We start from the raw sequence: 118,535 nt of genomic DNA on the forward strand, positions 1-118,535 counted from the left end.
ATTTACAGAAAACCAGTGGGGACTCTGGGGAGTAATTTATTTGCAACTGTCTAGGTCCAGTTGCAAATTGCAGACAGGTGCTCTTTTATGGTGGTTTTGAAGGAGTGTAATGGAGTCACTTTTTGATGGCTCTTGGTAGTAGGCAGTGGTGGAAAAAGTACTCAAATGTTTTAAGTAAAAGTATCAGTACTGCAATATAGAAATACTTTGACAAGTAAAAGTCCGGAATTCAAAATGTACTTTAGTGAAATTACATAAAAATGTACAGTATATAAAGTACCAAAAGTAAAAGTACTCATTATGCAGAATGTCCCATGTCCCATTTCAAGTCTTTTGAAAATAGCAGATCTACAAGCTCCCAATGCGTCGCATCACGACGCATTGTGAGCTTGTAGATCGTCTATTTTCAAATGGCCAAAATGTAACGTAATATGGCTAAAGGGCTGAATGTTTTGCAATACCCTACCTAAACAGTGCGCGCTACTGAAAGGCATGTAAATGAGCAAACAGACAGTGACAGGGTGGGGTCACACTGTCACACCATGTATGTGCCGAATATGGCGTGATTCTAGTAATCAGTTGACCAGAAAAGGCTGTATCTTAATTTACTACAGGACTATAGGGTCTGCAACAGTTCTACACATACAACTTCATAATATACCGAAAAGACGTGCATACACGTCAGTCTGTCTGATAAAGGTGTGTGTGTGTGTGTGTGTGTGTGTGTGTGTGTGTGTGTGTGTGTGTGTGTGTGTGTGTGTGTGTGTGTGTGTGTGTGTGTGTGTGTGTGGATCGTAACAGACCTGTTATTCAGCACTGGGTCTGCAACAGTTCTACACAATATACCAAAGACGTGCATACACGTCAGTCTGATAAAGTAGTTGATGGTCATGGTGTTAAGGGGTGTGTGTGTGGGTGTATACTTTTTTTATGTCTTTGTTTGTGTGTGTGTATGTGTGTGTGTGTGTGTGTGTGGATGGATCGTAGCAGACCTGTTATTCAGCACTGTTGTAAAGTGGGTGATGACAGGGCTTTTGTTTTCGCTGGGGCATGTTCAAGAGATCGATACAACCGTCCATTACAAACCTATACTCTCTCTCACGTTCTCCTTCCCCTGGAGATCTGGCTGATCTCCAAGGTGACCATTGGCCTGGACAAGAGAATGAAAGAAGGCATCTCTGGGCCCTGTCCTCTGTTGATATTAGAAGACCACGATAGAGGCAGCTCTCAAGAAGAGATGTCGGCTTTATCTCTGTGAAACTGTAAATACTTCAGTCACCGGTGTTCTCTTAATGGGTACACGCTGACATACTGTAAGTGTGTGTGTGTGTGTGTGTGTGTGTGTGTGTGTGTGTGTGCGTGCGTTGGACAAGGCTGCTTGTCTTTGCTTATCTAAGATAGTAAGTGGCCTATGGTTCATGAGGCCACTTGAGGAGGAGGTTGTTAAAGTTGAGAGTAAACATTGTGGGGGAGGTGTTAGCTTTGTATACGCTGGCTGCTTATCACTGTCAAAATTATGTACTGGATATTGTGCAATGCTGCGTAATGTAAATATCATTCAGCAAGAATCTTTACGTTTTTGCCATGCCACGATCCAACTATGAAATTTGGTATGTTAACTCTGTGACCCAGACCCATGAAAATGTTTTATAATTTGTACCATGTGGGGACCCACCAGAAAAAAGGGCCGCAAACCATTTATTTGGTCCTGACCCATAAAATCTGTGCCGCAGAGTAAGTAGTGCGATGTCACATATACTATCCATTTTAGAGGTGATTCTGCTTTGTTTGACACACCAACAGTGGTGGAAAAAGTACTCACATTTTTAAGTAAAAAGTATCAATACTGCAATTTAGAAATACTCAAAGTATTGGCATCATTAGCGTAAAAGTACTCATTGTGCAACATGGCCCATTTCAAGTTTTCAAAATGTATAAAAATCTTTTGAAAAGTAGATCTACAAATCGGCTATTTTCAAATGTATATAAGGCTGGAGTGGTTATTGGTTAATGCATGTTTTGTAATAATAATCAAAATCTACAAAGTAACTATAGTAAAGTTTTCAAATAAATGTAGTGGAGTAAAAGTACAGTATTTGGATCCGAGATGTAGTGCAGTAGAAGTATTGGAAATTCTCAAGTAAAGTACAAATACGTCAAAGTTATACTTAAGTACAGTACTTAAGTACATTGCGTGTATGCGTGTCCAAACTGTCTCTTTCACTAGACCACCTACGGTCTGGGGCGTGGAAAATATTGTGGAAAATGAATCTGGTCTAAGTGACTAAACACAGAGCCCATCAAATAAAATTATATCGTAGCGCTAGTGGTTCAGCAACACATTTTACATTAATCACTAGAATGCGTTTTTTTCTTATCTTCAATGAAACAGTGCTTCATAATTATGTGCAATATGCGTCATATCATCTGTGGAGATTTGTGAGTGCACTGGAAAGGCCCATATGTGGTAACCAGGGACTGTGAATGTCTTTTTAATGCATTACGCCAACGGCAAAAAATTAAATAAAACAAGGACAAACTGTCACGCTTATATCAGTATCCTTGACTTTGTGTGCTCTTTGGGGGCTTTTATCGCACGCTATAGTTGATAACTTCTGTCCTCGTGTCCTTGTGCAAGGTGGCTTTCTGGGCCAGCGACAAAGATGATTTAGTATTGTCTTAATGACTCGGGTTGTATTTTGTCTCAGCAGAGGCCATGGATGCTGGGAGGTCTTGGAGGACACGGGGAGCGAGGTAGTGGAGGAGAAGAAGGTGATTTATCTGGAGCCTCTGGGGTAAGCTGAGCTCTCCATTCCCTCTCCCACCCAGTACATCTGACACTGAGCTTCCTTTACCCCTAGATATCTGACTCCCATAGATTGCGCTGCAGGGAGAACTGACCTGGGAAAAGGGCCAGGATAAAGACTTTTAGTACTGTTCTACCTGACAGCCTCGAGTGTAGCCGCTGTAGATAATTGGAACAAAATATGCATGAAGACAAGGCAATATAAGGAGAAAATCATGCAGTGAGCAAACGTATGCACTATATGATGATAGTGATTGCTCCACTCACTTTGATAAGCTTTCCAGTCATTCTCAAATGTAATGTGCCATATCACGCCATTGATAACAAAATAAATATCAATACATTTCCATGGTAACAGAGACACTAGTCTGTATTTATCTTGCTTTCCTAGGTGTGTAAGGAATCTGTGCTTTATAAACTCTGAAGTTTTCACCATTAAATGTATGTGTTTAGATTTGTTAAACAACATAAAACAGTGGCCAATTAGGTTAACACTAAGAGGTAGAAATACAGATTAGTAGTACCAGTAAGACGCGCAAACGCGGGAAGCGAACGCAGCTCGTACAAATTTGGGTTTTGGACGTATAGCTGCTTTGGGGACTCCTTATATGGTTATGGCTGAGTCATGGTGACATAATCACTCAGCTCCATATATGGGCACAAAAGCGGGACAGACACACACACAGACAGACACACAGACAGACACACAGACAGACATGATCTGCTAGGTCTCATAGTAAGTGCTCACTGCGTTCGCAAACATTACCTCTGGATGCCTACTGTATATTCACCATCGGTGCTGTCGGGTAGAAAGTCTAGAATGTCTAGAATAGGAGGCGTGATCAATGCTCTTTAGCCACTCAGAATAGCCAAATGGCATTGATCACGCCTCCAGGTCTTTAGTTTACTCAAGTTAGGGAATAAGACCTGGTACTTAAGAGACGCAAAATACAGCCAATGTCTTGTTAATAATGAATAATGAATAATTTAATCAATGGAAACGTTGATTAAATATTTATATAACCCACAGACAGAATTGGCCACATTCAATCTTGCGTCCCTATTCTGGGCTTTATAAAAATAAAGATAAAACATTAAAAAAAAATGGAGATACAAGGTTTTTGCCTAATGGCAAAGATATTAATCTAAAAACATACTCTGCATACATGAATAAGTCATCTATTTCAGCACAGTCAGTCCTGGCCTCGGGCTGTGTATATACCCGTGACACATAATGATAGATAAAGTCTTTTTCCTGCTTCTTCCCAAGAACAAGACTCTTGTTTTGCCTTGACGTTTCTGCCTTGTAGCCCGCAGTGCCTTGGGCTTTGGTTCACATAGGTCCCAGACTTATTAGGGCTCACATCTTGATAACCTTCCCTGTAGCCAACTGATGGCCAGAGCAAACTTGTCGATGTCTAATGATTGGTATGTGTGTTAGACTAAAGCCACAGACCATATGATGAGGTCAGACACTGCCTTGTCCAGGCAGGCAGCACTGTTCTGTGTAAATAATAATAACAATAATATCTTGGATTTATGTAGCGCTTTTCTAAGTACTCAAAGACTCTTAAAGATTACAGCTCTATACCATTTGTTTCGATTGATGATGTCCATTTTACAAGGGATTGTGGGAAGGTTATGACGATCACTGTTTGTGGTTCCATTAACATCAAGAGGACAGCTTATGGAGGCCTGTGTGTAGGGCTTTAATATCTTAATATGTTTTGCATTACGACGCTTATCTTGTGCATATTTGCTTCCCCCTGGGAGGTGAATATGCTTGCAGATATCCTTGAGTGCATGCCTTGGGTTTTTTCTTTTTTTTCAGCCTTCCGCTTTGGAATGTACATACTCGAGGATTCGTTGTGATGAGATAAGGAAAATCAGTATGGGAGACACTACAGTATAATAACCATGGGTGGTGAGATTTCAATCAGTGCTAGAACCAGGAGAAGATAACGATACAAAAATATTTTTATTCAAACTTTTAATTGGTCATGAAGGAATACTGTAGTCATTCAGATAACGATTCAAAGGTATGTCCTGTGACCTGGAATGCGTGTTATTTGGCTTTGGCATAGTTGTTCTAGTAATCTAGTGGTTTAGATGCTAGGTTTCTCTCTCCCTGCTGCTAATAAACGAATGGCCTCTCTCTGTGCTCTGTTTCATCCCAAATGCGCTGCCAGCATTTAGCCCTCCCAATGACAGACTCTGAGGGGGTCGACCCTCTGCTTTGTGTGTGTGTGTGTGTGTGTGTGTGTGTGTGTGTGTGTGTGTGTGTGTGTGTGTGTGTGTGTGTGTGTGTGTGTGTGTGTGTGTGTGTGTGTGTGTGTGTGTGTGTGTGTGTGTGTGTGTGTGTGTGTGTGTGTGTTCTGTGCAAACCCAGCTTGGCTCTGTTTGAACTGGGCAGGCTAAAAGCTCATCCACTCTAATGTATTGCCCCCACGTCAGGCAAGAAGGAGCAAACACAAATACCATGGGTATAAAAGCGTTTGGGTAGTTGTCTCTACTCTCCAGGAAGTGAGGAGAGGAGAACTGCTTCCATATATTTGTAAATGCAGAACTGGATATTAGAGGCTGTCAGGTTGCGAGGATAGACAACTCCCAACCCCCCGCTCTATTCTTTCTAAAATGTCTAAATGGAATAAATGAACATCTGCAGTAGAGAGAGTGGAGAGCAGAATCGTAACGTTTCTGCATTAAGAATTGCTTTATTTCCACTCTGATGCATGAGTAATGCTTTTGGCCTATGCCCTGCAAAACTCACATACAGATTATTTAAATGCACCTGATAGTAAGTGTTTCTGTCCGCAGCCCTAGGCTCAGATTAAGAGAGATGTTCGGAACTTGACCCTGATTGCCTTCCATCGATTCCGGTGAACCCAACTGCAGTGTTTGCCTCAACTCCATTCGGACTGAAGAGGATGCTTTATGACGAGAGGGATTTGGTCAGAGTGGCTCGGCTAAAGTGTCATACTCTGCTAATCCCCCAATGGCACTGACTCCTCAAAGCCAGGTCAGAGGTCATCGGCTCTTCCCATAGCTCCTACCGTGTGCTGGGGTCAAAGCGTCTGCGAGAAACAATGTGGTGGCTTTTAGGTGGAATGGGAAACGTTTTCAGGGTTTTAACGTGGAACATTAAGCAACGCCCACAAAACCACCATATTGCTTAGGGATTATTATCATCATCTTATTTGTTCTATTTTTAGCTATAAGTAAACGTCGTTTCTATTGCTTCCCAGATGGCTCCTATGGCTGAGCTGAGACTAGGGCATGGCATGCCCTTGACAGTGACTCCACATGTTTGGCTATTGCACAGCCCCCCCCCCCCCCCCCCCCCCACACACACACACACACACACACACACGCACAGATACACTCTCACTCTCACTCTCTCTGCTTGCAAGTCGTTGTGTGCCTTTGGAGTGTATCGACCCTGTCAGTCAAACTCTGTGCAACGCATAGCTCAGTCCTAAGCGTTTCATGTTCTGGCATCTATTTATATAGGCTGAGTGTTCTAGTCATACGTTGATGTTAAAGCCCTTTGACTTCCTGTTGATTCATAGTCATATATTTGTGGTTACGTGACTTACGTCCAGCAGCTTTAGTGAGCTTTGTCTTAAATTTCAAAACAAGGTTCTGATTTCCATTTGGCTCGTAATACTAGCGGAGACAGACATATGTTTGACATGGGACACCATTGTGTAATGTCAGTGCAGAAGATGCCAAATTCCTGGGTGCCTTTTAAAGAGCATCGGATTCATATTGGTGTGATATGAAAAGCACACAGAGTTTTTGTTGTTTCTGTTGCCCTTTCTGCTGCAGCTCTGTAACCAGTTTCTTAAAATAGGATGCAGGACTAGATTCTGGATTACTTTTGACACGGTATGCATGATCGAACAGGGCATGTTAAGGGCCCCCTGTTACCATGTTGCTAAGCTAGGCTTTCTCCTCAGTCCATCTTTTTTGATTTTCACTGAGCAGTGACTATCCCATGGATCATGAATCAGTCACCTAGATAGGTCTCCCACCATCTGTGATTTGAATCCCGGTACTGAAAAACGGATTCCATGTATACCTTGGGAAAAGTTTACGAAACTGAAGTGAATTATGGATTTGTGTACTTAACTATAAGTGGAGACCTGTGAATCCCTTCCCCCCGGGAAGCCAGGCTCACTTACAACCCTGCACAAAAGAAACAAAAATACCTAAGTATAGAATAATGGAAAGAGCTGGCGGGTAAGATCTACTAGCATACTGTAGTTATGGGGGTGTCTGCCTGGGTGGCGTAGAGGTAGAACAGTCAGCCAGACGTCACAGAGACCTGGCTCTGCTCTCTGACAGTGGTGCCTAGAGTTTGTCTGGGCGCTCCAACAAACACGATAATTGCCAGTGTTCACGGGTGGGAAGCCGGCAGGCGATTGACTGCACTAGCGACTCCTACTGTTTGGTCAGGGCACTGCTGCCAAGTAAAAGGAAGGCGACTCTGTGTGTATCGGAGGAGACATGTGGATGTCTACAACAGTGGTTCTCAACCTGTGGGTCGGGATCCCCAGGGGGGTTTATCTCCTTCAACTGTCACAGTTCATCACCAGGTTGTTTTAGGCCGACCTTTCTTCCTTTTCCCTGCAGGAGTACATCCTAAAGCGACCTTTGGGATACGATCCTGGGCCATCCTGAACACATGCCCCAGCCATCGAAATCGGCTGTTGCACTTGGTCACCCTGTGTAGCTCTTCGTTGCATATCCTCTCAGGACAGAATATTCAGCAGATTTTCCTGAGGCATCGATTGTGGAAGGCATCTATCTTCTTCATATCCTCTGTTGTGATTCACCAACATTCAGATCCATACAACAGCACTAACTTCACTGTTTAGAATGCCAAATAGATTGGAGCCTAACAAAAACACTGTGAGCCGATGTCTTTTTGTGTTGCATTCTCTTTGCTGACAAGATTTCCCAGGTATGTGAACTCTTCTACACATTCAAGAATGTGCCCGTTCACAGTGATTGGTGCACCTGGAGTGGAATTAATGTGCATCACTTGTGTTTTAGATGCATTGATGTTCAAGCCTGTTTGTTCATCAAACGTGTTAAGTCTGTCAGTTTTCTATATTTTGAGGAGAGCACTGCAAGGTCATCAGGGAAGTCAAGATCTTCGAGTTGGGAAAACAGTCCACTGGAAGCCCCTGAGTCTGTCTGCGGTTGTCTTCCTCATAACCCAATCGATGGCCATCATGAAGAGAATGGGGGACATGATACAACCCTATCGCACACCAGACTCCACAGTGAACCATTCGGATGGTTTTCCATCAACTGCACAACATCACGGAACTCGAAGTGACAATAGAACAACCCCATCAGTGAGACCATTTTATTAGGAATTCATGGTGCAGGCTGTCAAATGCTTTCCGGAAGTACTCAAATATATTATTCAAGGCAAAGATCTGGTCTGTGCACCCGCTCTCTCTTCTGAATCCTGCCTGTCCTTCTCTCGGTCTGATCAACACCGGAATCAATTCCAATTGCCAATTAGGATCCTGCAGAAAACTTTTAATGGTATCGACAGCAATGTGATCCCTCGACAGTTTTGGTGGTTTTGGACTATTAGGCCCTTGTCCCAGTCTCCAGGCATTGTTTCCTTCTCCCAGATGTCTCTGAAGAGGTCTGCGAGAGCCTTGCTTGATGTATTAATGTCGGATTTCAGCATCTCTGATTGTATTGAGTCTATGCCGCAGCTTTCTCACACTTCATGGCTTCATGGCAAAGTTGAGAACCACTGGTCTACACAAACCCTTGCAGGCCAATAGTGGGGGCAGCGACAGGGACTCCATAGTACACATGGGAGGATTGGTGGCGAGTGGTGACAAAACAATAAAAAAAAAAACGAATTGACGTATACTAACGTAAACATGACATACCACATATACTTTTTCTTACTGACTCGACTACTGTTGACTGATGATGATGACAATGATGTGCCTCCACCGAGTTCCTCTAGGTTAAACTAATCGGATCATAAGAATGTGTACATTTATTATTGCCAGTTGTAAAGCTGTTGCTTAGTCACTTTCAATTGACACGACCTGACTGATAGAGGACTAGTGTCAAAAACCACAGGGAGTTGCCTTGACAACAGCTGAGGTGCTTTCCCTGGGAATGTTTATTTAGGCTGTAGCATTTTATGATTGGTTTTAATTCATTCAGCATCCAGTTTTGATTTCGCCATCAGCTTGAGCTGTGCACGTTATGCAGCAAGGGATTCATAAAACCGTCAACATATTTTTATATCTCTCTCACTCTCCTGAGTGTACAGTTTCAGCACGTCCAACACCAAGCTAAACACATTCATCACAGTGTAAAATGAGACATAATTTTCCGTACTTTGAAGAATTCCAAATGAGCCCTCAGAGTTCAGCTTCAAAATTGTTTACTTGTTACTTGTCGTGGAAATACTAGATTTGAACCATACTGTCTATACTGTCCACACTAAACTCTGGCTTTAATTAAGTAAGCTATAGAGAAATCCAAAGTGTACATTTACTACATTATGTCTACTGAGTACTGACTTGTTTTTTCATACACAACCCTCTCCTTTCTTTAGTATTGATAAAGGTCCCATGGTAAAGTTTGGACATGACAGCATTGCTGTGGTATAGTAGAACTGCATGCAAACAAAAGGAACGTTACACAACAATGATTTATTGGACAAAACTACTTGTCGAGAAATAGCCAGCTTTTTCCTGCTGGAGCTGCAGCTCAGTAATGAAAGTCTTCTGCGGATCTGTTATGGATGTACAGTAGGTCACCAGGGTCTGGAGAGGCATGGGAAATGAATAACAATTAAATAGACAGTAGTGTGTTGTTTTAGGATACCACACTTACGTTGCACTCAGTGTTGGGCGTTTGTCATTGTACCCATCTTTCTGTCTGTCTGTCTTTCTGTCTGTCTGTCTGTGTCCCATTTATGCCCATGACCGCCGAGTTTGAAGTTGGTCGGTCCCATATATGCACATGGCCATATATGGGCATAGCGGTCGGTTCTGTGGCTCTGGACAACCGGATCTCTGTATCTGTCAGTCCTTGTCAATTTTATGCCCATATATAGAGATCGCTGATGTCATCAGTATATGCCCATATGTGGGCAATTTGGGCATGCCCCTTTTTGTGCCCACTTATTTGCTTACGGCCGCTGATGCCATGACGACCCATTGAGGTTAGCGCTGCATGAAGAGTGCTCAAGCTCTGTTTTCTGCCCCCTCAATGACGCCATTCTGCTAGTCTACACCACTCTGGGTTAGACAACACACTCCATAGGGCGTAGCTGCATTGGTAACTCTTTATATGGTTAGGGCTGTATCAGAGTGATGTCAGAGGTCTGCCCGCCCACCGGCGTGGCCGCCCACCCGCCATCCTCTTAGCCAATTTTATATAATAAATCACACTCATGTGAGGGGCGCTCTTGTCGTCCTACATCATCATGAATCACATTCCGTGCTCAGCCAATCAAATCATCACTATGTGGTACACACAAACACACAAAACTGGGCATAGGAAGGCCTAGCGCCAATAAAAAAATAGTATGAAAGCCTATAAAAAGAAAACCTGAGCTTCCACTTCAAATTTTTGACTTACTTCCTTTCATCCATCTGTCTGCCTGTCCTGAGAGCCGCTCACACATTTGCATGTGTCAATGTGTGAGCAGACCCTTGCCTGCATGCCTGCCTGCCTTCCATCAATCCATTCTTCCTTCATTCCCCGACACTTCCACATTTCTTTCCCACCCTTTTTCTCATTAATTTCCTTTCTTCTTCCCCTCTCTCATTCTGTCCTCGACGAGTGAGGCTTGTCACCTTTCTTGATGCAGAACTCCACGCTGTATTTCTGTATGAGCACGTCACCCACAGGACACAGAGTGTGTATTTCTGGATGAGCACGTCACCCACGGGACACAGAGTGTGCCAGTGTTGCCCCTAGTGTTACAATGGCTTCACAGCACCCTTATCAGATTCAGTGTCAGTGGATTGTGGGAGTTCAACAGGCTCATGAACAGAGAGGCTTTTCATCGTCCCAGCCTCAGGGGGAACAGAGAGGGCTTCAGATGGACGTTCTGCACCAGGGCCAAATAGACCACTTTTTCCTTGTATTCGTCTCAATTCTCGGATTGGATTACCATTTAGGACTAATGAAACCTGGACTAAGACTTGCATTTCCAACGTCATATTGTGGTCATCTAATAGACCCCCTCCTCCCCCCCCCAAAAAAGACATTAATTTAAAAGAAACGACTATACTGAGAGAAAGGCTTCATGCTGTTATCATGAAGACATGGTCCAGTGCATGGATGATAATTACAGCAGACCAAGGAAGTTCCAGACCAGACCTTTGTACGTAGTACTATTAACTTTATTAAAGGACCACTTCACTACTTTTCATAATAGGTCCTCAATAATAATGATGATAAAATGGCACCATTTCTTTTTCAACTCAGTCTGTGTCTCATAGGAGGGCTGTGGGCAGTTCAGAAACCTGTCCACCAGTGACATCATCGATGGGGAATCCAAGCTAATAGAAACTGCAGGCTTTCTAGTCCTGAAAAGTTGCAATGCGAAAATGGAAGCCATCACTCTCACGATAATAACAATCTAAACATTTTTGTTTTCTATTGCTTTCACTCTTCCAGCCCATCATTCCATGCCTTGCCTTGGGAGAGAAGGAGAGCGTTCACTAGAAGGATATTCAAATTTCTCTCCTTTACTCTCCCCTCCGCTCGCCAGAACATGTATGCACTGCTTCATCGCTGCTGTGTGATCGCTCTCCTTTTTCTACATCTTCCCATCTAGTTTTACTCTCTTTCACCCAGACACTGTGCCCTAACATGCAGCAATATCACAATATCTGTGGACAATGAGATAGACAGAGCAAGAGAGATTATGGATGTATGATGGTGGCAACAATATGAGGGAAGGAAGTAGAACTAGATTATCCTCCTCCGTGACTATCTGTGTATCAAGAACATGACAAGATAAAAGATGGTCAAACGTATTTGTTTAAACTCTGTTTTGAAAGTGTGTGTGTTGTTGGGGTTGTAACGTCGCAATGTCTGCAATGATATGTATGCAATGATAAGTTTGTTTGTTGAGTCTCTGTTTTGAAAGTGTGTCTTGTAATGTCACAATGACATTGGTTATGTGTGATGTTGATAGGTCCCCGGTTATCAAATTATCTCTGCTTCTTAGGCGTATAGCCTACAGTAATTCGCTATCGTTAGCCGTAAGCTCATACCCTTTAGCTCTCGTCATAAACAGTTACATGGTCACAGCAATGCGAAACAAAGTCACAAATGATTTACGATCGTCGGGATGTGCGACAGCTCACCATGGACAGCGCTCAAAGAAGCTTTAGAGATACAAGTCTTTGAAAATACTGTTATAATGGAGCCTCAATGGAGCTGGATTAAAAAATCCCATAGCTGTTGAGGATGGGGGCTCTCCATAGCAACCGGAGCAATACTAAAAGGTAAATTGAGGTTGCCACTTTCATATGTGGATTATACAGAGGGTTACGAACATGTACGTAGGTGGCACCTTTAGTACCCTAGCCTAGGGGGGTACGATTATAATCATAGAAAGCAGAGAAAAAGTTACGTTTAAAATGAGTAATACATTGTGTAGATGTCATCTTGAATGAGATTTCGAGATGGCGCGACGAAAACTTGCGCTTTCGAGATGGCGAGACGAAAACTCGCGCTTTCGTAATTCAAATTGGCCTTTTTATTGACTTTTGCAAAATATAAATATGATGACCATGCTCTAAAATGTGAAAAACATATTTCAACGCATTTCACTAGGTCTTTAAATAAAAACCTATATTGAGTATCCATAGTACACTGCTGTTTCTTCTGATACTAATCCTCTTATTTTGAAGAGCCACTACAGGAAGTCTGATAGTTAGTTACTTACTACTTGACGGTGCTAGGGGAAATCAAAGCTGTGGTGGATTAATGGATTATGTTTTAGGATCGCTCATATGAACCTTTTTACCAAAGCATGCAATATGGAAACTACTGATCTTTCAATCATCCATTGCAGCAGTGGTGAGTCTCATGGATTGTTGTTCCGCTTTCTCTCTCTGTGTTTACTTGGCCTCACGATCTCCCCCCTCTGTTGCTACGGTACTACGCGTTTGTCTTAGCCAAGCCCACACCTGTTGTGGTATGATAATGAAGGGGAGGGTATGATTCTGTTTTTTGATTAGCACTTTTCAAAAGGTTTTACATTTAAACTCCAGGAATAGACCATAAATACAAATGAAAAACATCATTTAATTTGCACATACCGGTAACAACCACACCCAGTGGTCTAATGAAGTACTGTCACCTCATAGATGCTTGAAAAGCAGAGAAAATACAAAGATTGTGGCACCCCATCCTTAATGCCTGGAGTGTTAATGGTGAATTGTTGGAATAAATAAAGAATGCCGTTTCGGTTTGGTCAAATGAGGCATAGACTATCACCAGACTATGACATGCACGCAAGCAGCCAACCTGTATAACTTACTATCGATCGCTAAAGATTGGACATGGGAGGCCACGCTGTTATTAAACTGTCATGTTTTTTGTTTTTCTTCCCCTCTCAGTTATTTTTCCTTCTCTTTCCTGTGGTGTCTTTCTGAGGCCAGGGGAGAGGGGGGGGGGGTAGTTACTTGGAAGTGAAAGGCAGGAGGCAGGACCCCCCATCCCCTTTCATGCATATTCACGGGCACGCACACACACACACACACACACACACACACACACACACACACACTGAAAGGCAGCTTGGCTGGCCATCAGGGGTTCCCCGCTAAAGGCTGATCCTGGACAGGAGAGCTGCTCGCCAGCCAAGCAGGACAGTTACAAAGTGGAGCAGGGGTGGCCCCGCCATGTCTGTGAAGATCTAAGTCTCTCTCTCTCTCTCTCTCTCTCTCTCTCTCTCTCTGCCTCTCTGTCTCTCTCCCTCTAAGCTGTTTGCATTTTATTCACTGCACCAGCTGAAAGGTACACAGAAAAAGCCCTTTTCTTTTATGCTTTGCTTTCTGTTCCTCGTTCCTTTCACTTTTCACATTCTCTGACTCTGCTCCTTTCTGACAGCAGATTCAAAGCCCTTGTGTGTACCAAAAGAAATTATGTGCTTAATTGGATTATTAGGGGTTTTCTTTTAAATGGGTGCTCACTGCTCTCACACACACAGACGCACACAAACACACACACACACACACACACACACACACACACACACACACACACACACACACACACACACACACACACACACACACACACTGGGCACCGAATTGCCCCAGTTGGATGTGTTGTCCAGTATGCGATGCTAGAAGTTCTGCTGTCCATTGTGTGTGTGTGTGTGTGTGTGTGTGTGTGTGAGAGAGGCTCTTTGATATTGGGCTTGATGTTGACAGACTTTTAACTGTTCATTTACACGATTACTGTCTGTTTGAACAGCATTCACACCAAGGTAACGGCAATGCTGAAACTGGCCCTGTATGTGCTCACTCTCTCCCACTCTGTTTCGCATGCTTTCTCACAGATAATGGTTAAATAAAAGATAAATGTAATTTAGGAGAAAAAAAACGAGCCTGTCACGTTGGGCATGAAAGCTGTCGGAGATCTGTGCTGGCCATCAACTTGAACGTGGCCACTTGGCCAAGGTTAATACAGACACAATGCTGTCCAAACACGCAGGCATCACTGGAATTTGCACCTGCCTGAGACCAGTCTCCTGTGATCGGCCTACGCCATGGAGAGGTGGACCTTGCTGTCCATATCCGCGCAGATTTGCATTCCTTAATAATGTACAGAGAAATGGGGGGGGGGGGGAGGAGGGGGAGAATCAGTTAAAATATGTGAACATGGGGCACGTCCTCTGAAAATGAAAGAAAAGTAGCTATATGATTGTTTCAATTGACTGAAGGCAGACAGATTGGGAATTGAGGAAAAGGGTTACGAGGATAGTTCTCAGAATGTTTTGGCAAAGCATCATTGCGGCTATAGTTGGAGGTGATCAGAATCAACTTTATTGTCACATCACTAGTTTACAGGCAGTGGTGTCATGCTCATTGCCCGGGATCCCACGGCGTGGTACTAAATATTTTTTGACATGCATGCGCACGTACGGCGCAGTGCACGTGTGCCGTGCACGCTAGAAGGCGACCCACTACATTCAAGACGCACCAGGCACCAAGTACCCAAATCGTAACGGGTTTACTGGCGGTGAGCACGCCCCCCTAGATTCACGATGTGTCAAGTATCCAAATCAAATTCTATTTTTGATCTATTTTTCATAACAACAGGTTTAACTGTGCAACACAGCAGTATGGCTCCAGTACTGCTTCTGCTGTGTTCTGTCTGCACGCAACGAGAATGCTGCCTATTCGTCCACAGCAAACCTTTTAGTTTCGCTACTGCAAGATGTCTGATTATTTTAAGTCTACTTTCGTGTTTGTGTGTCTAACACACTAGGCTATCAGCTGTTCTGTGCGCATGCACAGATGTAGGTGCGTGTGCATAAGTGGGCGCATGTGACGTCATTAAAATGCCGTACCACCGGGGGAAAAAAACACCATTACACCACTGTTTACAGCCAGGTGATGAGAGGGTCTGGGATATACGAAGGCAAAAGGGGGTGTACTTGCAGTACTTTCATGCAAAATGTGCTTGTACAGTACGCTGTATGGCCAATCTGCATACCCGCATCACGGATGACCCAGCGCGGGTCCCTGCATGTTACTGCTTTCCCTTCCACGGTGAGGGGGGTGAGCTGCTAGGGGCTCAGATTAAAAGGCCCCTCTTCCCACCCGCGTGCGAATCACAAATCACGCGGAGCCACAGTGCTTCCTCTGCCAAGGAACCCAACAAACACTCAGTTAAAATAGCCGCAGCCACAGCCCTGGGTTTTCATCTCGCTGGGCACGGAAAGCCGAGTTTGTATTTTAATTAAACAAGCGTGTGTGCCAACATTGACATGTGGAAGTCACTGCTTCAGTGAATTCTGTACTACTGTACACTTTCTTTTAGCCAGCTCTTTTAATTCTAGAGTTAGTGCAATCTGCAAGCAAAGCTCCTAGTAATTAGGCAGTTAGACACAGAGCTACCGTTTGTGAATGGGCGTAAACTGTGATTGTCCATGCAGCTGTAGGCCTACTGTAGCATGCACACAACAGTCTTCAGAAAGCTAATGTGGTGGAACAATTTATCTTAATACATCATGTTATCATCTACTCTGTGCACTTTGGCTCTATCCACTCAACGCTGACATGAATTGTGTTCATATCACAGCCTTGTACCAGTTAAAGACCTCTGGGGGAGGGGGTAATTGAATGGCCTATCTGCCCCATGTTAAATCCTAATTCTCTCTCTCAACAGGCCCCTGGCGGCATGCTTTATGGGATTATATGCAACCAGGCATTTAGGATGTAGCACAGATAGATAACCTTCCTCCCTGCATAGTGCATACAGCTTGTTCCCCTTTCTCCTTGTTCCTGCCTTTCACCTTCTCGCCTGAGAGGATTAAGTCAGGCTTCCGGACATGGAGCGCCGCATGGCGAGGATGAGACGTTTGAAAGGTCCCGGGGAGACTGGAAGGGACTTGGACTCAATTGCTGCTTTTCTCTCAGTGCGTTCTGGGGTCAAGACTTTTTTTAAGTTGACAAAGGGCCAGTCTATTTTTCACAGAGAATGTGAATATAAACAAAACAACTTTGTGTGCAGATTGCTCGGCTGTTCCCGAGAGACAGAGTGGAGTCTGCGGAACGAGAGTCTACGAAGTGAAATGGCTATTTGTTGAATTGTATTATTGTTCAGTGGTGTGGAGACCGAGTGTGTTTGTGGCTCTGACAGAACTCTGCTCCAAGGTCAATGGCATGCTCGACCAATATCATCTGTTCTATCTCTGGTACATCTTTTCTTTTTTGTATGCAAAACATCGTAACAAAAAGAAAACCTGTGTCAGGGGCACAATAACAGTTCCAGTTCAAAGCCGGGTCAAGTTGAATTTGATGAATCCACCTAATTCAAGTTGTAACTGAGATAATCTTGGTTGGATGATTCATTGTTTAATTGATTGATTTCTTGAACATGATCTGTGTTTATTGCATACTTTTTGTTTAGTTTTTGCTTTTGCGAGAAAATATTGTTCAGGTTTGGACAGGTAATGAAATGTGTCTCCTGTGTGCATAAAGACCCACAAACGACTTTAGTGGCCTTTGCGAAAACATGCAACAGTGTTTGAACCGTCTTGAATTCTTCAGGTTTTAACATGCAACAGTGTTGAACCGTCTTGAATTCTTCAGGTTTTAACATGCAACAGTGTTGAACCGTCTTGAATTCTTCAGGTTTTAACATGCAACAGTGTTGAACCGTCTTGAATTCTTCAGGTTTTCATGTTGAACCGTCTTGAATTCTTCAGGTTTTCTAACATGCAACAGTGTTGAACCGTCTTGAATTCTTCAGGTTTTCATGTTGAACCGTCTTGAATTCTTCAGGTTTTCATGTTGAACCGTCTTGAATTCTTCAGGTTTTCTAACATGCAACAGTGTTGAACCGTCTTGAATTCTTCAGGTTTTCATGCACAAAGGAAACATGCAACAGTGTTGAACCGTCTTGAATTCTTCAGGTTTTCATGCACAAAGGCAACTTGTTTTTTTGTTCCAGTTCTGCTGGAGTTGGGGTAGGGGTCAAGGGTCACGACTGAGGTGCTGTGTGTCAGCAGCAGAGGGGACTCACAAAGCCTGTGGGGAATTATGGGCCAGCAGCTCCTAGTCCATTATTGGCATGTTGAGTTGATCCCCCCCCCCCCCCTTTTTGAATATCACGTCATGGGGTAACAAAAGACTCATGCAAGGCCTCTCAGTTCGCCCCCAACACACATGCATACTGTATACCGACACTCTTCCCCCCCCCCCCTAATTTCTCACTCAGTTTTGATACAAGAGTCATCTTGTTCAGATGTATTTTTCACCAATATATATATATATATATATATACACCGGTGTGTGTGTGTGTGTGTGTATATATATATATATATATATATATATATATATATATATATATATATATAAACAGTAAAGTGAGTTGTTCACAGATTGTGCTACAATCTAACGTAATTAAAGCAAAGAATGAATAATATCACCAGTAAGATGCCCTGAGGGCAAGAAGCGACCTCGCCCTAAAGGGCGAGAAGTGAGGTCGTGTGCACGCATCCGCCTGGGTGACGGCAGAATGCTGGGCGCTTTGTCATGGGGGGTCAAATCAACATAAATTATGGAATGAATTCTGTACTGGCCATATATGGAGTGTGTCTTGAGTGTACAGGGTGTGATGAGGTAAGATCAACAGGGAATGTCAGAACAGGTCAGCTCCATATATGGAGATCTAAGGGTGGCAGCGGGGGCAGTGTCTTGAGTGTACATGGTTTGATGAGGGCCCAGGTAGGGCCGGCCTTCATTTTCGGGTCTGTTGAGAACTCTAGTTTTTGCAGGCTGCTGGGCACGGCTGCTCTAATAATTTTGGGGCAGGCCAGTCTAGAGTTTGAATGGACAGGTATCAGTCAAAAGGGGGACATCGAAGAGGAAGGACGGGCGGGGAAAGGATCAACATATGGAATGTCAGAACAGGTCAGCTCCATACAGCATATGGAGATCTAAGGGTTTGAGGTCAGATGTAGAGTTGCTGGCCGGCTCCATATGCAGATCTGCCCCATGCGGGACCTAACTATTTCCGTAGACAATGCCCTGGTAACGTCTGTCCCAACAGCCAGGAACCTTGGTGTTGTCCTGGACAGTCAGCTCTCGTTCCAAACACACATGAATTGCATTTTTTTTTTTTTACACATCACAGCTGTCACTCGATCCTGTAGGTTTACACTCTATAACATACGATGAATTAGACCGTTCCTCACCAGGAGTGAGGAACATTTAGATCTTGTCTTGGACAGGTACAATAACTTAATTTATAAATTTATTTGGCAGCATTTTCAAAAAATGTACTGGTAAGTTAAGTTCCAAAAGTGCTGTCAAACATGCAGTCCGCCGTGTTTGACTTCCTCTGTGGGTCCTAACACACGTGATGAAGAGAAGGTACCTGGAATGAACTCAGAAGTACAGCTTCAAAGAGGTCATTCATGGTATTACGCTACTCCAGAGTTATTTATATTTATCCACAAGGGACTTGTTTGCGCTCCCAACAAACTCCTTTCAAAATACTTTCTCCATTAACCACTTTAGCCTTGGCATCCCAAGTTTGAGCAAAAATTAACATTAACATTTTCAAAAAATAGATCTACAATGTGTCACAGCGTGAAGCGATGAGAGCTTGTAGATCTGCTATTTAATTGATTTATTTGTGTTTAAATGAACAGTGTCCATCGGAGTTCTCGAAGTAACAACACACTTCTACACATTCTGTAAACTCAGCAAAAACACTGATCCCCCACTTGTAGTTTCAGAAATCCCTGGGGCTTGGCCCAGGGATTTCTGGTCAGGACTTCACTATCAACCACCCTGGCAGGCAGAATGTCTTTCATCTCCTTGCCTCAACCCTAGAAATAATGATGTGTATCTCCTCACTCTATCTATCCCTCAGACTCTATCTCCATGGCTTACAGCAGTGCTTCCCAGGTCTTTAGCGAACCTCAAGGCTACGCTTTAGATAATTTCCGGCATCCTGTGACTCGTGAGATCAGCCGAACGATAATATTTATTTATCTCGCTATTTATAACTGCGCTTCATTAGAAATCCTACTTTGAAGATGTCAATATTGCCTTAAAATGACTCCCTTTGTGGGGGGTCTAAAGGATTCCAAGACAAGTAGATTGTCCAAGACAAGATTTTGTTTTCAGGCATGTGACAGATTGCCATGGTGATGACTGGAGGTGGCAGAGGAATTGGAATAGTTGGGAGGAGATGGACTAGAGAAATGGGTCCCTTGATCAGTTGATCCATTTGAAGGCAGCAGTGGATATTGGGCCCACGGTCACTGCAATGTAGACAGAGACAGTGTTTGAAGTTTTTGATCAATACGGGTGTCAGTGTGTTCTTTGTTTGCTGCCTCTGGCAGTCGCACAGGGCCAGTGGATGTGACAGTTGTTGTTGTTATTTGCCAAATCTGGATGCACTTATATTTAGTCCGTGCCAATAATCATTCGCTCCAGGCTGCATTCTTCCCCAGCTTGATGTGTGCAAGTGCATGAGTTCCTCATTTGCACCTGTGTAGAATTACCGATGCTGTACAACACATTGTCATTTGATATTTGTGTTGAAATCAGTTCAGTATTTCCCCTGAACAACAACAGTGACCATGCAGTAAAATAAAAAAGGATATAGTTGACACTGAAGCGGGGTGTGTCTACAGGAAGACATCTGTTGTTTCCACACAGGGTCACTTATGGAAACGATTTGCATTCAATGAAGCACATATCCCCTGTTGCGCATTAATGAAACTGAAAGAGGCAGATGTATATGCAGATTGCCACTGCAGTAACGGCATGCTGATAACACTTTGATAACCTTTGTTGACACGTTAACACTTGCTTAAACGACCCGAGATTATATTAGTTCAGTATCATCTTGGACTGCTAATGGAAAGGGGTTTCCCCTTTCTGCAGATAAACAAAGCTGATAGTGGTAAACATCCAGCTTGTCCTCCCACAGGGTTATAACACCTTGACTGAAGGCCATTGATGGATGTCATTAGCTACAACCCTCTAATCCTATCATCGCTGTCTAACATGTTGCCTCTATTTTCGTTTTGATGGGTCCATTATGTGTTTGTGTATTTCATTTGTTTTGTGTACTGCCTAGTTATCTTAGAAACTAGAGGGTTTTCCACAATAATTCTCAGCCATCATTTTTCAATCAGTGAACAAATGTCAACTTGTATGGGAGGAAAGAAAATCATAAATACATTACATACTGTAATATACTGCACAGTAAAATCCTCAGTGTCTTTTTTTTTTACTCATAGTGTAAAAAATGACCGTTACGGGTCAGGCTTGTATTGACACTGAGGATTTAAACGTTGTGTTCTTTGTGTGTCCTGTACTGTCATGTGAAAGAACCCACAGGCATAGCGAATTGTCCCTATTCAGGCTATTGTGACAGATGCTGCCGTGCACGTCGGCTATACGCACGCCGTTTCATGCGTGCAAGCAACGTGCGTGCGTGTGTGTGGTGTGGGGCGAGGAAGCGAGGGCACATGCGTGCCACAGCAGGAGGCATGGCGTGAGCAGTGCTCCCTCCACATGCATGTTCTACGTGTTCAGCTGTCACAGAGCCACCAGGGGGACGCCAGGAATTTCATGACCCCCACTCTCACTCTCTCTCTCTCTCCCCCTCTCCCTCCCACATCTCCCCCTTCCTTCTATATTGTCTTCTATATTTTTCCCCTCTTATTGTCCCCCATCCCTGTCATCCCATATTCCTCCATTATCCTCCCATTCATTTCTCCTCCTGCTCTCTGACCTTCTCTGTGTGGTACAATCCTAACCAACTGACCCCCTCCCTCCCACTCCTTCCACTCATCACACTCTCCACCCATCCCAGTCTCTGTCCCCCACATTTCTTTCAGCTGTGCCTGCCTGGCATGAACTTGAGATGTTGGTGGTTTGGCCCCCTGGTGTCTGAAAGGGTCCTGGGAACCAGCAGACTAGAGGGGTAGAGACTTGATAAATATAGTGACCACTGTAAGGGTCCCTTCTGGCTACTATTATACTGTCAATGATACGTGGGCTTATAGCTGCAGAATTCACCATAATTCACAGGGCAGGCATTTTACTCTTCCGTGGTGGTAATACCTTGTGTGTGATGTCACAACTCAAGGAGCCCCCTGGCAGCTGGCACCTTCAAAGCTTTGATCCCCTGGCCGGACATCTGACACTAGTGGGCAGCCAGCGCCACGTCAGGGCGAGAGCGAGGGGATGGAGGGGGTTAGCATGGCATTAGCCGTTTGGTTAGTATTCAGCCTGTGGTGTCGGACAAGACAGGCCAATGTCACCCCAAGGTCTGCATTCCCCCGGCATCGCAGCAGCATTCTCCAGCTCCTGCGATTCTCCACTGACCCAGAGGCAGGATCACAGCTATGACACCTCTCTGTATCTCATTCAGACAGAGAGAATGGGGCTAGTGAACCGAGTAGCCCCCCCAACACTGGCCCCTGCCTGCACCTGCGAGCCCTGCTGATGAGCACCAAGAGAGGAAGGGGAGAATGGGTTCTGAAGATCCTTATTTAAAGGATAAAAGCTTGGACTTGGGGCAAGTGTGTTGAAGTGTGTGGGGGGTTGTTGGGGGTGAGCTGTTTGAGGAAACTGATTAGATGTCCGTTATGGTAGGTTATTAATTTCTGAAGGATAAGGGGGGATGGAAAGGACGTGGGGAGACATCAAGAAAGAGTGTATGAGAGAGTGAATGGGGGGTTACCACCACTGACCCCCTGCAGGTCATTCAGTCATTCATAGGATGAGGCCATTTTATAGAGCTCCTTCTTCCCTGCATGCCTTTGTTGCTATTCTCCCCATCAGCGGAAGAGAATTTGGAAATCGGAAGATAAGTCTCGTCATGGGAAATGAATGAGGTGTCTGTCAGAAGAGGGGAGGTACCCAGTAGCTATCTCTGAAAAGATTTGGGGGCTAAGTTCTCAAAGGCATTCTACTACGGGTCCTCGCTTGATAAGACTGCCTACCCTTTCCCTCGAAGAAACACAGAGTCTGATAACCCGTTCTGTCTGCATGGATGTATGATGTTTACAGATGTGCTCAGCTCCTGGGAAAAAACTGTGCCTCTCCCCTACCAGGACGGCCATCTTTAATCCGGTAAAGAGCAGGGGGATTTGGTCGCCCCTGGCCTGCCTGACGGCCCTTTGGAAATCTCTCGCCCGTGAGAATGGGGGCTTGGGGGACGGAGGTGTGGGCTGGGGTGTGTGCGTAGCCATGCAGGAGGGGACAGTCTTTGTGAATTTAGTTAATCTAATTTGAGCTTTTTCCCCCGAAGGCTCTCTCTTTCCCTGGCCCCTGCCCCTGCATGTTCCAGACCTCAACCCAAGCAGGCCAAAGTTTCATGTTGTCCTGGTGAAAATAGGCTTTGTTTTGTTTAATCCAATATCCTTATGCAGTAAACCTGGGGTGAATATAAACGGGAAAGTCTGATGAAAAGGTGGATGTATCCTTTTACTCCGGCACTCGGATCTCACCATCAGATTGGAAAGCTGATACACAGTGGAGATTAGAGGGATACACTCAAATAAACATATTTAGCACTTCACATAACAGGAAGTGTGGCCCCTCTGCTGCTCTGTAAATAAAGTTTGAATGCAACAAAACATTGATTATTATTTAGCAGGGTTAGAGCGATAGCAATGGAAAGAGCCGGTGTTGCCAACTCTTGTGAGAGAAATAAGCGAACCCACATCCAAAAACAAGCCCAAAACAAGCCAACTCTTGGCGAGAGAAATAAGCCAAATCTTCCCTCGAAAAACAAGCCAAAACAAGCCCAATTATATCGCCATATAATACTAATAAATAAATATTTGCATTTATCATTATAAATACTATACTATAATAATAATATTAACTATTATACAATATACTACTATGTATGTCTATAATTATGAATGTTTTGGTCGTTTATTATTATACTATTACACACATAGTAGAGACACCAGGCAGATTCTGTCACTCAATGTGATTCACACTCCCCCACCTATGGGTATTTATAGTATATACATCAAAGTATTGTTTGATATTCAAAACAAGCCACCGATTTTTTTTAAACAAGCCCAAAAAAAGCAACCCGCAAATAAAAAACCCCACCATTGGCGGGAAACAAGCGGACTTTGCAAGCCTGGAAAGAACTCTTTTGATGACATTAACTTCCAAATGTCTTTTATATTATGCATATACCACGAACATGAACCGTCTGGATCGCTGTATAACGGCAATCTAATGGGCCAATCTAATGGGCCAATCTACCAGGCACTGAGTATCAAATGAGACAACTTGAGACAGGTTACCATGGTGTGAAAATGCAAATGCGCACATTTAGAGGCATTTCTCTGACGTTTCACACCTCTGGTGAATACACTGTGATGCTGTTAGAAGTGAGATGTGTATTCACACATTAGACTGGGCCTTTTGATGTTGGTGTGTTGGATATAATCAAGGTCCCGTAATCCATTTTTAATGGTTCAGTGGATGGGAACAGTTTTTTGATTAACGGGGCAGGCTTTGTCAACTAATTGTCCCAGTGTTTAGCGTGAATGAGTGAGTTTGTACATTGATTTGTTCTCACATCAATGGTATCATTGCGTTGCATTGATTAAATAGGAAATGGCCCATTAGTGCTGGAACAAGTCTAGCTGATAACAACGGTTTGTAAGCTTTGTATCTTTTCTGTCTCCCTTTTTTGCGCTCTTTCTCTAGCCTCCTCTTCCTTCCCTTTAGCTTTGCGACGTTTAGTGTCTGCTGCACTACCATCCTTTTTAACTTAAGCCAGGCAATAGATGTCGAAGGGCAAGAATGCAGCTGTGTTGGATTGCAAGGATTTATCACACTGAGGTGTGAGGGCTGCTGCCTGCACTGCTTGCTGCCCCTTTAGATGTAACAGTTTAGTGCCAATGGCACTCCCACTGTGGAGCCATTACAGAGGTTTATTGCTTTATTAGTTTGATTTCTGCAGACCACATTATTATGTGGCTACTGTTACAGGGATTGGGGGGGGGGGGGATCAGAGAAATAAGGCAATATATACTCTGTAAACCTGTGTGTTAACTGTTAAGTAGCATTACTGGTCAACTCAATTTGGAATAGTAGTCTGTCCCCTCAATCTCTCTCTCTTGCTCTCTCTCTCAGTCTCTCTGTCTGTACTCTCTTACTATGCTCTCCCCACCCTGTCTCTCAGTCATGCACTCTCTGGCTCTCCCTTTCTCCTCCCATTCCCTCTCTTTCCCCTCCTCTCTCTCTCCCTCGCTGGCTCTCAAGTTACGTTGTACTGGGGGTTTTCTTACTTGCATCCTAAAGTGTCGTGTGTGTGTGTGTGTGTGTGCGTGCGTGTGTGTGTGTGTGTGTGTGTGTGTGTGTGTGTGTGTGTGTGTGTGTGTGTGTGTGCGTGTGCGCGCGCCTGTCTCCCCCTGCGCTGTGCTGTGTCCTTGTCCCTGCCTCCTGGCAGCAAGGAGCCACCCAGCAGCCGGGCTGTGATTGGGCAGGGGGAGTGGGGCTTCTTGACACAGCTCTACGGTGCCGACTCGCACACCGCTCCCGGGGACGTGTTTCAACAGATGGTCGAGGTTAGAGAGTGTCATCACATCGGAGAGAGGATTAGAGGAGAGAGGTTGTCTTCCAGGAGCTGTGTGGTCCCAGTCTATAGACCCTCCTCTCTATACTCTTCAATACCCAAGAAACCCTCACACCGAAGACGCACTCACTCAACCCCCCCTCTCTTCTGGAGGCAGAAGACTTGCTGCAGAAGAGAAGAGAAGAGTCAAACTCCAAGAGAGAGAGAGAGAGGAATCCTAGCCTTTCCTCTCACCCTGCCAGCACTGCTCTCCTGCCCTCCAGGTACTTTTTTTATGTGTGCAACTTTCCCACTCTCTTTTACTATTTTCTGTGCCTTTTTCTTGCGTTACTGTGAACTGTTCTACTGCTTTTTGCCTCTTATTACACGTCTGACTGGTGTGGCGTTATAGAATTAAGATTGTGGTTTTGACAGCGTGGAGATAAGAGCTGTGGAGTCTCTCTCAGCAGTGATTTGTGGTAGTGCTGTGTTGCTGCACTGTTCTGTGTGTGTGTGTGTGTGTGTGTGTGTGTGTGTGTAGCCTGTAGACAGCACAGCAGCCCTCTGTGTGCAGAAGTTTTACCCCCTTGAATGACAAGAATTCTCCCCGTCACAAATTCCTCTGTCTCCGGGGATTAGAAGGCAGTACATTCCATTAATCTCATTTTGTTTTGCCTCCTCTGCCCATAATAAGCAACCACTGAATTTCTCTTGTCTTTAGTTTTTTTTTGCTTTTTGGAATTGATCACTAATGGTATCAGAGAATCATGCTGTTCACCCCTCTGAAAAGTTAAGTACCGGTACTTGAGTGACTGTGGTGTCAACCATTTGGGATGAAGAAGCTTTCTGCATGTGACTTACATATACAGGAGTACACCAAGAAGTAGACATTTGTGGTCTACTTTTTTTTACCGTCAGTTTTCAGACTTAAAATAATCACTTTTCACCTGAAGAAAACGATTCAGGCTTCTCCTCATTAATTTTCGTATTGGTTTCTTCTCCGGTGCCTAAAATAGAAAACCAAAAACCACCGGTTTGGTTAATGTCCATTCCCCAAACTCAGTGTAGCATTTAACACCCCTTCACATCAGTCCAGTTAAGACTTTTCATAAATCTAGTTCAGAGTGCACTCTTGGCAGACGGTGTCAGTGTAGCCTAAATGGATGGGCTGTTGAAGAGCATTTTCCTCACAAACTGTCAGAGCTGCACCAGAGAGAGAGAGAGAGTCACAGAGAATGTACGCCTCACTTCAGCTATTCAGCTCAGCTCAAGTGAGAAGGGAGACTTGCCAATGGTGTGGGAATATGATGTATAGTATTTATACGCAGCTCCAGGCACTGTGTAGTGTGCATGCATGTATGTGAACCTGTGTATGCGCGCGTGTGTGTCATGTGTGTGTGTGTGACTGTGTGTGTGTGTGTGTGTGTGTGTAAGGTGTTTGCGAATGGAGATTGTGCAGCTGTGAAGGACTGAACAGCAGCGCGGGCTGAGGAGTGAGGAGCTTGTATGGGTGAAAGCTGCTGTTGTGTGAATATGTGTTTACCTTAGCAAATCAGCCATAGCTACACTTCCTGCCTGTTACTTGGAAGTATTTAACGAAACCACTGGTAGATTGTGATAGCTGCTGCTCTTTAGCGCGCGTGAGTGAGTGAGTGTGATGGTTTACATGCATAATGCTAAACTAATTATAATTTAGCTGCTAATGGATAGTAGATAATGATGCTTTTAAGTGATGCAAGACCAGCTTCATCCCAGCACTTCTTCAGCTGAAAAACGTTTCACCTCCCCTTGAAACGAAAGGTGCTTGTTGCAGAAGTCACTGAGTTCAGCCTCAGTTGTTAAAGTCCCGCTGTTATGGAGATCCATGCGAGTGACTTCTCACTGTTCACATGTGTTGTATGGGCTCTCTGTGCGTACCTACCGGCCCATACCAACTGCACAATCTCTCCCTCTGACCTAGTTTCCCTCCTAAATGGCGAGCTTATGCTGTGGTCGTGTTCAAAGGCTACCGCCAATTGGTTGTACCGGGCACAATTAGCGTAAAACGGAATGGGAAAGGTTCATATTTCAATGCATTGCCAGCCCTGACTTAGCAAAGGTTTGCAGAGGAACGACAGGCCCAATGCACTTTAAGGCCTGAACTGAGTCAATCTTTATGTTCAGTATCGTTGAACCTCCCCCCGCCCCGCCCCACCCGCCTGTCTGTCTTTCTGTCTGTCTGTCTCCGTCCGTCCAACAAACCCCAAGCAGGCCAGTTCCAGCCAGCAGAGTATTTTTTTTTCCTGAATCCTCAGCTGGACATACTGTATAGGAGGGCATCAGCTTTAAGAACAGCGCCAACTGGTCCTATAGAGAGAAGGGAGGTCCTTTAAAAGCGTCACTGTGCTACAAACAACGTGAGCAGCTGGTGCAAATAACGTGAGGGTCCAGGGGGCAGAGGCTTGCCAAGACAAACGTTTTCCCAGTAGCTGCTTTGCCGTCATTCGAATCTACTGAGCTCTGTGTGCGAGCGTGTGTTTGAACGCAAAGGCTGGCGTAATACATTGTTCTGATAGATATGGCATGAGGGAAGAGGTGGAATTTGCAGCCGTGTTGTGCAATGCTAAGTGTTATTCCTACAAATGGAAAAGTGTGTGTGCTTGTGCAAGCGCGCTGGCGCGCGCACGCGTGCGTGTGTGCATGTGAATGCCAACCACAGTGAATCAGAGTTCTCAGACATCCTGCATGACCTCATAGGTGCCGACTGATGAACAAGAGCAAAGAAATGTATCTCAAAATAGTCAGACTAAATAAGCTCTATGAGAGCTACAGTACATAAAACACAAAGAGTCTATAAGTCTGCATTATGTCAATACCTGAGTTCTAATATGTAAAACTGTCAGAAATACTACAGTAGATTGATTGAGTACTAAGACTGTCCTGTCCTGTATGCGTGAGCTGGCTAGCGGAGCAGTTTTTCGGAGCAGGCTTAGGAGGCACATATGTAAAGTATTTTACCTCCCCACATCTTTCTCCTTTATGAACTCCAAATCAGGAACATGTTGGACGCGGCACTGCCCTCTTTTCCCATAAGGTTTTCTTCTTCTGCTTCTTCAAGTCACAAATTGATCTTTACAGAATGCCCCTTAGCCTCAACCTGGTGCTGTGTTTTTGCACATAGCTTACCTAACCTTATGTCGAGGGAATGCCTGACGAATCAGATACATCCTTCATGCTGTTCACCACATGAACTCAAGCGTCCCTATTTTGGGGCCGAATGTTCCCCGAAAATAGCCGATCTACAAGCTCAATGCGCCATAACACAGCACATTATGAGCTCGTAGATCAGATAGATCGCTCGCGAAGATATTTGGTGTAGAGGGATAAAAGGAAGGGGGTTTAAGTGGTGCGTGTAAGTGGCTCTGCTGTGAGAGATGCCACATGCTGTATCTAGAATCAGATCCCTGCTCCAGGGTCTCTGCTGGATGCAGTAATGGGAAGTCTTTCAAATGACTTTCCATATTCCTGGGAGACAGGAGGGAAAGTGGTCGTCTATAAAAAGCAGAGTCTGGGGATGTGATGCAGAAATGTTGAAAAATAGGCACTGATGAATATGCAATGTCAAAACCAATCAAACGTGAGTTTACTAAATTGTCGTTCCCCCCCCCCTCTCACTTTTTGGATTTTGTGAAAGTTTTGTGCATTAGTTTTCTTTTTTTTCCTGTTTTGTATTTTACGTCAGTTTGTGTAAGAGAATATGAATCATGCAAAGCGTTGTGCAAATCATTGTGCAAATCCAAACATGATATTCTACATCTTTTAACCACCAGTATCGTGTGTGCGTGCGCAACCGTGTGTGTGTGTGTGTGTGACTGTGTGTGTGTGTTTGTGTGTCACTCTCACCTCATGCATGGACGAGTGCGTTAAGAAAAGGTTTCCTAAACCACCCTCTGCTCAAAGCTCTTGTTTATCTCAAGGGCTTAATGATAGTGTTGCTCACACAGGACTGATTGCATGGTAGCACTCAGGCAGAAGACGCAGTCCTATAACTGCAAATGACCAGTATTTGAACACTGAGCTCATGACATGCTTTATTTATGTGGGATCCGGAGAGGCTATCTTTAGATGAGTCAGCCACTTTCTCAGTTGCCTTGCCGTCCCTCGCTATTCAACCAGTGATATGGAGTTAAGATAGGCTTCCAAACGCAGCCTGCCTGACATAGAGACGAGCGTCCTCTGCTTTTACCGGCACGGCTCAAGGGAAATCTACCTTGCACGCATGAATGACCACAAGCATGTGCTTTACGCATGTGCACACATTTATTCCACAGAGTAACACACACGGGCATGCTCGCGCTGCAGGGAGCTATTTTGAGGGTGTTTGGGAGATCACAATAGCACCCCCAAGTGTTTGTTCAGTCTCTGTTGGATGCGGTGGAGGTCAGGGCAGGCAAACATCACATCCACCTCATTGCTGGGAGGAATGTGCTAATCCTCCAACACACCTCCACTAGTTAACTGAACGGAGTGAAGTGAGAACACGGCCACTGCGTTCTCCTGCATTTCCTCTCTTTTCTTTAGCATCAGATCATGGCCAGTTAAGACACACACGCCTGTGTTGTAGGGCGGCTGTGGCTCAGGAGGTAGAGCAGGTCGTCCAATGATCCCTGGGTCGGCGGCTCGAATCCCGGCTCCTCCTTTCCACATGTCGAAGTGTCCTTGGGCAAGACACTGAACCCCACATTGCCTCCAATGTCAGTGTGATCGCCACTATTGGTGTGTGAATGTGGGAAGTGAGGACGCTGGCGTCGACTGTTCGCCGCTTCACCAATGTATGAATTGTAAAGCGCTTGGAAGCGCTATAAAAATCTGGAAGTCTGGCTTGTAGCTCAACATATAAAGAACTCTGCAACCATTTTCCAAACCTGCACCCCCAGACCCTTCTTATTCTAACCTCATTGGTTTTTCAACAACAGAATTAATCGATGGACTGGAGAAAGTGTAAGGGAGTGGGTGAGAGTGCATGAAATCAAATAAGAAATCAAAGAGAGTGAGAGAAAGTGAATGATGCCTGTAACGTGTAACTGCAATTTTTTTGACGACTCAGCACTCCTGATCTCGGGCAAGAACAAAATGCAAGTCAAGGATGCCCTCAGTTCCGAACTCAGCAAAATCAGCCCTTTTGTGTTTGACTGTACACTGTTGCTGTTTTTACATTTCTGTCTAAACTATTCAATCAATCAATCAAACGAGTGATTTTCACAATGGTGTCCGGAGCTGCTCTCATTAAAATATCACTGCACGTGGATGCAGCATGGGCTTTGAGGGGGGTGGGGGTTGGAGGGAGCAGTAGGAGAGGGAGAAAAAGGGAGAGACAGAGAGAGAGAGAGGGGGCTCATTGGAGTGCAGTTGCTTACTTGAGTGGTGTTGACTCAGAGAACGAGCAGGCTTTACTTTGCACACATTCAGTCTCGTCTCGTCTCTCTCTCTCACACACACACACACACACACACACACACACACACACACACACACACACACACACAGTATATTATAATCTTCCTTGCGGAACAGGCACGCGAGAGAGCAACGTAGTAACGTGTGTATGTGTGTGTGTGTGTGTGTGTGTGTGTGTGTGTGTGTGTACACACACATACACAAAGAATCCCTCACCCCCACCCCGGAGGGCTGCACTGTCCCTGCTTTGTCATCCCTCTTGTCCAATAATCCGCTCCCCGGGGAGAAGCAATCTGTTTTAGATTTGAAAGAGAAAGGAGCCCTGCCTGGATCACGTACAATTAAGCAGCCGTCAGAATGCATCGTCCTGAGGTTTGAGGGAGAAGTGCTGCCCCTGGGGGGGAACGGGGGGGTGGGGGGGGGGTCCTCCTCCCTTTCATCTGCCGCCCCTCCAGAATGGAGATAATGGGGAGGGAGGTATGGAGGGATAGAAAGGGTTTAGAAGGGGAGGGTTGGGAGGAATGAATAAGTTTCTTCCTCACCCCATCCATCCCCTGCTCCGCGGCTCCGCTAATAGAAGCCAGCATGCGTTTGTTTCAGCTCCTCTGCGCCTTTTCTTCCACCTCTCCCCTGGAGCGGGCAAGCGCATTCAGCCTCTGCCAGCTCTCCCCTCTACTGTCTGTCTCTCTCTGTGTGTGTGTGTGTGTGTGTGTGTGTGTGTGTGTGTGTGTGTGTGTGTCCATGTGTTACTAAGAAGTAAGAACTATAGAAACTAGTAGCCTCTGGTCCCGTTTCTTCTCCTTGACCAGAGCAGTCTTCTTCTCTGACCTGCGTGGATGCATCATAATCGTATCTTTGACCGGCTGTTTACTAGTGAGTCGCTGAGCAACTCTCAAGGCAGTTTGTTTATCCTGCCAAGGTCCAGCTTGATGTGTTATCTCTGTTTTGTTTGCCCTGAAATGCCCACGGTTAGTTCACTTGTGTTTTCTGGTGCCTCTTGAATATAACAGCAGACTGCATTCCTTCCAGCTTTGCGTTGGAATGGCAGCAGTTTGGAGAGGTAAGCTAAGCTACATATTTGATCCTTTGTGTAATATATGGGTGCCCTCTACTATAGTCATCAGTTTTCTTTAAGTTATAGAGGAAGGAACCAGAACTTTTGCCAGGAAAGATAAAGTTAATTGAATTACAAATTACGTTATTGCACGCTTTGAAAAGCCACACACATTGAGCCAAGGGCAATGGAATGACAGCCCCCTTGAGTACAAATTACAGGTTGTGTGTGTGTGTGTGTGTGTGTGTGTGTGTGTGTGTGTGTGTGTGTGCGTGTGCGTGTGCGTGTGCGTGCGTGCGCACGCGCTTGCTTGCATGTGTACTTGCATGTTTGCCAGAGAGAGTGAAAGACTCCTATAGGCTAGCATGGACGACATACAGTACACAAGGAGGGCAGGTGCAATCGGTTGGACGCGTTTTATGAGTGGTATCATGTGTTGGTGTATGTCACACTCATGGAAGAGTTTGTTTATGGCATCCAGGGTCACACAGCCTAGGTTCTCATGCTCTATGTATGGTTTCCAGAGAATAGGCCTGCACATGCTCTACATTTCGTTGGTGTAGCATTTCACGCTCCAGCTGCGGAAGTACTCTCGCCTGGGGTTTTTGCTGACTTGAACTGCTGTCTTCTTTCGCCCGTCTGAAAATGCACATCGTTACACACAAACTCACGAAAGAACTCACAAACTCAAAGCTTCTCTCCGGAACATGAATTAATTGTGTCTTTCAGTCTATGCTAAAGTTGTCCGCCTTGTGTTTGACTTGGTCTCTAAAAGCCTTAATGTCTTGAGCACCATGGTAGAGTTACAACTTAAGTGAAGCCAGTTGAACTTCATTTTTGTGGTATTCGTGGTGTAGTAAGGTGATGTAAGCACGCTTGCAGTTAGCAGTATAAGACTTTTAAAAATGTAACCAGATCAGGTTGTCTGTTAAAGACTCACTTTTACACACACACACACACACACACACACACACACACACACACACACACACACACACACACACACACACACACACAAATCTGTTCAACAAGTGGCCTTAAAGGAGGCCACATTAATCATTGCACCATCCGTGTTGGCCATTAATTCTCTAAACTAATACAGATCAAGTCTTCTGTTGTGTTCATTGTCAATGAGTAACCCGGGCTTACAGGCATGCAAGGACCCTGTTTCTTCCTAATGGCTCATTACGGTTCTGGACTTAGCTGTGACACACAGAGCCCCGCTGCTCTGCCGCTCTGGAGTGAGAGGACGTCATGTTGAACATGAAAGGGGATTGAAATGTTGATGCAATGCCACTCTGCCACTCTTTTCAACTCGGTAGTTGGTATGAAAACATTCCAGGACTATTGAAGTGGGTAGAACACTGAGCCTAGAACCAAAAAATAAAAATAAATAAATACAGCAAATCCCCCAAACTCGTTGCACTCGCTCGCCCTCTGTGCCGCTGTGCTGCTGATTTCATGGAAACAAGAAAAAAAAAAGTCAACCTCTTTATTCTTGACAATTACCTCAGTGGAAACCCATTGAAGCAATTTGCCATAGTTCTCTTTTGTGGCTAAAAGAATAATTTATCCGCACCATATTTGACATGTGGCAGAGAGACGGGAAAGCCACCCGTGAGCAAGCAGCTCGTTCTCCACATCCCCCTTCTCTCTTTCTTGCCCTGATAGAGTGTTTTCTGATGGGAGTGTGGGTTTTGACAACAGCGGAGCAACAGGAATATTAATGCCCTGTATTTTATTCATCTCAGGTCCCCCTATCTCTAATTGTTTCCATTCATGGCTCAGAAAAGAATAGAAACGCTGAGCTGTTGTATAGGTTCATACCATTTTTCCATAGCTGCTGTTCCTCAGATTGTGATTCCAGTTATTTTTTTGTGGTATATCACACAGTGAATTATATGTCACATCGCTGGGCGGGTTTCCTTCTCGTTCATCCTTTGATGTGATACATCTGTTTTCCCACTTGACACGCCAACCCACCTTGAATAATGTAATCGGTCGACGGCCGCCAGTGAAGAAATATAGATATCTGAAAGGTGCCGATGCAGCGATGAGCCGAAGGATAGCGGGGAAACTTTATACATAATGCATCACCGCTTTGACTGTGCTGCCATCACATGATTTAGCATGAAGTCCCATTGGTAAAAAGGTGCAATCAAGAAAGCTTGTGGTTAGAGGTAACATGCACATGCACACGTGGCCACACACACACACACACACACACACACACAGCCTTTCTGAAACTTAATTATTTCCCTCTTAGCATTCCCAGAAGCCCCTCACGATTCCCAGCAGACCACCTGGTAACCCACAAGCCACTTTTAACTTTGAAGTCTGTGGGACCAGGATTCATTTAATTATATATTTACATGCATCCATAATTAATGATGGCGTGGCCTGGGCAGCTCAGGGAGATGGACATGGGGTTTAACTCGGGGCAAGGCGTGCCCCCCCGGGCCAGGTTCATATTTCACTGAATCCACGGCATTCTTCTGACCACTGGTAACCACCCAACTCAAGGACCACAGGTCACGGGATCATGATCACTGTGACGCTTTAATTTGCCTGTTTGAGACATGAAAAGCTTAAGGTTAAGGCTCAGATATATGGCCGTCAAATCTGTGTGTGACTGTGTGTGTGTGTGTGTGTGTGTGTGTGTGTGTGTGTGTGTGCGTGTGTGTTGCTTTTTTTCAGTGAACATCCCCGAAAACAAAGACTCATTGATCTCTCCCTCCCACCACTCTACACTCGCGCTTGAATTTCTAGCTGGAATTTCGTCCGAGTGTCTACACCAATTTGGCCATTTTTTTGGTCAAACAAATCAACGACCTTAAGAGTCTGAAAACACCAAGGTATGAGACCGTTCCCAGTGTGTACACGTGGGCAAGTGAGTGTATCGGGACAGTGCTCTCCTTCAGTGAGCGCGGCGAGGCTGACAGGCGGGTCTTGGCGGGCACGGCGTTGTGCCCCTGGCCTGCCGGGCACGGCAGGTCTCAACACAGGCACTCTTCAGTGTAAGGGCCCTCGTCAGGTCCCGTGGCGGCAGAGAGGCCACATTCCCTCGGATTAGAGAAACATTTCGACTAACCTCAATATTAATCTAAGGCCGCTTCGTAATCATATTTTCCCCTCAGAAATCGAACGAGAGCAATCAGGCCTTCACTTGCCTTGAAAACCTTTAGCACTGGTTTGAGGCTAAATCAGGATAGCTACCCTTGTTTCCCCCACTGCACACATACTTCCACCTCTTCCAACAGTGTTTTCTTTGTCTCTCATTTTACATTCATGCATGTACACCTCTTTTTGTCACTTTTTTCCCTCGTTCTCGCATGACAAAAAAATCTTTGCTGTGTTACTGGTGGTCTGGTAAACTGTAGTCTCAGAATAGCCAATAGAATTTGAACTATGCCATCAGGCTTTAATACCCCTCTCATCGCCAATGTCCCTCTGTGGCTTGGCTGCCCCGTAGATGGACCGAACAAACAGTGGGAGCGAGAGAGAACGAGGGGGATAGAAAAGAGAGGGGATTTGAGGTGCTTTGAAATGGCCAAACTGATTTACTTTAGAGGTCCATTGACCATATTCTGTTTTGGGTTTTGACTAGCATCTTAAATTAGGAATGTGAAACCCTCTCACATACCAAGCCTTACAAGAACCAATATCCATAGGCGGAACCATGTACAGTATAAGGTTGAGGAATTCTACTTCCACCGCACTTTTCTTTGAGGGTACACATTGACATGTGGCCATCAGTCAGTGTTGTTTTACAGAAGAATTCCTCTGGTGTCATCCCTTTACAGCAAGCCTCGATTGTTCTTGAACTATGATTGATACTCGCAAAGGACGTGGCGCTATGAGCAAACGGCACCCTAGCCAAAAGTCTGTCTTTGTCGTGTTGTGCACTGTGGCCAGAGAAAAATGCTTTCCGTAAAGATTACCATCCATGCTTTTAATTGTTGCTCTCTCTCTCTCTCCCCCCTCTCTCTCTCTCTCTTTCTGATCAGCCAGTCGTTTTCTACCCCCGTAGCCCCTCTCCCCCTCTTAACCCCTGTGTGTGGGTATCCCCAGGTGGCTGAGGTTAGGCTAAACTAGCCACCATCAAAGCCACATTACCACGCGGGTCAGAGGACGGTCATGGTGCAGAAGGGTGTGTGGTTGGAGGCCCTAACCGCAGGGCACAACCACCAACCAGCCCTGTTCTGAGTGGGTTACACCAACAGCAACTCCTCCTGACTGCAGTATGTTTGATGTTGCAGTACAAGCAAGGCACAGCTGTCAGCATGGCCACACCAAACGACTTTGAGCCCCGCTGTCATGTGCTGCGAGGGAGCCAGTGAATGGGCTTAGAGAGAGAAAACCCATGAAAGTACTGTAAAGATTACAGGGGTGTTGAGGTGCGCTAAAGGTCGCTTGTTTTTGATGGCCATTAATCTGAAAATTGCACATTTCTACCTCTCTGGCAGCTGTGTTTCAGACTGAAAAGTTCATAGTGCCCTTTTTGTTTGGTTCCTTTGAACCCCCCGGGCCCTTTTCTTTCCTCTTGTCCGTCCCCAATATTCTTCCCCCAGCTTAAGCCTGATGACTCTACAGTAAGAGCTCATTTAAAGGGCCATTAGTGCTAATCCTCCGAAACAATGAGGCATGAGAAACAATGTGCACCCTAGTCCTCTGACTTTGGCCGGGCATAAAGGCCTCTTGTCTGTTCTCCACATGTATAGAGGACTGTTCTGCTGTTATCAAACTGGATGCGATGAATACATTCAGCTAAAGAGAATGACTCCTAAATATGGGAAATTATATCTGTTATTTTCATTAAAATACTTATTCCCAATTATTGCATCTTTTTAAGTTTTAACTAATCTTTATTTTGATATCACAAAACATGTTACAGGTGTAAAAAGAAAAGCCGGTACAAGCCCCACCCATTACAGTTAAAAAGAAAAGTGGAAAGAAATAATTGTAAGAAGATTATAATATAATGCCTCTCCTTTAATAGCGGATTTGGGAAAAATCTGTTGCTGAATCTTCATAGTTCATCACATGTCATGTAGAATGTTTTACAACCCCCCCACCCCCCACCCCACCCCACAAAGGGGTTTTAGACAAACACCAGTAGACCTTTGTCAATGTCTACTCTAAAGCGGTCACAGTCTGATTGTGATATTTCATCCATACCGGATATGATACGGCTCCTGGTTTTGTGTTGAAGAGACTGTGTTATCCAATAAATTGTGTGAGCTCCAGAATGCCACGGACCATAGAACTCCTGACTGACATGTTCTGCACCAACTCTCCAGCCAGTGGGATGCTGCCTGCACGAGGCAGAGAGCGGCCCTGTATGTCAGTCCACTCTGATACAAGGGCACGTGTGGGATAACTGCTTTAGGAGATCGTCTTGCTGTGTATATAACAGCGTACTTGATAGCTGTTAATAATGTAGGTGTTTCCTTTTCAGGCACGTGTCAGAGAGAGTTTGGGTCAAAAACGAACTTTGGGCGACCCATAGAGGAAAGTGGAAGAGGATCAGGTCAAATTGAATTAGAATGGGAGACGACCCAGAGGACAGGGAGGCCACAGCTGTATCACTTTGCCTTCGTCACTTCGGCCCACATCACATGGGTCACTCCTTATTTTATTAGCCCAGCTATCCAAGTCATTTAAGACAGTGTCACTATTGATATCGCTGAGGCTAACCCCATTAGCACCACAAGGGTTGTATCAAATGGCACAATGAAACGCCTTGTCTGTTTTCTCAATTCCACGAGTCACATGAAAAGGCTATTGCTGGGAATCATTGGCATGTCAAATTGAATGTGTGCTGGGTGCTAATATTACACAGCCTGCCTGGCTGACCAGCTTTCCATGGGTTTTAAGGTCCTCCACAGCTTGTCAACGCGAGAGAGAGAGAGAGACACACATTCTGAACTTTTGGTTTCAGTGAGTGGGAATTGTTCAGAGTTATGTAGGAGGAGTCGGCAGTGCTCACTGGCTCGCAGCGGGAGTGCGTGTTTTTTTCGGGAAGCACAGCCTGCGCATATGTGTGTGCGACGTGCGTATGCGCCTCAGCGGTGTTTGTACAGTAGGTTGTGTAGGATGGGTGTATGGAGGGTGTGTGTTATCCGGTGTGAAGGTCTGTGCACTCTGCCACCCTGTGCTGGAAGGGAGGAGAGGGGGGGTAGGGGGGGGGGGGGGGGCGGGCAGTGGAGGGAGTTTGTCCAAACAGCGCCAGTGTTTGCACTGGGCTGTCAGGATGACTGGGCAGGCTGGCCCGGACACTGCCTGTCTGAAAAACTCTCCAAAAAAGCTCTTAAAGCTCGATTGGAAGCAATGCTTATCACAAGAACCATCAAACTGGAGGAAAGGGTAAAGATAAGAATAGGTGGAATTTATTTTTTTATTGTAGAGTCTCGTATCATAAACATGATTTTTCTCTCGCCCAATTTTCATTTGATATTTGTTTGGGAACGGTGCCATAAGTTTGGGTGTTCTCAACCTGTCATCTCATGACAGGTCCATCTGTTCGACCCATCACCGAGAGCAGGTGTTGCAGGGTTTGCCGTGTGTGTGTGTGTGTGTGTGTGTGTGTGTGTGTGTGTGTGTGTGTGTGTGTGTGTGTGTGTGTGTGTGTGTGTGTGTGTGTGTGTGTGTGTTTGTGTGTGTGTTGGGACGGACGTTGGACATGTCGATACGCCAGGACCAGCCCCCTGGTCATGGTCTCCCTGCCCTTTGCCTTCTGTATCCATAGAACAACACTTTCATTGGCCGTAGTAAATTACCCGTGACCTCCATCCAGCTTTACGTGTGTTCCTCAACAGCTTGTTTGAAACAACCTCATTTAAGTGAAGAAAAAAATCTTTTCAAGACATTAAGTTAATTATAGTATGATATTAAAATTATAGAATGATAATCTACAAGTGACATTATATTAAATGTATTTTTTTTGCCTGGCTTTTGGTCTATGGACTTTTAATGGTTGTTTAGAGCCCTTTTAACAAAAATGTAATGGTAGCTAAGTCTATGGACTTGTTTGTTTAGGGCACTAAAGGAAGAGATGTCATGTGGCCAATACATAGGTACATGATGTCTTCGTTTCATACAGTAACACACTGCAATGTCACTGCATTCATGTCTTGTAATGTAATATAGTGGCAGTGAATCTGCAATGAATGAAAGTGACTCTGCCACATGCAGTATATGCAGGCTTCAAAATGTCAAAATGCTGCTTCATTTCAACATTACCAGGCACCCCTCACTTCACATAAGTGTGATTTTTTTTAACTTCAGCTGATGCTCTTTTCCAGAATGTCTTATAGACATTTTTGCACAGTTTGCATAGACAGCAGTGTAGTGTCATAAAAGAGCATGTTCTGCATATTCAACTCGCATGGGGTCCCATGTATTCTTATGCATAATGCATTTGCCAACAAATCAGTGCCTCGGGTACCGTCCCTTGTGTGCTCAACTTGGATGGAAGGAAAGGGCGGCGGCCGGGCTCAGGTGTTCGTTTTCCATGCCATTAACTCACAATGGAGAGCGCCATGGTGCCACCGGGTGAGACCACAGCCCATAAGGCACAGCGCCATGGTGCCACCGGGTGAGACCACAGCCCATAAGGCACAGCGCCATGGTGCCACCGGGTGAGACCACAGCCCATAAGGCACAGCGCCATGGTGCCACCGGGTGAGACCACAGCCCATAAGGCACAGCGCCATGGTGCCACCGGGTGAGACCACAGCCCATAAGGCACAGCGCCATGGTGCCAACGGGTGAGACCACAGCCCATAAGGCACAGAAGTCACAACGGAGAGCGCCATGGTGCCACCGGGTGAGACCACAGCCCATAAGGCACTGAAGTCATTATCACAGTGCCATGGTTCATCATCCACCCACAAGCCACGCTCTGAGATATACTGGAATAGACATCAACGTTTCATATTGTACGTACAGTATGTCATTTCTTGTCATATTTCAACCCGGCCTATGGAGTGCGTCAGAAAACATTTGATATATGTATCGAGCAATATGGGGGTTATACCCCCTAGCATCACCCAAGCATCCCGCTCCGTATTTCCTCATGTCATCTCTTGCCTATTTAGGTAGATGCTAGTTTTGATATCCAGATGTAGTGCCGCACGTTTCTTGCTCAAATGTGAATCTTGAGTTTCCTCCACACGAATTGAGATCACGATTCTCACAAGATTCTCATTTTGTCCATGAAAATATCTATTGTCTTTCGTCTGTATAGTTGCTGAACATTACTACAAAATGTGGCACCTGGAGCCAACTACTGTGGCTTTAAACAGGCAACATCAAAGTGCTTGACTTAAACCTCTCTTAAAGTCTCTCTCTCTTGTAGCAAAAACATAAGAGTAACTCAAATTAATTGGACAGCCAACTAGTGCTGCACAATTGTCAGCTTAGTCTGTTGCTGGTTTACCAGAGGTCAGGCTTTTTAATTCCATCTTGTAAATTATTGGCTAAATTAGGTTACATTTTTTTTAAATGGCTTGGAAGACTTGGGATCACTTTAAAAATAGTCTCCTCTTTCTATAGTGAGCTGTGTGTTGAGCCTTGGGTTATTTAGACTTTTTATGACAAGCCATGACATTGAGATGTTGTCCACTGTCCTGGGTGTGTGTGTGTGTGTGTGTGTGTGTGTGTGTGTGTGTGTGTAATGCATGCACGTGCGTGCGTGTGACCAAGTCAGGAGAGGGGGGCCACGAAGGGCTAGGATGACTCAGTGTAAACCTGTGATTGGCGACAGTGGCATGGGGTTAATGTAGCGGAACCCTCCCTCCCCTGGGACGCCCATCTCCCTTGTCCCCCAACTCTGGTCCCATCCTCCCCACAGGCCCTCTGTCACGCTTGACTCACCAGGGGGTGACGTTTGACTGACAGGTGGTGGGCGGACCACGATTGGCCCTCTCGTGTGTGTTTTGAGCGCGGCCAGCCAATGGCGTGGTCTCAGCACAAGTAAGCCCCGAACAAGAGCTCTCGGGTTGATGTGATGGACAGTTAGAGTTAACGTGCGCTACTGTGTGGTTGGTTGTTTGGTTGTGTGTGTGCGTGTGTGTTTGTTGTGTCTGTTATCTCGCGCAGGAAGAGAGAGTCAGACTCTTGCCTGCCTGGGGTGAATGCGTGCTCATAGAGGAATAATACACAGAAAAGTTGCAACATGAGACTCGTGGAATCTTCCAGGGTGAGATCGGTTTCTTTCTAGACCTTCGTTGCGCTCTGCTGTTTGTGTGGAAGTCGGTTTTCATGACTTGCTGTGGTCTACTTGTTAGTTCAGACCGGGACAGGAGATTTGAAGATGAGAGATAGTTTTTTGAGTGGCGAGTGTAATTCAGTCAGCATGCAACACATGTTGGATATGTTAAGAGACATATTTCTTGGTGGACTTTTAAGGGTCTCTTTTACTCGAGGGGGAAAACCTCCCTTTGGTTTTCTCTGCTGATTGATATAGTTGAGTTTGAGGGTGATTTGTGAGCAGACGTCATGATTGTCATTGAAATAAATACGTTGACTTACTCTCAGGGGGAATCTGGAAACTCCACTGACACGCATCCTTTTTTTAAACTTCCACTTATAGTTTGATGTTTCCTTTCTTGCTCTTTATTTCCTTTTTCTACATGCCCCCATCTCACGCAAACCTCTCAACAGCAGAACTCTGATCTGGATCTCTGGCTCCGACCCGTACTCACCCCCCGATTCTTTCTTCTGTCTCCTCAGACGTGGCCGTAAGAACTCCGCCGGCGTGAGCGAGTGAGTGAGCGAGCGAGCGAGCAACCCCCTATCCAGTTCTCCTCTCCCTGCTCCATCTTGCCATCTGCCCGTGTCCCGCCCGTGTCCCGGTCCTAGGCCATCATGTTGGTGCAGTGTCTGGCCTGGCTGGTCCTCCTGTCCCTGGACTGGGCCCCGGGCAGTGCGGCCTTCACCACCACCAGGGCCCAGGGCCTGAGGGGTCGCATCCAGAGGGACCGCCGGAACATACGGCCCAACATCATTCTCATCATAACTGACGACCAAGATGTCGAGCTGGGTAAGAGTTGCATCTCTGCCCCTCTGCCTGGAACTGGTTTATAAAAGTTACATTTTTACATTCTTGCCTTGCTTTCATTTTCTCTCTCTCTCTCTCTCTCTCTCTATCTCTCATTATCTTTGTGGGGTTCACTTTAAGATTTATGAACGTGTTAGAGGCTTCTTCTGCACATTAAATATTAAATGGAAACCATAAGCCGGAGCAGAAGGGCCATCTGGACCTTAGCATAGCTTTATCTGTGTTTACTTCATTCATAATGGATTGTGATTATGTTTACTGCTGTCTATTTGAAGATGCTTTGAGGAAACGTCACCTAGTCAGTGTTTTTCCGCCGGAGTATAAATAAATAGTGATTCTGTTTTAGAAGATTCTTTCCTAGTGGACTCCCACAGACAGTAACGTTTTGGCATATTATCTGGTTTAATTTTGTGGTATTAGTCACAGCTGTGTGGCGAAACGCAAAACAGAAATTCTGCAGAACATTCAACGAGTTTCCCCCGCGTCGACCTCACACTCCACTCTCTCTTTTCTCTCTGTCTCTCTCGCCAAAACGCAGGTTCTCTTCAGGTGATGAACAAAACTCGCAAGATCATGGAAGAAGGAGGCACGAGTTTCACCAACGCCTTCGTCTCCACACCCATGTGCTGCCCGTCGCGCTCCTCCATGCTGACGGGGAAGTACGTCCACAACCACAACACCTACACCAACAACGAGAACTGCTCGTCCCCGTCCTGGCAGGCCCAACACGAGCCGCGCTCGTTCGCCGTGTACCTCAACAACACCGGCTACAGGACAGGTGGGTGTTGGACACACCATGGGAAGACAAAAGCCCCGTATTTTTGGCATATTAAACAGTTGAAAACCTTTGACGATGCTTTGAAGGATAGCGCCTCGAGATGAATCATCTCATTTTCAAGGGGTTCCAATACTCACAAATACACATAAGTACAAGGCACAATCACATACAAAATAGAGTACAACATAGACAAAGGCATAGACATTAGTTTACGCATCTACCTAAACCACTCACTGATCACTTCCAATCAACCAACATCACCCCACATGAAATGAACACATAATGACTTGAGTAAAGATATCAAGGCACCGGTAAATAATTAATGGCCTTACAGGCCAGAAGAGTTAATACATAATTAAATGGATTATAAATAATTGAGTAAATAAATGACAATTAAATAAATAACAATGACAACAATGTAATAATAATAATAATAATAATAACACGATCATTTTTGATAATATCACAAGAAACCAGTTGTAAGGAATGGGAAAGTCATAATGCGGTTGTGACAGGAAAATAATCCTAATATAAGGATAGACAAATGCAAATGTCAGCAGAGAAGGATGATACAATGCGTGACTGAAGAGGAAGAGAGGGTAGGGAGGGAGACCCTTAAAAATATAATTTCTCACCCCACGTTCCCCTCTTTCCGCCAGGGTTCCATCAGTCAATGCTACTCAAAAAAAAGCTCAAATGGCCCGCCGGCCCAATTATATACGCAAGTACCGTAAGTAGGTCGGAGAGGCTTACACTAACAGGACTATTAGTCAATGCAGATTTTTATGGGAAGTTAGAGAGTCTGTTCTGCCTGGCCTGGCCTGCCCTGCCCGCCTGTCTGCTGTGAGAAATGCAAACATGGCCAGGGTGCCAGGTCCCTGTCGTTGCTCATCGGCCAGTGTCTGCATGAGTGATGGGGCCAGCGCCGGACTGGGCAGCTCAATGGGGTGCTGTGGGTTGCAGCGTGGCCTGCGGTTTTTCGAGCTGATGTGTTAGTCTACAATTAGCCTTCTGCTGCACTGGCCGGCTTCGAACCCAGCGTACTGGGAAGGGTTGTGTTATACATTCAACTCACGTACACAAGTATACTCACACAGCACCATACAATACAAAGTGAGTGTATGGATAGACGGCACGATGCGCCAAAACCCAGCACACAATCCATGTTGATCTATCTCGAAGCTCTGTTTTTAAATCTCCCCTCTTCTCCTCTGCAGCGTTCTTCGGCAAGTATCTCAACGAGTACAATGGCAGCTACATCCCGCCCGGGTGGCGCGAGTGGGTCGGACTGATCAAAAATTCTCGCTTCTATAATTACACCGTCTGTCGAAACGGCTTCAAGGAGAAGCACGGTGCCGATTATGCCAAGGTATGTGCCCGCCGGTGTGTTCCCACAGCCCTCACAAAGGGAGACATTAACTCAATCACGTTTTTGTTTTTTACCTTTATGACCCAATGTCAGGTCTTCTCCTGACTAATTGCAGGGTCCCCCCCCCCCACTCCCCTGCACTTATACAAATAGAAATCACAGCCGCGTGGCTTATAAGAGTGTTATGATCCAGACTGGAATTCTCTGGGGAGGATGAAAGGGGAGGTGTTGATACGAAGTGGCGTCTACTTGTTCTGCAGTGCATTAAAGTGTCTCTTTATTACGGTGCGGCTTACCGCAACATTTAGACACCTTTATGTTTATAGGGGACCCGAGCTGCATGTGGAAATTACCACCTTGTTACTGTGTGTCTCTCTCTTTCCACTGTCTCTCTTTCTCGCTCTCCTCTGCATCGTGAGAGTAGCAGAGCGATTCCGTGCTGCCATGGCAGGAAGAGTTCATTTTGCCATGCCAGTGTCACAGTCCGGGTATGAGCGATGGGATGGCTACGTGTTTGCACTGCCGGGCTTCGCATGGCATCGGGCATCCATCTTCCCCGCAATGTTTTTGGAGGAGCTGTCAGGTTCTTTTCCCAGCTCTGTGCCAATGTCCTCCCAGGTTGCGTGGTCCTGGGGGCATGAGGAATGTGCATAAGGGGGGTTTCATGGTTTGGGCACATGTCAAGTCGAGTTTTTAAATGGTCTGCCTGAAGGATGGGCAAACAAATGTTTGGACTGGTACTCCCATGCCAAATGACTTGCTTGTTGAGTTAGACCGAGGTGTAAAGTTACCCACAAGCTGAGGGCAAGGTGTTTACGAGACGTGGGCCCAGTAAGCAGGTTGTGGTTTGAGACCAAATGGACCCACTATGAGCTCTCACTTGCCAGAACCCATTAACCTACCACTAGAGCGATGGCTCCCCTTCTCCGTCCCACAGGGTGAGGAGTTCATTGGGTCACAGTGGGTGCAGTTGGCTCACCGGGTCATTGTGATGTGATGTGGCTGCTCACCCAGTGAGCTCACCCATTCAACCCCATCTAGTTTTCCACCTGTGAGGAGGCTGAGATATTTGAGGTTAGGGTCCTTGCGATAATGCACTGTGTAAGACTGGTTTACTTTAGCAGCCTCTCTCCACTTCTAAAGCATTCCTCTCATTCCATGACAGCAGGGAGATGAAACAAAACACCAAAGCATCAATGGCAGCGATAATAACAATGCATTCTTAACGATCTTTAGATCCATATGCTTCCTATAAGCAGACACGACTATAAATAACATAATGAAGTTAAAACCACAATCTGAATGATGAATGTTTATACGGACAAACATTTAGATAAATGTTTGCCGTATAAATCAGACTAAAAAAAGTTCAACTGGAAGTGATGAGTCGCTACGTGCTCACCGCAAGTATCACTTTACAGTACTACCAATCATCTACAAATGACGCATGTTTTACTTGGCCAGCCATTATCTCTCTTCACTCTCACTTCCATTTGCCCTGCCAGAGCCCTTAGCGGCAATGAGTCAGATTATGGAGCGTTGGCAGTCCACAGGAAACCAGTATGGCAATTCTTCTTTGCGTGTGCGTGTGCGTGTGCGTGTGTGTGCGTGTGTGCGTGTGCGTGTGCGTGTGTGTGCCACAGCCAGGCCATTAAAGACGGTCATAAAAAAAGACTATTATTAGAATCAGCCAAACCCACTCTGACATTTCAGGGAAATCACCCGCTCTACCCATTGCCGGTCTCAGCTGTGTGCCAATGTGCAGGTAGAACGCCTAATCAGCTGGTGGAATCTTGGCAAGCGCTGCAGTGATTTTAGGCGAGGGTGTAACCCCATGCAAGTAAAAAACTCCAGTGCTCCTGGCATCAGGCTTTGATAGGACATAAGACAATGCAGTTTGATAGGAAGTCGGTCATAAGACGATGCCAAACTTCCCGAGTCTAAGCTCTCCAGAGTTGGCCGTAATTCCCAGATCACACACAAACGTGACTGTAGTCTCATAACATGGTCTTTTCTTCAAAATGGCCGTATAGTGCGGGCATGGTACATTTTTTTTTACCAAGTATTTATATCATGCTGTAACTGCAGGGGTTGGGCGATTCTCACCCGCACTACAGAATACGACATAAGAGCAATGTGGCAGCCATGGGAATGTGGTCAATCTACTGTAGGGTCACTGCAGCCATTCTCATCATCTGCTCTCCTACTCTCTTCCCACCCATGGTTAACTCTGAGGCTATTCTAATTAATACATTCCTTCATCTCCCATGCTGGTGCATGAGAGAGAGAGAGATAGAGAGAGAGAGAGAGAGAGAGAGAGAGAGAGAGAGAGAGATGGTGCAATAGCATGAAGGGAGAGGAATGGATAGCATAGATGGAGAGAAGTGGAGGGAGAGATTGTTGTCATAACAGCATACTAGTTGAAAAAGCACCGGACTCCCCCTCGCCATCAAATGGTGTCACATCCAATCCTGCACAGTCACTGATGAGGAAGCAGTTTGCTCATACACATGCATGCACACATGCACAGCATTGCACACACACGTGTAAGCACGCACGCACACACACCCACACACACACGCACGCGCACACACACGTAACTTAAGCACAAACACATGCACACACACACACACACACACACACACACACACACACATACAAGGCAGATTGGCGCTGTGTAGTGTACTCAATGGTCCTTCATATCCTTATCAGCCCCTCATCCTTACTAATCTCTTAAGCTCAGCTGTTCTATTTAGTGTTGATTTAGCTCTTTTTGTCCTTCCAGGACTATTTCACAGATCTGATCACCAACGACAGCATCAACTACTTCCGCATGTCCAAGAGGATGTTCCCGCACCGCCCTGTGATGATGGTCATCAGCCACGCTGCCCCGCATGGCCCGGAGGACTCGGCGCCACAGTACTCTGAATTCTTCCCCAATGCCTCACAACACATGTAAGTTACACACAAACACTTGGGCATACAGTTTATACTGTATGCCTTGAAGAAATTGGGAATTGCACAGAAAACGTGGTTTCATAATGATTTAAATGGGTTTTAATGTTGAAAGGCTGTACACGTACAACATTTCACAGATTTCTTGTAATTTTCAGTGTAGTATAGGCCTTGATCCTCTCATTCCTCAATGTGCTTTATAGTGTAGAACTACATTTAACCCCATGACACAATGCAGAAGCGTGGGCCTGTAAATTATACACACCGAAATACCCGTTTCGACCAGACATTTCACAGAATCTTGTCTGGCAACGGCTATTGTTGTCTGTTGCTGTTGGGGAATTTTTCTCACTTAAATGCCATGAATTTGCCTACTTGTATGATTTCGGTGCGCTGCAAAAAACGCAGCTACTGCGTCCTCGAGGACGAGCAGACGAGCCGCCGGGGAAGACGAGTCAGCGAGCGTGAAATCAAAAATGATTTATCATCTAAGAATAGCTAGGGCAGCACACCAGGGAGACCATCACGGATGTCGTTTTGTGTGTGTTTTATTTTTTATGGAGCGATGCTCCCATGCCAAGCCCACAGTGGCCTCCCAGGCTCCCACATCTCTCTCAACGCCAAGCCATGGCAGCGTTCCGATAGCTGTGGGTCGTTCCATGGCAACACGCCTTTATAGCCCATCCCTACGTCGGCACCTCCACCCCCGTCTCCCTGGGATCCCTGAGGCCACCGGCTGGGGGGGAATGGGAGAATGGAGTTCAGGAAGGGGGGGGGGGGGGGGATAATGCTCTCACCGCTCCTCTCCGTGTCTCTTTCTGCTTTGCTTATCTTTCCGAGTGTCTTCCTCTTCCCCTCTACCCTCTCCGTCCGTATCTATTCGCCCCCTTCTCCATCGTCTTCCTCCCTCTCCTCGTCCGTCCCGTCCCCCCCTTCGTCCTCCTGTGTAATTCCCAGAGGACTTCCTGACCCAGTACATATCAATCAGTGGTCTCTCCCCGCGGCTCCCGGGATGTGAGGAATGCATTGTGTGCTCTGGAACACCCTTTGTGACATTATTAATTTATTTTTAGCAGCAAGCCTCTGGGCAGAGATGGGTGGAGCCAGGGTCCTTGGGGTGAATGGAGGGCTGGCCCGCTGATTGCTTGTAGGTGCAGCGAGGGGTCTATAAAAGGTGGTGCCACCCGAGTGGCAAGACAGATGGCATGGCATGTAGCGTTGCTGCTTGCAGGTTTACAGGCATAGTTGCTGACTGGGCAGGTTATAACCAAATATGGTGCAAAACTGGAGCACAGTTTCTGTTTTAAGCACCATTCTATTTGGGGCACTGTTCCATTTTGATTTAACGTTGGTCCAGGGAGGCTTGGTAACACCCTACAGAAGCCAACCGTGTGCCAGATAAGGTCATCCGCTAGCTAACCCCCAGGTAATGGAAAGTTACCATTGGAGCTCTGTGGGCTCTGTGTCACTTTTCCTCTTGGCTGTAGAAGCTATAATAGAACTAATCTGTAATGCATGTATTTGGGAGGAGGCTGTGTGGCTGTAAAACGGGAGCCAGCTTGTAAATCAAAAAGGCGTCTGTACTTTTGACGCGAGCAATAGCAGGGGAGGGTTTGATGTTAATGTCATTAACATTCCTCGCCTAAAGGTTTTCTACCACCAGGCCTCTCAGACGCCTATACTGCCAGGCCTACTGCCAGGCCTACTGCCAGGCCTACTGCCAGGCCTACTGCGCCACAGCATTGCTTGGTCAGGCGTCTCTGCAAAGACACTCAATCTAAATGATTCTGGATCCAGCTGAATGTAGCTTTTGGGAAAGGCAGCGAGCCATGTTGAGCGGAGAGACCGTAAACCACAGCTCATGCCTAAGTCGTCAGGGAACATTGTGAAGTGAACACAGGGCCCTCGAGGGTAGAAATCCATGGCTAATTCCACAAAACGCCAAGCTGTATGCGACAGGTGGCAGGTGTGACCTCCCCTATATGGACTGGCTTCATTCCAGTGACCCCTGCATTCCTGGTTCCCTGGTGCCCAGGACTCCATACCTTGGTGGCCCAGTGCCCAGAGACGGGTCCCTTTGTGGGGCTTATTAGACCGCCCGGTGGGCTGGGTGAAGAGTTCACCCCTATTGCACAATGAAGGCCTGAGCAGTAGAGGGTAGGAGGCAGCTCACTCAATCAGATCAGTGCAGCTCCCATAGCAAGTCTTCATTAAAGTACCTAAGCCTGGGTATGCTGTCTAGGGGTCTGCCACTACAGGGATGGAATCTGAAGAGCCCATTCCTTTTAATTCAAGCATTTTACTAAGGCTGTGTTTCTAAATACCCCCCCAAAACAATGTGAATAATTTGCCAGCATTGTAGCATTGTTTAAACTAAGGAACACTTCTGTGGGACTAAGCTCTGTGGGTCTAATCGAGATGTGGAATTTGGAACATGCACTATTCATCATTGTATTTCATGACCCAGGAACTGCAGAGCACTTCCCAGGCACAAAAGGCAAATTATACTCATGCTGTCTTTTCTGGTCTATGTGGCCCTTCTGGTCCTGACGACCGATCCCATAGCAGACAGGTGAACAGCGTCTCTCAGCCACAACTCCACAAACAACACCCTCTCTCCCTCCCACGCGCTGTTTACCCAGGCTTTTTCTATCCCCTCACTTCAAATGACCATGACTTATTGAGTTTTCGGTCCAGGGGTTGTTGCAAACTTGACTTTGGGGGCCTATTATTTTCTTAAGCATGTGCCAACCCTCAAACGACTCGTCCGTGCCAAGAGCGCAGCGGAGCAGGGAGACTCTCGTCTCTGTGCGAGCTGAGAGATGATCCGGAGGGAGGCGTGTGGAAAAACAGCTAGCGTGCCGGCCGTCCTGTCCGACCATTAGGACATTTTCCTCGGCAAACAGGCCCGGGTTATTGACGCTTGTCAAACACACCGGACAGCAGGTTAGAAGAACCCACAGGCACCTGTTGCTGAAAAATGGCAGACAGGTGCCTGTTGACATTGTTTAAATGGGTTCTTTATGTCTGTTAATACATGGCAATGATGATAGCTCCCATGTTTTTGAGAGCGATAGTTTTTTTTTTCCTTCCTGCGGGCACACGGAGCGTGCTCCGTCAGCTCCAACACTACACTGGCGCCATGACGGCACACATTCTACCACTGCAAACATGCCTCTAGCGTGTTTTCCTTGGGGGAAAGTTGGAATAAAGCCAATTTGCACATTCTAATATCTCTGCCCGTCTGTGTCGTTTTCTCCCCAGCACGCCTAGCTACAACTACGCCCCCAACATGGACAAACACTGGATCATGCAGTACACGGGGCCCATGAGGCCCATACACATGGAGTTTACCAACTTCCTCCACAGGAAACGGCTGCAGACGCTCATGTCCGTGGACGACTCGGTGCAGAAGGTAAATAGTTTTCGGTGGAATAGAGCTTGATTAGAATCGTGTACACACATGTGGAAATTTTGCCTTTGGCTTCACCTTGGCAGGCTCACCATGTGTCTGTCGATGCCAGCCAGCCTCACACAACACTCGGATCAGTAATCTTTGGACGAGACGTCGTGAGCTATCAGCTGCGCTTATTATAGCACGTTGTCCTTTGTCTGAATGCCGCGGCTTTTCCTCTGGAAGGCTCTTGCGTACCGTGATGGAAGAAGTACTCACATTATTTGCTTGAATAAAAGCGTCAGTTCCACAATACTTCCACAAATACTTCTATTGCCAGTATGTACAAAAGTATTGGAATCGAAATATATTAAAATAACCAAAAGTAAAAGTAGTCATTGTTTTCAAATGTATACAAATATTTTCCTCTGAGATGTAGTGGAGTAGAAGTGAAAGTATTGAAAATGTGTAAACAAAAAATACCTCAACATTGTACAGTAAGTACAGTACTTTTTAGTACTCAGCCATGCTTCTTGGTTATTCTCCAGGTCTATGAGATGCTGGTGGAAACCGGAGAGCTGGACAACACTTACATTGTGTACACGGCAGACCACGGCTACCACATCGGTCAGTTTGGCCTCGTGAAGGGCAAATCCATGCCGTACGACTTTGACATCCGAGTGCCGTTCTTCCTGAGAGGCCCCAACGTGGAACCAGGAGCAGTGTAAGGCCATCCAGTCCTATATATTTGTGTAGTCACACAGCAGGTGACATTGTTTCCACAGAGCAATCGTGTCCCGTTAATATGAAGACTTGGAGCTTTGTTGGGAGTTACAAGGTTTATTCCAGGACACTGGCGATATTCCTACAGCACTCATTAGAGTGGCTCAGTCAATGATTCTGATTAATCCCACATGGTGCTGCCAGCCAGCATACTTGTTTTAACCCATTCTGACCTGAGATCAGATTCATACGAGGTTTCCACCGGACACACACTGGTCTGATTAACCCATTCTGACCTGAGATCAGATTCTAAAAAAATGTCAGTCGTTCTAAGATTTTTCAAAAATAGCAGACCTACAAGCTCGTAGCGCGCCACTCGGTGGCGCGCTATGAGCTTGTAGATCTGCTATTTTTCAATAGCTAAAGCATAACATGATGCTAACACCAAAATGGGTGCCCGGTCAGAATGGGTTAAATAGCTTTTTGCCCACACTACATCATGTGCTATTCAGAGGATGACGTTTAGTTTAATATGGTGTGTGTGTGTGTGTGTGTGTGTGTGTGTGTGTGTGTGTGTGTGTGTGTGTGTGTGTGTGTGTGTGTGTGTCTTTACTCTTATAGGAACCCTCATCTGGTGCTGAACATTGACCTGGCTCCCACTATTCTTCACATTGCTGGACTGGACACGCCCCCGGACATGGATGGAAAGTCCATCCTTAAGCTGCTGGAACAGGAGAAGACTGGCAACAGGTTTGTCTATGGGAGCATAATACAATGTTATGATCCAAAACCTTGTACAATAAGAGCTTACTGTGTACCATATCTTTTCAGTCCCATTTATAAGCACTTTAAAATAAATGATCGGATTGCTTTCAGCTTTGAGACTTAAAACCGAGATACTTACAAGCTCTAATTAAGCTCTAATTAACGAATATGTTGAATGGTGCATTTTCCCCCAGAGCAACTCATTACCCATGGAAGGTGTTATTGGAATGTCAGGCCATTATTCATGTGCCATCAGTGATCCACTATTGAGTTAAATATAATGCATACTGTGATATAGTACAACACACCAGAATGGCTGTAAACTATTGATCTAAGGCATGAGATACTTACTCTTCAATGTTCCTGACGATAAGCATTAGATCGCTATCATAACACAAATAACACAATGTTGGATCCTATTGGAAGAGACTGAGAGCAACAGAGAGGACAGAAATATTGGCTTTCAAGCTCCAAAAGAAGAGTTTTCAACACATTGTGTTCCTCCATGGTCCATAGCCATACTTGACCCTGCAAAGCTCACTGTGATCAACTTGCATAATGCTGACTTGTGTTTCTGTCAGTGAGTGCAACAGGCCATATGAATTCTATAAACCGTGCGCGTTTTGTTTTCCCAGATTCAAACCCAACCGGAAACCCAAAGTCTGGAGGGACACATTCCTTGTGGAGCGAGGGTAAGCTGGCATTCTTTATTCCCTTTCCACCCCTCAGGCACACATCTCTGTCACTTCGGAACGCGTCTGTGTCACACGAGCCCGACAGAACATTACACTGAACCAGAGACGTGTGAGTGTGAGGCCCATTGTGGGTGCTTCCCTCACGCAGAATCCCAGCCTCGTTCCCCAGTTTTTTGTTATCTGACAGACATTTCCTGACCACAAGTCGGCTTGGAAGGCAGGGACGGTTAGAAATATCCTTGGTTTTTGCTTTTTCAGTGGGTCTATAAACGGCTGGCACACTGACAGTTCACGCAAGAGGCGCTGACACAATGTGTAACAGGGCATTCTGCCGGTTGCGGGGGGAAAACAAGCCAAGCCTTTGTCCTCTGCGGGGGCCCCCGCGCTGCATATTCAGCACGCCACCGAGACGCTAAACTTGACATAGCCTGCTGTCCTTGCTCTGCCGCAGACAGCCAGAGGATACATTACAGCAACACTGTGGAGCTAGACACGCAGAAAATAAACAAGGGCTGGCCAGGCTCAGGATGATGTTACCTGAGGAATGGCAGGAAGGCTCACACTCGATCCGCACACAGGACGTGTCACCGTCCCCCCACCCCCCACCCCCCACCCCCGGTGCGGAATGCATCAGCCGAGCTATCGGCGGCACCTGCCTGTTTCTTCATGACCTGTTGTCTTTGTGGAATAGATCATATCTCTTTATAGCGCATTTGTAAACCCAGCAAGTTCCTTTACTTAACCTGTCTTTTGCTGCCATCAGATATCTTTACATACTTCAAGAACATGACACGTCACATTTCAGCCCGCCTCTTTTTGTTCACTCAACATGGTGAGCTGCGCTAGCCCCAGGAGGAATGAAATGTGTAATAACCTGGCTGGTGCAAATAAATTAACTTCTTCGTCGGGGTCATTGCGATTGAAATTGAGGGCATCAGAGGACATGTCTCTTATCGTTGGTTTCGTCCCAGGATGTACTGGCAATGGGCGTAGTGATACCGTATATTACGCCTCAGAGAGAAACACCCTTGGATAGTTCCCGTTTTCCCAAACCCTCCTTTCCTCACACAGATGCTCTGCCACAATTCCCTTCTCCCATCCCACAGTTGTTTCTTTTTTTCTTTCGCGCTAGTGACTGCGTCAACATCTCCAGACACGTGTCCCAGGAGGTTAACTGGAGAACCAGTTAGCTCCGCTGCTGCTGTTGGTGATCAGTCTCCCTGCTGGCTTATGTTTGTGTGACAGAGGAAATATCCGGCTGGTATCCGACTGCTGTGTACGAAATGAAAAGTCCACGACCCTTGACCTGTCGGGGCTTTAGCTCGCTTTAATCCCAACCTTCCATTAATCCACTCTGTTTATGAAGGCTGTCCGCCGGGGCTCCGTTCCCCAAGTGCCGAGATTAGCCTCGGCGGAACCTTCCACTCTGTTACTTATAGACGCAGGAGTAACGGCGGCACTCCGTGCTCTGCGTCACATGCAGTGGCTAAAGTATTATTTTATCACTCTGTCATCGGCCACGTGCTTGATGGAATGTGTTTTTAATGTCCTCCGGTTACTTTCCAGTAACTTGCCGTCGCAACCGGGCACTGACTGACAGCTGGGGCCTTGCTCCGCTATTTGAGAAACCAATCATATCGGCATGCAGAAAGAAAGAAAGAGAGAGAGAGAGAGAGAGAAAAAAGAAGCAGCGATTTAATTCAGTTGCGCAGCCTCTAATGCAGCCGTCGGGGTGTTACACAGAAAACAACTGTTAGCTGTTTAATCACCCTTGGCTAGAAGCTAGAGAAAACAACCAGCCAGTGTGTGAACACTGGCTGTTTTCCCTTTGGCCCGGTGTGCCCAGACAGGATGGGACAGGACAGCGGCACTACTCTTGAAGGGGACAGCTTGTTCTTGTCGCGGTCGTCGCTCTGTCTGTGGGTCTCGAACAGCCAGGACACTTTGGCAGAGAGCTGGCGTGTGTGTGTGTGTGTGTGTGTGTGTGTGTGTGTGCATGTGAGCCTGTGCGTGTGTGCCTGTGCGTGTGCGGTGGGTGGGGACTCGGAGTTGGCATGGGATTTACCATAGACTTGGCTGGACCCGGTGGTGAAGGGGGCCAATGTGGTGCCAAGGTGAGGTCAAACAGCTTGGCCTTGGACTCAGCACCGGTGAGAGGCTGAGCTGGGCTCCCAGCCTAGGGGCTGGCACACACAGGCACTGCATAACCATTCAGTGCACGCACGCACGTGCGCGCACACACACACACACACGGCACGCACACACAACCTATCATCACAAAACATAGACCTGACATTGGCAGAACACTCTTACGGTGGGGCTCTGTCGCGTCTCCGTCGCGTGCGTCGAACCGGGCAATTTTAATGCAGTCACGCAAAGCAACGCGGGCAGTGGAGCCACCCTTCATTGATTAAAAAGGGAACATTCCCTGACGGTGACGGAGACGCGATGCTGACGCGCCCGGTGGAGCCCCGGTGTTAGAGTAGACTGCTCAGTGTTGTGTAATATGTAATATGCAAGCCCCTGAATAAGTCCATTGTGTCATCACTGATTTTTCACTGTTGTGTTGGGTTGTGCAGAAAGATCTTGAGAAAGAAGGATGACTCGATCAACACCCAGCATACCAACAGTCTTCCCAAATACAAGAAGGTTAAAGAAACCTGCCAACAGGCTGAATTCCAGACGCCCTGTGAGCAGCCAGGACAGGTAAAACAACAGACAAACTCTCTGTCTCTGTCTCTCTCTCTGTCTCTCTGTCTCTGTCTCTCTCTCTCTTTCTCTCTCTCTCTCACACACACACACACACACACACACACACACACACACACACACACACACACACACACACACACACACACACACACACACCTATTTCCTAAAACCTTTGGGAACCCTTTGTGACGAGAAGGGAGTTGCCTTCATATCCACCAAGTCACATTTCCTTGCTTTCTTTCCCAATGGCAACAGGTACAAATCAATCATCAAAATCACCAAATGTTGGCATGTTATCAGCCTGGTGGACCAGCGGTCTACAGAACCACAAGTCAAAAAGCCACTTACATCAATTTGTCCATAATTGGGCATTTTTGCACTGTTGTGCTGTAGACTAATTTGATGGGGCTTCCTTTCATCTCCGGCCATTCATTCCGAAGCAGCATTAAGTGGTATATGTGGCCAGGGAGCAGGCAGACCTGAACAATACAAATTGTTACAATTTGCAGGTAGCATTAAACGGCACACAGAGGGTGTTTGAGGGGCTAACTAATGCGAACCAGAGCCTTTTTATTGCCATGTGCGTGTGTGTACATAACACTCAATCACGTATTAAATGCTACTAATGCGGCGGTTCTAGCTTTGCCTGTGTGTGACTGTGTGTGTGTGTGTGACTGTGTGCGTGTGTGTACTATAAATATTGTAGTGTATTTGTGTACAGTACAGTACAGTACACACTTTAATGTGTTGCTGCATAACATGGGGGTGGGGATTTGGTCATAAAATGTCGCTCTGGCATGATTTAACAGAACCTCCTAGTGAGCAGGCCTGAACTGCGGTCAAGTGTTCCACGCACACACACACATGCACGCACGCACGCACACGCACACATGCACCTCTCTGACATCCGCATCCCTCTCTTCTGGCCTGCACCACTAGTAGACAGTTGTGCGTGTGTGTGTGTGTGTGTCATAGGTGCATTGGTGTCTATGCTTGTATCATTGCCAACAGATCTCTTTGCCTGTTTTGCTCATTTTCTCTCCCTATCTCTCCACGTATTACCTCCCTCCATGCAACCCTGACCCATGTTGATATAACAGCTCTGTTGGATCCACAAGTCGTTTGTCAGTGTGTGTGTGTGTGAGAGAGAGAGAGAGTTACACAGGAAACCCAATCTGCCTTACGGCCTTTTGTTTGGAGCCCTGTTCCCACACTCAACTCACTGATCATCTGCGCTATGCTCTGCAGATGCGTCTGGTCCGCTTAAAGCTAGCAGCACTGCTCACAGTAATTAAGCTCCAGCAAGGGGGGGGGGGGGGGGGGACGACATTGAGAGAGTGGCAGAGGAGAATGTTATAACAGTGCACGGATGTGAATTACGCTGGTGACGCACTTGGCATGGACACATCCAGCAGAGCAGTGGGAGGGGGTATGCGTGTGTAGGGGGGGTTCCACACATCCAGCAGAGCAGTGGGAGGGGGTATGCGTGTGTAGGGGGGGTTCCACACATCCAGCAGAGCAGTGGGAGGGGGTATGCGTGTGTAGGGGGGGGTTCCACACATCCAGCAGAGCAGTGAGAGGGGGTATGCGTGTGTAGGGGGGGGTTCCACACATCCAGCAGAGCAGTGGGAGGGGGTATGCGTGTGTAGGGGGGGGTTCCACACATCCAGCAGAGCAGTGGGAGGGGGTATGCGTGTGTAGGGGGGGGTTCCACACATCCAGCAGAGCAGTGAGAGGGGGTATGCGTGTGTAGGGGGGGTTCCACACATCCAGCAGAGCAGTGGGAGGGGGTATGCGTGTGTAGGGGGGGGTTCCACGTTGTTTACAGACACCAGACCGATCCAATTCATCTCATGCAGTGGTTTTGGTTTATCTTTCTCACCACTCTTGGAGGCCATTCTTTCCCACAGCCCCGTCTGGGACTAGTCTGATGTGTTTGTCAAGAGCCGTTTTGTTTCTGGGAGTCAAATCAGAATCCGTGCAAAACAGAGGCCTGTGCTTCACTGGCTCGTCAAAATATTGTACATGACCAAACTAGGATAGGTGAATACATTTCTCTAACTGATTCAACCACTTACACCCTATAGACGGCCCTCTATTATACCCACTTACACCCTATAGACGGCCCTCTATTATACCCTCTACACCAAATCTCTTACCCCAAAATAGGCAACCTATAAAGGCGACGCGTTCTGAGCTTGTAGTAGATCTGCAAACGTATTTTCACCAAATTAATGCCCAGAACAGGTTCACGTGGGTAATAATGTCTCGATTTCAACTCCCAGGCACACACACACACACACACACACACACACACACACACGCTCCCCACTGTGCGTCAATGCTTTGCATTTGTGTTTGAACAGAAGTGGCACTGCATAGAGGAGATCACCGGGAAGTGGAGGATCCAGAAGTGTAAGGGCAGCGGCCTGAAGGAGAGCTCCAGGAAACGCGTCCGCAGCCTGAGGTCGCGCAGCAGCTACGACGGCGGCCGGGACGCCGACTGCGACTGCGGGGATCAGGCCCTCTACAAGCCTGCCAGGGCCGGCGGCCGCCGCGGCCACCGCCAGTTCGGGCCCTCCTCCTCCTCCTCCTCCAGTCAGCGTAAGTGAAGCGCAGATACTTCTGGTGTTGCATGCAGACAACAATGTGTGGGGATGATTGGTCTCTGTGCTTGGTGAAATCTTGATCTTTTGTTGGCTGCCTTTAGCAAATAAAGTCAGATGACGTCGATGCAGCGAGCTGCGCGAACGCAGGTGTGGAATGAAGAATAAAGCCTGTGGTTTTGGTTCAAAGGTACTGCACGGGCCAATGGGCTTAGGAAGCACTCAATCCGGTATCAAGCGCCTAAATCAACCATTCGAATCCAAACGCTTTCAAATCCCTTATCAAATATTTTTATGATGAGTGGTGATGAAAAGAATCTGAATAGGTTTTATTACAATCAGAGCCTATAAACCAGTCCAGACTCCTTGGCTGCACTTAAAATACATTTAAATAAAGCCGGCTTGCAGAAGACTGAATGTGTTTACTTTAATATCTTTTTTGTATTTATTTGTTTGTTACTATTTTGTATGCATGTATAATTTTTTGATGACTGAATGTTTATAGCTGGCTCTTCTTTATTTAAATCTAGCACTAGTAGGCCTATAATACAAAGTAATTTTTATAGTGTATATTTTGTACTTTTTACATAAAATAATGTAATGCCATTAGGACAATAAATAGTACAATACATAGCATTGTATTGAATTATCCTCAGACTACTGTAGTATAGATAGACAACAGCTGCAGGGGGGAAATAAATGCATTCTTGTCAAGCTGTGTGCATTTTGGTGTGATTGATGCTTTGACGCCATCTAGTGTAGCATTTAAGTGTTGCAACTGAACTAAGTACAGTATCTGAATCAACTGAGAATGATTTTCTCTGTGGAGCTTCAGTTGGGTAGGGTTTACTCAATCAGGACAATTTAAATAGTGTCAGAAAAGTAATTAACCACATGAACCCTAGCGTGTCTGGGGGTGAACATTCTGAAAAAATAGCAGATCAGCATGTTTGCAACATGTCACAACATAAGGCATTGTGATCTTGTGGATTGGCTGAGATTTGGTGTAAAGGCAGAAAAAGTTGCAGGATTATGTGCAAACAAGCCTTATTTGTCAATCAACAACCTTTCTCAAGTTACTCAACTCTCAGGCTCTTGTTGTAAATGTCCTACAGCATGTCCCATCTTGCACCAAAGAATAATAATACTTACCGGTAATCTGTATATATTTGTTAACCTCCTGTTGCAGGTTATCGGCCTCGTTTTGTCCACACCAGGCCTGCCAGGTCTCTGTCTGTGGAGTTTGAAGGTCAGATATATGATATCGACCTGCAGGCGGATGACCAGACGGCTGTCCGGCGCCGCGTCATCACAAAGCGCCACTATGAGCCAGCGGACCCAGACTTTGGCCTGGGGACAGACGACGGCTCAGAGGAGATGCTGGCTGATGACACCAATGCTGTGGGATACCCCAACTCCGTCAAGGTCACCCACAAGTAAGATCTGCGTCTCTGTTTAACTCCTCGAGATATTATTTTAACTTAGCTGCCTTCAGAAGTGTTTAACTCATTTAGGCCTGACCTCAAAATTAAAAAGAAAATCTTCTAAATCCTCCAGTTTTCTGAAATAAATATTTTCACAATTTTTCAAAAATAGCAGATCTACAAGCTTGTAGCGCGCCACCCGGTGCTACAGCATAACATAATGCTAACACCAAAAGGGGTTCCCGCCCAAAATGGGTTAACTCCTCGAGATATTATTTTAACTTGGCTGCCTTCAGAAGTGTTTAATTATTGCTTGATTCTGTCCAGAGAGCTGTGTATTAAACAGGTGTGAAATGTCTCTGTTGCAGGTGCTACATACTTATGAACGACACAATCCATTGTGAAAGAGAGATCTACCAGTCCTCCAAAGCCTGGAAAGACCATAAGAGCTACGTAGACCAAGAGGTGAGTAAAGCAAGCCCATGTCCTGCTGTAACATCACTGAAAGATGCACCGCCTCTGGCTGGGCACCGTGGTTTTAGCTCATGCATGCCTTACCATTGGTTTGATTGTACTTTCCTAATTTAAGTTATGATTTTAAGATTGATTTGCTTTACATCCACTCCAACTTCCTCTTCAAAGAGCATCCGCTAAATGCTTAGAATGTCAAGCTGTCATTTTGATTACAAAAGATCTGATTACATTGAATGAATGGAACAATATAATTCAAACAAGGGTACTTTTACAAGAACTTCAAACGGAATAAATCGAATCAAAGAGACAGGGAGAGGAATAAGCAGAAAAATCTGTCCTTGTTCTAACTCCTGCATGTATAATTATCCTGTTTGTTTTATACTCATTTCCAGATTGAAGCACTTCAAGACAAAATCAAAAACCTCCGTGAAGTAAGAGGCCACTTAAAGAGGAGAAGACCAGATGATTGTAACTGTGACAAGAAAAGGTCAGTCATCTACATTGACCACAGACACTTCCCCAAGTTCCCCCTCTTCTTCTTTTGTGTTTTTCTCACATAGTATTCCAACTTATTTCCAACTATAGCTTCTTTTAGGCCTTACGCCAGATCCGTTTTAGAGTCCATGATAGATGAAGGTTTTCTCCCAGGACCTTAGTGTCTTTCTCTGTTTATTAAAACCAGCTACTATAGCAAAGGAGAGAGAAACAAGGCAGAGAGATTGAAGAACAAGAATCTCCAACTCCATCCCTTTAAGTGAGTTCCTTTTCCCCTACAAGTGTTGGTTTGCCCCCGTTCATGGTTATTCCCTTTCCATGTTAACCACTTTCACCTTCCTGCAGCTGACACATATTAAACACGTGTCACACACCCATCTAATATTCTAACTGCGTCTGACTGTTCCCTTCCTTGTTGTAACATTATGTTAACGAGGTGACGTTTGATGCTAGTCAAGTCATACATTTGCATGGTCGGCACGTATGCTGATTTATTCCCCTGGCATCTTGTAAATGTCGTAACTAAACCTCACTTTTGTTTGAATGACTTTGCAGATCCCAGTTTACCTGACTGGTGTAGCGTGTGTGTGTGTGTGGGGGGGATGTATGAGGTAATGTGCTCTGGGGTAATAAAACTAATTATTTCTGAAACCCACATGTCGCCCCGCAAGTTTACCACGAGCGCCTGTGTCCTCCAGTGGGGCATGAATGCCAAAGCAACCACATAACGTCCTTGTTTACCTAACCTTTGTATGTGTGTGTGTTGTTGTGCACAACATGACGTGTGCATGTCTGGAAATGATCGTCCGAGCCGCATGGAAAAGACAGAATGATTCAGCGCAGGGGAAGTCAGTCAAGCCCTCAAACAGAGTGATCAGCTTGCACTGCGAAACATTGGGAATGGATTATGCCAATACAAAGCAGCTGTTCAAATGCTGTCTCTGGTGTGTTCAGGCAGCGAGGAAGAGGGGACAGTGGCTCGAATGTCAACCCGGGGGGAACATTGGACATTAGTAAGAGCTCAAACATGAAGTAAACACACTGTCATGTACTGGCATACACTTCTGCCTTCTGGAAGTTCCCCATCCACAAGGTCTTGTCTGTGGCCGTGGTTACTGGCATTCGAAAGTGCACGAGCAAATGATGTCAACATGTTGGGTGATTAGTCCTCCTTTCTGTCCAGCAGGGAGGCGGCGCAGGAAGTGGATGGGAAGGCCCAGCTGTACAACGAGATCCGCAGGAGGAAGAAGGAGAGGAAGGAGAGGAAGCGGCAGAGGAAAGGAGACGACTGCAGTCTGCCCGGCCTCACTTGCTTCACCCACAACAATGACCACTGGCAGACGGCCCCCTTCTGGAACTGTACGTAACTACACTGCACACTGTCTTGATGCCGTTTTTGATGTATTACTAAAACAAAATGTGAACTATTATGAATAATAATTACAATACACTAAGCAGTAGCTGACCTTTGTTTGTCCTGCAGTGGGTGGGTTCTGTGCTTGCACCAGCTCCAACAACAACACCTACTGGTGCTTGAGAACCATCAACGAGACTCACAACACACTGTTCTGTGAGTTCGCCACTGGCTTCCTGGAGTACTTTGACCTCAACAATGACCCCTACCAGGTGAGATAATGACAATGCTGTGATTGATTGATTCGAGTTTAGCGTTGGCTATAAAAGAAAAACAGACATACAAGCTCACAGCATGTCACTTTGTGCCACGCTGCAAGCTTGTACATCTGCTATTTTTGAACATCTTTAAAGTGTGGGAACTACTAATTTAGAAGGCATTTGTAGAATCTGCCTCAGGTCTTAATGGGTTAAGAAGTTTTTTCTTTAATTTCAAGTTTTAAATGAACAAAACCTGCTTTAAGTTGATGTCACTGGTAGGCAAGGCAAGTTTCTGAACTGTCCACAGTCCTGACTCCTCCTTTTAGACAAAGACTGAATAGACATGTGTGAATCAAACATTAATATGTGTCCTGTTTGTGTGTGCAGCTGACCAACGCTGTCTACTCAGTCGATCGGGACGTCCTCAACACCCTTCATGCTCAGCTGATGGAGATGAGAAGTTGTCAAGGCCACAAACAGTGTAACCCTCGTCCCAAAGGCCAGGATACAGGTACAAAACAACACCTCTTGACGTTTCTGCCTACCTCCTGTACCTGCCCTCAAATATACAAGCAGATGGACTCAAAACTGTCTCAGTGGCCTGATTACTGTGGTTGTTGTTGTAATGTAAACTTTCAAGACAGCAAAGACTGAACGGGTTTTAGAAACAACAAATTACAAGTGTTATATCATCATGTGTATTGGTTACACATTGGGCATGTGATATATTGGCTTGTGTAACGTCACTGTGGTTTGGTGGTATGTTTCCAATCTGGTTCAGTCGAAGCAGTTTGTGTTTGCATGCTGCATGTGAATGGGGGTTGTCCACTCCCATGGATGATGTATGCTGGCATTTCAGGTGAAGGTCAAGGGATCATCATCGTTTGACCCAACACACACACACACACACACACACACACACACACACACACACACACACACACACACACACACACACACACACACACGCACTCTCACAAACACAAACTCATGGTTTTACTTTCTCAGTTCTCATCCTAGCACTGCCTGATCTCCTGTGACCTGTTGCCTGTCTCCACACACACACACACACACACACACACACACACACACACACACACACACACACACACACACACACACACACACACACACACACACACACACACTGTACTGAATTGCACCACACTATTCCACACAGATGTACTGGTATAGGGTTATAAAACAAGCACCCACTTAGCCCTTGCTATATCATTGTGTGTCCTGGAACAGAACCCCCCCCCCCCCCCCCCCACCAACCACATTCCCCCCACACTATGACTCACAAGTGTTATGTGATGTTATTTGGAGGTCACTGTCCACACGGCTATTGAGTCCGTCACTTCACATGATCATCATCGCGTTGATCAGCCAACATTATTATTTATTTCTTTAACCTCCATGGGGAACAAAATCCTCTCACGCCAACCGCAGCAGACCTGCTAATAAGTAACGTTGCCGTAGTGATCTAAGCCTCTAAGGCTGAGTGCTGCTGTGTGTGTGTGTGTGTGTGTGTGTGTGTGTGTGTGTGTGTGTCTATGCAGCAAGAGCTGGTGGTCTTGTTTATGTCCAGAGGACCAAAACAAAAATCCCTCCATGTCAGTAATTATCAGAGCTGGGGGGTGGACAATCATAGTGGCCAAGCGTGTCTCTCAGACAGACGGCGTGCGTTTGAACACTGGCATGTCGTTTTCGAAACGCTGCCAGCAATGTCTCTCACGCGGCAGCCCTGAAATCTGTTACCAGCACTGGCCTGTTACCAGCACTCTTTGCCTGGGTCACCTGCCAACTCCCCCGAACCCATGAAATTGTTATTGCGGTTACACAGCAGTGTTTTCATTGGAAGGGGAGATTGTCAGAAAGTGAAACGGTCTGGTGAATTGGATCCAGCAATAACTTCCATCTATTTGTGGCGTGTGACTCATGCACTGGACATCATCGTCACCTGATTGAATGGCTTGAAGGCATTCTGCCTTCAAGGGAACACCCCCCCCCCCCCAGCCCACTCCCCACCACCATTGAACTTCTCACTGCTCCAATCACTCCCATCTGATACGACCTCATCTTTCTGTACAACCCAATCAAAGGAGACCTCCTCGTTTCCTCCCTGCAGCCGTATCTCTACCTCCCTCGCATCCTTATTCCCATCTCGTGGCCTCTCTTCATCCAATAATTGCATTTCTCCGTAGGGAGTTGAAGCTGCAGTGCATGAAGGAATCCTCAATGTGAATGTCGTATCCCTATACCTGCCAACCCCCCCCCCCCCCCCTCCCACCCCCCTCCCACCCACTATCTCTTCGATTCAAAGCATTAACATTCAATTGCTTTTATTTTCCTGATCAGGAGGTAAAGATGGAGGAAGCTATGAGCCACACAGGTATCCAAACCTTTTATATTTCTCTTCAGTGGCTTTCTTTAACACATGCATGGGCCAAACCTGCCTCATATTCCCACTAATATCCATCCGTCGGAGTTGCCAGCGCTTTTGATCTGTGGCTGCATGCTGGGGACGCACCGCTAACAAATCACCACTGACCTGTTTTGATTCTGTTTTTCTCTTTTGATTGAAGCAGCTTCCATTGTCACCATTTCTACGGGCATTTTATATCTACTGTAGTGTGCAACAGGCAGAACACTCATATCAGCTGGTTCATTTGTACAGTAAACTCGTTCACTCCTGCTTTTTATTTATTTATTCATTGCATCGCGGCTCAAGCGAGCCTAGTGTCTGTGGACTCAGTTCATTTCTGTATAGCTATAGCATGAGTGACTGAAAAACAAATTTGTATACCTGCATATCCAGATAAAGTTGCTCTGAAAATGTTATTTCAACTGAGCCCCACCCTAAACCTAAAATGCACGTGAATGCAAATGCATGGAATCATGGCATCAACTCCGTCATCATCTCTGCATCATTCCACAATTCACACATTGGTCTTCAACATCACCATTTCACGCCAGCCATATCCACAGAACATACATAGCCATCACCATCCGAATGACCCTTCATTTGTTTCTGCTCATGGCATCAGCTAGTGGTAGTCTATGGACACTCGAGTTGCTGTGACCTCTCTGTCCTGCCGCTGACCCTTTTGACCTTTGTTTCTGGCCACCTGCTTACCAGGCAACAGCAGCATCGAAAATGGTCAAAGAGGAGACCGAGCTTCTCCTATCTGTGAGTCTCTGAGTCTATGTCAAACCCTCTCCACTCCTCTTCGTTTTACACTAGACCAGTGGTTCTCCTATCTGTGAGTCTCTGAGTCTATGTCAAACCCTCTCCACTCCTCTTCGTTTTACACTAGACCAGTGGTTCTCCTATCTGTGAGTCTCTGAGTCTATGTCAAACCCTCTCCACTCTGCAGTAGCTCTGAGAATGTACATATTTGTACACTCTCAGAGTTACAGACCTGTAACGGTCCATTTAGAATACCCTCAAGGTAACCTGAGGGTCCCTGGACCCCACTTTGAGAACCACTGCATTAGACACTACAGTAGTAGTAGTGGTAGTTACAAGAACATTGATCAGCCAAGAGACAACAGTATTGATTCTCTGTGATCAGTTTAGTGTGATATATTTCATTTTCCTCTATTGGCTGCTAATCTATTGACATCCAATGTAATTTAGCCTTTTGCTTTAATTGTGTTTTGATTTGCCTTCCTCAATATAATATAGTGTTTTGTCTTTTGTTCTTGGGATGAACCACTCAGCAGCCGACATTCTCTTATTTCTTCTGAAAATTCTCCTTTTTTGCAGAAGTTCATCATGTTTTTCCCCTTTACTCCTTTTTTGATTCTTTAATTTCAGGTTGCCTAGATGTTTATTTCATTCCAACTCAGGCCAATAATTGCTACTCATGCCATTACTTGTTCTGTGCTGAAATGTAGACAGCGTTTCACTTATTATTATTTTTAAATCATGCAACACAAAATAACTTTTTTTTTTGTTTTTTTTGGCTTGATGTTTCTAAGGCAGCATGCGTTTGTTGCACTACTCTCGGCTTCGCCATAGTGTGGGTGCTGTGTTTAACTAGTGATGCTTCAGTGTGTGTGTGTGTGTGTGTGTGTGTGTGTGTGTGTGTGTGTGTGTGTGCGTGTGCGTGTGCGTGCGCGCGTTTGTGTGTGTTTGCGCGCGCATGCATGCCCGTTGGAAGCTGGCTGCCATAGTGAAAGGCAAAGCCAGGAGCTGGACATGACTGCATGCCATCTGACCAGACTTTAAAAGCAGCTCCCTGTTGTATACTGGTGAACTCTCCTTCCACCATAACCCTAACTGGTTCTATATCTCTCTCTCTCCGCAGCACACAGCCAATATGGGATGGACGACAAGGTTAAGCTTCCTAATTTGACGGAGGAGGAGGTGGATTGGCAGGGACTGGAGGATCTGTATAGCATCAACGAGAGCCTATACGAGTACAGGCCCGACTACGGCCCCAGCCCGGACGACTGGGTCACCTTCCAGAAGGATATAGATCATATGTTTGCACTGCGACACATTTTAAACAAACTCAACCGAACCCATACACTTGTCCACGACCCCTCCCTGGCAGACCTGGGCTCCGGGGCCGGGGGTGAGGGCCTGGAGGAGGGCAGCGGAGGAGAGGCGTGGCCCACGGTGAAGGAAGCGTGGCCAGGGCTGCTCAGACCAAACCAGGCGAGTGCCACAGCTGGCCACACCACCCCCGCTCCCAGCACGCCACCGCCAGCCACACCCAGGCCCACACCCACGTCGGAGAGGAGACTGGAATCTGCTGCGAACGACCTTCCCGAGAGGCCAATAGGCCGACTCGGAACGTCCTCTGTGACATCGACACCCAGGAGGCGAGGGGCCGCCGCCGCTCGCGGCGACACGTGGACCCGGCAGCTGGAGGAGATGGACGGAGAGGAAGGGGATTTCAGCGGGAACGGGATGACGGAGCTGGAGACGCGGCACGGTGGCGTGCTGCGTGCGCTGCAGCAGCTGCTGCCGGAGCCCAACTCCCATCCTAGTCTAGAGGCTGAGGATGACCAAGACATATTCCAGTCCCAGGGCTACCTCCCTCTCTCCCCACAGACACGTAGGCCCGAGGTGCCGGCCAGCGCCAACACCCACACACAGACTAGAACCCCACCGAGTGCAGGGGGGGCGCTGCTCTCGACCCTGGACTATGAGGGCAGTGGCGCCCAGCCTCAGCCCTCCAATCAGGCCCTGTGAGGCAAGACGCATGGCAGCCATTGGACGGCCGCTTGTCACAGAGACACCGGGATTGGGAGACGAGCTCGCCAAGAGTGGCGGCGAGTGATGTCACTCGGTCGAAAGTCAGAGCTGTATAATGAGTATTAAAGTTATTGTTGTTTATTTTTTTACAGGCGCTTTCATTCATTAGTCAAAGAACAGTGTTATGTTTTTTCTTCCAAATATATATTTAGAAAAGACAAAAGCCTTAACGCAGCTACAGTAAGATTAAATATGGGAAGTTATTTTAATTCCAGATGGACAACGGCAGTTACATATACTGTATATACTGTGTACACAGTATGTCTGTTATATATGTATGCCATATATACAATGTATATATATGTGTATATACTGTATATAAATATACTGTGTGTGTGTGTGTGTGTGTGTGTGTGTGTGTGTGTGTGTGTGTGTGTGTGTGTGTGTGTGTGTGTGTGTGTGTGTGTGTGTGTGTGTGTGTGTGTGTGTGTGTGTGTGTGTGTGTGTGTGTGTGTGTGTGTGTGTGTGTGTGTGTGTGTGTGTGTGTGTGTGTGTGTGTGCGTGCCAAACAGTACCAAACCCTCCCTGGCAGAGGGATATGTATGTATGTATCGCACACACACACACACACACACACACACACACACTGTATATTAGAATGGTGAAACCATTTCAGCATCTGAATGGATAGCATTAGACTATGTCAGGTACATGTAGTCTTGGAACAGACTATTCATAAATTATTATAAATGTAACCACTCACCATTCAGATGCCAACAGTTGGCCCCCAAATGCACTTTTGAACATTTTTGGCTTTCCACCGCGACACTACCCCTTCCACTGTGGCTTGATTAATAAAGATTTTTCATTTTCTTTTCTTTTTGAAATTATTACTACTATTATTATTTTTAACACTAAGAGGGAAAACTGGACAGTTTGAAAAAATTCAAAATGCGCAAAAAATTGTAACATTTTTGATTGATTAATATAATACACATTTCCCTTTTGTTCACATGGTTTTGTTTGTTTCCTGGATGAACTAGAATCTGCAAATAGTAATTATTAGCTTCTGCTTTGAATAATTTCAGACACTCATAGTATCATGTCAGCCCAACGGGTAAAGAAACAAGGTGAACGCAACAGCACGAACTCTTGTTCTGTAGGTTTCCATCGGTTATATTTCATTTGAACAAATTTGCAGATTAGCAGACCTATGCAACTGTGTACGTACACACAATTGAGAAGATAAAGATACATGTAACTCTTTTTTAAATCAGTCTTGTGCTGTATGTTGTAGTGCTTTGATAATCAAAAGTATGTTGTTGCACATGGCCAATTCACTTTGAATGTATAGATAGTTGCATAAACATGTACAGCTTTGTCTATTACAATATAGCAACTACAGTATTTACACAGTGGGAATTGCATGCAACGAAATATTCCAAGGCCATTGTTCAAAGACGTCATTGACTACATTCATTCATCTACTATCTATCTGCTTTCAGTCCTTGCACCAAAGGTTGGTAGTACTGTCATGTGTGTGTAGAAGTGCTACAACTCCCTTTGTTCACATGCATGGTTTTGTTTGTGCGAGTCAGCCTGTTTCCTGACTGAACTAGAAAGTCAGGAAAGCCTCAAAGCTGTCAAGAATAAATTTGTCCAACCTTTACAGTGAGCATTTCAAAGTTATTTTCACCTTTTGGGTCACAGTCATTCCTGATTGCTCTTCATGTATGATCACTGATCTAGGGGTCATGGATCAAATATGTCCACTTTGTCCAAGGCGTTCCACAAGTGCCAGATAGCCGGACATTAAAACATCTATAGTTACTTGTGCAAGCAGAGCGCGCAAGTACTGCGATCGGCTTGGTATGTATGTCCACCGTCCAATAAGGGACCATGACTTGTGATAAAGACAGAATGCTTTCTCACTTTTCCTCTTGAGCCACACATGTTTAATTGTTTTTCATTTTCTGTTTGGCATAACCTCATTTCATACTCCGTATTCCCACCTGTCGGTATTCAGTCATTATCCAACAGTTTGCTGTTTAACTATGCCGGCTAAGTTAGCAATCAGTTGATCTTGACTTCTACCGTTTTATATGCATATATTCATTTCATAATCATTTGGACAGACAATGGGTTGGTCAACATACTTTTATTTCTTTCAAAGTCAAACGGTTTAAGTTACCATTACTATGTTGTCAAACACCCACTACTCACACCATCCTCATTTCCTGGTCACAAAAGAGTCACTACTGCATCCACTGCTCCTTTTGTAGGTGGAGGGTTCAATTGGATGGCACCATGTTGCAATACATATTATTTAATATGATTGCAACGGGCTAGAAACTATACTATGGCGGCATACTAATTTCCGCAATTTCCATTTTCGCAATTTCCGCAATTACCATTTCTGCAATTTCCGCAATTTCGGAAATTGCAGAAATGGTAATTGCGGAAATTGCGAAAATGGAAATTGTGGAAATTGCGGATTTTTTTTTCATTTTTTCATTTTTTTTTCAAATCCTCAAAAATGATGAAAAACGGCGCGCTATAGTATGCCGTACGATATGGGCTATAGCCCATGGTCCAAAATGATGAGAAACGAGGATAACTTTTTTTTCAAATTTTCAAAAAACATGGGCTATAACCCATCGTTTTTGTAATTTCGTCATTTTTTTCAAATCCTCAAAAATGATGAAAAACGGCGCGCTATAGTATGCCGTACGATCAGTGTTGTGACTAACGCCCTTACATGCGTTACGTTACATAACGTAACTACTATTTGCAGTAACTTGTAACCTAACGCTTTACATTTCCCCATTCCATAACGGCGCTATAGTTATTGTGCGAGCGCTACCCGCGTTATGGCGTTATGTCAACTTATGTGATCAGAGAAAAAAGTCTGGCCATGCAGCTCCGTGAGTCTATCATCATACAGGCGTCTCTGTGCTGCTGAAGTGAAGGGGGCAAATAAAGTTGTGAATCGATATAATTCAACTAAACTGCGGGAGAAACACAGATGTACAAGCCCAACGTGCTGTGCATTACGACGGGTAGATACCTTGTAGATCTGCTACTTCCAGCGCAGGAAGGGCGCATGCTTATGATGACGCTCTTTACTATGCATTCAGCCAGTCAACACAGAAGTTGACAGAACACACACGCACTGCAGCAGACGGAATGCACAGGCAGATCCGACAAAACTTTGCACACATCTGTGCTTTGCCTTTCATCCACGCTTCCATAGCCTTTTAAATCTTATTTCCCATCCACGGGCACAAGGCCACAAGCAACGTGATATCAGCAGCTTCCACCCGATCTGTGGTGGTGTTCTGTTGACGAGGGAAGCCATTAGCTAGCATGGGAGCTAACGTTAGTTTCACTATATACAACCCCGTTCCCCAACCCCTCACACTCGCTGCTGCGAGCACACGGGCAGACACAAAGACGAATGGGAATATCATTTGGAGCTTTAACAATGAATGATAATATTATCACTATAATTATTACTACTTGTTTTATTGCCTATGGCTGCTTATGTAGAAAAAAAGCTCACTGCTCAGGTCAAATATGCCTATTGATATGAGATTAAAATGTGATTAATTGAGATGAATTCATCACAAAGCCTCCAATTAATTAGATGTTTTTTAATGAAGTCCCAAGTCTCCCAACCCTATTCTTTATAGATCTAGCTTCAAAAAAAAAGTTCCTATATTCGGTATTCGGTTTCGGCCGATTTTTATATTATTATTTTCTAAAGTAAAGTAAAGTAAAGTAAAGTAGTTACTTTCATAATTTCATGTAAAGTAAAGTAACAAATTACTTTTTTAGATAAGTAACGATAACTATAACGCCTTACTTTTTAAAAGTAACTTCCCCAACACTGCGTACGATATGGGCTTGTAACAGAGTGGTCCTCTGTTACTTATTCTGCACAGCATATTGGCACTTTATTAACTTGCACAGTTGTATTTTGCAGTCATGATTTTATTGTTGAATACCGTTTCCTGTTTAGCTGAGATGGCCACTCAGCCAACGAGTTCCACCTGGGGAAATGCTTGATTAACAAACATGAGGGGCAAGTGCAATGTGGGTTTTAGATTCAATATGTTTGGGAAGTGCAATAATGTGGAGTTCTATTGTTGAGGTTTGATTGAATGCCTAATAATGTGTGCCTGTGATGTGTTTCAGTAAGGATTGGGCTGGACCATGTCAGGATAGCAGGGGTTAAGATGTGATTGCTTATTTATGTTGTAATGTGAAGGACTTATTATATAAGTTGTATAGTTCATGTAGTTCACAGAAATGTGTAACATTTGTATGGTTTAAGGTTATTTATTTATATGTATTTATTGTATGCTTATTTATGGTATATTCTCATTTGAAGACACCCCTGTAAATGGTATAGTATAGTCCATTCTCATTATCTCCAGCTGGGTATAAAAGGTGGCCATTTTGCAGGTGAACAAAAAGTCTGTGCTGGGAGTAGAGAACTTCTTGTATTCCTGCCGGTTTGTAAATGCTCATTGGTTAACCGTTATCAATGCCTCTGTACTGTTTCTCCAGCCACTAACACGGTCATTCTTACAGGGCTATAGCCCATGGTCCAAAATGATGAGAAACGAGGATAACTTTTTTTTTCAAAATTTCAAAAAACATGGGCTATAACCCATCGTTTTTGTCATTTCGTCATTTTTTCAAATCTTCAAAAATGATGAAAAACTGCGCGCTATAGTATGCCGTACGATATGGGCTATAGCCCACGGTCCAAAATGATGAGAAACGAGGCTAACTTTTTTTTTCAAAATTTCAAAAAACATGGGCTATAACCCATCGTTTTTGTAATTTCGTCATTTTTTTCAAATCCTCAAAAATGATGAAAAACGGCGCGCTATCGTATGCCGTACGATATGGCCTATAGCCCATGGTCCAAAATGATGAGAAACGAGGCTAACTTTTTTTTCCAAAATTTCAAAAAACATGGGCTATAACCCATCGTTTTTGTCATTTCGTCATTTTTTTCAAATCCTCAAAAATGATGAAAAACGGCGCGCTATAGTATGCCGTACGATATGGGCTATAGCCCATGGTCCAAAATGATGAGAAACGAGGATAACTTTTTTTTTCAAAATTTCAAAAAACATGGGATATAACCCATCGTTTTTGTCATTTCGTCATTTTTTTCAAATCTTCAAAAATGATGAAAAACTGCGCGCTATAGTATGCCGTACGATATGGGCTATAGCCCACGGTCCAAAATGATGAGAAACGAGGCTAACTTTTTTTTTCAAAATTTCAAAAAACATGGGCTATAACCCATCGTTTTTGTCATTTCGTCATTTTTTTCAAATCCTCAAAAATGATGAAAAACTGCGCGCTATAGTATGCCGTACGATATGGGCTATAGCCCACGTTCCAAAATGATGAGAAACGAGGCTAACTTTTTTTTTCAAAATTTCAAAAAACATGGGCTATAACCCATCGTTTTTGTCATTTCGTCATTTTTTTCGAATCCTCAAAAATGATGAAAAACTGCGCGCTATAGTATGCCGTACGATATGGGCTATAGCCCACGGTCCAAAATGATGAGAAACGAGGCTAACTTTTTTTTTCAAAATTTCAAAAAACATGGGCTATAACCCATCGTTTTTGTCATTTCGTCATTTTTTTCAAATCCTCAAAAATGATGAAAAACTGCGCGCTATAGTATGCCGTACGATATGGGCTATAGCCCACGGTCCAAAATGATGAGAAACGAGGCTAACTTTTTTTTTCAAATTTTCAAAAAACATGGGCTATAACCCATCGTTTTTGTCATTTCGTCATTTTTTTCAAATCCTCAAAAATGATGAAAAACTGCGCGCTATAGTATGCCGTACGATATGGGCTATAGCCCACGGTCCAAAATGATGAGAAACGAGGCTAACTTTTTTTTTCAAAATTTCAAAAACATGGGCTATAACCCATCGTTTTTGTCATTTCGTCATTTTTTTCAAATCCTCAAAAATGATGAAAAACTGCGCGCTATAGTATGCCGTACGATATGGGCTATAGCCCACGTTCCAAAATGATGAGAAACGAGGCTAACTTTTTTTTTCAAAATTTCAAAAAACATGGGCTATAACCCATCGTTTTTGTCATTTCGTCATTTTTTTCAAATCCTCAAAAATTATGAAAAACTGCGCGCTATAGTATGCCGTACGATATGGGCTATAGCCCACGGTCCAAAATGATGAGAAACGAGGCTAACTTTTTTTTTCAAAATTTCAAAAAACATTTCAAAACCCATCGTTTTTGTCATTTTGTCATTTTTTTCAAATCCTCAAAAATGATGAAAAACTGCGCGCTATAGTATGCCGTACGATATGGGCTATAGCCCACGGTCCAAAATGATGAGAAACGAGGCTAACTTTTTTTTTCAAAATTTCAAAAACATGGGCTATAACCCATCGTTTTTGTCATTTCGTCATTTTTTTCAAATCCTCAAAAATGATGAAAAACTGCGCGCTATAGTATGCCGTACGATATGGGCTATAGCCCACGTTCCAAAATGATGAGAAACGAGGCTAACTTTTTTTTTCAAAATTTCAAAAAACATGGGCTATAACCCATCGTTTTTGTCATTTCGTCATTTTTTTCGAATCCTCAAAAATGATGAAAAACTGCGCGCTATAGTATGCCGTACGATATGGGCTATAGCCCACGGTCCAAAATGATGAGAAACGAGGCTAACTTTTTTTTTCAAAATTTCAAAAAACATGGGCTATAACCCATCGTTTTTGTCATTTCGTCATTTTTTTCAAATCCTCAAAAATGATGAAAAACTGCGCGCTATAGTATGCCGTACGATATGGGCTATAGCCCACGGTCCAAAATGATGAGAAACGAGGCTAACTTTTTTTTTCAAATTTTCAAAAAACATGGGCTATAACCCATCGTTTTTGTCATTTCGTCATTTTTTTCAAATCCTCAAAAATGATGAAAAACTGCGCGCTATAGTATGCCGTACGATATGGGCTATAGCCCACGGTCCAAAATGATGAGAAACGAGGCTAACTTTTTTTTTCAAAATTTCAAAAACATGGGCTATAACCCATCGTTTTTGTCATTTCGTCATTTTTTTCAAATCCTCAAAAATGATGAAAAACTGCGCGCTATAGTATGCCGTACGATATGGGCTATAGCCCACGTTCCAAAATGATGAGAAACGAGGCTAACTTTTTTTTTCAAAATTTCAAAAAACATGGGCTATAACCCATCGTTTTTGTCATTTCGTCATTTTTTTCAAATCCTCAAAAATTATGAAAAACTGCGCGCTATAGTATGCCGTACGATATGGGCTATAGCCCACGGTCCAAAATGATGAGAAACGAGGCTAACTTTTTTTTTCAAAATTTCAAAAAACATTTCAAAACCCATCGTTTTTGTCATTTTGTCATTTTTTTCAAATCCTCAAAAATGATGAAAAACTGCGCGCTATAGTATGCCGTACGATATGGGCTATAGCCCACGGTCCAAAATGATGAGAAACGAGGCTAACTTTTTTTTTCAAAATTTCAAAAAACATGGGCTATAACCTTTCGTTTTTGTCATTTCGTCATTTTTTTCAAATCTTCAAAAATGATGAAAAACGGCGAGCTATAGTATGCCGTACGATATGGGCTATAGCCCATGGTCCAAAATGATGAGAAACGAGGCTAACTTTTTTTTTCAAAATTTCAAAAACATGGGCTATAACCTTTCGTTTTTGTCATTTCGTAATTTTTTTCAAATCTTCAAAAATGATGAAAAACGGCGCGCTATAGTATGCCGTACGATATGGGCTATAGCCCATGGTCCAAAATGATGAGAAACGAGGCTAACTTTTTTTTTCAAAATTTCAAAAAACATGGGCTATAACCCATCGTTTTTGTCATTTCGTCATTTTTTTCAAATCTTCAAAAATGATGAAAAACGGCGCGCTATAGTATGCCGTACGATATGGGCTATAGCCCACGGTCCAAAATGATGAGAAACGAGGCTAACTTTTTTTTTCAAAATTTCAAAAAACATGGGCTATAACCTTTCGTTTTTGTCATTTCGTCATTTTTTTCAAATCTTTAAAAATGATGAAAAACGGCGCGCTATAGTATGCCGTACGATATGGGCTATAGCCCATGGTCCAAAATGATGAGAAACGAGGCTAACTTTTTTTTCCAAAATTTCAAAAACATGGGCTATAACCTTTCGTTTTTGTCATTTCGTAATTTTTTTCAAATCTTCAAAAATGATGAAAAACGGCGCGCTATAGTATGCCGTACGATATGGGCTATAGCCCATGGTCCAAAATGATGAGAAACGAGGCTAACTTTTTTTTTCAAAATTTCAAAAAACATGGGCTATAACCCATCGTTTTTGTCATTTCGTCATTTTTTTCAAATCTTCAAAAATGATGAAAAACGGCGCGCTATAGTATGCCGTACGATATGGGCTATAGCCCATGGTCCAAAATGATGAGAAACGAGGCTAACTTTTTTTTTCAAAATTTCAAAAAACATGGGCTATAACCCATCGTTTTTGTCATTTCGTAATTTTTTTCAAATCTTTAAAAATGATGAAAAACGGCGCGCTATAGTATGCCGTACGATATGGGCTATAGCCCATGGTCCAAAATGATGAGAAACGAGGCTAACTTTTTTTTTCAAAATTTCAAAAAACATGGGCTATAACCTTTCGTTTTTGTCATTTCGTCATTTTTTTCAAATCTTCAAAAATGATGAAAAACGGCGCGCTATAGTATGCCGTAGGATATGGGCTATAGCCCATGGTCCAAAATGATGAGAAACGAGGCTAACTTTTTTATTCAAAATTTCAAAAAACATGGGCTATAACCTTTCGTTTTTGTCATTTCGTCATTTTTTTCAAATCTTCAAAAATGATGAAAAACGGCGCGCTATAGTATGCCGTACGATATGGGCTATAGCCCATGGTCCAAAATGATGAGAAACGAGGCTAACTTTTTTTTTCAAAATTTCAAAAAACATGGGCTATAACCTTTCGTTTTTGTCATTTCGTCATTTTTTTCAAATCTTCAAAAATGATGAAAAACGGCGCGCTATAGTATGCCGTACGATATGGGCTATAGCCCATGGTCCAAAATGATGAGAAACGAGGCTAACTTTTTTTTTCAAAATTTCAAAAAACATGGGCTATAACCTTTCGTTTTTGTCATTTCGTCATTTTTTTCAAATCTTCAAAAATGATGAAAAACGGCGCGCTATAGTATGCCGTACGATATGGGCTATAGCCCATGGTCCAAAATGATGAGAAACGAGGCTAACCTTTTTTTTCAACATTTCAAAAAACATGGGCTATAACCTTTCGTTTTTGTCATTTCGTCATTTTTTTCAAATCTTCAAAAATGATGAAAAACGGCGCGCTATAGTATGCCGTACGATATGGGCTATAGCCCATGGTCCAAAATGATGAGAAACGAGGCTAACTTTTTTTTTCCAAATTTCAAAAAACATGGGCTATAACCTTTCGTTTTTGTCATTTCGTAATTTTTTTCAAATCTTTAAAAATGATGAAAAACGGCGCGCTATAGAATGCCGTACGATATGGGCTATAACCCATGGTCCAAAATGATGAGAAACGAGGCTAACTTTTTTTTTCAAAATTTCAAAAAACATGGGCTATAACCTTTCGTTTTTGTCATTTTGTCATTTTTTTCAAATCTTCAAAAATGATGAAAAACGGCGCGCTATAGTATGCCGTACGATATGGGCTATAGCCCATGGTCCAAAATGATGAGAAACGAGGCTAACTTTTTTTTTCAAAATTTCAAAAAACATGGGCTATAACCTTTCGTTTTTGTCATTTCGTCATTTTTTTCAAATCTTCAAAAATGATGAAAAACGGCGCGCTATAGTATGCCGTACGATATGGGCTATAGCCCATGGTCCAAAATGATGAGAAACGAGGCTAACTTTTTTTTTCAACATTTCAAAAAACATGGGCTATAACCTTTCGTTTTTGTCATTTCGTCATTTTTTTCAAATCTTCAAAAATGATGAAAAACGGCGCGCTATAGTATGCCGTACGATATGGGCTATAGCCCATGGTCCAAAATGATGAGAAACGAGGCTAACTTTTTTTTTCCAAATTTCAAAAAACATGGGCTATAACCTTTCGTTTTTGTCATTTCGTAATTTTTTTCAAATCTTTAAAAATGATGAAAAACGGCGCGCTATAGAATGCCGTACGATATGGGCTATAACCCATGGTCCAAAATGATGAGAAACGAGGCTAACTTTTTTTTTCAAAATTTCAAAAAACATGGGCTATAACCTTTCGTTTTTGTCATTTTGTCATTTTTTTCAAATCTTCAAAAATGATGAAAAACGGCGCGCTATAGTATGCCGTACGATATGGGCTATAGCCCATGGTCCAAAATGATGAGAAACGAGGCTAACTTTTTTTTTCAAAATTTCAAAAAACATGGGCTATAACCTTTCGTTTTTGTCATTTCGTCATTTTTTTCAAATCTTTAAAAATGATGAAAAACGGCGCGCTATAGTATGCCGTACGATATGGGCTATAGCCCATGGTCCAAAATGATGAGAAACGAGGCTAACTTTTTTTTTTAAAAATTCAAAAAACATGGGCTATAACCTTTCGTTTTTGTCATTTCGTCATTTTTTTCAAATCTTCAAAAATGATGAAAAACGGCGCGCTATAGTATGCCGTACGATATGGGCTATATAGCCCATGGTCCAAAATGATGAGAAACGAGGCTAACTTTTTTTTTTCAAAATTTCAAAAAACATGGGCTATAACCTTTCGTTTTTGTCATTTCATCATTTTTTTCAAATCTTCAAAAATGATGAAAAACGGCGCGCTATAGTATGCCGTACGATATGGGCTATAGCCCATGGTCCAAAATGATGAGAAACGAGGCTAACTTTTTTTTTCAAAATTTCAAAAAACATGGGCTATAACCTTTCGTTTTTGTCATTTCGTCATTTTTTTCAAATCTTCAAAAATGATGAAAAACGGCGCGCTATAGTATGCCGTACGATATGGGCTATAGCCCATGGTCCAAAATGATGAGAAACGAGGCTAACTTTTTTTTTCAAAATTTCAAAAAACATGGGCTATAACCCATCGTTTTTGTCATTTCGTCATTTTTTTCAAATCTTTAAAAATGATGAAAAACGGCGCGCTATAGTATGCCGTACGATATGGGCTATAGCCCATGGTCCAAAATGATGAGAAACGAGGCTAACTTTTTTTTTCAAAATTTCAAAAAACATGGGCTATAACCTTTCGTTTTTGTCATTTTTTCAAATCTTCAAAAATGATGAAAAACGGCGCGCATAGGCGGCGGGTGCATAAGGCTAGGGAAGGCTTAGCCTTCCCAAAAATTATGCTGGGTATTTTTTTAAATATATATAATATATGTGCGCAGCATTATAGAAGGCTATTGTGTTTGTGTGTGTGTTGTCGCTGCCCCCTGGTGATCGCTGATCGGATATAGGCTATACACTATACAGCAATAACTGGCCTAATCAGCATATGATTGACTAGCCTACTATTGGTATGTCTGTAAACCTCGTCCTTCCAGTCGCTTTGTAGGCAGCAAAGAGTAGCGCGCGCTGGTTTGTTTTGGGAAACAGCAAAACGCAAAATGTCTTTTTCAAGGCAAAGATAAAGTAGCCTAATTCAGAAGAAGAAGCTGTGAGTCGGCTGTCAGAACTCAGTGCCCGCACAGTTCACAGTTCACACCACTGCAGCAACACTGACACGTTCAGCGGAGTGACTGCTGTCTCTGTGCCGTCTAAGAGCCATGAGCCGCGACTCCCGGAGCCGGAGGGGCAGCAACACCGCCGGGTAATCTACACTGACTGACTCGAGACTTGAGAAAAAGACGTCCAAAAGTCGTTGTCTGTGTATAGGCTAATTCATTGGTAAAAGTATGCTAAATAACTCATTTTTAGACCATCTGGGAAATAAATAAATAAATCCGCGGCGGCGGTCTCGCTCCGCTCGGCCGTGAGAGTCCCCCCCCCAACGCAATTCTATAGCCTACCCAAAGGTAAAACGCACCCGCCGCCTATGACGGCGCGCTATAGTATGCCGTACGATATGGGCTATAGCCCATGGTCCAAAATAATGAGAAACGAGGCTAACTTTTCTTTTCAAAATTTCAAAAAACATGGGCTATAACCCATCGTTTTTGTCATTTCGTCATTTTTTCAAATCTTCAAAAATGATGAAAAACGGCGCGCTATAGTATGCCGTACGATATGGGCTATAGCCCATGGTCCAAAATGATGAGAAACGAGGCTAACTTTTTTTTTCAAAATTTCAAAAAACATGGGCTATAACCCATCGTTTTTGTCATTTCGTCATTTTTTTCAAATCTTCAAAAATGATGAAAAACGGCGCGCTATAGTATGCCGTACGATATGGGCTATAGCCCATGGTCCAAAATGATGAGAAACGAGGCTAACTTTTTTTTTCAAAATTTCAAAAAACATGGGCTATAACCTTTCGTTTTTGTCATTTTGTCATTTTTTTCAAATCTTCAAAAACGATGAAAAACGGCGCACTATAGTATGCCGTACGATATGGGCTATAGCCCATGGTCCAAAATGATGAGAAACGAGGCTAACTTTTTTTTTCAAAATTTCAAAAAACATGGGCTATAACTTTCGTTTTTGTCATTTCGTCATTTTTTTCAAATCTTCAAAAATGATGAAAAACGGCGCGCTATAGTATGCCGTACGATATGGGCTATAGCCCATGGTCCAAAATGATGAGAAACGAGGCTAACTCTTTTTTTCAAAATTTCAAAAAACATGGGCTATAACCTTTCGTTTTTGTCATTTCGTCATTTTTTTCAAATCTTCAAAAATGATGAAAAATGGCGCGCTATAGTATGCCGTACGATATGGGCTATAGCCCATGGTCCAAAATGATGAGAAACGAGGCTAACTTTTTTTTTCAAAATTTCAAAAAACATGGGCTATAACCTTTCGTTTTTGTCATTTCGTCATTTTTTTCAAATCTTCAAAAATGATGAAAAACTGCGCGCTATAGTATGCCGTACGATATGGGCTATAGCCCATGGTCCAAAATGATGAGAAACGAGGCTAACTTTTTTTTTCAAAATTTCAAAAAACATGGGCTATAACCTTTCGTTTTTGTCATTTCGTCATTTTTTTCAAATCTTCAAAAATGATGAAAAACGGCGCGCTATAGTATGCCGTACGATATGGGCTATAGCCCATGGTCCAAAATGATGAGAAACGAGGCTAACTTTTTTTTTCAAAATTTCAAAAAACATGGGCTATAACCCATCGTTTTTGTCATTTCGTCATTTTTTTCAAATCTTCAAAAATGATGAAAAACGGCGCGCTATAGTATAGTATGCCGTACGATATGGGCTATAGCCCATGGTCCAAAATGATGAGAAACGAGGCTAACTTTTTTTTTCAAAATTTCAAAAAACATGGGCTATAACCTTTCGTTTTTGTCATTTCGTCATTTTTTTCAAATCTTCAAAAATGATGAAAAACGGCGCGCTATAGTATGCCGTACGATATGGGCTATAGCCCATGGTCCAAAATGATGAGAAACGAGGCTAACTTTTTTTTTCAAAATTTCAAAAAACATGGGCTATAACCTTTCGTTTTTGTCATTTCGTCATTTTTTTCAAATCTTCAAAAATGATGAAAAACGGCGCGCTATAGTATGCCGTACGATATGGGCTATAGCCCATGGTCCAAAATGATGAGAAACGAGGCTAACTTTTTTTTTCAAAATTTCAAAAAACATGGGCTATAACCTTTCGTTTTTGTCATTTTGTCATTTTTTTCAAATCTTCAAAAATGATGAAAAACGGCGCGCTATAGTATGCCGTACGATATGGGCTATAGCCCATGGTCCAAAATGATGAGAAACGAGGCTAACTTTTTTTTTCAAAATTTCAAAAAACATGGGCTATAACCTTTCGTTTTTGTCATTTCGTCATTTTTTTCAAATCTTCAAAAATGATGAAAAACGGCGCGCTATAGTATGCCGTACGATATGGGCTATAGCCCATGGTCCAAAATGATGAGAAACGAGGCTAACTTTTTTTTTCAAAATTTCAAAAAACATGGGCTATAACCCATCAATTTTGTCATTTCGTCATTTTTTTCAAATCTTCAAAAACGATGAAAAACGGCGCGCTATAGTATGTCGTACGATATGGGCTATAGCCCATGGTCCAAAATGATGAGAAACGAGGCTAAGTTTTTTTTTCAAAATTTCAAAAAACATGGGCTATAACCTTTCGTTTTTGTCATTTCGTCATTTTTTTCAAATCTTCAAAAATGATGAAAAACGGCGCGCTATAGTATGCCGTACGATATGGGCTATAGCCCATGGTCCAAAATGATGAGAAACGAGGCTAACTTTTTTTTTCAAAATTTCAAAAAACATGGGCTATAACCTTTCGTTTTTGTCATTTCGTCATTTTTTTCAAATCTTCAAAAATGATGAAAAACGGCGCGCTATAGTATGCCGTACGATATGGGCTATAGCCCATGGTCCAAAATGATGAGAAACGAGGCTAACTTTTTTTTTCAAAATTTCAAAAAACATGGGCTATAACCCATCGTTTTTGTCATTTCGTCATTTTTTTCAAATCTTTAAAAATGATGAAAAACGGCGCGCTATAGTATGCCGTACGATATGGGCTATAGCCCATGGTCCAAAATGATGAGAAACGAGGCTAACTTTTTTTTTCAAAATTTCAAAAAACATGGGCTATAACCTTTCGTTTTTGTCATTTCGTCATTTTTTTCAAATCTTCAAAAATGATGAAAAACGGCGCGCTATAGTATGCCGTACGATATGGGCTATAGCCCATGGTCCAAAATAATGAGAAACGAGGCTAACTTTTTTTTTCAAAATTTCAAAAAACATGGGCTATAACCCATCGTTTTTGTCATTTCGTAATTTTTTTCAAATCTTCAAAAATGATGAAAAACGGCGCGCTATAGTATGCCGTACGATATGGGCTATAGCCCATGGTCCAAAATGATGAGAAACGAGGCTAACTTTTTTTTTCAAAATTTAAAAAAACATGGGCTATAACCTGTCGTTTTTGTCATTTCGTCATTTTTTTCAAATCTTCAAAAATGATGAAAAACGGCGCGCTATAGTATGCCGTACGATATGGGCTATAGCCCATGGTCCAAAATGATGAGAAACGAGGCTAACTTTTTTTTTCAAAATTTCAAAAAACATGGGCTATAACCCATCGTTTTTGTCATTTCGTCATTTTTTTCAAATCTTCAAAAATGATGAAAAACGGCGCGCTATAGTATGCCGTACGATATGGGCTATAGCCCATGGTCCAAAATGATGAGAAACGAGGCTAACTTTTTTTTTCAAAATTTCAAAAAACATGGGCTATAACCTTTCGTTTTTGTCATTTCGTCATTTTTTTCAAATCTTCAAAAATGATGAAAAACGGCGCGCTATAGTATGCCGTACGATATGGGCTATAGCCCATGGTCTAAAATGATGAGAAACGAGGCTAACTTTTTTTTTCAAAATTTCAAAAAACATGGGCTATAACCTTTCGTTTTTGTCATTTCGTAATTTTTTTCAAATCTTTAAAAATGATGAAAAACGGCGCGCTATAGAATGCCGTACGATATGGGCTATAGCCCATGGTCCAAAATGATGAGAAACGAGGCTAACTTTTTTTTTCAAAATTTCAAAAAACATGGGCTATAACCTTTCGTTTTTGTCATTTTGTCATTTTTTTCAAATCTTCAAAAATGATGAAAAACGGCGCGCTATAGTATGCCGTACGATATGGGCTATAGCCCATGGTCCAAAATGATGAGAAACGAGGCTAACTTTTTTTTTCAAAATTTCAAAAAACATGGGCTATAACCTTTCGTTTTTGTCATTTCGTCATTTTTTTCAAATCTTCAAAAATGATGAAAAACGGCGCGCTATAGTATGCCGTACGATATGGGCTATAGCCCATGGTCCAAAATGATGAGAAACGAGGCTAACTTTTTTTTTCAAAATTTCAAAAAACATGGGCTATAACCTTTCGTTTTTGTCATTTCGTCATTTTTTTCAAATCTTCAAAAATGATGAAAAACGGCGCGCTATAGTATGCCGTACGATATGGGCTATAGCCCATGGTCCAAAATGATGAGAAACGAGGCTAACTTTTTTTTTCAAAATTTCAAAAAACATGGGCTATAACCTTTCGTTTTTGTCATTTCGTCATTTTTTTCAAATCTTCAAAAATGATGAAAAACGGCGCGCTATAGTATGCCGTACGATATGGGCTATAGCCCATGGTCCAAAATGATGAGAAACGAGGCTAACTTTTTTTTTCAAAATTTCAAAAAACATGGGCTATAACCTTTCGTTTTTGTCATTTCGTCATTTTTTTCAAATCTTCAAAAATGATGAAAAACGGCGCGCTATAGTATGCCGTACGATATGGGCTATAGCCCATGGTCCAAAATGATGAGAAACGAGGCTAACTTTTTTTTTCAAAATTTCAAAAAACATGGGCTATAACCTTTCGTTTTTGTCATTTCGTCATTTTTTTCAAATCTTCAAAAATGATGAAAAACGGCGCGCTATAGTATGCCGTACGATATGGGCTATAGCCCATGGTCCAAAATGATGAGAAACGAGGCTAACTTTTTTTTTCAAAATTTAAAAAAACATGGGCTATAACCTTTCGTTTTTGTCATTTCGTCATTTTTTTCAAATCTTCAAAAATGATGAAAAACGGCGCGCTATAGTATGCCGTACGATATGGGCTATAGCCCATGGTCCAAAATGATGAGAAACGAGGCTAACTTTTTTTTTCAAAATTTCAAAAAACATGGGCTATAACCTTTCGTTTTTGTCATTTCGTCATTTTTTTCAAATCTTCAAAAATGATGAAAAACGGCGCGCTATAGTATGCCGTACGATATGGGCTATAGCCCATGGTCCAAAATGATGAGAAACGAGGCTAACTTTTTTTTCCAAAATTTCAAAAAACATGGGCTATAACCTTTCGTTTTTGTCATTTCGTCATTTTTTTCAAATCTTCAAAAATGATGAAAAACGGCGCGCTATAGTATGCCGTACGATATGGGCTATAGCCCATGGTCCAAAATGATGAGAAACGAGGCTAACTTTTTTTTTCAAAATTTCAAAAAACATGGGCTATAACCTTTCGTTTTTGTCATTTCGTCATTTTTTTCAAATCTTTAAAAATGATGAAAAACGGCGCGCTATAGAATGCCGTACGATATGGGCTATAGCCCATGGTCCAAAATGATGAGAAACGAGGCTAACTTTTTTTTTCAAAATTTCAAAAAACATGGGCTATAACCTTTCGTTTTTGTCATTTTGTCATTTTTTTCAAATCTTCAAAAATGATGAAAAACGGCGCGCTATAGTATGCCGTACGATATGGGCTATAGCCCATGGTCCAAAATGATGAGAAACGAGGCTAACTTTTTTTTTCAAAATTTCAAAAAACATGGGCTATAACCTTTCGTTTTTGTCATTTCGTCATTTTTTTCAAATCTTCAAAAATGATGAAAAACGGCGCGCTATAGTATGCCGTACGATATGGGCTATAGCCCATGGTCCAAAATGATGAGAAACGAGGCTAACTTTTTTTTCAAAATTTCAAAAAACATGGGCTATAACCTTTCGTTTTTGTCATTTCGTCATTTTTTTCAAATCTTCAAAAATGATGAAAAACGGCGCGCTATAGTATGCCGTACGATATGGGCTATAGCCCATGGTCTAAAATGATGAGAAACGAGGCTAACTTTTTTTTTCAAAATTTCAAAAAACATGGGCTATAACCTTTCGTTTTTGTCATTTCGTAATTTTTTTCAAATCTTTAAAAATGATGAAAAACGGCGCGCTATAGAATGCCGTACGATATGGGCTATAGCCCATGGTCCAAAATGATGAGAAACGAGGCTAACTTTTTTTTTCAAAATTTCAAAAAACATGGGCTATAACCTTTCGTTTTTGTCATTTTGTCATTTTTTTCAAATCTTCAAAAATGATGAAAAACGGCGCGCTATAGTATAGTATGCCGTACGATATGGGCTATAGCCCATGGTCCAAAATGATGAGAAACGAGGCTAACTTTTTTTTTCAAAATTTCAAAAAACATGGGCTATAACCTTTCGTTTTTGTCATTTCGTCATTTTTTTCAAATCTTCAAAAATGATGAAAAACGGCGCGCTATAGTATGCCGTACGATATGGGCTATAGCCCATGGTCCAAAATGATGAGAAACGAGGCTAACTTTTTTTTTCAAAATTTCAAAAAACATGGGCTATAACCTTTCGTTTTTGTCATTTCGTCATTTTTTTCAAATCTTCAAAAATGATGAAAAACGGCGCGCTATAGTATGCCGTACGATATGGGCTATAGCCCATGGTCCAAAATGATGAGAAACGAGGCTAACTTTTTTTTTCAAAATTTCAAAAAACATGGGCTATAACCTTTCGTTTTTGTCATTTCGTCATTTTTTTCAAATCTTCAAAAATGATGAAAAACGGCGCGCTATAGTATGCCGTACGATATGGGCTATAGCCCATGGTCCAAAATGATGAGAAACGAGGCTAACTTTTTTTTTCAAAATTTCAAAAAACATGGGCTATAACCTTTCGTTTTTGTCATTTCGTCATTTTTTTCAAATCTTCAAAAATGATGAAAAACGGCGCGCTATAGTATGCCGTACGATATGGGCTATAGCCCATGGTCCAAAATGATGAGAAACGAGGCTAACTTTTTTTTTCAAAATTTCAAAAAACATGGGCTATAACCTTTCGTTTTTGTCATTTCGTCATTTTTTTCAAATCTTCAAAAATGATGAAAAACGGCGCGCTATAGTATGCCGTACGATATGGGCTATAGCCCATGGTCCAAAATGATGAGAAACGAGGCTAACTTTTTTTTTCAAAATTTCAAAAAACATGGGCTATAACCTTTCGTTTTTGTCATTTCGTCATTTTTTTCAAATCTTCAAAAATGATGAAAAACGGCGCGCTATAGTATGCCGTACGATATGGGCTATAGCCCATGGTCCAAAATGATGAGAAACGAGGCTAACTTTTTTTTTCAAAATTTCAAAAAACATGGGCTATAACCTTTCGTTTTTGTCATTTCGTCATTTTTTTCAAATCTTTAAAAATGATGAAAAACGGCGCGCTATAGAATGCCGTACGATATGGGTTATAGCCCATGGTCCAAAATGATGAGAAACGAGGCTAACTTTTTTTTTCAAAATTTCAAAAAACATGGGCTATAACCTTTCGTTTTTGTCATTTTGTCATTTTTTTCAAATCTTCAAAAATGATAAAAAACGGCGCGCTATAGTATGCCGTACGATATGGGCTATAGCCCATGGTCCAAAATGATGAGAAACGAGGCTAACTTTTTTTTTCAAAATTTCAAAAAACATGGGCTATAACCTTTCGTTTTTGTCATTTCGTCATTTTTTTCAAATCTTCAAAAATGATGAAAAACGGCGCGCTATAGTATGCCGTACGATATGGGCTATAGCCCATGGTCCAAAATGATGAGAAACGAGGCTAACTTTTTTTTTCAAAATTTCAAAAAACATGGGCTATAACCTTTCGTTTTTGTCATTTCGTCATTTTTTTCAAATCTTCAAAAATGATGAAAAACGGCGCGCTATAGTATGCCGTACGATATGGGCTATAGCCCATGGTCCAAAATGATGAGAAACGAGGCTAACTTTTTTTTTCAAAATTTCAAAAAACATGGGCTATAACCTTTCGTTTTTGTCATTTCGTCATTTTTTTCAAATCTTCAAAAATGATGAAAAACGGCGCGCTATAGTATGCCGTACGATATGGGCTATAGCCCATGGTCCAAAATGATGAGAAACGAGGCTAACTTTTTTTTTCAAAATTTCAAAAAACATGGGCTATAACCTTTCGTTTTTGTCATTTCGTCATTTTTTTCAAATCTTCAAAAATGATGAAAAACGGCGCGCTATAGTATGCCGTACGATATGGGCTATAGCCCATGGTCCAAAATGATGAGAAACGAGGCTAACTTTTTTTTTCAAAATTTCAAAAAACATGGGCTATAACCTTTCGTTTTTGTCATTTCGTCATTTTTTTCAAATCTTCAAAAATGATGAAAAACGGCGCGCTATAGTATGCCGTACGATATGGGCTATAGCCCATGGTCCAAAATGATGAGAAACGAGGCTAACTTTTTTTTTCAAAATTTCAAAAAACATGGGCTATAACCTTTCGTTTTTGTCATTTCGTCATTTTTTTCAAATCTTCAAAAATGATGAAAAACGGCGCGCTATAGTATGCCGTACGATATGGGCTATAGCCCATGGTCCAAAATGATGAGAAACGAGGCTAACTTTTTTTTTCAAAATTTCAAAAAACATGGGCTATAACCTTTCGTTTTTGTCATTTCGTCATTTTTTTCAAATCTTCAAAAATGATGAAAAACGGCGCGCTATAGTATGCCGTACGATATGGGCTATAGCCCATGGTCCAAAATGATGAGAAACGAGGCTAACTTTTTTTTTCAAAATTTCAAAAAACATGGGCTATAACCTTTCGTTTTTGTCATTTCGTCATTTTTTTCAAATCTTCAAAAATGATGAAAAACGGCGCGCTATAGTATGCCGTACGATATGGGCTATAGCCCATGGTCCAAAATGATGAGAAACGAGGCTAACTTTTTTTTTCAAAATTTCAAAAAACATGGGCTATAACCTTTCGTTTTTGTCATTTTGTCATTTTTTTCAAATCTTCAAAAATGATGAAAAACGGCGCGCTATAGTATGCCGTACGATATGGGCTATAGCCCATGGTCCAAAATGATGAGAAACGAGGCTAACTTTTTTTTTCAAAATTTCAAAAAACATGGGCTATAACCTTTCGTTTTTGTCATTTCGTCATTTTTTTCAAATCTTCAAAAATGATGAAAAACGGCGCGCTATAGTATGCCGTACGATATGGGCTATAGCCCATGGTCCAAAATGATGAGAAACGAGGCTAACTTTTTTTTTCAAAATTTCAAAAAACATGGGCTATAACCTTTCGTTTTTGTCATTTCGTCATTTTTTTCAAATCTTCAAAAATGATGAAAAACGGCGCGCTATAGTATGCCGTACGATATGGGCTATAGCCCATGGTCCAAAATGATGAGAAACGAGGCTAACTTTTTTTTTCAAAATTTCAAAAAACATGGGCTATAACCTTTCGTTTTTGTCATTTCGTCATTTTTTTCAAATCTTTAAAAATGATGAAAAACGGCGCGCTATAGAATGCCGTACGATATGGGTTATAGCCCATGGTCCAAAATGATGAGAAACGAGGCTAACTTTTTTTTTCAAAATTTCAAAAAACATGGGCTATAACCTTTCGTTTTTGTCATTTTGTCATTTTTTTCAAATCTTCAAAAATGATAAAAAACGGCGCGCTATAGTATGCCGTACGATATGGGCTATAGCCCATGGTCCAAAATGATGAGAAACGAGGCTAACTTTTTTTTTCAAAATTTCAAAAAACATGGGCTATAACCTTTCGTTTTTGTCATTTCGTCATTTTTTTCAAATCTTCAAAAATGATGAAAAACGGCGCGCTATAGTATGCCGTACGATATGGGCTATAGCCCATGGTCCAAAATGATGAGAAACGAGGCTAACTTTTTTTTTCAAAATTTCAAAAAACATGGGCTATAACCTTTCGTTTTTGTCATTTCGTCATTTTTTTCAAATCTTCAAAAATGATGAAAAACGGCGCGCTATAGTATGCCGTACGATATGGGCTATAGCCCATGGTCCAAAATGATGAGAAACGAGGCTAACTTTTTTTTTCAAAATTTCAAAAAACATGGGCTATAACCTTTCGTTTTTGTCATTTCGTAATTTTTTTCAAATCTTTAAAAATGATGAAAAACGGCGCGCTATAGAATGCCGTACGATATGGGCTATAGCCCATGGTCCAAAATGATGAGAAACGAGGCTAACTTTTTTTTTCAAAATTTCAAAAAACATGGGCTATAACCTTTCGTTTTTGTCATTTTGTCATTTTTTTCAAATCTTCAAAAATGATGAAAAACGGCGCGCTATAGTATGCCGTACGATATGGGCTATAGCCCATGGTCCAAAATGATGAGAAACGAGGCTAACTTTTTTTTTCAAAATTTCAAAAAACATGGGCTATAACCTTTCGTTTTTGTCATTTCGTCATTTTTTTCAAATCTTCAAAAATGATGAAAAACGGCGCGCTATAGTATGCCGTACGATATGGGCTATAGCCCATGGTCCAAAATGATGAGAAACGAGGCTAACTTTTTTTTTCAAAATTTCAAAAAACATGGGCTATAACCTTTCGTTTTTGTCATTTCTTCATTTTTTTCAAATCTTCAAAAATGATGAAAAACGGCGCGCTATAGTATGCCGTACGATATGGGCTATAGCCCATGGTCCAAAATGATGAGAAACGAGGATAACTTTTGTTTTCAAAATTTCAAAAAACATGGGCTATAACCTTTCGTTTTTGTCATTTCGTCATTTTTTTCAAATCTTCAAAAATGATGAAAAACGGCGCGCTATAGTATGCCGTACGATATGGGCTATAGCCCATGGTCCAAAATGATGAGAAACGAGGCTAACTTTTTTTTTTAATTTCAAAAAACATGGGCTATAACCTTTCGTTTTTGTCATTTCGTCATTTTTTTCAAATCTTCAAAAATGATGAAAAACGGCGCGCTATAGTATGCCGTACGATATGGGCTATAGCCCATGGTCCAAAATGATGAGAAACGAGGCTAACTTTTTTTTTCAAAATTTCAAAAAACATGGGCTATAACCTTTCGTTTTTGTCATTTCGTAATTTTTTTCAAATCTTTAAAAATGATGAAAAACGGCGCGCTATAGAATGCCGTACGATATGGGCTATAGCCCATGGTCCAAAATGATGAGAAACGAGGCTAACTTTTTTTTTCAAAATTTCAAAAAACATGGGCTATAACCTTTCGTTTTTGTCATTTTGTCATTTTTTTCAAATCTTCAAAAATGATGAAAAACGGCGCGCTATAGTATGCCGTACGATATGGGCTATAGCCCATGGTCCAAAATGATGAGAAACGAGGCTAACTTTTTTTTTCAAAATTTCAAAAAACATGGGCTATAACCTTTCGTTTTTGTCATTTCGTCATTTTTTTCAAATCTTCAAAAATGATGAAAAACGGCGCGCTATAGTATGCCGTACGATATGGGCTATAGCCCATGGTCCAAAATGATGGGAAACGAGGCTAACTTTTTTTTTCAAAATTTCAAAAAACATGGGCTATAACCTTTCGTTTTTGTCATTTCGTAATTTTTTTCAAATCTTCAAAAATGATGAAAAACGGCGCGCTATAGTATGCCGTACGATATGGGCTATAGCCCATGGTCCCAAATGATGAGAAACGAGGCTAACTTTTTTTTTCAAAATTTCAAAAAACATGGGCTATAACCTTTCGTTTTTGTCATTTCGTCATTTTTTTCAAATCTTTAAAAATGATGAAAAACGGCGCGCTATAGAATGCCGTACGATATGGGCTATAGCCCATGGTCCAAAATGATGAGAAACGAGGCTAACTTTTTTTTTCAAAATTTCAAAAAACATGGGCTATAACCTTTCGTTTTTGTCATTTCTTCATTTTTTTCAAATCTTCAAAAATGATGAAAAACGGCGCGCTATAGTATGCCGTACGATATGGGCTATAGCCCATGGTCCAAAATGATGAGAAACGAGGCTAACTTTTTTTTTAAATTTCAAAAAACATGGGCTATAACCTTTCGTTTTTGTCATTTCGTCATTTTTTTCAAATCTTCAAAAATGATGAAAAACGGCGCGCTATAGTATGCCGTACGATATGGGCTATAGCCCATGGTCCAAAATGATGAGAAACGAGGCTAACTTTTTTTTTCAAAATTTCAAAAAACATGGGCTATAACCTTTCGTTTTTGTCATTTCGTCATTTTTTTCAAATCTTCAAAAATGATGAAAAACGGCGCGCTATAGTATGCCGTACGATATGGGCTATAGCCCATGGTCCAAAATGATGAGAAACGAGGCTAACTTTTTTTTTCAAAATTTCAAAAAACATGGGCTATAACCTTTCGTTTTTGTCATTTCTTCACTTTTTTCAAATCTTCAAAAATGATGAAAAACGGCGCGCTATAGTATGCCGTACGATATGGGCTATAGCCCATGGTCCAAAATGATGAGAAACGAGGATAACTTTTGTTTTCAAAATTTCAAAAAACATGGGCTATAACCTTTCGTTTTTGTCATTTCGTCATTTTTTTCAAATCTTTAAAAATGATGAAAAACGGCGTGCTATAGAATGCCGTACGATATGGGCTATAGCCCATGGTCCAAAATGATGAGAAACGAGGCTAACTTTTTTTTTCAAAATTTCAAAAAACATGGGCTATAACCTTTCGTTTTTGTCATTTTGTCATTTTTTTCAAATCTTCAAAAATGATGAAAAACGGCGCGCTATAGTATGCCGTACGATATGGGCTATAGCCCATGGTCCAAAATGATGAGAAACGAGGCTAACTTTTTTTTTCAAAATTTCAAAAAACATGGGCTATAACCTTTCGTTTTTGTCATTTCGTCATTTTTTTCAAATCTTCAAAAATGATGAAAAACGGCGCGCTATAGTATGCCGTACGATATGGGCTATAGCCCATGGTCCAAAATGATGGGAAACGAGGCTAACTTTTTTTTTCAAAATTTCAAAAAACATGGGCTATAACCTTTCGTTTTTGTCATTTCGTCATTTTTTTCAAATCTTCAAAAATGATGAAAAACGGCGCGCTATAGTATGCCGTACGATATGGGCTATAGCCCATGGTCCAAAATGATGAGAAACGAGGCTAACTTTTTTTTTCAAAATTTCAAAAAACATGGGCTATAACCTTTCGTTTTTGTCATTTCGTCATTTTTTTCAAATCTTTAAAAATGATGAAAAACGGCGCGCTATAGAATGCCGTACGATATGGGCTATAGCCCATGGTCCAAAATGATGAGAAACGAGGCTAACTTTTTTTTTCAAAATTTCAAAAAACATGGGCTATAACCTTTCGTTTTTGTCATTTTGTCATTTTTTTCAAATCTTCAAAAATGATGAAAAACGGCGCGCTATAGTATGCCGTACGATATGGGCTATAGCCCATGGTCCAAAATGATGAGAAACGAGGCTAACTTTTTTTTTCAAAATTTCAAAAAACATGGGCTATAACCTTTCGTTTTTGTCATTTCGTCATTTTTTTCAAATCTTCAAAAATGATGAAAAACGGCGCGCTATAGTATGCCGTACGATATGGGCTATAGCCCATGGTCCAAAATGATGAGAAACGAGGCTAACTTTTTTTTTCAAAATTTCAAAAAACATGGGCTATAACCTTTCGTTTTTGTCATTTCGTCATTTTTTTCAAATCTTCAAAAATGATGAAAAACGGCGCGCTATAGTATGCCGTACGATATGGGCTATAGCCCATGGTCCAAAATGATGAGAAACGAGGCTAACTTTTTTTTTCAAAATTTCAAAAAACATGGGCTATAACCTTTCGTTTTTGTCATTTCGTCATTTTTTTCAAATCTTTAAAAATGATGAAAAACGGCGCGCTATAGTATGCCGTACGATATGGGCTATAGCCCATGGTCCAAAATGATGAGAAACGAGGCTAACTTTTTTTTTCAAAATTTCAAAAAACATGGGCTATAACCTTTCGTTTTTGTCATTTCGTCATTTTTTTCAAATCTTTAAAAATGATGAAAAACGGCGCGCTATAGAATGCCGTACGATATGGGCTATAGCCCATGGTCCAAAATGATGAGAAACGAGGCTAACTTTTTTTTTCAAAATTTCAAAAAACATGGGCTATAACCTTTCGTTTTTGTCATTTTGTCATTTTTTTCAAATCTTCAAAAATGATGAAAAACGGCGCGCTATAGTATGCCGTACGATATGGGCTATAGCCCATGGTCCAAAATGATGAGAAACGAGGCTAACTTTTTTTTTCAAAATTTCAAAAAACATGGGCTATAACCTTTCGTTTTTGTCATTTCGTCATTTTTTTCAAATCTTCAAAATGATGAAAAACGGCGCGCTATAGTATGCCGTACGATATGGGCTATAGCCCATGGTCCAAAATGATGAGAAACGAGGCTAACTTTTTTTTTCAAAATTTCAAAAAACATGGGCTATAACCTTTCGTTTTTGTCATTTCTTCATTTTTTTCAAATCTTCAAAAATGATGAAAAACGGCGCGCTATAGTATGCCGTACGATATGGGCTATAGCCCATGGTCCAAAATGATGAGAAACGAGGCTAACTTTTTTTTTCAAAATTTCAAAAAACATGGGCTATAACCTTTCGTTTTTGTCATTTCGTCATTTTTTTCAAATCTTTAAAAATGATGAAAAACGGCGCGCTATAGTATGCCGTACGATATGGGCTATAGCCCATGGTCCAAAATGATGAGAAACGAGGCTAACTTTTTTTTTCAAAATTTCAAAAAACATGGGCTATAACCTTTCGTTTTTGTCATTTCGTCATTTTTTTCAAATCTTCAAAAATGATGAAAAACGGCGCGCTATAGTATGCCGTACGATATGGGCTATAGCCCATGGTCCAAAATGATGAGAAACGAGGCTAACTTTTTTTTTCAAAATTTCAAAAAACATGGGCTATAACCTTTCGTTTTTGTCATTTCGTAATTTTTTTCAAATCTTTAAAAATGATGAAAAACGGCGCGCTATAGAATGCCGTACGATATGGGCTATAGCCCATGGTCCAAAATGATGAGAAACGAGGCTAACTTTTTTTTTCAAAATTTCAAAAAACATGGGCTATAACCTTTCGTTTTTGTCATTTTGTCATTTTTTTCAAATCTTCAAAAATGATGAAAAACGGCGCGCTATAGTATGCCGTACGATATGGGCTATAGCCCATGGTCCAAAATGATGAGAAACGAGGCTAACTTTTTTTTTCAAAATTTCAAAAAACATGGGCTATAACCTTTCGTTTTTGTCATTTCGTCATTTTTTTCAAATCTTCAAAAATGATGAAAAACGGCGCGCTATAGTATGCCGTACGATATGGGCTATAGCCCATGGTCCAAAATGATGAGAAACGAGGCTAACCTTTTTTTTCAAAATTTCAAAAAACATGGGCTATAACCTTTCGTTTTTGTCATTTCTTCATTTTTTTCAAATCTTCAAAAATGATGAAAAACGGCGCGCTATAGTATGCCGTACGATATGGGCTATAGCCCATGGTCCAAAATGATGAGAAACGAGGATAACTTTTGTTTTCAAAATTTCAAAAAACATGGGCTATAACCTTTCGTTTTTGTCATTTCGTCATTTTTTTCAAATCTTCAAAAATGATGAAAAACGGCGCGCTATAGTATGCCGTACGATATGGGCTATAGCCCATGGTCCAAAATGATGAGAAACGAGGCTAACTTTTTTTTCAAAATTTCAAAAAACATGGGCTATAACCTTTCGTTTTTGTCATTTCGTCATTTTTTTCAAATCTTCAAAAATGATGAAAAACGGCGCGCTATAGTATGCCGTACGATATGGGCTATAGCCCATGGTCCAAAATGATGAGAAACGAGGCTAACTTTTTTTTTCAAAATTTCAAAAAACATGGGCTATAACCTTTCGTTTTTGTCATTTCGTAATTTTTTTCAAATCTTTAAAAATGATGAAAAACGGCGCGCTATAGAATGCCGTACGATATGGGCTATAGCCCATGGTCCAAAATGATGAGAAACGAGGCTAACTTTTTTTTTCAAAATTTCAAAAAACATGGGCTATAACCTTTCGTTTTTGTCATTTTGTCATTTTTTTCAAATCTTCAAAAATGATGAAAAACGGCGCGCTATAGTATGCCGTACGATATGGGCTATAGCCCATGGTCCAAAATGATGAGAAACGAGGCTAACTTTTTTTTTCAAAATTTCAAAAAACATGGGCTATAACCTTTCGTTTTTGTCATTTCGTCATTTTTTTCAAATCTTCAAAAATGATGAAAAACGGCGCGCTATAGTATGCCGTACGATATGGGCTATAGCCCATGGTCCAAAATGATGGGAAACGAGGCTAACTTTTTTTTTCAAAATTTCAAAAAACATGGGCTATAACCTTTCGTTTTTGTCATTTCGTAATTTTTTTCAAATCTTCAAAAATGATGAAAAACGGCGCGCTATAGTATGCCGTACGATATGGGCTATAGCCCATGGTCCAAAATGATGAGAAACGAGGCTAACTTTTTTTTTCAAAATTTCAAAAAACATGGGCTATAACCTTTCGTTTTTGTCATTTCGTCATTTTTTTCAAATCTTTAAAAATGATGAAAAACGGCGCGCTATAGAATGCCGTACGATATGGGCTATAGCCCATGGTCCAAAATGATGAGAAACGAGGCTAACTTTTTTTTCAAAATTTCAAAAAACATGGGCTATAACCTTTCGTTTTTGTCATTTTGTCATTTTTTTCAAATCTTCAAAAATGATGAAAAACGGCGCGCTATAGTATGCCGTACGATATGGGCTATAGCCCATGGTCCAAAATGATGAGAAACGAGGCTAACTTTTTTTTTCAAAATTTCAAAAAACATGGGCTATAACCTTTCGTTTTTGTCATTTCGTCATTTTTTTCAAATCTTCAAAAATGATGAAAAACGGCGCGCTATAGTATGCCGTACGATATGGGCTATAGCCCATGGTCCAAAATGATGAGAAACGAGGCTAACTTTTTTTTTCAAAATTTCAAAAAACATGGGCTATAACCTTTCGTTTTTGTCATTTCGTCATTTTTTTCAAATCTTCAAAAATGATGAAAAACGGCGCGCTATAGTATGCCGTACGATATGGGCTAAAGCCCATGGTCCAAAATGATGAGAAACGAGGCTAACTTTTTTTTTCAAAATTTCAAAAAACATGGGCTATAACCTTTCGTTTTTGTCATTTCGTCATTTTTTTCAAATCTTCAAAAATGATGAAAAACGGCGCGCTATAGTATGCCGTACGATATGGGCTATAGCCCATGGTCCAAAATGATGAGAAACGAGGCTAACTTTTTTTTTCAAAATTTCAAAAAACATGGGCTATAACCTTTCGTTTTTGTCATTTCGTCATTTTTTTCAAATCTTCAAAAATGATGAAAAACGGCGCGCTATAGTATGCCGTACGATATGGGCTATAGCCCATGGTCCAAAATGATGAGAAACGAGGCTAACTTTTTTTTTCAAAATTTCAAAAAACATGGGCTATAACCCATCGTTTTTGTCATTTCGTCATTTTTTTCAAATCTTCAAAAATGATGAAAAACGGCGCGCTATAGTATGCCGTACGATATGCGCTATAGCCCATGGTCCAAAATGATGAGAAACGAGGCTAACTTTATTTTTCAAAATTTCAAAAAACATGGGCTATAACCTTTCGTTTTTGTCATTTCGTCATTTTTTTCAAATCTTCAAAAATGATGAAAAACGGCGCGCTATAGTATGCCGTACGATATGGGCTATAGCCCATGGTCCAAAATGATGAGAAACGAGGCTAACTTTTTTTTTCAAAATTTCAAAAAACATGGGCTATAACCCATCGTTTTTGTCATTTCGTAATTTTTTTCAAATCTTTAAAAATGATGAAAAACGGCGCGCTATAGTATGCCGTACGATATGGGCTATAGCCCATGGTCCAAAATGATGAGAAACGAGGCTTACCTTTTTTTTCAAAATTTCAAAAAACATGGGCTATAACCTTTCGTTTTTGTCATTTCGTCATTTTTTTCAAATCTTCAAAAATGATGAAAAACGGCGCGCTATAGTATGCCGTAGGATATGGGCTATAGCCCATGGTCCAAAATGATGAGAAACGAGGCTAACTTTTTTTTTCAAAATTTCAAAAAACATGGGCTATAACCTTTCGTTTTTGTCTTTTCGTCATTTTTTTCAAATCTTCAAAAATGATGAAAAACGGCGCGCTATAGTATGCCGTACGATATGGGCTATAGCCCATGGTCCAAAATGATGAGAAACGAGGCTAACTTTTTTTTTCAAAATTTCAAAAAACATGGGCTATAACCTTTCGTTTTTGTCATTTCGTCATTTTTTTCAAATCTTCAAAAATGATGAAAAACGGCGCGCTATAGTATGCCGTACGATATGGGCTATAGCCCATGGTCCAAAATGATGAGAAACGAGGCTAACTTTTTTTTTCAAAATTTCAAAAAACATGGGCTATAACCTTTCGTTTTTGTCATTTCGTCATTTTTTTCAAATCTTCAAAAATGATGAAAAACGGCGCGCTATAGTATGCCGTACGATATGGGCTATAGCCCATGGTCCAAAATGATGAGAAACGAGGCTAACTTTTTTTTCCAAAATTTCAAAAAACATGGGCTATAACCTTTCGTTTTTGTCATTTCGTCATTTTTTTCAAATCTTCAAAAATGATGAAAAACGGCGCGCTATAGTATGCCGTACGATATGGGCTATAGCCCATGGTCCAAAATGATGAGAAACGAGGCTAACTTTTTTTTTCCAAATTTCAAAAAACATGGGCTATAACCTTTCGTTTTTGTCATTTCGTAATTTTTTTCAAATCTTTAAAAATGATGAAAAACGGCGCGCTATAGAATGCCGTACGATATGGGCTATAACCCATGGTCCAAAATGATGAGAAACGAGGCTAACTTTTTTTTTCAAAATTTCAAAAAACATGGGCTATAACCTTTCGTTTTTGTCATTTTGTCATTTTTTTCAAATCTTCAAAAATGATGAAAAACGGCGCGCTATAGTATGCCGTACGATATGGGCTATAGCCCATGGTCCAAAATGATGAGAAACGAGGCTAACTTTTTTTTTCAAAATTTCAAAAAACATGGGCTATAACCTTTCGTTTTTGTCATTTCGTCATTTTTTTCAAATCTTCAAAAATGATGAAAAACGGCGCGCTATAGTATGCCGTACGATATGGGCTATAGCCCATGGTCCAAAATGATGAGAAACGAGGCTAACTTTTTTTTTCAAAATTTCAAAAAACATGGGCTATAACCTTTCGTTTTTGTCATTTCGTCATTTTTTTCAAATCTTCAAAAATGATGAAAAACGGCGCGCTATAGTATGCCGTACGATATGGGCTATAGCCCATGGTCCAAAATGATGAGAAACGAGGCTAACTTTTTTTTTCAAAATTTCAAAAAACATGGGGCTATAACCTTTCGTTTTTGTCATTTTGTCATTTTTTTCAAATCTTCAAAAATGATGAAAAACGGCGCGCTATAGTATGCCGTACGATATGGGCTATAGCCCATGGTCCAAAATGATGAGAAACGAGGCTAACTTTTTTTTTCAAAATTTCAAAAAACATGGGCTATAACCTTTCGTTTTTGTCATTTCGTAATTTTTTTCAAATCTTCAAAAATGATGAAAAACGGCGCGCTATAGTATGCCGTACGATATGGGCTATAGCCCATGGTCCAAAATGATGAGAAAAAAGGCTAACTTTTTTTTTCAAAATTTCAAAAAACATGGGCTATAACCTTTCGTTTTTGTCATTTCGTCATTTTTTTAAAATCTTCAAAAATGATGAAAAACGGCGCGCTATAGTATGCCGTACGATATGGGCTATAGCCCATGGTCCAAAATGATGAGAAACGAGGCTAACTTTTTTTTTCAAAATTTCAAAAAACATGGGCTATAACCTTTCGTTTTTGTCATTTCGTCATTTTTTTCAAATCTTCAAAAATGATGAAAAACGGCGCGCTATAGTATGCCGTACGATATGGGCTATAGCCCATGGTCCAAAATGATGAGAAACGAGGCTAACTTTTTTTTTCAAAATTTCAAAAAACATGGGCTATAACCTTTCGTTTTTGTCATTTTGTCATTTTTTTCAAATCTTCAAAAATGATGAAAAACGGCGCGCTATAGTATGCCGTACGATATGGGCTATAGCCCATGGTCCAAAATGATGAGAAACGAGGCTAACTTTTTTTTTCAAAATTTCAAAAAACATGGGCTATAACCTTTCGTTTTTGTCATTTCGTCATTTTTTTCAAATCTTCAAAAATGATGAAAAACGGCGCGCTATAGTATGCCGTACGATATGGGCTATAGCCCATGGTCCAAAATGATGAGAAACGAGGCTAACTTTTGTTTTCAAAATTTCAAAAAACATGGGCTATAACCTTTCGTTTTTGTCATTTCGTCATTTTTTTCAAATCTTCAAAAATGATGAAAAACGGCGCGCTATAGTATGCCGTACGATATGGGCTATAGCCCATGGTCCAAAATGATGAGAAACGAGGCTAACTTTTTTTTCAAAATTTCAAAAAACATGGGCTATAACCTTTCGTTTTTGTCATTTCGTCATTTTTTTCAAATCTTCAAAAATGATGAAAAACGGCGCGCTATAGTATGCCGTACGATATGGGCTATAGCCCATGGTCCAAAATGATGAGAAACGAGGCTAACTTTTTTTTCAAAATTTCAAAAAACATGGGCTATAACCTTTCGTTTTTGTCATTTCGTAATTTTTTTCAAATCTTTAAAAATGATGAAAAACGGCGCGCTATAGAATGCCGTACGATATGGGCTATAGCCCATGGTCCAAAATGATGAGAAACGAGGCTAACTTTTTTTTTCAAAATTTCAAAAAACATGGGCTATAACCTTTCGTTTTTGTCATTTTGTCATTTTTTTCAAATCTTCAAAAATGATGAAAAACGGCGCGCTATAGTATGCCGTACGATATGGGCTATAGCCCATGGTCCAAAATGATGAGAAACGAGGCTAACTTTTTTTTTCAAAATTTCAAAAAACATGGGCTATAACCTTTCGTTTTTGTCATTTCGTAATTTTTTTCAAATCTTCAAAAATGATGAAAAACGGCGCGCTATAGTATGCCGTACGATATGGGCTATAGCCCATGGTCCAAAATGATGAGAAACGAGGCTAACTTTTTTTTTCAAAATTTCAAAAAACATGGGCTATAACCTTTCGTTTTTGTCATTTCGTAATTTTTTTCAAATCTTTAAAAATGATGAAAAACGGCGCGCTATAGAATGCCGTACGATATGGGCTATAGCCCATGGTCCAAAATGATGAGAAACGAGGCTAACTTTTTTTTTCAAAATTTCAAAAAACATGGGCTATAACCTTTCGTTTTTGTCATTTTGTCATTTTTTTCAAATCTTCAAAAATGATGAAAAACGGCGCGCTATAGTATGCCGTACGATATGGGCTATAGCCCATGGTCCAAAATGATGAGAAACGAGGCTAACTTTTTTTTTCAAAATTTCAAAAAACATGGGCTATAACCTTTCGTTTTTGTCATTTCGTCATTTTTTTCAAATCTTCAAAAATGATGAAAAACGGCGCGCTATAGTATGCCGTACGATATGGGCTATAGCCCATGGTCCAAAATGATGAGAAACGAGGCTAACATTTTTTTTAAAAATTTCAAAAAACATGGGCTATAACCTTTCGTTTTTGTCATTTCGTCATTTTTTTCAAATCTTCAAAAATGATGAAAAACGGCGCGCTATAGTATGCCGTACGATATGGGCTATAGCCCATGGTCCAAAATGATGAGAAACGAGGCTAACTTTTTTTTTCAAAATTTCAAAAAACATGGGCTATAACCTTTCGTTTTTGTCATTTCGTCATTTTTTTCAAATCTTCAAAAATGATGAAAAACGGCGCGCTATAGTATGCCGTAGGATATGGGCTATAGCCCATGGTCCAAAATGATGAGAAACGAGGCTAACTTTTTTTTTCAAAATTTCAAAAAACATGGGCTATAACCTTTCGTTTTTGTCATTTCGTCATTTTTTTCAAATCTTCAAAAATGATGAAAAACTGCGCGCTATAGTATGCCGTACGATATGGGCTATAGCCCATGGTCCAAAATGATGAGAAACGAGGCTAACTTTTTTTTTCAAAATTTCAAAAAACATGGGATATAACCATTCGTTTTTGTCATTTCGTCATTTTTTTCAAATCTTCAAAAATGATGAAAAACGGCGCGCTATAGTATGCCGTACGATATGGGCTATAGCCCATGGTCCAAAATGATGTGAAACGAGGCTAACTTTTTTTTTCAAAATTTCAAAAAACATGGGCTATAACTCATCGTTTTTGTCATTTCGTCATTTTTTTCTAATCTTCAAAAATGATGAAAAACGGCGCGCTATAGTATGCCGTACGATATGGGCTATAGCCCATGGTCCAAAATGATGAGAAACGAGGCTAACTTTTTTTTTCAAAATTTCAAAAAACATGGGCTATAACCTTTCGTTTTTGTCATTTCGTCATTTTTTTCAAATCTTCAAAAATGATGAAAAACGGCGCGCTATAGTATGCCGTACGATATGCGCTATAGCCCATGGTCCAAAATGATGAGAAACGAGGCTAACTTTTTTTTTCAAAATTTCAAAAAACATGGGCTATAACCTTTCGTTTTTGTCATTTCGTCATTTTTTTCAAATCTTCAAAAATGATGAAAAACGGCGCGCTATAGTATGCCGTACGATATGGGCTATAGCCCATGGTCCAAAATGATGAGAAACGAGGCTAACTTTATTTTTCAAAATTTCAAAAAACATGGGCTATAACCTTTCGTTTTTGTCATTTCGTCATTTTTTTCAAATCTTCAAAAATGATGAAAAACGGCGCGCTATAGTATGCCGTACGATATGGGCTATAGCCCATGGTCCAAAATGATGAGAAACGAGGCTAACTTTTTTTTTCAAAATTTCAAAAAACATGGGCTATAACCCATCGTTTTTGTCATTTCGTCATTTTTTTCAAATCTTCAAAAATGATGAAAAACGGCGCGCTATAGTATGCCGTACGATATGGGCTATAGCCCATGGTCCAAAATGATGAGAAACGAGGCTAACTTTTTTTTTCAAAATTTCAAAAAACATGGGCTATAACCCATCGTTTTTGTCATTTCGTAATTTTTTTCAAATCTTTAAAAATGATGAAAAACGGCGCGCTATAGTATGCCGTACGATATGGGCTATAGCCCATGGTCCAAAATGATGAGAAACGAGGCTAACTTTTTTTTTCAAAATTTCAAAAAACATGGGCTATAACCTTTCGTTTTTGTCATTTCGTCATTTTTTTCAAATCTTCAAAAATGATGAAAAACGGCGCGCTATAGTATGCCGTACGATATGGGCTATAGCCCATGGTCCAAAATGATGAGAAACGAGGCTAACTTTTTTTTTCAAAATTTCAAAAAACATGGGCTATAACCTTTCGTTTTTGTCATTTCGTAATTTTTTTCAAATCTTTACAAATGATGAAAAACGGCGCGCTATAGAATGCCGTACGATATGGGCTATAGCCCATGGTCCAAAATGATGAGAAACGAGGCTAACTTTTTTTTTCAAAATTTCAAAAAACATGGGCTATAACCTTTCGTTTTTGTCATTTTGTCATTTTTTTCAAATCTTCAAAAATGATGAAAAACGGCGCGCTATAGTATGCCGTACGATATGGGCTATAGCCCATGGTCCAAAATGATGAGAAACGAGGCTAACTTTTTTTTTCAAAATTTCAAAAAACATGGGCTATAACCTTTCGTTTTTGTCATTTCGTAATTTTTTTCAAATCTTCAAAAATGATGAAAAACGGCGCGCTATAGTATGCCGTACGATATGGGCTATAGCCCATGGTCCAAAATGATGAGAAACGAGGCTAACTTTTTTTTTCAAAATTTCAAAAAACATGGGCTATAACCTTTCGTTTTTGTCATTTCGTCATTTTTTTCAAATCTTTAAAAATGATGAAAAACGGCGCGCTATAGAATGCCGTACGATATGGGCTATAGCCCATGGTCCAAAATGATGAGAAACGAGGCTAACCTTTTTTTTCAAAATTTCAAAAAACATGGGCTATAACCTTTCGTTTTTGTCATTTTGTCATTTTTTTCAAATCTTCAAAAATGATGAAAAACGGCGCGCTATAGTATGCCGTACGATATGGGCTATAGCCCATGGTCCAAAATGATGAGAAACGAGGCTAACTTTTTTTTTCAAAATTTCAAAAAACATGGGCTATAACCTTTCGTTTTTGTCATTTCGTCATTTTTTTCAAATCTTCAAAAATGATGAAAAACGGCGCGCTATAGTATGCCGTACGATATGGGCTATAGCCCATGGTCCAAAATGATGAGAAACGAGGCTAACATTTTTTTTAAAAATTTCAAAAAACATGGGCTATAACCTTTCGTTTTTGTCATTTCGTCATTTTTTTCAAATCTTCAAAAATGATGAAAAACGGCGCGCTATAGTATGCCGTACGATATGGGCTATAGCCCATGGTCCAAAATGATGAGAAACGAGGCTAACTTTTTTTTTCAAAATTTCAAAAAACATGGGCTATAACCTTTCGTTTTTGTCATTTCGTCATTTTTTTCAAATCTTCAAAAATGATGAAAAACGGCGCGCTATAGTATGCCGTAGGATATGGGCTATAGCCCATGGTCCAAAATGATGAGAAACGAGGCTAACTTTTTTTTTCAAAATTTCAAAAAACATGGGCTATAACCTTTCGTTTTTGTCATTTCGTCATTTTTTTCAAATCTTCAAAAATGATGAAAAACTGCGCGCTATAGTATGCCGTACGATATGGGCTATAGCCCATGGTCCAAAATGATGAGAAACGAGGCTAACTTTTTTTTTCAAAATTTCAAAAAACATGGGATATAACCATTCGTTTTTGTCATTTCGTCATTTTTTTCAAATCTTCAAAAATGATGAAAAACGGCGCGCTATAGTATGCCGTACGATATGGGCTATAGCCCATGGTCCAAAATGATGTGAAACGAGGCTAACTTTTTTTTTCAAAATTTCAAAAAACATGGGCTATAACTCATCGTTTTTGTCATTTCGTCATTTTTTTCTAATCTTCAAAAATGATGAAAAACGGCGCGCTATAGTATGCCGTACGATATGGGCTATAGCCCATGGTCCAAAATGATGAGAAACGAGGCTAACTTTTTTTTTCAAAATTTCAAAAAACATGGGCTATAACCTTTCGTTTTTGTCATTTCGTCATTTTTTTCAAATCTTCAAAAATGATGAAAAACGGCGCGCTATAGTATGCCGTACGATATGCGCTATAGCCCATGGTCCAAAATGATGAGAAACGAGGCTAACTTTTTTTTTCAAAATTTCAAAAAACATGGGCTATAACCTTTCGTTTTTGTCATTTCGTCATTTTTTTCAAATCTTCAAAAATGATGAAAAACGGCGCGCTATAGTATGCCGTACGATATGGGCTATAGCCCATGGTCCAAAATGATGAGAAACGAGGCTAACTTTTTTTTTCAAAATTTCAAAAAACATGGGCTATAACCTTTCGTTTTTGTCATTTCGTAATTTTTTTCAAATCTTTAAAAATGATGAAAAACGGCGCGCTATAGAATGCCGTACGATATGGGCTATAGCCCATGGTCCAAAATGATGAGAAACGAGGCTAACTTTTTTTTTCAAAATTTCAAAAAACATGGGCTATAACCTTTCGTTTTTGTCATTTTGTCATTTTTTTCAAATCTTCAAAAATGATGAAAAACGGCGCGCTATAGTATGCCGTACGATATGGGCTATAGCCCATGGTCCAAAATGATGAGAAACGAGGCTAACTTTTTTTTTCAAAATTTCAAAAAACATGGGCTATAACCTTTCGTTTTTGTCATTTCGTCATTTTTTTCAAATCTTCAAAAATGATGAAAAACGGCGCGCTATAGTATGCCGTACGATATGGGCTATAGCCCATGGTCCAAAATGATGAGAAACGAGGCTAACATTTTTTTTAAAAATTTCAAAAAACATGGGCTATAACCTTTCGTTTTTGTCATTTCGTCATTTTTTTCAAATCTTCAAAAATGATGAAAAACGGCGCGCTATAGTATGCCGTACGATATGGGCTATAGCCCATGGTCCAAAATGATGAGAAACGAGGCTAACTTTTTTTTTCAAAATTTCAAAAAACATGGGCTATAACCTTTCGTTTTTGTCATTTCGTCATTTTTTTCAAATCTTCAAAAATGATGAAAAACGGCGCGCTATAGTATGCCGTAGGATATGGGCTATAGCCCATGGTCCAAAATGATGAGAAACGAGGCTAACTTTTTTTTTCAAAATTTCAAAAAACATGGGCTATAACCTTTCGTTTTTGTCATTTCGTCATTTTTTTCAAATCTTCAAAAATGATGAAAAACTGCGCGCTATAGTATGCCGTACGATATGGGCTATAGCCCATGGTCCAAAATGATGAGAAACGAGGCTAACTTTTTTTTTCAAAATTTCAAAAAACATGGGATATAACCATTCGTTTTTGTCATTTCGTCATTTTTTTCAAATCTTCAAAAATGATGAAAAACGGCGCGCTATAGTATGCCGTACGATATGGGCTATAGCCCATGGTCCAAAATGATGTGAAACGAGGCTAACTTTTTTTTTCAAAATTTCAAAAAACATGGGCTATAACTCATCGTTTTTGTCATTTCGTCATTTTTTTCTAATCTTCAAAAATGATGAAAAACGGCGCGCTATAGTATGCCGTACGATATGGGCTATAGCCCATGGTCCAAAATGATGAGAAACGAGGCTAACTTTTTTTTTCAAAATTTCAAAAAACATGGGCTATAACCTTTCGTTTTTGTCATTTCGTCATTTTTTTCAAATCTTCAAAAATGATGAAAAACGGCGCGCTATAGTATGCCGTACGATATGCGCTATAGCCCATGGTCCAAAATGATGAGAAACGAGGCTAACTTTTTTTTTCAAAATTTCAAAAAACATGGGCTATAACCTTTCGTTTTTGTCATTTCGTCATTTTTTTCAAATCTTCAAAAATGATGAAAAACGGCGCGCTATAGTATGCCGTACGATATGGGCTATAGCCCATGGTCCAAAATGATGAGAAACGAGGCTAACTTTATTTTTCAAAATTTCAAAAAACATGGGCTATAACCTTTCGTTTTTGTCATTTCGTCATTTTTTTCAAATCTTCAAAAATGATGAAAAACGGCGCGCTATAGTATGCCGTACGATATGGGCTATAGCCCATGGTCCAAAATGATGAGAAACGAGGCTAACTTTTTTTTTCAAAATTTCAAAAAACATGGGCTATAACCCATCGTTTTTGTCATTTCGTCATTTTTTTCAAATCTTCAAAAATGATGAAAAACGGCGCGCTATAGTATGCCGTACGATATGGGCTATAGCCCATGGTCCAAAATGATGAGAAACGAGGCTAACTTTTTTTTTCAAAATTTCAAAAAACATGGGCTATAACCCATCGTTTTTGTCATTTCGTAATTTTTTTCAAATCTTTAAAAATGATGAAAAACGGCGCGCTATAGTATGCCGTACGATATGGGCTATAGCCCATGGTCCAAAATGATGAGAAACGAGGCTAACTTTTTTTTTCAAAATTTCAAAAAACATGGGCTATAACCTTTCGTTTTTGTCATTTCGTCATTTTTTTCAAATCTTCAAAAATGATGAAAAACGGCGCGCTATAGTATGCCGTACGATATGGGCTATAGCCCATGGTCCAAAATGATGAGAAACGAGGCTAACTTTTTTTTTCAAAATTTCAAAAAACATGGGCTATAACCTTTCGTTTTTGTCATTTCGTAATTTTTTTCAAATCTTTACAAATGATGAAAAACGGCGCGCTATAGAATGCCGTACGATATGGGCTATAGCCCATGGTCCAAAATGATGAGAAACGAGGCTAACTTTTTTTTTCAAAATTTCAAAAAACATGGGCTATAACCTTTCGTTTTTGTCATTTTGTCATTTTTTTCAAATCTTCAAAAATGATGAAAAACGGCGCGCTATAGTATGCCGTACGATATGGGCTATAGCCCATGGTCCAAAATGATGAGAAACGAGGCTAACTTTTTTTTTCAAAATTTCAAAAAACATGGGCTATAACCTTTCGTTTTTGTCATTTCGTAATTTTTTTCAAATCTTCAAAAATGATGAAAAACGGCGCGCTATAGTATGCCGTACGATATGGGCTATAGCCCATGGTCCAAAATGATGAGAAACGAGGCTAACTTTTTTTTTCAAAATTTCAAAAAACATGGGCTATAACCTTTCGTTTTTGTCATTTCGTCATTTTTTTCAAATCTTTAAAAATGATGAAAAACGGCGCGCTATAGAATGCCGTACGATATGGGCTATAGCCCATGGTCCAAAATGATGAGAAACGAGGCTAACCTTTTTTTTCAAAATTTCAAAAAACATGGGCTATAACCTTTCGTTTTTGTCATTTTGTCATTTTTTTCAAATCTTCAAAAATGATGAAAAACGGCGCGCTATAGTATGCCGTACGATATGGGCTATAGCCCATGGTCCAAAATGATGAGAAACGAGGCTAACTTTTTTTTTCAAAATTTCAAAAAACATGGGCTATAACCTTTCGTTTTTGTCATTTCGTCATTTTTTTCAAATCTTCAAAAATGATGAAAAACGGCGCGCTATAGTATGCCGTACGATATGGGCTATAGCCCATGGTCCAAAATGATGAGAAACGAGGCTAACATTTTTTTTAAAAATTTCAAAAAACATGGGCTATAACCTTTCGTTTTTGTCATTTCGTCATTTTTTTCAAATCTTCAAAAATGATGAAAAACGGCGCGCTATAGTATGCCGTACGATATGGGCTATAGCCCATGGTCCAAAATGATGAGAAACGAGGCTAACTTTTTTTTTCAAAATTTCAAAAAACATGGGCTATAACCTTTCGTTTTTGTCATTTCGTCATTTTTTTCAAATCTTCAAAAATGATGAAAAACGGCGCGCTATAGTATGCCGTAGGATATGGGCTATAGCCCATGGTCCAAAATGATGAGAAACGAGGCTAACTTTTTTTTTCAAAATTTCAAAAAACATGGGCTATAACCTTTCGTTTTTGTCATTTCGTCATTTTTTTCAAATCTTCAAAAATGATGAAAAACTGCGCGCTATAGTATGCCGTACGATATGGGCTATAGCCCATGGTCCAAAATGATGAGAAACGAGGCTAACTTTTTTTTTCAAAATTTCAAAAAACATGGGATATAACCATTCGTTTTTGTCATTTCGTCATTTTTTTCAAATCTTCAAAAATGATGAAAAACGGCGCGCTATAGTATGCCGTACGATATGGGCTATAGCCCATGGTCCAAAATGATGTGAAACGAGGCTAACTTTTTTTTTCAAAATTTCAAAAAACATGGGCTATAACTCATCGTTTTTGTCATTTCGTCATTTTTTTCTAATCTTCAAAAATGATGAAAAACGGCGCGCTATAGTATGCCGTACGATATGGGCTATAGCCCATGGTCCAAAATGATGAGAAACGAGGCTAACTTTTTTTTTCAAAATTTCAAAAAACATGGGCTATAACCTTTCGTTTTTGTCATTTCGTCATTTTTTTCAAATCTTCAAAAATGATGAAAAACGGCGCGCTATAGTATGCCGTACGATATGCGCTATAGCCCATGGTCCAAAATGATGAGAAACGAGGCTAACTTTTTTTTTCAAAATTTCAAAAAACATGGGCTATAACCTTTCGTTTTTGTCATTTCGTCATTTTTTTCAAATCTTCAAAAATGATGAAAAACGGCGCGCTATAGTATGCCGTACGATATGGGCTATAGCCCATGGTCCAAAATGATGAGAAACGAGGCTAACTTTATTTTTCAAAATTTCAAAAAACATGGGCTATAACCTTTCGTTTTTGTCATTTCGTCATTTTTTTCAAATCTTCAAAAATGATGAAAAACGGCGCGCTATAGTATGCCGTACGATATGGGCTATAGCCCATGGTCCAAAATGATGAGAAACGAGGCTAACTTTTTTTTTCAAAATTTCAAAAAACATGGGCTATAACCCATCGTTTTTGTCATTTCGTCATTTTTTTCAAATCTTCAAAAATGATGAAAAACGGCGCGCTATAGTATGCCGTACGATATGGGCTATAGCCCATGGTCCAAAATGATGAGAAACGAGGCTAACTTTTTTTTTCAAAATTTCAAAAAACATGGGCTATAACCCATCGTTTTTGTCATTTCGTAATTTTTTTCAAATCTTTAAAAATGATGAAAAACGGCGCGCTATAGTATGCCGTACGATATGGGCTATAGCCCATGGTCCAAAATGATGAGAAACGAGGCTAACTTTTTTTTTCAAAATTTCAAAAAACATGGGCTATAACCTTTCGTTTTTGTCATTTCGTCATTTTTTTCAAATCTTCAAAAATGATGAAAAACGGCGCGCTATAGTATGCCGTAGGATATGGGCTATAGCCCATGGTCCAAAATGATGAGAAACGAGGCTAACTTTTTTTTTCAAAATTTCAAAAAACATGGGCTATAACCTTTCGTTTTTGTCATTTCGTCATTTTTTTCAAATCTTCAAAAATGATGAAAAACGGCGCGCTATAGTATGCCGTACGATATGGGCTATAGCCCATGGTCCAAAATGATGAGAAACGAGGCTAACTTTTTTTTTCAAAATTTCAAAAAACATGGGCTATAACCTTTCGTTTTTGTCATTTCGTCATTTTTTTCAAATCTTCAAAAATGATGAAAAACGGCGCGCTATATATGCTATATACTTTTTTTTTCAAAATTTCAAAAAACATGGGCTATAACCTTTCGTTTTTGTCATTTCGTCATTTTTTTCAAATCTTCAAAAATGATGAAAAACGGCGCGCTATAGTATGCCGTACGATATGGGCTATAGCCCATGGTCCAAAATGATGAGAAACGAGGCTAACTTTTTTTTTCAAAATTTCAAAAAACATGGGCTATAACCTTTCGTTTTTGTCATTTCGTCATTTTTTTCAAATCTTCAAAAATGATGAAAAACGGCGCGCTATAGTATGCCGTACGATATGGGCTATAGCCCATGGTCCAAAATGATGAGAAACGAGGCTAACTTTTTTTTTCAAAATTTCAAAAAACATGGGCTATAACCTTTCGTTTTTGTCATTTCGTCATTTTTTTCAAATCTTCAAAAATGATGAAAAACGGCGCGCTATAGTATGCCGTACGATATGGGCTATAGCCCATGGTCCAAAATGATGAGAAACGAGGCTAACTTTTTTTTTCAAAATTTCAAAAAACATGGGCTATAACCTTTCGTTTTTGTCATTTCGTCATTTTTTTCAAATCTTCAAAAATGATGAAAAACGGCGCGCTATAGTATGCCGTACGATATGGGCTATAGCCCATGGTCCAAAATGATGAGAAACGAGGCTAACTTTTTTTTTCCAAATTTCAAAAAACATGGGCTATAACCTTTCGTTTTTGTCATTTCGTAATTTTTTTCAAATCTTTAAAAATGATGAAAAACGGCGCGCTATAGAATGCCGTACGATATGGGCTATAACCCATGGTCCAAAATGATGAGAAACGAGGCTAACTTTTTTTTTCAAAATTTCAAAAAACATGGGCTATAACCTTTCGTTTTTGTCATTTTGTCATTTTTTTCAAATCTTCAAAAATGATGAAAAACGGCGCGCTATAGTATGCCGTACGATATGGGCTATAGCCCATGGTCCAAAATGATGAGAAACGAGGCTAACTTTTTTTTTCAAAATTTCAAAAAACATGGGCTATAACCTTTCGTTTTTGTCATTTCGTCATTTTTTTCAAATCTTCAAAAATGATGAAAAACGGCGCGCTATAGTATGCCGTACGATATGGGCTATAGCCCATGGTCCAAAATGATGAGAAACGAGGCTAACTTTTTTTTTCAAAATTTCAAAAAACATGGGCTATAACCTTTCGTTTTTGTCATTTCGTCATTTTTTTCAAATCTTCAAAAATGATGAAAAACGGCGCGCTATAGTATGCCGTACGATATGGGCTATAGCCCATGGTCCAAAATGATGAGAAACGAGGCTAACTTTTTTTTTCAAAATTTCAAAAAACATGGGCTATAACCTTTCGTTTTTGTCATTTTGTCATTTTTTTCAAATCTTCAAAAATGATGAAAAACGGCGCGCTATAGTATGCCGTACGATATGGGCTATAGCCCATGGTCCAAAATGATGAGAAACGAGGCTAACTTTTTTTTTCAAAATTTCAAAAAACATGGGCTATAACCTTTCGTTTTTGTCATTTCGTAATTTTTTTCAAATCTTCAAAAATGATGAAAAACGGCGCGCTATAGTATGCCGTACGATATGGGCTATAGCCCATGGTCCAAAATGATGAGAAACGAGGCTAACTTTTTTTTTCAAAATTTCAAAAAACATGGGCTATAACCTTTCGTTTTTGTCATTTCGTCATTTTTTTCAAATCTTCAAAAATGATGAAAAACGGCGCGCTATAGTATGCCGTACGATATGGGCTATAGCCCATGGTCCAAAATGATGAGAAACGAGGCTAACTTTTTTTTTCAAAATTTCAAAAAACATGGGCTATAACCTTTCGTTTTTGTCATTTCGTCATTTTTTTCAAATCTTCAAAAATGATGAAAAACGGCGCGCTATAGTATGCCGTACGATATGGGCTATAGCCCATGGTCCAAAATGATGAGAAACGAGGCTAACTTTTTTTTTCAAAATTTCAAAAAACATGGGCTATAACCTTTCGTTTTTGTCATTTTGTCATTTTTTTCAAATCTTCAAAAATGATGAAAAACGGCGCGCTATAGTATGCCGTACGATATGGGCTATAGCCCATGGTCCAAAATGATGAGAAACGAGGCTAACTTTTTTTTTCAAAATTTCAAAAAACATGGGCTATAACCTTTCGTTTTTGTCATTTCGTCATTTTTTTCAAATCTTCAAAAATGATGAAAAACGGCGCGCTATAGTATGCCGTACGATATGGGCTATAGCCCATGGTCCAAAATGATGAGAAACGAGGCTAACTTTTTTTTCAAAATTTCAAAAAACATGGGCTATAACCTTTCGTTTTTGTCATTTCGTCATTTTTTTCAAATCTTCAAAAATGATGAAAAACGGCGCGCTATAGTATGCCGTACGATATGGGCTATAGCCCATGGTCCAAAATGATGAGAAACGAGGCTAACTTTTTTTTTCAAAATTTCAAAAAACATGGGCTATAACCTTTCGTTTTTGTCATTTTGTCATTTTTTTCAAATCTTCAAAAATGATGAAAAACGGCGCGCTATAGTATGCCGTACGATATGGGCTATAGCCCATGGTCCAAAATGATGAGAAACGAGGCTAACTTTTTTTTTCAAAATTTCAAAAAACATGGGCTATAACCTTTCGTTTTTGTCATTTCGTAATTTTTTTCAAATCTTCAAAAATGATGAAAAACGGCGCGCTATAGTATGCCGTACGATATGGGCTATAGCCCATGGTCCAAAATGATGAGAAACGAGGCTAACTTTTTTTTTCAAAATTTCAAAAAACATGGGCTATAACCTTTCGTTTTTGTCATTTCGTCATTTTTTTCAAATCTTCAAAAATGATGAAAAACGGCGCGCTATAGTATGCCGTACGATATGGGCTATAGCCCATGGTCCAAAATGATGAGAAACGAGGCTAACTTTTTTTTTCAAAATTTCAAAAAACATGGGCTATAACCTTTCGTTTTTGTCATTTCGTCATTTTTTTCAAATCTTCAAAAATGATGAAAAACGGCGCGCTATAGTATGCCGTACGATATGGGCTATAGCCCATGGTCCAAAATGATGAGAAACGAGGCTAACTTTTTTTTTCAAAATTTCAAAAAACATGGGCTATAACCTTTCGTTTTTGTCATTTTGTCATTTTTTTCAAATCTTCAAAAATGATGAAAAACGGCGCGCTATAGTATGCCGTACGATATGGGCTATAGCCCATGGTCCAAAATGATGAGAAACGAGGCTAACTTTTTTTTTCAAAATTTCAAAAAACATGGGCTATAACCTTTCGTTTTTGTCATTTCGTCATTTTTTTCAAATCTTCAAAAATGATGAAAAACGGCGCGCTATAGTATGCCGTACGATATGGGCTATAGCCCATGGTCCAAAATGATGAGAAACGAGGCTAACTTTTTTTTTCAAAATTTCAAAAAACATGGGCTATAACCTTTCGTTTTTGTCATTTCTTCATTTTTTTCAAATCTTCAAAAATGATGAAAAACGGCGCGCTATAGTATGCCGTACGATATGGGCTATAGCCCATGGTCCAAAATGATGAGAAACGAGGCTAACTTTTGTTTTCAAAATTTCAAAAAACATGGGCTATAACCTTTCGTTTTTGTCATTTCGTCATTTTTTTCAAATCTTCAAAAATGATGAAAAACGGCGCGCTATAGTATGCCGTACGATATGGGCTATAGCCCATGGTCCAAAATGATGAGAAACGAGGCTAACTTTTTATTTCAAAATTTCAAAAAACATGGGCTATAACCTTTCGTTTTTGTCATTTCGTCATTTTTTTCAAATCTTCAAAAATGATGAAAAACGGCGTGCTATAGTATGCCGTACGATATGGGCTATAGCCCATGGTCCAAAATGATGAGAAACGAGGCTAACTTTTTTTTTCAAAATTTCAAAAAACATGGGCTATAACCTTTAGTTTTTGTCATTTTGTCATTTTTTTCAAATCTTCAAAAATGATGAAAAACGGCGCGCTATAGTATGCCGTACGATATGGGCTATAGCCCATGGTCCAAAATGATGAGAAACGAGGCTAACTTTTTTTTCAAAATTTCAAAAAACATGGGCTATAACCTTTCGTTTTTGTCATTTCGTCATTTTTTTCAAATCTTCAAAAATGATGAAAAACGGCGCGCTATAGTATGCCGTACGATATGGGCTATAGCCCATGGTCCAAAATGATGAGAAACGAGGCTAACTTTTTTTTTCAAAATTTCAAAAAACATGGGATATAACCTTTCGTTTTTGTCATTTCGTCATTTTTTTCAAATCTTCAAAAATGATGAAAAACGGCGCGCTATAGTATGCCGTACGATATGGGCTATAGCCCATGGTCCAAAATGATGAGAAACGAGGCTAACTTTTGTTTTCAAAATTTCAAAAAACATGGGCTATAACCTTTCGTTTTTGTCATTTCGTCATTTTTTTCAAATCTTCAAAAATGATGAAAAACGGCGCGCTATAGTATGCCGTACGATATGGGCTATAGCCCATGGTCCAAAATGATGAGAAACGAGGCTAACTTTTTTTTCAAAATTTCAAAAAACATGGGCTATAACCTTTCGTTTTTGTCATTTCGTCATTTTTTTCAAATCTTCAAAAATGATGAAAAACGGCGCGCTATAGTATGCCGTACGATATGGGCTATAGCCCATGGTCCAAAATGATGAGAAACGAGGCTAACCTTTTTTTTCAAAATTTCAAAAAACATGGGCTATAACCTTTCGTTTTTGTCATTTCGTAATTTTTTCAAATCTTTAAAAATGATGAAAAACGGCGCGCTATAGAATGCCGTACGATATGGGCTATAGCCCATGGTCCAAAATGATGAGAAACGAGGCTAACTTTTTTTTCAAAATTTCAAAAAACATGGGCTATAACCTTTCGTTTTTGTCATTTTGTCATTTTTTTCAAATCTTCAAAAATGATGAAAAACGGCGCGCTATAGTATGCCGTACGATATGGGCTATAGCCCATGGTCCAAAATGATGAGAAACGAGGCTAACTTTTTTTTTCAAAATTTCAAAAAACATGGGCTATAACCTTTCGTTTTTGTCATTTCGTAATTTTTTTCAAATCTTCAAAAATGATGAAAAACGGCGCGCTATAGTATGCCGTACGATATGGGCTATAGCCCATGGTCCAAAATGATGAGAAACGAGGCTAACTTTTTTTTTCAAAATTTCAAAAAACATGGGCTATAACCTTTCGTTTTTGTCATTTCGTCATTTTTTTCAAATCTTCAAAAATGATGAAAAACGGCGCGCTATAGTATGCCGTACGATATGGGCTATAGCCCATGGTCCAAAATGATGAGAAACGAGGCTAACTTTTTTTTTCAAAATTTCAAAAAACATGGGCTATAACCTTTCGTTTTTGTCATTTCGTCATTTTTTCAAATCTTCAAAAATGATGAAAAACGGCGCGCTATAGTATGCCGTACGATATGGGCTATAGCCCATGGTCCAAAATGATGAGAAACGAGGCTAACATTTTTTTTCAAAATTTCAAAAAACATGGGCTATAACCTTTCGTTTTTGTCATTTCGTCATTTTTTTCAAATCTTCAAAAATGATGAAAAACGGCGCGCTATAGTATGCCGTACGATATGGGCTATAGCCCATGGTCCAAAATGATGAGAAACGAGGCTAACTTTTTTTTTCAAAATTTCAAAAAACATGGGCTATAACCTTTCGTTTTTGTCATTTCGTAATTTTTTTCAAATCTTCAAAAATGATGAAAAACGGCGCGCTATAGTATGCCGTACGATATGGGCTATAGCCCATGGTCCAAAATGATGAGAAACGAGGCTAACTTTTTTTTTCAAAATTTCAAAAAACATGGGCTATAACCTTTCGTTTTTGTCATTTCGTCATTTTTTTCAAATCTTCAAAAATGATGAAAAACGGCGCGCTATAGTATGCCGTACGATATGGGCTATAGCCCATGGTCCAAAATGATGAGAAACGAGGCTAACTTTTTTTTTCAAAATTTCAAAAAACATGGGCTATAACCTTTCGTTTTTGTCATTTTGTCATTTTTTTCAAATCTTCAAAAATGATGAAAAACGGCGCGCTATAGTATGCCGTACGATATGGGCTATAGCCCATGGTCCAAAATGATGAGAAACGAGGCTAACTTTTTTTTTCAAAATTTCAAAAAACATGGGCTATAACCTTTCGTTTTTGTCATTTCGTAATTTTTTTCAAATCTTCAAAAATGATGAAAAACGGCGCGCTATAGTATGCCGTACGATATGGGCTATAGCCCATGGTCCAAAATGATGAGAAACGAGGCTAACTTTTTTTTTCAAAATTTCAAAAAACATGGGCTATAACCTTTCGTTTTTGTCATTTCGTCATTTTTTTCAAATCTTCAAAAATGATGAAAAACGGCGCGCTATAGTATGCCGTACGATATGGGCTATAGCCCATGGTCCAAAATGATGAGAAACGAGGCTAACTTTTTTTTTCAAAATTTCAAAAAACATGGGCTATAACCTTTCGTTTTTGTCATTTCGTCATTTTTTTCAAATCTTCAAAAATGATGAAAAACGGCGCGCTATAGTATGCCGTACGATATGGGCTATAGCCCATGGTCCAAAATGATGAGAAACGAGGCTAACTTTTTTTTTCAAAATTTCAAAAAACATGGGCTATAACCTTTCGTTTTTGTCATTTTGTCATTTTTTTCAAATCTTCAAAAATGATGAAAAACGGCGCGCTATAGTATGCCGTACGATATGGGCTATAGCCCATGGTCCAAAATGATGAGAAACGAGGCTAACTTTTTTTTTCAAAATTTCAAAAAACATGGGCTATAACCTTTCGTTTTTGTCATTTCGTCATTTTTTTCAAATCTTCAAAAATGATGAAAAACGGCGCGCTATAGTATGCCGTACGATATGGGCTATAGCCCATGGTCCAAAATGATGAGAAACGAGGCTAACTTTTTTTTTCAAAATTTCAAAAAACATGGGCTATAACCTTTCGTTTTTGTCATTTCTTCATTTTTTTCAAATCTTCAAAAATGATGAAAAACGGCGCGCTATAGTATGCCGTACGATATGGGCTATAGCCCATGGTCCAAAATGATGAGAAACGAGGCTAACTTTTGTTTTCAAAATTTCAAAAAACATGGGCTATAACCTTTCGTTTTTGTCATTTCGTCATTTTTTTCAAATCTTCAAAAATGATGAAAAACGGCGCGCTATAGTATGCCGTACGATATGGGCTATAGCCCATGGTCCAAAATGATGAGAAACGAGGCTAACTTTTTATTTCAAAATTTCAAAAAACATGGGCTATAACCTTTCGTTTTTGTCATTTCGTCATTTTTTTCAAATCTTCAAAAATGATGAAAAACGGCGCGCTATAGTATGCCGTACGATATGGGCTATAGCCCATGGTCCAAAATGATGAGAAACGAGGCTAACTTTTTTTTTCAAAATTTCAAAAAACATGGGCTATAACCTTTCGTTTTTGTCATTTTGTCATTTTTTTCAAATCTTCAAAAATGATGAAAAACGGCGCGCTATAGTATGCCGTACGATATGGGCTATAGCCCATGGTCCAAAATGATGAGAAACGAGGCTAACTTTTTTTTTCAAAATTTCAAAAAACATGGGCTATAACCTTTCGTTTTTGTCATTTCGTCATTTTTTTCAAATCTTCAAAAATGATGAAAAACGGCGCGCTATAGTATGCCGTACGATATGGGCTATAGCCCATGGTCCAAAATGATGAGAAACGAGGCTAACTTTTTTTTTCAAAATTTCAAAAAACATGGGCTATAACCTTTCGTTTTTGTCATTTCTTCATTTTTTTCAAATCTTCAAAAATGATGAAAAACGGCGCGCTATAGTATGCCGTACGATATGGGCTATAGCCCATGGTCCAAAATGATGAGAAACGAGGCTAACTTTTTTTTTCAAAATTTCAAAAAACATGGGCTATAACCTTTCGTTTTTGTCATTTCGTAATTTTTTTCAAATCTTTAAAAATGATGAAAAACGGCGCGCTATAGAATGCCGTACGATATGGGCTATAGCCCATGGTCCAAAATGATGAGAAACGAGGCTAACTTTTTTTTTCAAAATTTCAAAAAACATGGGCTATAACCTTTCGTTTTTGTCATTTTGTCATTTTTTTCAAATCTTCAAAAATGATGAAAAACGGCGCGCTATAGTATGCCGTACGATATGGGCTATAGCCCATGGTCCAAAATGATGAGAAACGAGGCTAACTTTTTTTTTCAAAATTTCAAAAAACATGGGCTATAACCTTTCGTTTTTGTCATTTCGTCATTTTTTTCAAATCTTCAAAAATGATGAAAAACGGCGCGCTATAGTATGCCGTACGATATGGGCTATAGCCCATGGTCCAAAATGATGAGAAACGAGGCTAACTTTTTTTTTCAAAATTTCAAAAAACATGGGCTATAACCTTTCGTTTTTGTCATTTCGTCATTTTTTTCAAATCTTCAAAAATGATGAAAAACGGCGCGCTATAGTATGCCGTACGATATGGGCTATAGCCCATGGTCCAAAATGATGAGAAACGAGGCTAACTTTTTTTTTCAAAATTTCAAAAAACATGGGCTATAACCTTTCGTTTTTGTCATTTCGTAATTTTTTTCAAATCTTTAAAAATGATGAAAAACGGCGCGCTATAGAATGCCGTACGATATGGGCTATAGCCCATGGTCCAAAATGATGAGAAACGAGGCTAACTTTTTTTTTCAAAATTTCAAAAAACATGGGCTATAACCTTTCGTTTTTGTCATTTTGTCATTTTTTTCAAATCTTCAAAAATGATGAAAAACGGCGCGCTATAGTATGCCGTACGATATGGGCTATAGCCCATGGTCCAAAATGATGAGAAACG

The 118,535-nt window shown here is 41.5% G+C and overlaps 1 protein-coding gene across 10 annotated transcripts; it reads left to right on the forward strand.

Moving 5' to 3' along the window:
• Positions 1-2,780: 2,780 nt before the first annotated feature.
• On the forward strand, positions 2,781-68,560 carry sulf1 (sulfatase 1). Of its 10 annotated transcripts, XM_080793212.1 has the most exons (22): positions 2,781-2,795; positions 25,019-25,407; positions 41,349-41,658; positions 42,215-42,454; positions 43,672-43,823; positions 46,609-46,778; positions 50,043-50,193; positions 50,721-50,896; positions 51,517-51,645; positions 52,296-52,352; positions 54,935-55,061; positions 57,434-57,671; positions 58,863-59,109; positions 59,466-59,562; positions 59,964-60,058; positions 60,254-60,325; positions 61,250-61,425; positions 61,550-61,692; positions 62,068-62,191; positions 64,042-64,075; positions 64,823-64,873; positions 65,997-66,181. In XM_080793212.1, exons 3-22 carry the CDS (start codon positions 41,484-41,486, stop codon positions 66,028-66,030), a joined length of 2,688 nt encoding a protein of 895 aa, XP_080649338.1. In that variant the 5' UTR covers positions 2,781-2,795; positions 25,019-25,407; positions 41,349-41,483; the 3' UTR covers positions 66,031-66,181. The 10 variants fall into 10 exon arrangements, with proteins under 10 accessions (XP_080649338.1, XP_080649339.1, XP_080649340.1 ...); XM_080793213.1 differs by lacking the exons at positions 2,781-2,795; positions 64,823-64,873; XM_080793214.1 differs by lacking the exons at positions 2,781-2,795; positions 64,823-64,873 and having other exon boundaries at positions 61,253-61,425.
• The last annotated feature ends 49,975 nt before the right edge of the window (positions 68,561-118,535 follow it).

Source organism: Protomyctophum bolini, assembly GCF_963924005.1.
Source record: "Protomyctophum bolini genome assembly, chromosome: 21".
NCBI classification, from domain to species: domain Eukaryota; kingdom Metazoa; phylum Chordata; class Actinopteri; order Myctophiformes; family Myctophidae; genus Protomyctophum; species Protomyctophum bolini.

Excerpts from the sequence above, each read along its gene's own strand:
- sulf1 (XM_080793205.1), top strand. The coding sequence starts at position 41,484 with ATGTTGGTGCAGTGTCTGGCCTGGCTGGTCCTCCTGTCCCTGGACTGG. Across the intron at positions 55,062-57,433 it reads CCTGTGAGCAGCCAGGACAG|AAGTGGCACTGCATAGAGGA; the intron begins GTAAAACAACAG and ends GTGTTTGAACAG. Across the intron at positions 61,426-61,549 it reads GACGGCCCCCTTCTGGAACT|TGGGTGGGTTCTGTGCTTGC; the intron begins GTACGTAACTAC and ends TTTGTCCTGCAG.